General features: G+C 54.0%; 2 protein-coding genes and 1 long non-coding RNA gene across 18 annotated transcripts in view; all 3 read left to right on the top strand.

Annotated features, from left to right (window-relative positions):
- The window catches only part of HDAC11 (histone deacetylase 11), a 22,850-nt gene extending 15,036 nt beyond the window's left edge, over positions 1–7,814 (top strand). For 6 of the 11 annotated variants that reach the window (XM_084989551.1, XM_084989552.1, XM_084989554.1 and 3 more), the window contains 7 exons: positions 508–628; positions 1,839–1,877; positions 3,523–3,599; positions 4,550–4,612; positions 4,825–4,921; positions 5,833–6,011; positions 6,211–7,814. In XM_084989551.1, the coding sequence (XP_084845677.1) occupies positions 508–628; positions 1,839–1,877; positions 3,523–3,599; positions 4,550–4,612; positions 4,825–4,921; positions 5,833–6,011; positions 6,211–6,426 (792 nt within the window). In that variant the 3' untranslated portion in view covers positions 6,427–7,814. Of the gene's footprint in view, positions 1–507; positions 629–1,834; positions 1,878–3,522; positions 3,600–4,549; positions 4,613–4,824; positions 4,922–5,832; positions 6,012–6,210 lie in introns of all 11 variants that reach the window. The other 5 variants (XM_084989553.1, XM_021069384.2, XM_021069385.2 and 2 more) reach the window with 2 other exon arrangements.
- Positions 7,815–15,073: 7,259 nt separating this feature from the next.
- Positions 15,074–23,562, top strand: LOC146397443 (uncharacterized). The gene is made up of 2 exons (XR_014823876.1): positions 15,074–15,320; positions 23,416–23,562. It is a non-coding gene; the product is annotated as an uncharacterized LOC146397443 (long non-coding RNA).
- Positions 23,563–38,104: 14,542 nt separating this feature from the next.
- On the top strand, positions 38,105–111,360 carry FBLN2 (fibulin 2). Of its 6 annotated transcripts, none has more exons than XM_021069382.2 (18): positions 38,105–38,173; positions 61,134–62,463; positions 88,718–88,829; positions 90,215–90,344; positions 93,438–93,618; positions 94,407–94,616; positions 95,219–95,332; positions 95,995–96,096; positions 97,670–97,810; positions 101,735–101,869; positions 103,362–103,499; positions 103,977–104,120; positions 104,227–104,355; positions 104,727–104,852; positions 106,688–106,804; positions 107,480–107,608; positions 108,445–108,568; positions 110,560–111,360. In XM_021069382.2, the coding sequence occupies exons 2-18, from the start codon at positions 61,188–61,190 to the stop codon at positions 110,915–110,917; spliced, it is 3,666 nt and encodes a 1,221-aa protein (XP_020925041.1). In that variant the 5' UTR covers positions 38,105–38,173; positions 61,134–61,187; the 3' UTR covers positions 110,918–111,360. The 6 variants fall into 6 exon arrangements, with proteins under 6 accessions (XP_020925041.1, XP_020925042.1, XP_084845662.1 ...); XM_084989534.1 differs by lacking the exons at positions 38,105–38,173; positions 97,670–97,810 and adding exons at positions 41,591–41,697; positions 58,942–58,986; XM_084989535.1 differs by lacking the exon at positions 38,105–38,173 and adding an exon at positions 58,947–58,986.
- The last annotated feature ends 28,524 nt before the right edge of the window (positions 111,361–139,884 follow it).

Below are 139,884 nucleotides of genomic sequence, written 5' to 3'. Positions count from 1 at the left end.
CTTTTAGGTACCCCAGAACCTTTTACCTCAGCAGCCAGAGATGAGGGTGTCCAGCCCCCTTGAAGGGACATCTGGTTCCCAATGGATGAAGAGGCCATGCTGTGCTGGGGCAGCAGGAGCCCTGAGTGTCCAGTCCTGGGTTTGTCAGTGACTCACTGTGACCTTGGCCTCTCCCAAGGTCCCCAGGGCCCCTTCTGTGCAGTGGGTGGGCTGGGCAGGTTCTGGGTGGGTTCTGCCGTGTCCCGCAGTCCTCTATAGCTCTTGTTCTGGCCACAAGAGGGCAGCCGAGGGCCTTAGAGCTGCAGGACCTTGATGTGGGGGTTAGCTTCAGGGAAAGTGCAGGATCAGCATGAGCACCTCTGTACTAAGCCCAGAGCTCAGCCACTTCTAGCTTGCTTGGAGCACCTCAGGCACCCTGAAGCTGGCCCAGAGAGAATCCGCTTCCCACCTGCTGACTCCGGGCTCGCAGGGCAGAGGGAGACCGACAGCCTGCATCTCTTTCCACAGTGGTCCTTTGCTGTGGCAACCATCACGGAAATCCCCCCTGTCATCTTCCTGCCCAACTTCCTGGTGCAAAGGAAGGTGCTGAAGCCCCTCAGGACCCAGACAGGAGGAACCATAATGGTAGGTGGGGAGCTGGCGGAGGGGGCAGTGGCTGGGCTGGGACCCCCAACCTGGACTCCTTCCTACCCCGGGCCTTTGCCCACCCCGGCTCTCCATGGAATGCCCTCATCCCACTGAGTGACGGAGGAGAATCCTAAACAGGCCCCAAAGTGGCAACAAGAACTCTTTCTTCCAGAGCTGCTCCCATCTGGAATGCTAGAATTCACTCTTCCTCCCCCAAGACCACCCTTTATCACCGTATTTGCTGGTGCGAAGATGTGTCCTCACCCCCCAGAGAGCATGTCCTGAAACTGTGGCTCCGCAGATGGAGGAAAACCCCTGTGATCTCAGTGGTGGATGGCATCCCTCACCTTCACCCCCCGTCGTGGGTGTGACAGCCACGAACACTGGTGGCAAAATTGGGTTTCATCTCCTATGTGTAATTTTCTCTAAAATTAGCCACAGCCTGCTGAGTTGATTGGACATAGAGGAGCATTTCAGATTTAAATGTGTAAAGGTCTGATCCAGACCTGGATCAATACCTATTAATCCCTATGGTTTTCTTTTTCAGCTTGGCAAATGTGTACATTTTTTTTTTTTAGTTTTATAAAATATTATTGCCCACCCCCACATTATTATTATTATTTTCTTTTTAGGGCCACACCTGCAGCACATGGAGGTTCCCAGGCTAGGGTTCTAATTGGAGCTACAGCTGCCAGCCTATGCCAAAGCCACAGCAACGCCAGATCCAAGACATGTCTGTGACCTACACCACAGCTCACAGCAATGCCTGGTCCTTAACTCACTGAACAAGGCCAGGTATTGAACCCGCAACCTCATGGTTCCTAGTCAGATTCGTTTCTGCTGCGCCATGATGGGAACTCCCACCCCCACATTATGGTTGCCTACAGAATATCAGTATCAAATCTACAGTATTTCCATGAGCAAAGAATTTGTCTATTTTCCCTTTGAAAAACCACGGTAGAATCCTTGTCAGCTCACGTGCAGTCCTGAGGACTGAACTTTTCTTTCCTCTGGTTCCCTCACAGAATTGCAGAGGGGCTCAGGCAACCTGGAGCTTGCTGGGAGTGGGTGCTTCCTATACCCACCTCTCAGCTCCCCCCCACCTTGGAGCGGGCTGCAAACCGTGTTTGTGGGGTGAGTGAGTCAGTGAATGAGTGAGTGAAGGAGTCAGCTGCCCACACCTCTCACTCTGTGCTTGTTTCCGAAGGCAGGGAAGCTGGCAGTGGAGCGAGGCTGGGCCATCAATGTAGGTGAGTGCAGGGACCTGGCCTGGGTCCGGGGTCATCAGCCGTGGTGCCTCCAGAGCCACCCTGAGGCTTCTTATTGATGGACTGGCAGCAGGGTTGAGATGCCTGGTGCCCAGGAGGGACCCCCTAGTACCTTCATCTGGTGTGGGAGCCCAGCCCTAGCTTTGCTCACTTCCAGTGACAGGGAGCTCACTCCTTTCCAGAGAGCCTGTGCCAGCCCCTGGGCAGCCCTGTGTGGGGCTCTTTCTGCTGAGGTTCAGATGCTCCCCTAAAAGACTCCGTCAGGCTCCCAGGGTCAAGCCTGAATAGGGCTTAACCACCTCACAGTGGGAGGAGAGCCCCAGGGTCAATGCCACCTCGTCTTGGGTCCTGAGGGCCTACACTCCCTGGTCCCCTGGACTCTGCAAGACTGGCTTGTGGGAGGGCTGCACACCTGGCCTTCCTTGTCCCTGCCATTGTCTGGCATGGAGGCTCAGCCCTTCGCAGTTGGCAAAGCCCTTTTCCATCCAGCCTCCTGTTTGGGCTGGGCACTGTTGTCATCAGTCACATTATATCGATGAGGAATGGACCTAGAGAGAGGCCTGGGGGCTGGCTCAGTGCCCCAGAGCAGGGACCCCACCTTTGGCTGTGGGCTCTGAGAAGCTAGGTTCCCATGTGAGGTCAGGCTAACCCTGAGGTTCTAATATTGTGCTGAACAAGTAGATAGGTAACACCTGACTGTGTGTGACAGCAGGGCTCCCTGGAGGCTTGGGAAGCCCTCCCCATGGGAGATGTTATGGCCTCTGAATGCTTAAGAGCCCAGGACCTGACCCAGCCTGGGTCTTGTTTCTGCCGTTAGCTAGCTGTGTGACCCTGGGCAAGTTGCTGACCCTCTCTGTGCCTCAGTTTCCTCATCTATAAAATGGAAATGATGATAATAGTGCCCCTCCTGGGACTGTAGGGAGGCTTCAGCGAGGAGCTTGTTGCCCTGATGGAAGTCGATTGTTGGCTGCTATGTCTCACTGTGCTCTAGCAGTGGCCTCCTGGGTTGTGGAAGAGCCAGGCCCCTTGTACCTGTGGCCTGGTTCACACTGCTGGGAGGGGCAGTAGTTGCGTTCAGTTTCAGAGGCTCCTGCAGCTCAGGAGGATGGGGCTCTGAGGACACTCAGGCTGTGCTCTCAGGGTTGGGGAAAGAAGAGGCTGAACCCTGGACTCCAGGGCCTTCCCCATTGCCATGGGTGGCCGTGACCAGCAGAGGAGTTCCTTCCTGACCATCTCCTTCGGCAGCCTACAGAATGGCTGGTCCCAAGGGCACCAGGTCCTCCATGGCCCCCCTCCCCCTTCCTGGTATGGGGAGTCGCGTGGGGCAGACTCCAGCTTTCTGCCTCAGGAAGGATGCACTCCTATCCTGAGGGCTGTGACAGGCACTAGGAGTGATGTGTCAGGACATCTTGAGAGGTTTCTGACTGTGGGGAGAGGCGACTGTGATGGTAAATCCGCCTCCTGACCCTGGGATGGGGACATGCCCAGGTGGTCAAGTGCACTTGGCCAACCTGGAGTCAGCGCCTTTGGGAACCAGGTGGGGAGGGGACACTAGAGGGAGAGAGGGAGGGAGTGCCTAGTCCCAGCCCTTGAGCCTGGCGCTGCCCACATGTGTCTTTCCTGGCAGGTGGCGGCTTCCACCATTGCTCCAGCGACCGGGGTGGGGGCTTCTGCGCCTACGCGGACATCACGCTTGCCATCAAGGTATGCCCCAGAACCTCCCTGGAACCCCCAGTTTGGTGGTCTCACCCCATGTGATAGAGAAGGTTGCTGAGGCTCAGGAGGGGAGGGAGCCTCTCCCAGTCCCTCAGTGGGGCTGGGACCCAAGCCGAAGTCGGACACTCTTTGCTGTGTCACCTGTGACGAGTGGCAGGGGAGTGAGGGAAGCAGCTGATGTGCCAGCAGGAAATTATGAGACGGCAGGGCTCCAGAAGAGTGAGAAGGAAGTAACAATTGTGAGCATGGTGAGCGCAGCCTGCGTTCCCTATGGCCCTGCCAGCCTCCAGTCCCCATGAATTACAGAAGGATGGGAGCTCAGAGTGGTGAGGTCCTAGCCGGAAGGACAGACCCTCCATGTCTTTCCTAACCCAGCACCTGTGCCTGGCCTGGAGCTGGCAGTCAGAGTAGGCACATGTGATTCCTGTCTTCACGGGGCATAGAGACCTGGGAGGGGGTGGTGCAGGTTAGCAGACTGGCCATTAGGAGAGGAGATGGGAAGGGACCTTCCAGAGGGGTGGGGGAGGGGAAGGAGGGCTTCCTGGAGGAGGGGGCTCTGGGCTGGGCCTTGTAGGAAGCATAGCTTACAAAATGAAGTCCCAGACACTGTCTTGAAGGGAGGCTCCCTGTTCTGTGCCCCATGTTTCCCTGGTTTTCCTGGGCTGTCCCTGTGTGCCAGCTGAAGGCTCCCACGTACTTCCTGACCTCTGGCCCCTGGGGGCACAGCACGCGCCCCCTCCTCCAGGGAGCCTTACCTGAACACGCACACAGGCTTCTCTGGAGCCACATGGCTCTCCTGGGCATGTGCTGGCTCTGCCTGGGGACCTCCCACAAGCCTCCAGTGTAGGTGTCCCCCCACCTCCATTCCCTGGGAGCCCCTGAGGGGCTGCATCCTCTGGCCTGTGTGGTCCTCACCTCTGCCCTTTCCTCCTGGGCAGTTTCTGTTTGAGCGAGTGGAAGGTATCTCCAGAGCCACCATCATCGATCTCGATGCCCACCAGGTGAGTGCCCTGTGGTGGCTGGGGTGCCGTGCCCCACCCCGTTGCTCCCCCCTGCTCCACAGCTGATACAACCCCAGGAGCATCCCTGAGCCCCAAACTGGGCCTCTGCTGCCCCCACTTGGGCATGTGGGAACGTTTCCTGGGGTGTGGTTGGGGGTCTTGGCCTTGCCCCAGGCACCTGCCTGTGAGTGGCTTCCGTGTACTCCCCTTAGGGCAATGGACACGAGCGGGACTTCATGGGTGACAAGCGCGTGTACATCATGGATGTCTACAACCGCCACATCTACCCTGGGGACCGCTTTGCCAAGCGTAAGCTGCCCCCGTCCTCGACCTCAGGTGCACCCTTGCTTGCGTGGGGCTGTCTCCTGGGTATTTCCTACATGCTGGGCCCTGCAGAAGCCTCTTCATTTATTTTTATCCTCAGCATCTCTGTGAGGTGGAGACTGTCCCCATTTTACGGACGAGGAAACTGAGACCTAAAGAGGTCACTTGACCCCCCCCTCCGCCAAGACCACATAAACCTACCCAAAACACACACGCTTTAGACCTTATATTAGGGTAACAACTGGGGAAATAAAATAGACTCTCCTAGGAATGCAGCTCTCTGGTGGAAAACAGGGAAGGACAAAAAAGAAACAAGAAGGGAAAATATATAAATAGAAAATACAAAATAAGATGGCAGAGAACAGTTCAAATATAATAATTATAAAAAATAAATGCAGGTGGCTTAAACTCATTCATGAAAAGGCAGAGACTCTCAGATGAGCCTCGAAAACACAGGGACCTGCCTACCTTGTGGGGAGGGGACATTTGTGCGGGAAGTGCCAGTGGGTCTGCCGGGGGTAACTCAGCCACTCTGTGGTCCCAGGGAGCTGTTTCTGAGCTGAATCTGGAATGTGCTTGATTTGACCTGAGGGCAGACAGGTGTGTCCAGGTGTCCACGTGAAGGCTCATGGAGGCAGCAATCAGACACCGGCTGTGGGTCCCTGAATCCCCAGGGGGGTGTTTCATCTGTGAGCCCCTTCCTTCCTTCGGGTCCCCTCTGCAGCTCTTGTGCTCTCTGTAGCTCAGGTTGGGATGAATGAGAGGCGGAGCAGTGCTGGAGTTGGGGGTGGGGAGGGGTTCCAGTCCTTGGGCCCCTATGGGAGCCAGGCAGCCCTTGCCTCCTGAGCTTCAGTTTCCCTTCTCTGCCTGTGGGGGCTGCCCCCGTGTCCTTGCAGAGGCCATCAGGCGCAAGGTGGAGCTGGAGTGGGCCACAGAAGATGATGAGTACCTGACGAAGGTGGAGAGGAACCTGGAGAAGGCGCTTCAGGAGCATCGGCCCGACGTGGTGGTGTACAACGCAGGCACCGATGTCTTGGAGGGAGACCGCCTCGGGGGGCTATCCATCAGCCCGCAGGTGCGTCCTGACCCTGGGGCTGCCAAGGGTCCAGGGACTCAGCAGAGCAGTGAAGGCAGCAGCGCTGGTGCTCCTCCTGGTGCCAGGAGGGGGCGAGCAGGAACAGCAGCAGTCTGGAGCGGGGTTAGACCTGCAGCAGGACTTCCCAATACAGGGCGGACCCAGGCGTGCCTGAGCCAGCCTCCCCCACCCCCCACAGGGCATCGTGAAGCGGGATGAGCTGGTGTTCCGGATGGTCCGAAGCCTCCAGGTGCCCATCCTCATGGTGACCTCGGGTGGGTACCAGAAGCGCACGGCCCGCATCATTGCTGACTCCATCCTTAACTTATATGGCCTGGGCCTCATCGGGCCCGAGTCGGCCAGCGTCTCAGCACAGAACTCAGACTCGCCTCTGCTGCCCCCCGAGGTGCCCTGACCACACTGCCCTCTGAGCGGCTCCCTGCCTGCCGCCCACCTGCCCACTGCCCCCATCAGTGCTTCTTCTTTCCAACCGAGGGGTGGGGGCCTCACACAGCTCCACTCTCCCCACTGGGTGTCAGGGGTCTCCAGGCCCCTCTGGGAGGGGGCAGACGGCAGGGCCCGAGTCCCAGCAGGACCCCCACGGTCACGGCCAGGGCCAGATCAGGCCCCGTGGAGGTACAGTTCTCTCAGGAGAACAGAGGGCAGGAGAGGCTCCCGGGCACAGGGAGGCCCCCAGGGTGGGGGGTTCTGGTTTCTAAAACCAGACCAAAGAGGCTTCGGTCTCTAGCATGACAGGGGCTTCCTCCCCTCTCCTCACCCCAGGTGTGGGGGGCCCAGGGCGGGGCTGGGGCCAGGCCTCCAGGGGTCCTGGGTTGCCAGCCAGCAGGCAGGAGCCCTGGTCTTGGCTGCGAGGGGGTAGGAAAGGGGTGCTAGTGGGTTTTCCCATCTGACCGTCTCTTTCAGTAAAGCACAGGCTGGACCTGCTTCCCCAGAGCCTGTCCTGGTGATGAGGGGATGGGAGGCCTGAGGAGCCCAAGGCCCTCGCTGCCTTGCTGGGCCCAACCAGGGAGAGCGGGTTTTGGGGGAAGAATGCTTGGCTCAGGGATGGGCCTCAGCTCTGAGGCTTGAGGGGGCGGATGGGAGATGGGGAAGGGGCAGGTGGCAGCACCTGAGGCCCAGGTGGGGACGGAGGCACTGGTGAGGCCTGCTGGCATTGCTGGAGGGAGCAGAGGGTCTCCATCTTGGCCTGAGTCTGTGAGGAAGGGCCTGGGGCGGGGCCCTGGGTGGGGCTGCAGCCTTGACCCGCCTCACCCAAAATGCCGGGCCCTGGTTGTGCCTCCAGGACCCCAGGTGGGCCCTTACCTATTCTCAGTTTTACTCTGAAGCAGATGCTCAGCGCCCCCTCCCCTGGAAGCTGGGTTAGGGGGAGTGTCCACCGCTCCATTGTCTGGGGTGTTCTTAGTGCTCAGAGACGGTGGGGAGGGAAGGCTGCCTCTGTACAACCCCCCCATGGGACTCACGCTCTTGCCCCTGGGGGTCTCCTGAATTCTTCTGCTTTCTCCCCACACCCCCTCGCTGCCCCCTCTGACTGGGGGGGGGTTGGGAAGGGTTCCAAGATCACCTGTGAAAAGCGCTGACCACCTGGACTAGACCTGGGATGCTAATCCTGGTACAGATACCTCCCCGCTGCCGCACCACCCGTCCTGTCCTCGGTCTCTGCATCTGACTCCAGGCACCTCACACCCCTTCATCTCCAACCCGGGCCTGAGACCTCAGGGGCAGGCGGTGGATGGGCTTGTCCCCATGGGGCCTCTTCCAGAGAACCATAAAGGCTCATCCTGACCTGGCCTGGCTGCTGTGTGTTTTTGAAACCAGGAATCCGGACATCCTAAGAGTCAGAGCAGATAGAGATGGAACATTCGTGTGGCATGAGGCCTGGCATGGGGTGGCCGAGTCCTGTGAGGAAGGTCGTTATTCCCATTTTACAGATGAGGCAACTGGGGCTCTGAGGAATTTGCCCTAGGCCACACCTCTAGTGACCTTGGTAAAGCCAGGGTTGACCCCAGCTCTGCCAGACTCCAAAGTATGTGTTCCTGGCTGCCTCGGATATGGGTGAAGGGGGGATCTCGGTCAGGTGGGAATGGGGGGACAGGCAGGGCTGGGCTGTGACTGTGGCTCCACACAGAGTAGGAGGCAGGTGGGGGTCCTGCCAGGGCAGCAGGTATAGAGGGGGATGCCTTCCAGTTCTGGGCTGGGGGCACATGTGGGGATGGGCTGGCTAGGGCCAGAAGGGTCCAGGCCGGTTGAGGGCAGGACCTGGCCCTCAGCCTGGCAGAGTGACCAGGGTACCGCCATGTTCATGGCATAGCCTGGGTGGGGAGTGGGCAGCCCCTCGAAGGTCAGTGCCAGGGAGAAGGGTATCAGGTGAAGATGTCAGGGTGGTGGGCAGGGTCCAGGTGGACCCTGTGCTGGGTGCGTGGAAGACAAAGGCCAACAAGGCCGTGTAACCTCTGTTCTCCATATGGGGACACGGGGTACAAGGTGAGTGGTTACTCCATCGGCTTGCAGGTGGAGGAGCAGGATTCCAAACCAGGTCTTGGCTCTGGAATCCACAACTTTCCTCCTCTGTGAGATGGGCCTTTAAGGAGACTGTCCTCACCTGCAGGGCGGGCCCAGGAATAAACCCCTAGGATGCCGTGTGGCCTTGGGTGAGTGCCCAGGGGATGCTAGTGACAGCAGTGATGCTCCTGTAGGGCAGGAAGAAGGGTCGGTTCCAGTGAAGTGTTGAAGTGTATGGGATGTGGTCGCCTGGAGGTGAGGCTTAGCTCAGGGCCTCCTTCCTTAGCCATCCTAGTGGGTCACGGCCTCGAGCCTGGGAGGTGGAGAAGCTGTGTCAGGGGGTGACACTTATGGCAGGTCAGATCCTGGCCCCAAGCATGTGCTGCGTGAAGGCAGCTGTGACCCCTTCCCCAAGACTTGAGCATGGCGCTTGCTGGAGGGCCCGCCAGGGCCAGGATAAGGGGTCCTCTCCCCAAGTCCCAGCTCTGTTCTCTGCCAGGGGCCAGGGAAGGCTCTCAGCAGCACTGGTGCTAGTGCCCAGCTATAACTCAGCCCTCTGCGGGGACCACACCTGAGGCCTTTGGGGGGCAGAGGCAGGAAGGAAGGTACCAGCCTGCTGCCTGGGGCATAAACAAAGATGGGGGCACTGGCAGCCCCCCCCCCACCCCAGCTAGCAGAACTCCTGGGGGCAGATCTGAAGACTTGTGACGCCTACTCTCCTCCTTAGCCAAATGCTTGGGGTTTAGGGCCAGAAACTCCTCCAGGCCTCCCTGCCCTGGACTTGGTCTCATTGAGTTCAGCCAGCCCTGGCTGGGGACGCTTCACTCTGCCCAGGGCTGGCGTGGGGAGGTTTGGTGCCACCCTGGGAGTGACGTCCCATGATTGTTAACCAGGCTGCAGGGGACAGGGGTTAACCTGTGAGTTCCGGCTCTCGCTGGCCTGGTCTTGAGTCCCCTTCTCCCCCTGCCAGATGGGTGACTGCCTCTCTGCACTCTAGTGCACTCCTCTGTGAAGTGAGGGTGCCTCAAGTGGGGGTGATTGTCATGATAATTAAATGAGTTAATATCTGCAGAGCGCTCACAGCCGTGTCCAGCATGGAACAGACACTCAATACAAGTTACCCATCATCATCACCATTTCACAGATGAGATCGAGACCCAGAGAGGTACAGGGACTTGCCTGAGGTCACAGTGTCAAACAATGGAAAAGCCAAGGAATGGACACAAGGCCACCTGAGTCTGGGATGAGTGTCCTTTGCCCACAACCAGGCCCTCTGTCAGAGGCTTGGAATGAGAGAATATTGGGGGGCATAGCTTGCTGCAGCCCCCGAGGACCTCTTCTCTGCTCCCTGCCTCACACCCTGACCAACAATCCTGCGAGAGGCAGGCGTCCAGGTGAGACGGGACCCCCAAGGGGAAGGCAGTCCTCTGCCGGCCCTCAGTGTGACGTCGGGCTGCAGGACATGTGGCCGGGGTCGGTGGCTGTCTGCTCAGGCTAGGCCTGCGGAGGTGAGCCGCTTCCCTGTCCTGCCCCAGGGCTGCCTGCTCACCTCTCCTCATGCAGGTGTGACCAGAGGCTGCCTTGCACCATGGCAGCTGGATGCCCGATGAGCCGAGTTGTGGCACAGGAGGGGACGTTGCCCTCATGGGGCCCTGCTGGGGTCCCAGCTTGGTGCTGACGTCAGGGCCATCAATTGTCGTTGGAGACAGTGTTGCCCGGAAAGGGCTAAGGAGCCCCCTGCAGGCCAACTGGGACTAGAGCCCGGCCTCTGCCACCACCCCATGCATTTCCCTTCCTTGCTGCCAGGGTTGAGACACGGTTGACAGGGCAAGTGGGAGCCCTAAGCTTGCTTGGGGGGGGGGGTGTATCTGGAGAAAGGACATGGGCTTTGGGGTTGGACAGCCTTGGTTTGAATCTGCTCTGCCAATGGCCTGCCAATGACCCTGGACAGCTGCGTTCCCCTCCCCCGTCCCCTGGCTTTCCCTCTGCAGAGGCCTGTGTGTGGTGACAAAAGTGGGCTAGCCTGTACTCTCTGCGTCATTCGAGGGCAGAATTAGGGTCCAGAGGGTGGGGCGGGATACACCCTCCTGTCTGACTTCCCAACCTTGTACAGAAAGGAGACCTGGAGAGGTGTGGGCCTTGCTGCTTGGGGGCACGGATCACCAGGAGACTGTGTGCACTGTGCTTAGAGCCTGGCTTTTCTGTAGGCTGTGCAGCCTTGAGTGAGCAGTCACTGCCCTCGCCCCCATCCCCCCATAAGGTGCCCTGGTGTAGGCAGGTGCTGTTAATATCAGGTGATGACGTCATTCAGGTGGGAGTGAGGCAGGATGTTCTCGGAGCCAGAGCATCCAAGATCAGCACATGCAGACAGTGAAGCTTCTGAGTTCATGGTGTGGTTCACGTGTGGGCGTGTTAAATGGCCGAATTCATTCCCACACAACTGTGTCAGCAGAGGAGGAAAGGGGCGCCCCATGTGACTGCCTCTCCCAGGAGGGGTGCTGGCGAGCAGGGTCAGGCATCCAGCTAGACGGCTTCTGGAACTCTCCACCCTTGGCAGGTACCCTGGCCTTGGCAGTCTGGGGAAGGGTCACAAGTAGGGCCAGGAGTGAGCATGACCTGGCCAGAGACCACTCCCTGCTGGGACCCTCAAGCCAATGCATCCAGCCCGCCAGTCGTCACAGAAACTGATACCCAGGCGGCCAGACGGAGTTATGGTGTGTGGCTGGGAGGCTATTTTGTCTAATACACTAAGAGGCCTTTGGAAATTCCTGGAGCCCATCTGGTCCTAGTTACACCACAATATTGCTGTCTCTTAAGATCGCAGACAAGGGAACTCTTTTATTTCTCCTTTCGGAGCTCAGGAATGTGCCGAAAATACAGGCCGGCAGACGCCCATCTGGTTCCCGAGGTCCCGGATCACGTGCGGGACCCATCATCTTTTTAAAGGCTACAGCTCCTTCCCCAGGAATTCTGAGGTGCCGTGCAGGGCTGAGGCCCTGGAGGGGGTGCCTGGCTTTGTGATGTGCCCCAGTCTCCATACAGCAGGAGCTCTTGGAAAGGGCCCACTAGCCTGGATTGGAGTGGCACCTGGTTGTGCAGGTTTTCCCAATCAGACCAGGAACCTGAGAAAGTTCCTTGACCAATCCAAGTGCCCTCAGCCTCTGTCAGTGGGGTCGGCCGGTCTGAGAGGTGTCAGTTATCAGTCCTGACTCACTTGGCAGCTCTGCCTGCACACAGCCACCCCCAGAACCAGAGGTGAGAGAGATATGGAGGACCCGCCTCTCCGCAGCCCCCTGGGGCCCAGGCTGGCCATTCCCCCTCTTCCCTGGGCTAGAGCCTGTGTGTGTTTCTTCCTGGAGTTCCAGTCCCCATGGGTCCCTCCACGGCTCCTGCTGCCACAGGGTTCATAGGCTGGTGTGACCACTCTGTGCACTTGCTCTCACATGCCTGGCTGGCTCACTCTTGGCTACTGCCCCAGACAACTGTTTGGAGCCGCTGGTACCTTCCTGCCTTCCTGGAGGAGCTCCTGGCCTCAATCCTAGGCCATCACAGTCTCAGGCCCCTGTGCATCCCTGGCCCAGTCTCCCTGCCCCAGGGGTAGTGTGTGATTCAAGTTTAGATCATCCTAGTCCAGCCTGGCAAGGCTGTACCCCTGTGCCCTCGGAACTTGGATGTGTCCATGGACTTGCTTCATGGACTGTGTCTCCCGGGTGGAAGCTTTCTGAGCCTGTGGGCTATTCTCTGAGTGCCCTCTCCTTCGCTGCAGTGATGGCAGGAGCACATTCTGAGTCGTGGCATCTGTTAGTCTGGGTCCCTGAAAGATTGAGGTGAGCAGAGCCCCCAGGCAGACTGGGATGGATGTTCAGAGTGAGTGAGAAATTAACCATCACTGAGGTTTTACATGGCGTGATGCACAGTGTGACCTTGCCCATCCTGACCTACCCATCCCCTGTCCCTGAACATGGAGATGGTTTAGTGATGCAGTGTAACTCAAACTGCACCAGAGTCCTTACCTAGACTTTTATTTGGGATCGCAGGAGAAGGACCCTTGTCTCACATGTTACACAGCAGCTCTATTTTTATCACAAAGATAAAAGGTACAAAAGAGTGAAATGGAGGGAGAACAACATAAAACATAATGGAGAAAGAGAGAATCCTGGTGACGTCAAGAGAGGCCATGGACAGCTGTACAAGTTGTGCATTACACAATTCTGAAGTGGTTGGTCACTGAGGAATCACTGGAGATTTGCGTATTTCTCAGGACAGTTTCCCAGCAGGTGGCAGTAAAGTGTCTTGAGGAAGTGGAGTCTTACTCTGCTTGGCATAGAAGGGCTGTCCAGGCTGGTGGCCTTGCTGTGTCAGGTCCCCGAGTGACCTCCCAAGCATCCAGAGCTCCAGCCGTACTTGGTGGCATTTATTCTCGTGGGATGAATTCCCTTTGTTGTGCAGCTCTGCTCTCAGCAGAATCATCCAGTCCAACCATCCAGTCACCGACAAGATGCATTAGGCTTGTTTGCCGATTTCCAGAGCAAACCCTAGGTGCATCTCGAAAGAACAGTCCAACAATAAGAGACAGGACAACTGTTAAAAGCAGCAACAACAAAATATCAGTTTGGGGCCATTTGTGTAGACGTGCGTAACCCTTCCTCTCCCCATTATAAGCACCTGGATCCTTACTCGACCATGCTGTGGCCTGAGCGTGCTTGGCAAGCTAGCTTTTCTTGAGGAAAACAGAGAAGACATTGTGTGGTTCACTTCCTCTCAACAGTTAAGTATAACTGGTGTTGCTGAAAAGGATAGACCAAAATTATCTAGCAAGGGCACATGTGTGGCTTAAGCTAGAGAAATAATGGATCATTGTAAAAGGATGATGTCGGCCGAGGTCCAGCCCCCAGCTGTCCCCAATCCAGGAGGGGCTGCCTGCCGGCTGGGGCTGTCACCCTCTTCTGCCTGGCGTTTCTAGATGTCTAGGACATTTCCAGGAAGGTTGGGGGGAGGCCCTGGGCTCAGGCATTGCACGATCTGGGGTGGGGTCCTGGTGCAGCCTTTTCCAGCTAGATGACTCCAGACAGAAGCTCCCCCATTCCGGGCAAAACTGGGAAAGCTGACACCCACCTGCAGGGTCGTTGGGAGGGTCAGGTGTATGTTGCGGGTGCTTGATGCACAGAGGCTGGCATAGAGCAGGATGGTGGATGCAGGGCGTGGTCATGAGGACTGGGCCCCCAGGTGCAGATCACTTCACTTCCTGGAGCCTCAGTTTCCCTGTGCATCACATGAAGTTTCCCAGGGTGCTGGGGAACAGCCAGGCCCTTCCAGCTTCCATCGTCTGCTCCCCTGTCAGACAGTAGGGGGGCAGGGACTGGGTCTGCCCCCAGCACTACCCTCAGAGCAGGTCCTGCTGGCACATAGTAGGTGTTCCATAAACACTGCATCTTTGTTCTGGTGGTGAGGAGACTGGCTGGTGCTGGTCAGAGTGGTCTGCAGCCTGCAGGCTGGGGGTGGGGGACAGGCCAGGAGTAGCCTTCACCTAGCCTAGAGATCACCTACCCATCCATGCCTGGAAGGGGCCCCCAAGTCCCCTCTGAATCCTGAGCAAGTGCCCCACCTCCACCCTGGCCCGGCCCTCCAGGTCTCTCAGTCAGAGCTGCTTGGCCTCTGTAGGACAATGGGGGCAGCCCTGCCCCTCCTACCCCCGGCAGCCCCGCGCCAACACCACAATTGTTTTTCCACCTGGAGCTTTCAAGGAGCTGCTGGCAGCCAAGCTGGGGGCTCAGGGTGAGATGCCCAGTGGGTGTGGGAAGAACCAAGCTTCACCCTCATCATCCAGGGCGGACGGCACCTGTCAGGGTCCATTTCACTTTGGCCTTGGGTGAGTGGCTTCAGTTTCGCCTGTAAAATGGCGATAGTATCTGTACTCCTCCCTCTCAGGCTTGCCGTGAGGAATAGGTAAGTCAGCCCATGCAGAGCACTCAGAACTCAGCACGTGCCTGGCGCGTCATGAATGCTCCACACATGTGTTGCCACAGTTACCTTGATTATAAGTCATTCCTGCTGGGGTTCTAGTCTTAAAGCTGACGCTCGAGGCTGCAGTGAAGCGGATCTGTCACATTGTCTCCAAGCCCCGGTGGACTGATATGTACAAGAGGCCATGGGCCCATAGACACGGGGTAGGCGGAAGCCCTCTCCCCTGCCCTTCCCCCCCTTCTTTCTTCTTGCAGCCTGGGAGCTGCCCCAGAGGCAAGGGACAGGTCCCTCTCAGCTCCACTGGCCTCAGAAACGGTGGACCTATGGCCCCCGGATGTTGCCACATCCCAGCCCCCTTTGCACAGAATTAAAAGTTGAGACTGGGGTGGGGATAGGGTGGCCGCCAAGCAGATGTAGGTCGAGCAGAGCCGAGGTGTGGTCAGTCCAGTCCCTGGGGCCCGGTGGGGAGAACAAGCTGTCCCCACCCGGCTGGCTGCTGTCCCTCACTGTTGTTCGGAAGAGAAAGCTGTCATCAGTCCCAGCGCCTGGGGCCCCGCCCAGCCCTCCGCTCCCCTGGCTCCTTGGCCTGGGCCAGCCCTTGGCTGACCAAGTCGTGCCCTGGGTGATCCTCCACCCCAAACCAGGGGATGGAGCAGTGGGTCTCTGCGTACCCTTCGCACTCAAGGCACAGAGACGGAGGACAGACACGGCAGTGAGGGGTGGGCAGGGCACCCAGTAGGCACCCGGGGCCACTCAGGACTATAGTCCTGCTGGCATCTGAGAGGCAGAAACGGACATTGCCTTTTTAGGGAAGAAGGCGTCCAGGTGAGTGCACACATCCAGCTGTGGGGTGCGGCCCCCCCTGTCCCTGCCTCCCTGCCCCTCCACCTCTCTCGTCCCACCCTGACCCATTGCAGGTCTGGGCTGTGGATGGACCATGTTCCCCAGGATGGGATGGGGCCTCCGGAAGGGGAGGAGAGATTTACAACATTGGCCAGGAGAGCTGGTCCTGGGCCGGGTGGGTCCTGGAGGAGGATGGGTCCTGGTGGGACTTTGGTCCTGTCTGCTGGAACCAAGAGGGGCAGCAAGGGAAATGGAGGCAGAGGCCCATGGTGAGCTTGACGCTGCAGGGAGAGAGCTGCCTCATGGCACTTGAGCTCCAGGATCATTGTTAGTGCAAGACTCACAGCCTGTGACCTCTAGCCCTACCTGCTAATGGGAGGGAGACTGCTGCCCCCTCGCCCCTCCACAATCCCTCTTCCCTGGTCAAGCGGGCCCAGGCTCCAGGCAGGGAGAGGCCAGCTTGGGGAGCATTGAGGAGACCAGGTCCTGGTTCAGATCCTGCCTGGCCTATGCCGCTTCCTGGCTGTGTGACCTGGGGCAGTGCCCTTCTCCTCTCTGAGTCCCCACCCCCCTGTTACAAAGCAGGGAAGCAATGCCCCCAGCATCTGAGACTCAGCCGTCATGTGCCACAAGGCCCATGAGCAGTCAGGCTTGGTGCCTCTGGCCTCCGCCCTCCCCTCTCTGTCTAGGGGCCTGAGGATGCAGGTGTGGGCTGTGTTTACCCTGGCTTTGGTTTCCAAGTCCCTGGAAACCTCTCCCAGGCAATGCCAGCTAAAGGACAAATCCTCTGCCTGTGGGAACTTGGGTCTCTCTCAGGAATGGGAGGTTCAGGCTTTGCCAAGCTCTCTCGGGCCTGAGGCAGAGTGGGCACTGCCCGCTGAGTCCAGCGCCAGGGGCTGATGGCCAGGGTGTACAGCGAACAGTGCGCTCCCCACTGAGGGCTAGAAACAGGAGCCAGGGAAGCCTGCAGTCAGAGAACAAATACCTCCCCAAGGATGCCTGGACCTGAGCTGACTCGGGAGCTCCATGTGGTGACCGGATATGCAGAGTGCAGCAGGGGAGGGGCACCTGTTGGGTGTGAGGACAGGGTGTCCAGCTGGGCTGGCCAGGTGTCAGTCCTGGGGCCAAGGCTCCAGTTGCCAGAGCTCCACCCCTGGGAGGCCCAGAAGACTCCACAGGCCCAGACCTCAGTGTGCCTTTGAGGCACATGGAGGTGGCCCCTGGGCACCCAGCTGGCATACTTGGGCTTGGGGAGGGGGACACAGCTCCCTGAGCCCCAGCGTCCTGACACCACTAGGCACAGTGGCCCTGGTTGGTCCTAAGAATTGGTGCAGGGGGGCTGCCTCCTGGGGCGGGGGGAGCTGGGTCATAGTACCCCCATTGATCTTGATACCAAGTCCCTTCCTCTCACTGCGGCTTCAAGTCTTGGGGTGGGATGGGGTGACGTCACTCTCTCTGATACCCTGGTCCCAGGGAGCTAGGGTCCTACCCCGTGTCCCGTAGCACCAGGGCTGCTCTGTTCAGAAAAACTCACTAGAGGTAAGTGAGCATGAAGCCACTGCAGTGAGACCATGGAGCCCACCTGGGTGACCAAAGCCATGCCTGGCTGCCCCCATGATGCATGTGGGCTCAGGCGGAGGCTGCCTCCTCACCTCCCCTCCCTCACTGGGCAGCTCCAGGCCAAGATGGGGTGTTTTTTCCTCCTCGTTACATCAGGGATGTGGGTATGAGTTCCTGGAACTCCTTACTGGGTGGAGGGGATTCCAAGGTCAGTGGCAGGGAAGGCTGAGCCCGGGAAGGCTGAGCCCAGGAAGGTTGGCCAGCTGCCTAAGTGGGGACAGTGCTAAGTCCTCTCAGAGTGGCCCCTGCCTTCCCAGCATTCCTTCCCACCCAGACGGCTCCAAAAGCAAGGTATCAGCCTAGAGACAGCGCAGTCTGGGCCCAGGCCAAAATCTTGAATGGGGTAGCTGAGGGCAGTGTGACCAGAAACACCTGGGCAGCCACCCAGGTGGACAGATACCCCAGCAGGCCCAGTGCCAACGCCCCTTCCTGACCCTGGGCTTTGGAGTCTTCAGGGTAAGGCAGACTCTTCCGGGGTCAGGAACTTAGGGGCCTGTGGTGGGCAGTTGGGGTCAGTGGTTATACCATGCTCTCTACTTCTGCTGGAAATTTGGGGTAGTAAAATGTGCTTTATTTGCTCATAAAGCAAATTCTAAATAAAAACAAAATGGAGTTATGGCTCAGGGGTTAAGGACCCGGTATTGTTACTGCTGTGGCATGGGTTCAATCCCTGGCCTGGAAACTTCTACATGCTGCTAAGGAGGCCGAAAAAAAAAGCCTTTTGTGGAGTTCATATTGTGGCTCAGTTGTAATGAACCTAACTAGTATCCATGAGGATGTGAGTTCGATCCCTGGCTCTGCATAGTGGGTTAAGGATCTGGCGTTGCTGTGAGCTGCGGTGTAGGTCGCAGACTCTGCTTGGATCCTGCATTGCTGGGGCTGTGATGTAGGCCGGCAGCTGCAACTCTGATTCAACCCCTAGCCTGGAAACTTCCGTATCTATACCTCGCAGGTGTATAGGGCCTTAAAAAGCCTTTTGCGTTGCAAATTGTGAAGAAAACTCCTGGTTTGCAGTCAGTGGGCCTCTAGCACCAACTATGAGACATCTCTGAGCCTCGGTTTCCTTGCCTATAAAATGGGGGTAATACGAGCACTTTGTCTCAGGTGCTCGAGGGCATTCAGAATGAGTGATCGGAAGCACAGGAGCTGTTGCTGAGCACTGCCTAGCCCTCCTGCAACACCACCCTGAGCTCTGGGCCCTGCTGGTCTGAGGCAGCAAGAAGGGGCTCGGCTCTGAGTCCCTGGGGTCCCCTCCTGCCTCCATCCTGAACAGGTTGTGCCTCTGGAAGCTCAGTCTCCCCATCTGTGAAATGAAGTGAATGAAGTCAGCAAGGCTCCCCTCTTCTTCCTCTGTCACCTCCTCTGGGATGTCTTCCCTGGCCACTGTTTTAAAAACCTATCTGTCCTTTCCTTCTTCCCTGATAGGTTTTTCTCACCTACCACTTCCAGAGGAGTCACCTTGTTTATTCATATTTACCTTCTCTCTCCTCTCTATATGTCTGGCACCATGAGGGTCTAGAACAGTGCCTGGAAGTCTGCTGAGTAAATATCTCAGGCGTGTTGAATGAATGCCGTTGGCCAATACCGGAAGCCAGCACATTCCCACCTCAGGGTCTTTGCACGTGCTGTTCTTTCCCTAAACATGCATGTGGCTAACCCCTCATTTTATTCAGTTCTTTGCTTAAATGTCACCTCCTCAGAGAAGCCTGGCTCCCTATTAAATACTTGCCCTCCACCAAGTGCCAGTGCTTCCTGCTTTTCTCCTGCCCCCATCACTATCGGACACACTGTGTACTTGTCTGCAGGGGTCTCACCCATTGAGCCATCAGCCCTGTGATCGCAGAGAATCTGACTTGTCATCTGCTGGGTCCCTGGTGCTGGGCACAGAGTTGGTGCTCAGGATGTGTTGATTTAATATTATTCCCTAGGAGTTCCTGTCATGGCACAGTGGAAACGAATCCGACTAGGAACGATGAGGTTGTAGGTTCCATCCCTAACCCCACTCAGTGGCTTAGGGATCTGGTGTTGCCATGAACTGTGGTGTAGGCTGCCAGTGTGGCTTGGATCCTGTGTGGCTGTGGCTGTGGCTGTGGCTGTGGCTGGCTGCTCTAGCTCTGATTCCACCCCTAGTCTGGGAACCTCCATGTACTGTAGGTGAGGCCCTAAAAAGCAAAAAAAAAAAAAATCCTAGTTATGTGTGAATATACACAGACACCCACAGAAAAATGTCTGGACGTATATACCCCAAAGTTGTGGCTGTGGGTCTCTCTGGGCAGTGAGGAGAAGCCTTAATGGTCAGCCCTGCGTCTTAAGAAGACACCAGCTTCCTCTGAGGTGTGTGAGTGAGGCTGACTGTGTGAAGGGCCCTGGGGAGGGGCTAGCGGTTCATGCTGAAGTAGAGGTTTTCAAAGTGTGGCTCGCATACCCTGGCAATCCACAGGACTCTCTTAGAAGATCCACAAGGTCAAAACTATCCTCCAAGTACACCTAAGATGTTATTTGTCCTTTTCTCTTGCTGACAGTTGCACTGATGATGCAAGAGATGGCAGGTGGAGCAGGGATCAGGGCCATAGCACAGCTGTAGCAGCAGTCATTGGATTCTTTGCCACCACACCCTTGTGTTCTGTCCTTGCTGAAGCAAGGACGGGACTAATTGTATTGCCCTGGAGTACACATCTTTTTTCCTCTTCCGGTGATGACGTGAGAAGTGCGTAGAGAGTGTCCCCAAGTACGATGGGCGTCTCAGAGAAAAGCACGTCTCACTCTTTGAGTTGCCAACTCAACTAGCCACATTTTCAAGGAAACAACGGACACTCAGGTTATTCAGACTTGGGCATTTGGATGACATTTTCTCCAAAACAAAGAAGTGAGCTGTCACTTCAAGAGAAGCAACTGGCAGTAGTTGTTGTCAGTGATCGGGCAATTGGAGCTAGAAAATTAGAATATTGGAAAACTTCCATGGGCATCAGGAGCCAAAACTTTTACCACTTTTCTGATGAGATAGGCAGTACTATCAACAAACACGAAGTTTAGTAGCTTAATATTGAAATGTGTAAACATTAGGAAGGACAGTAAACCCGTATTTCTCAAATGACCAATGCACATTATAAAATCTTGCATAGATGAAAGAGCAATTCAAATCTCAAGATTGACCAATGGATTTTCATGTAACCAAGTACGAAAAGTTCATTCATATGTTTTCAGATTCCATGTAGCAACTGAAATTTAAGAAATTGCCATTTAAGAATTCCCTGGGGGCTCAGCGTGTTAAGAATCTGGCATTGTCACTGTCGCAGCTTGGGTTGCTGTTGTGGCATGGGGTTCAGTCCTTGGCCTGGGAATTTTTGATGCTGCAGGCACAGCCAAAAAAGTTACAGTTTGTTGAGTTTTGGCAGGATAGCAAAGACACTTATTCACAATAATCTGAAAAGGCTATTAGAATGCTCCTCCCTTTATTGACTGCATAATCTGTGTGAGGTCAGATTTTCTTCATGGAGTCCAATCAGAATCACATGTCATAGTAAACTGAAGGCAGAAGCAGACAGGAGAACCCTGCTATTTTAACTTAAGCTGCACATTAAAGAGATTTGCAAAAGTGCAAAACAATGCCACTTTTCATCTCTTTTTTTTTTGTTTTGAAAAATGGAGCTCTTTTTTTAAATAAAGATATTATTATTTTTCAAAATAAACAAATCTTTTTGACAGTTTTTCCATGTTAGTTTCTAATATGGTAAATATCAATATTTATAATCCCATAAACTAAAGCTCTCTCTTTTTTTTTTGACCTGCCCTGAAGCATATGGAGTTCCTGGGCCAGGAGTCAGATCCCAGCTGCAGTTGTGACCTGCGCCGCATCTGTGGCAATGCTGGATCCTTTACCCCACTGTACCAGGCCAGGGATGGAACCTGCATCCTGGCACTACAGAGATACCGCCTATCCTCTTGTGCCACAGTGGGAACTCAGAAAGGTCTCTGAGGTTCTCAGTAATGTTTAAGATGGTGAAGTATAGGTAGGGTTGCCAGATAAAAGGCAAGTATGCCTATGCAATATTTGAGACATACACTAAAAAAATTACTTGTCAGTTATCTGCAATTCAAACTGAACTGTACATTCTGTATTTTTATTTATGTACTAAATTTGGCAACCCTAGTAAGGGATCCTGAAAGAAAACTACTTGAGGCCTGCTGGGCAATACACCTGAATTGGGAAAGAATTCAGAGAGCAAGGGAGATGGATGCTTGTTCCACGTGATCAGGGACACAGTGACCATGGGGCTCCAACAGCAAGCACCAGGGCCCAGGGTCCAGAAAAGGTGGGGCATTGGAGAGCCAGCCAGGAGCAGGGGACATGCAGTCTTCCTATTACCCCGGATCTGTTCCGAAAGTTGGAACATCTCTTTATCCAAGAAGTGGGGCTCCAAGAGGTTCAGGAACAAACCCAGATTTGTGCAACTGGTGCATGGCCGTCAAGAGCAGACAGCCTTGGGTGTGACACCAAAGCCCACATTTGACCTTTCCAGCATTTTCTAGCACTTTCCCAGCTGCAGTACAAGGGCCAACCGTCTCAGGGTCTGGCGCTGGTACATGCTGGTCAGGAAGCCTCCTCCCTCCCTGGTTTCAGGGAAGGCCGAGATGGGGGGCTGCTTGTAAGGGCAGCAGAACAAAGGCCTTTTGTGCAAGGGTATGTTTCTGGCTGGCCCTGTCTGCACAGGGGATTAGGGTCATCAGTCTGGCAGCGCAGGCAGGGGTTGATCCCGGTTGCCTGCCGGGCATGGCCTCCCTGCTGGCCTAGGGGCTCGGCTCATGTCTCTGCAGCGGTGGGCTCACGGCTGTCTGGGCTGGGAAAATGAGAGAGAGCCTAACATCTTTCTGGGGTGACAGGGTGGAGCCGTAAGTGTCTCCATCCTTACAGACTTCCCTGTGGGCCACCCCTGCCGCTGCTCAGAGCAAAGTCCTGGTGGTCACCCCTAGTGGGTCATAGTCAGGACAAGGACGTGGTAGATTGATGCCCACCCAGTGGGCCTGGCAAACAAGACAAAGGCTCCAGCCACAGGGCCTGTGTGGTCCAAGGGTGGGAAGAGCACCCCCCAGGACCGCCAGCATGGGACGCCTCGCCTGGACATGATTTGACTCAATAATAAAGCCAGTTTCATATTTATCATCACCATGCTCCAGAAATCCTAAAAAAGATCGAACATAAAATATATCCCTGTGCTGAACCTCCGCTGTATATCCAATCTCCTAGAGTATACCATGGTGGAAAATAATATAAAAAAAGAATGTATTTTTAAAAAAAGTTTGCTGTGCATGCTGTTAAGTTTTAATAATATAGATGTGGGCTTCAGATGAGTGTATTTTTTTTTTTTTTTGGCTTTTTGGGGCCACACCCATGGCATATGGAGGTTCCCAGGCTAGGAGTCGAATCAAAGCTGTAGCCGCCAGCCTACACCACAGCCACAGCAACACTGGATCCGAGCTGCGTCTGTGAACTACACCACAGCTCACTGCAACACCAGATCCTTAACCCACTGAGCAAAGCCATGGATCGAACCAGCAACCTCATGGTTCCTAATCAGATTTGTTTCCACTGTGCCATGACGGGAACTCCAGGATGAGTGTATTTTGACAGCATATCTTTGATGACATAGCTTTTTAAAATTTTATTTATTTATTTATTTATTATGGCCACACTTGAAGCATATGGAAGTTCCCAGGCTATGGGTCAAATTGGAGCTACAGCTGCAGGCCTACACCACAGCCATAGCAATGCCAGATCCGAACCACATCTGCGACCTACCCCGTGGCTCAAGGGCAACACCAGATCATTTACCCACTGAGTGAGGCCAGGGATCAAACACTCATCCTCAATGGATACTAGTCATGTTCATAACCGGTTGAGCTACAAGGGTGCTCCCCCAATGTATCTTTTAATAAGCATTATCGTAGTTCCCCTTGTGGCTTTGTGGTTAACAAACGTGACCAGCATTCATGAAGACGTGGGTTTGATCCCTGGCCTCGCTCAGTGGGTTAAGGATCCAGTGTTGCCGTGAGCTGTGGCGTAGTTCGCAGACGTGGCTTGGATCCGGCGTTGCTGTGGCTGTGGTGTAGGCTGGCGGCTACAGCTCCGATTGGACCCCTAGCCTGGGAACCTCCACATGCCGCGGGTGTGGCCCTAAAAAGTAAAAAAAAAAAAAAAAAAAAAAAAAAGTATTATCTCGTTCATAGAATCTAACTGAATTCCCCACGATACAACTGTCCTGGCGCATGTGAATTCCACTATAAGCGTGTTTGGAGAGCAAGTTGGGGACAGCTCAGAGCATGCAGTCAGTTTAAGCAGCATTTGGTATCTCTATTGCCCAAGGTGCCGCCTGCTGGTGTTTAGGTGGTGGATTCAAGATAATCAGTGATTGCACAGCGATTCTAAAGAAAACTTGAGTAACTTCTGTTCTTTCTGCAGAGCCACATGGAGTTTTTATTTGGGTTTGAAACAGAAAACGTGGGAAGAAAAATACAAACTCCGAGAGAAATACATTCACTTGGTAGGTACACATTTTTGTTCAAACATAAAATATTTCTATTCGGTGATTAAAAATCAAGTCTTAAACAGATATCTGAACAGTATCCACACCAGTGTTCTTCACAATAGCCAAAGGTGAATTGGCTTGGACGGCCCAGACTGTATCCATTTGTGTGGATGAATGGAAGAACAAAATGCAGTTTGTACATACAGTGGAATATCATTTGGGCTTAAAAAGGAAGAAATTCTGACTTAGGCTGCAACATGGATGAACCTTGAGGACATGGTGCTCAGTGAAAGAAGCCAGTTACAAAAGGACACACAGGTATGATTCCACTTACATGAAGTCCCTAGAGGAGTCCAATCCATAGAGACAGAAAGTAGGTGGTGGGGCCGGGGTTGGGGGAGGCGCTGGGGAGTTAATGTCTAATGGAGACAGTTTCAGTTTGGAAGATGAGAAAGTTCTGGAGAAGGACCGTGGTGTCAGTTGCACAACAATGCGAATGTCCTTAATGCCACTGAACTGGACACTTAACAGTAGTTAAGATGGTAAATTCTATGTTATGTGTATTTTACCACAATTATGTGTTATGTGTAAATGACTACAATTTAAAGACAGTGGCTATGACGTTCCCGTGGGGAGGGGAAAGGCAGACTGGGGAGGCTGGCGTGGTGGCGCCAGGGCCAGTCCTGCCTGTTCCCGCACCCCCCAGGCGGCTACCTCTGCACCAAGATGAGGGCACTGCAGGGCCCACTGAGTGTTCAGGGATGGTCCGCCTGGCAGGGACCCCGAGCTGTCGTGTGATGTCGGCACAGCCATGGCCCGGCATGGGAGGTGCTGAGGGAGGCCCGCTGTCTGGAAAAGCGATCGGGGTGGAGGTGAGCCTGGACACACATGGGCTGGTCCAGCTCTTCCTTTCACAGCATGGCACCAATGCACTTGCACGCTTTATCAGGTGACCAGAGCTCCTCTCTACCCCAGGCTGTGTGAAGCTGCTGACTTTACCAAGCACACACTTTTCTGTGCCCCTGAAGACGATGGAGTGGCTTTTCCCATCTCCTTTGCTGCTGTGGTGACCCAGCCCACCTGCTGTCCAGGCTGGCTGGGCATGCCCATGAGGCCTCCTCTCTGTAGAGATGGCCAGACTTGGTTTGTTCACCTTTGGTCGGGGTTTTTGTGTCCATGTCCCTGGATGAGACTGGCCTGTGCTTGTCCCTCCTCCGACTTGGGGACTTTGGGAAAATCTTGTTTCTCAGCACCCCCCCCCCCATCCCCCGCCCCGCCATCTAAGTTGGATGGGACCCCAAGACCTAGGGCCAGACCATCACTGGGGGTGCAGTTTCCTGGGTCTGGGTGGGCCTGAGCCCATCTCTGTAGCCTGGGAGGGTTCGGGAGGGGGTCTTGATGTGTGAGGTCGGTGGCTGCTGGCAAAGTCACCAAGGGGCCTGATGTGGTGGATGGAGGCCTTCTCAGCTGGGCCACATATACCCCTGTGCCCCCAGGAAGCCCCGTCCTTCCTTCATGAGGCCCAGCCTCTAATTCAAGGCCACCGGATTACTGAGCACCTGCACTGGCTGGGGGCACAAAACGGAAGGTTCTTTTCCTTCTGTCTGTGCTGTCCCAGGCTCTGCTGGCCTGCTGTCCCTGATCACCACCTCTGGCAGATCCCAGAGGGCTCCGCTAGGAAGAGTCGGGGTCAGCCCACTGTGAATCTCTCCCCCTTGTCCCCTCCTGGGTTGGATGTGGCCAGTGGCCTGGGACACGGTGGGGAGCGTGTGTGTCCCACCCTTCCCTGCTTCCAGCGTGCGGGGGCAGGACGTTGCCAGGAAGAGGCCACATCTGACTGCTGTGCTCTCTCTGCAGGTCTCTGTAGCCTCCTGGGCTGCACTGAGCGGCTATCGGAGTCCTCAGTGTGGCCTCCGTCCCCACTGCCACATTCATGAGCACATGTGATTTTTCTAAAAGTGCTATTAGGGAGAGACACCCCCACCCCCACCCCAACAGAGAGCCCTGACCTGGGGCGCTTGGGCACAGATGAACCCTTTCCCATCTGCTCAGTTCCTGTCCCTGGCAGGACCCCTGCTGATGGGTCCCTCCATCGCCAGGTGACTCTCTAGGGCCGGGAACTGGCAGGACAGACCACGACCCCTGGCCCCCTATTGTGGTGACCATCTGTGAACACCAGCAGACAGTCCCTGCGGCCACTCTCTCCCCTGTCCTCCTCTCCCCCGCATACCTGGGCCAGCACGCAGGCCATCCACCACAGCTGCAGACGGCATCTAAGTGAGAGTGAGGGGCCTGTGTCCTTGCAGACCCCCCAGTCTCCTGGAGGTTTGGCTGTGGGGGGTGGGGAGAGTGTCCCAGGCCCTGTAAAGAGCAGTGCACAGCCCTGATGACTGTTAAGTTTGCCCCCACCCCTCATCCCTCCTGGTGGTCTGCAGATTCAGCTGGGGGTTGGGGGGTGTGAGGGGTTCCTGGGGGTCTGGCTGACCTCTGGCACTCTTTAGGATGTGGGCTTTGGGGGCTTCTTTATCCTTAGCTTTGGTCCTTGCCACTAGTTCCTGCAAAAGCAGAAGTCTCTTTCAACACCCTGGGCTACTGACCGGCTCGGATGAGGTGATGACTCACCCCAGGCCACACAATGTGGCCAGATTAGGACTGAGGCTGCCTTCCCTCCTCCTGATTCCCAGAGAGGGGTAATTCCTCCGTCTCTTCTGCCGTTCTGTCATCTAAGGACATAAAAGATGACCTGGAGCAAGGATTTGGGTATGAGCAGTGATCCCAGAAAGGGTGCAAGGCAAAGGAGGGAGGAAAGTCTCCAATAGAGGGTGTGTTCACGAGTGAGTCACCACAGGGGCCCTGGGGCCAGAGCCAGCTGTGGGGATGGGGAAGAGCGCTCCTCAGAGCTGCCCGGCAGGGGCCCAGGGTGCTGGGCAGTCGTCCTGTCCCTCAGTGGCTGAGGTTAACTCCATAGCACTTGGTTGGCCCCACACACATGGGGCCAGGTGCACTCCTGCACCCAGGGGCCACGGTCAGGGCTGACCACAGAGGCTGTGGTGATCTCCCCCCTTTGCACGGGGTGAAGGCAGAGCCTCTCTCTGCTGTTCCTTGGAGACCTAATAAAAACACACATACACAGACCTGGGGGCATATCCCAGGTCACCACAGTCCTGTCAGGGTACCTTCTTATGCCTCCAGCATAAGTGTGTGCCTGCTGAATTTTCATGAACCAAACAACTCATGAAACTGGCCCCTGGATCAAGAAGCAGAAAGCAGCAGCCCTGGAAAGTCCCCTTGGTGCCCCCTTCCAGTCACAACCATCCTGGGGCACCATCTGCCAACTTTTAATAGCATGGGTAAGTTTTGCCCGTTTCAGAGGTTTGTAAAAACAGGCTCTTCTGGGCTCGGTCTTTGGCGCCTGACCTCTCTGTCCACGTTGCTGTGTGTGGCTGTGAATGGTTTGTTTCTGCCGTGATGCCATCTCTAGCTGTGTGGACGAATCATATCTGCCCCCTCTGCTGGCTGGCGTTTGGGTGGCTCCTAGTTTGGGTCAATACGGGCAATGCTGCTGGGGGTCGCCTAGTCCATCCGCAGGCGGTCCTGCTTTCTTCCTCTGGAATAGAATTTCTGGGTCATCCAAGTTCATGTGTCAGCTTTAGCCAGTTCTACCAAATAGTTTTCTATCAGGATTGTAGTGTGGGAAGCACCCACCCGTGGTGGGTTAGAATTCCAGCTGCTGCTCTTCCCTCCCCACACTGATCCCTTCCATCTTCTTCCCTCCACAGATTCAGTGGGTGTGGGGCTCCTGCACACACACCCTGTCTTTCCATTCCCCCATGGGCCTCATGCATGCTTCTCAGAACAGAGGCCCAGAGAGGGAGCCAGGGGCCCCGCATCACACAGCTTGTGGGCTGCAGGATGGGGACTTGGGATTTGAGCCAGGATCTCCAGGGAGGCTTCTGTTGGCTGGCAGCCAGGCCAGGGAGGGAGCAGGGGTGTGGGGACACTTGGCAGATTTCCGGGTGTGAAGTGACGAGTTGGACTAGGCCTGCTCCTCCATGTGAAGCTGTCCACTCTCTGATCTGCTGAGGGGGGCTGCCCACGCCCACGTCAGGGAGGCTTGAGGGAGGAGGCCTCCCTGACTGGAGACGGCTGTGGAGGGCACTGTGCTATGACCCCACGCAGGGGCCTGCGGGCAGTGCAGCAGCCCATGGTCCAGACTTTGCCTCTCCTGGCTGAGTTTGAGTGCCCATGATCATGACCCCCAAGCCCTTCAAGATCTTCATCTGTTACACGGGCCCGGTGGCAATGCTTGCCAAGGTGGGGACACGCTTGGACTGTCCCTCAGGCCTATGGGAGATCAGGTGGTATGGCCTGGATGCTGAGAGGGTGCTGGGGTGCTGCCTGCTGCCTCCCCTCCTCCCACGTGTTGGCATGCAGTTTTGTTCGGCTGGAGCCAAGCTGTTGAAGGAGCCCAGAACACGGCCCCTTTGTTCGGTTCCAGGTCAACCAGCCCCCTGGGCTGAGATTGTGGGTCAGACCTAGGGCTGGCTGTCCAGGGCAGGACCTGTGAAGGGAGAAAGGCCAGGGCCCCCCTCTGATGGACAGGGAAACAGAGAGGCCAAGAGACATGTCTGAAGAACTAAGTCTGGCAGGACCTGGACCCAGCTCCCTGAGTTCCAATTCAGCGTTCTCCCCTCCTCCACCCTAACGTTGGCTCCTCAAGGAGGAGGACACGTCCCCTCCCAGGGTCTGTGTCACAGCAGCCACTTTTCTTAAACAGCCCCATGCTGTCCCTGTGCATCCCCATCCTCCACAGAGAGCTTTGGAGAGCTGGCTCTGTGCAGCCACATTTCCACTTGTGAGGAAAATGTGAGCAACACGTCATGCTCTTGACCTTCGGGGAGTTTGCTGTTCAGTAGCAAAGGCTGATGAGCTTGCTGACCATTATGGCCCAGAAGCAGTGCCCAGAGACAGAACGCATAGGCATGGTGGCTCCATAGTCTGGAGTTGGGGAGAAGCCAGGGGGGTTCTCTGGAGGAAGTGATGTTTTATTTTAGTTGAGACCTGAAGGCTGAGAAAGGAGCAGGCAGGCAAAGATGTGGAGCCAGTGGGGAGAGTGAGAGTGTTTCTGGCAGAGATGCCACAGCACAAACAGGAGCTGAAGGTTGCAGAGAGCAGGGTGTGGACAAGCAAGTGGAAGAAGCCCCATAGGTACTGAGGGGAGGGAAGAGTGGTGAGAGGAGAGTCAGAAATGGTCCTATCTTGGGTGGAGGGTGGACGCAGACCAGAGCCCAACAAATGTGGGGCCTTGCCGGCCTGACTGCGGGCGTGGGCTTTGCTCCAAGGGCCCTGGGGAGCCATGGCAGGGAGTCACGGGGTCAGACTTGGCCACGTGCTTTAGTAACAAGTGATTGCCAAGAAGAAAATAGTCTTTTCAGGGGCAAAAGACACGAGCAGAAATTTCACAGAAAAGGAAATGCAGATGGCTGGCAAACACATGTCAAGATGCTCACCCTCATTAGTGACGAGGGACGTGTAAATTAAAATCCTGCCGAGATACCGTTTCACACCTACTACATGGGCCAACATTCACAAGGGTTGCCCGGGAGGTGCAGTGCTTGGCAGCAGCTGGCAGGCGCACACTTGGTACCAAGGCTTGGAGACAGCAATTTGGCTTGATCTGGTGGAACTGAACACATGACCCTGCTGCCTCTCTTGGATGCTGGCCCTAGAGGACTAATACCAATGTCCTGGGAAGACTGGCCCAAGGACAGTCATAACAGCATCACTTGTGATGAGGAAAAACAGGCAACAGCCTAAATATCCATAGACAAGACATTCACCCAGGGTGTCAGAGGCAGGGGACTATTACACGGCACTGAAAGGAAATGCAAACCAGCCAAAGCCTGACCCAGGGACTCTCATCGATGCAAATAGGGACATTTACTTGATGTCTGTTTAGATCAAGTTCAAAAACAGTCCAAACTCCATAACAGTTTAGGGATTCATTCAAAAGTGGTCATGCTTTTAAAGAAACCTGGGGGGACCCTGCAATGGATTGGGGTCGGGGAGGAGTGCCCGGAGAGGATTTCTAGATCCTGAAGGCTCTGCTTTCACAATCCCCCCTTCTGCTATTTTCACAAAACTGGACTCAACCATCGGCTCATGTCACATTCTCTCCTGCTGGCTTAACATTTTTGCAATGGGTGTAACCCGCTTGCTTTATTATTAGTCACCAGCCACAGGCAACAGTGTTCCCATCAGGCTCACATTGCTCTCGTGGTGCTGCTGGGTCCTCTGGTACCCAGCTCAGCAGGAGTCAGTGACCGTGTGAGATCTGGGAATCTCCAGGATCTCATTGGCTGGACTGGCTCAGGGCTTTGTCGGCCAAGAGCCAATCACTGATGATCTGGACTGAGTCCCTTTGTATCTATTGGGACTTCTACAGAGAACATGCCTTTTTTTTTTTTTTTTTTTTTTTTTGTCTTTTTGCCTTTTCTAGGGCCACTCCCTTGGCACATGGAGGTTCCTAGGCCAGGGGTCGAATCAGAGCTGTAGCTGCCGGCCTATACCAGAGCTACAGCAACATGGGATCCGAGCCACGTCTGCAAACTACACCACAGCTCACGGCAACGCCGGATCGTTAACCCACTGAGCAAGGCCAGGGACCGAACCCACAACCTCATGGTTCCTAGTTGGATTCGTTGACCACTGAGCCACGACAGGAACTCCCAGAGAACATGCTTTAAAAGTGTGCTGTTATTTGACAGTGTCTGAACAGAATGTAGAAGAAATCAACTTTAAACCCAAGAATGCAAATTCATCTGACCAGTTGGGGTTATTCACGGATTCTTCTCCATCATCTAGTAACAACACCCAGTTTTCATGTAGAGGTTCACCCCCAACTCAGGCTTTAGGGAGAGCATATGACCTGGGCTGAGCCAATCAGCACAGCCTATTCCTCTGGCTGCAGTGATAAGTCCAGGCCTGGGCATCTGACTTAAGCCACTCCCACTGAAGAGAAACCTAAAGACCAGTGGAGTCATGCTTCATTTTGTCTGGACTTGGATCAGGAGGCTCTGGGCTCCTTCACTCTGGGTGGTCTTTTGGATCCTGTCCCCTGGCATTGCTTTGGTCGAGGGAACAAAGGGTCTCAGAGCTGGTTGAGTTAACACAGAGCCTGCCAGACCAGAGGCCTTGGGACTCTGGGGTCAGGGTGGGGATGGAAGGTAGGGCATGGGTCTCACAGGGGCTGCCTGATGGGACAGAGAGCCTGAATTTGGACACAAGCTCTGCTCTGAGTCTCAGCAGGGTGGTGGAGAGGGATGCAGGAGAGAAAGTGGTATCAGAGCTTCATAAACGGTATGACACCTTGACTGTTTTAGTTACTAATGTGTCTTTATTCCACAAAGCTTCAGCCAGGCAGAGGGAGCCTCAGCTGCTTTTCTACCGGGGGAACCCTGGGTCTGGCTGCAATGATCCAGCCTCAGTAGCCACCATGCTCTATGGTTGGGGGGCAGCTCCAAGGAGATGGTGGGCAGTCATCCAGGCCACTTGGAGCAGGAGATTCTGAGTGACATCTTCATGGCCACCATGAACATGACTATCCTAAACTTCTCCATCCCCCAGGCCCACACGAGTGGCGCCCTGACAGGTAACTGGAGGTTACTTGGAGACTCGGAGGCCAAAGTTCGTTATTTAAATAGAGAATTGTTTTCCCTCCCCACATTCCTAGAAGGGGGAAGCTTCCAGGAATGACTGGAAATTCCTGTCTCTCGACAAGGCATTGTGCTAAGGACTCAGCCTCCAGCTGTGTGGACCAGGGGCAGAGGCCCGGGGTTGGACTCAAGGGTAACAGTGAATGAAGGATGGATGAATCAAGGAGAAAAGAGCTGGAAGGATATAGGTAACTTATTATGTCTATCTTAGATCAGGGAGAGCCTTTTTAAGCACAGGGGAAAATACTGGAAAGTTTTTACATCAAATTTTACAAGTTCTACATTTAAAGAAAAAAATTACAGAAACAATGTTAAAATAGAGGTGCCTGCAGCATGTACTTGGCAGACAAAGGCTATACAGAGAATTTTTAAAAATCAAGATGGGAGTTCCCATGGCTCAGCAGTAACAACCTGACAGGGATCTGTGAGGATGCGGGTTTGATCCCTGGCCTCACTCAGTGGGTTAAGGATCTGGCGCTGCTATGGCTGTGGTGTAGGCCGGCAGCAGTAGCTCCAATTTGACCCCTAGCCTGGGAACTTCCATATGCCCCCCCAAAAAAAAAAAAAATTATTAAGAGAAACACTGCAGCAATGAAAATGGATGAGGAACACATATGCGAAGTTCTCAGAAGACTCAAAAAGGGCTGGTCAACAATGACAAAGACAATCAACCGCAAAGAATGGGATTCCACGTTCACCTGGCAAATTGACCAAAACATTGAACGACTGATGCCCAGCGATGGAGGCTCGGTGAGAAGCAAGCAGCCTCACGGCATTGTTGGGAGGAAGTCTATACAATTTCCGAGGACCCTTTGGCAGGATTTATCACAGGCATTTACAAATGTACATGCTCTTCACCCTTCAACTTCTAGGAGGTTGACAAGCGCCCAAAATATAGATTCAAGGATATTCTTCAAGTCATTTCTCATGATAAAGAGAATTGGAAATGGGGTTCCTTGGTGGCTCAGTGGGTTAAGGACCTGGCATTATCACTGCTGCGGCTCAGGTTGCTGCTGTGGTGTGGGTTCGTTCCCTGGTCTGGGAACTTCCGTAGGGGTGGGTGTGGCCAAAAAAAAAAATTGGAAATGAGCACTGGAGGATCAGATCAACATTGACAGTGGAATACCACACAGCTCTTTTTGTTTTTGTTTTTCGTTTTTTTTTTTTGCTTTTTAGGCCTGCACCCCTGGCATATGGAAGTTCCCAGGCTAGGGGTCAGATTGGAGCTACTGCTGCCGGCCTACACCACAGCCATAGCAACGCCAGATCCTTAACCCACTGAGGGAGGCCAGGGATGGAACCTGCATCCTCATGGATTCTAGTTGGGATTGTTAACTGCTGAGCCACGAAGGGAACTCCCTGCTACACAGCTCTTAACATTGACTGTGCAGTTACATGTTTTGTTGTAGAAAAATGGCACCAATACATCACATAAAACTGTAGCATAAAAACTGTTTCTTAGAATTTGATTGTGGGTGTACATCCATACATTCATTTTTGCAGATACTCACATGTATAAAACAAAAGGGGTTGGAAGAGGTTCTCTTGTGAAGGTAGATTCGCTGGTGTTGAATGTTTTATTATGTGAGTTTCCTGGATGATTTATTAAAATCAGAGCCAGCCTCTCTCATTTCACAGATGGGAAAATGGAGGTTTGGAATGGGCCAGAGGCTTGCTGGGACCTGGCCTCGTGTCTCTGGGCTGCTCCAGTAGGGAAGGGGCTCTGAGACCCTTCGGCCTGGTTTTCCAGCCCCATAGAGAGGTTCCAACCTCTGAGCTGAGTGCCCCCCACCTCCACACTCTCAGGAGAGCTAGCCCACTTGCAAGACTGGGCCAAGTCTTGTCTAGGGTGACCAGGACTTCTCAGAAGTGCCAGAAATTTCATCACACCGGGCGGAGGGATGGGCGGAGTGAGTCACGAATGAGCTAGGCCACACGAGGCAGGGGCTGCCCATTCCCAGATGGGAGGCGTCAGGCTGGGCAGCTTTCCTAGAACAAGTGGACAGCTTGCAGAAGAGTCGAGAAATCCTAGAGTAAGAGAAAAATGTTAATGGCGTCCCCTGCCTCCTCCCTCCACATGCCCCCCTCCCCGGACCTCAGGCCCTCCAGCCACCCTTCCAAGGGGCTGCTCAGTCCCTGTTCACCCCCTGAGGATGGGGACCTACTGCCTCACTACAAGGGACTCCCCTCCTGCTTCTGGAAGGGCAGGGATATCGTGTAGACTCTGGAGTCAAGCTGCTCTGGGAAGGAGCCTAGGCTATACCACTGAGACTCAGTTTCTTTGTAGAAAGGAGGTAATAATATCTAGTGCCTTTAGAATGGTTTTGAGGATCAAATGAATTAATCAGCATAGGGTACCAATTAAAATGCTTGGCACCCAGCGTGTGATGAACAGATACGAGTTTCTCGTTCATGCCAATCGGTGTCCCCTATATTTAAGGCAAAGCCTCCTTGGGGAGAGCCTGGGCATCACAGAAAATGGATCCCCCCTGATGGCTAAGCCAGCATCCAAAGTGGTGCCAGGGAGGGCAGTGCCGGAACTGGTAAGTAATGTCTCCGCAGTGAAACATGCTATTAGCCAAGGCTCTTGGGTGGGAGCAGTAAACCCCAATTTAAATGGGCTGAAACCCCAACGGGAATTTACTGACCCCTGGAACTGAAAGGGGTGGGCTGGCTTTGGGCCTAATGGACCACGGCTTAGCACGCCTGAGACTTAGTCCTCCTTCAGGTGAGGGTCCGGGCAGGTATGACGACTCCACGATGCTCAGGGATGCCTCCTGCCCAAGCGTGACTCCCACCTGGTATCCAGGTGGTGCTCAGGTCTGGGTCCATCCTTGGCAGCCTTGCTTCCATCCACAGGAAGGGGAGGGGGGTGGTCACACCACTCCGGCTCCCATTCAGTGACTTCACTGTCATGGTCCAACCTGGCTGCCAGGGAGGCCAGGATGTTGTCTTTAGTCAGGCAGCCCTGGGTCTGGGGACAGTCTCTCTAGGTACGTCTCTTATATGAAGCATGGGGGATGGCCTGATTGGGGGGCTGGGCATCCACGGGGATGGGATGTGTGGTGGTGGGGAAGTTCCCCGCATAACTAGCTGCTCACTGGGTTGAAGGGGGTGCGGTATCGACAGCGGTGTGCCTGGCAAAGAGACTGGAGAGGTGGGTGGGGACAGAGAGGGCCTGGACGGGGTTCCAAGGACTGGCTGTGCACCCACACACCTGAGTGCCATTTTGGCCACCTGCTGGCAGCTGCCATCAGCCATCCCTTGGGCCTGGGGCGTGTCCAATGGGGGTGCGGCCCACTCCTAGGGGCGGGGATGAGGGAAGAGGCAGCATAGTCCCTGGGACTCGGGGTCTGGCGCCAGGCTCCGTGGGCTCCAGGCAGGCCTGTCTCCAGTCCTGGGGAGGACGACGTTGGAAGGAGGCTGGAGAGAGGCTGTGTTTTCCAAACTCAGCAGCACCTTACAGGCAACTGGGACTTGGAAAAATACTGATGCCTGGCCATACCCTCCAGAGCCTCAGGTTGAACTCTTCTGGACTAGGGTGTAGACGCCCCCAGTGATTCTAGATGATGGCCTTGTCCTAAAGCTCAGGTCTGAGTGGTGCTGCCTTGGGTCTTGGGCAGAAAGATGGCAGGCAGCACCACCTCCAGGGTGAGGGGGGAGGGCCTCTGTCTGCAAATCACTGCCCCTTCACTGTGAACATCTTTCTTGTATTTATGGAATATTCTGGAGTGTGGCTGGGCCCACACATAGTGGGCCACACACTGCCCAATCATCAGAGCTGTATCAGAGGCTGAGGGGGAGACAAGAGTGAGGACATGACTGGTCCAGTGCAGAGCTCATCCTCGGGAAAAGCGGGTCCCATCGACTGAGGGACCCAGAGCAGGTGAAGCTCTGGCAGGGAGTCTGGGCCAAGCACTCGAGGGGCAGGCGGCCTCAGGCTGGCGGTACCCACATGCAGGGTGGCATGGCTGCCACCTGCTCTAAACACCTTCAAAGCAGTCTTACGAGGGAGGAACTATTTTACACATGAGGCTGCTGAGGCCAGAGGGCTAAAGCCACCTACTGACGTGGCACAGGGAGACGTGGCTTGAAACCAACCACTTGGCTCCTGAGCCTGTGCTTTTAAACCTTGCTATTGTGTGGAGCTATTATTACTGCTATTCGCATTTCTCAGGTGGCAGGAGAGGCATGGTGACCTCCTCGAGGCCAGCCAGAGAGGATATAGCCTGGGAAGCCGGCGGTCTTTCTCTGCCCACCCAGGCTGGCGTGGGGTGGGGGTGGGGTGAGTGGGCTCACGGGTACAGGTGAGCACTGGCGCCTCGGTGCCTGGGAGCCTTCTGAGATCACACCGATGCAGCTCCACTGCCTACTCTGAGTGTTCTGTCTCCGACTTATCAGCCTGGAACTTCCTCTAGCCTCATCTTGGCCGGGCCCCGGGCCCCAAATTCCTGGTGGGTGATGTGCACTTTGTCTGCGATAACAGGCCTGGCAGTGCTCCGAGGGGACGGCTGCCTTGGCGCAGTTCCAGCTCAGATAACAAGGAAGTCTTCATGTTATCTCCCAGAAAGCTGGCCAGGCCTTGGAGGGGGTGGGTGGGAAGGTGAGGCCAAATCACTGCTCACTGCCTCCCCTCCTGGCTCAGAGACCTGTGGGTAGAGCACTGCCCAGGCTCACGCGAGGCAAGACCTGGTGGCTTCCATCTCTGCTGACGGAAGGAAGGATTTAATTTATCACTCACTTGATCATCAGATATTTACTGAGCACGCCCCTGGGGCTAAGCCCTGTTCAAAGTACTTTTAGGTTTCAGTTCCTTTAATCTTCCCAACAATCCCATGTGCTAGGCCCTGAGGTCATTCAGCTCTTGTTACAATTGAGGCAATCAAGGCCCAGGGAGGTCAAGCAACTTTCCCAAGGTCACACAGCAGGCGGCTGGTGGAGTTCTTACCAGGCTATCTTACCTATAGTCACTTATAAATGAATTTTAAAAAGGCAGCTGGTGACAAGTACTCTGAGAGTGATGAGGGAGGGGAAGCTGCTGTCTCTGCTGGGCTCTCCGGGCAGTGACACTGCACTTGCATCTGATGGAGGATGAGCCCACAGTGGGGACATTCCAGGCAGAGAGAACAGCAAGGGAAAACACGCTCCAGGGGGGCAAAGGACGAAGGGCCTGTGCTGTGTCACACAGAAATCGGGCAGGCCTGGGCTGCTCCACAGCCAGCCCTGTCTGAGATCCCGGGCACTTTCTGCTTCATCTCCTCCCAGCTGTGTGACCCCATGCAGGTGACCTGCCTTTGTTCTTGGCTTCCTCACTCCAGTCCTGGGCTCGGGAAGGCCGGGGATATGGGTGGGGCACACCCTGGGCCCATGGCTGCTGTTCAGATGTGAGGTAGCCACTGCTGGGCCATGTTTCTGCTGGAAGGGATGGAAGGTAGCCCCAGAGGTCCTGGTCTAGGCCTCAGGTCCTAGAGAATATGACCCCGGACAGAGAGAGACACAGAACAGAGACCAAGGACAGAGGCAGAGGGACATGCAGAGACCAAGAAGGACAGGGTGAGACACAGAATGACGTCACAGCTGAGATGGAGACACAGAGGGAGATGCAGAGAGGGAGAGACAGGGTAGATGAAGGGTGAGAGATGCCCTAAGAGAGCCAGGGAGATGTGGCCATTCGAAGGAGACACCGAGAGATACAGAGAGACGTTGGTGCACAGCAACAGAGAGAGTGGGCTGAGTGGCTAGGAGATAACAAGAGAGAAGCTGTGAATGCTTTAGATACTAGAATTGCACACTTTAAATGGTGAATTTTACTACATTAAAAAGAGAGACAGAAATAGAAGGGCAGAGTTCTGGGATCTCTTTGGGTTCCGACCGTCTTTGAAGTTAGTGGTGCGGAAGGGTGTAGGCTGTGGGGTCCCTGCGCCTGAGTCCAGGCCCGCTGGGCCCAGGGGGTTTCACCAGGGCTGCCCTGGTGCTGAATGTTTGCCCCAGTCTGGCAGTGCCAGACTTTGCTTGTGTGGGTTCTCGTCTGGGGTTTTGAGACCTTGACCAGGAGAAAGGACCTGGGAGGTCCTAAGGAAGTAAGCCTGCTCCCCGTGGGGCCTCTTACCAAGCACAGGCTCCATAGCTGCCAAACCCAGTGAGTGGGGACCCCTGGATGCCCCACCCTGACTTCACTGTGGGGGTCCCCCTCACAGTACTTAACATGTTGAGCTGATGACTTGGGAGTGTTCACCACCTGTTGGGCCCTGTGCTGTGGGCAGAGAATATGCGGTTCTCCATGGTTCTCCACCAACAGCTCAGGGTTATCCTTGCTCAAGAGATGAACAGACGAGGCTCAGAGAGGTCAAGGGCCTTGCTTAAGGTCTCACAGTGGCCACAAGCAGCTGCGTGGGCTGAGGAAAAGGACAGACCCAGGCTGAGGGCTGGGACGGGGTGCAAGCAGGCCAGAGCAAATGTGGAAGCCCCCAAGGCAGGCAGTGAGGCGAGCAGAGGTGGGCCAGGCCTGTCTCCGGCCAGTGTCACTTCCAAGCCCCTCAGCTCTCCCAAAGTGTCCCAGATGGCCGGGTCTATCTTCTCAGAAGGGACGCTGAGGCCCAGGCTGGCTGAGCACCAAGCCAAAGCCCCCAAAGGGCGGCAGGGCCGGGTCTGAGACTGAGCGTTTAAAGGGGGTGGCAAGGTGGGCGGCGAGGGGGCGCGGGGTTCGGGGCGCACGCGCGGCGCGGCGCGGCCACGTCCGGCCCCCGGTGCGCGGCTGGGCCCCCTCCCCTGCTGCAGCCGAGACCCCGCCCCGGAGGCGGAGGGGGGAGGGCGGCAGGGGGCCCGGCGCCCGCTCTGCCCGCCCCTCGGCCCGCCCTGCCCCGCCCCGCCCCGCCCCGCGACGCCGCCGGGCTCCGAAGCTCTCGACGCGCCGACGGCCAGGCGGGCAAACGGACGGGCAGACGCGCCGGCGGGCTGACGAGTGGAGCGCAGCGCGGTGAGTGCACACAGACCCCGGTCCGCCCCTGTGGGGTTGGCGCCCCGGCGGGGAGATGCGACACCTTGGCCGGCGCCTGGTGGGGTGCAGGGTCGCGGAGGGCCCCCTCCCGCCTGGGGCCCCATCACCCCTTCCCTTTGCCCCACTCCCACCCACCTCCACCAGGTCCCGAGCCCGGCCGCTGTCCCCGAGAGGGAAGACTGGGTCCTCGGTCGGCACCGCTGCCGTCTCGCTCCTCTCCTTTCCCAACCCGTCCCCGCGCTGCAGCTACAGAAGTTCCCCCGCAGGCAATGTGGGACGCACCCCTGGTTTCACTGGTCCCTCACACGTCCCTTTCGCGCACACATGCTTAACACACACGTGCCCTGCACACGGGCGATTCCCAGACACGCGTGCCTGTATCAGACGGCTGTGTCTATTAAAAGCGTGTGCCTCCCTAATAGGCACGCATGTCTGCTACACACGTGTGTCTGTCACACACACCTCTCTCACATGTGTCACACACGTGTCTCTCACATGCCTGAGGTCACAGACACTCCCCCACACATCATGAATCTTGCACACAGGGTCACATGCCAGCCACTTGGTAGTGCATCTGGGCCCCCCCACCCTCCACAGGCACAGCCTTCAGTGGGTGCTGTCTTCTGACCAGTGGGGCCAGAGTCAGGCTAGGGGTAGCTTTTGGCTGAGGCTCTCTTATAATGGGGCCTGGGCAGCTATGGGGAGCACAGGGAGGGGGCTCAGGGGGCAGGAGTAGGCCTGACTCTGCCACCCTCCCCATCCCGAGGGTCCCCCCCCCCCCCACCGCAGTCTCCCAGCAGGGGTGCCCTCCCTCCCTCTGCTGTCCCAGGTCTAACCCCACACCTCAGTCTGTGACTGCCACTTGGGTCGTTCCAAAGCTGGTCTGAGCCAGCAGGTGTCACCGTGATGGGCCGGAAAAAGAAAGTAATCTGGGTGCTGGTTATTGCCCAGAGTCCCTGGAATCAGGGTGCTGGTCCAGGGCCCTCCCAGAGCAAACCTCCTGCCTGGGCCTGGCACATGTGTGCGGCCAAATGGTCAGGACTCTGAGCCTCACCTTCCCCACTTGCCAGTGGGAGTGAAATCCCCACCAGGAGGAAGGGAGGGCCCGGGAACTTTGGCCCCCTGGACTTCCCACCCTCCCCTCCTGCGTCCGGAGCTGTGCTGAGGGGGAGGGACAGGGCATGGATGAAGTCAAAGGCTCTGACTCCGGAGGCGCGAACCTGCCAGCCCCCATGTTTTGCTTGGCTCGTACCATATTATTATTATTTTTAAAAATTTAATTAGCTGCCAGCATTTACAAATTGGCAGGTTTCACATAAAAGTCCGGATTTCCGTCTTCTGAAAAATCACAAGGTCTGGAGGCTCAGGACCCTCATTCCCGCGGGGTGCCCTTGGCTAGTGCTGCTTGCCTGCTGCCTTTGGGGTGGGGCAGGAGACCGCTTCACATTCTTGGCTCCTGCCAGGCCGGCGTGCACCTCTGCTTGGCTGCTCTTGCTGTGTGACCCAGGCTTTTTCTGCAGCACTGCTTGCCCCAAAGTGGGCCTGAGTTAGTCCCCTCACCAATGGCTGGGGAAGCCTTGAGTGAGCCTGTACAGTTCAAGGCCTTAGTGTTGGGAGTGACGAGGGGCATATGCCATCTGCCTGGACTGTGGGGCATCCTTGTGATGGTGTCTGCTGGGCTGCAGAGGCCCCAAGGGAGCAAGGCAGTGATCTTGGAGCCGAGCCTTGTCCTTCTCCCCAGATCCCTATCCTTGATCCTGCAAGGTCACAGTCTTACCCCTTTCTGCAAGATGGGGAAACTGGGACCCAGAAAGCTCTTTCAGCAGGCAAAGGGCAGAATTGGGATTTCCATGCAGGTTTTTCTGACCCTAAAACCAAACTCTTTGCCCTCCCTTTAGCAAGTCCATGAGAGGAGGTATTTGGTCGCATTGGCCCAGGGGAATTCCCCGAACCAGGGTCACACCTGACATGCAGTAGGTGCTTGTGGAACAGCACAGGGAAGTGAAGCTACCTTCTGGCCTGGGGTCCACGTAAAGCTAAATCCAGGGCCGCTGGTGACCTAGACCACTGCGCTTCCTTCGGAACGGCCTGAAAGTCCAGCACACTTTCCTGCTCTGCTCTTGCTGTGACTGTGACCCCAGGATCACCAGGAGGAAGACCCTGGGTCCCTCAGGAGGATTGCCATGTGTCCTGTTGGGTGTCAGAGGCCTGTTTGCCCTGGACTTGGGGGCTGGGGTGGGAGCAGTCCCCTCGCCAACCCCCCCACCACCCCCACCGGCTGGCCCTGGTGGAGGGCTGCTCTTCCAGGAGGGTCGCAGCCAGAGGGATGGGTGGCTTCCTCCTCTCACTCACGCTCCTTGGTGGCCTCTCTCTGGGTGGTGTGGGTGTGGCGGTTGCTGCGTTATTTTAAGTCCTTGTTCCTGGGACCCTCGGCTCTGTTTACCACATGTAGGCGGCTGGATTCATGTGCCCTGAATGTCCCTGTGATGAGTGGTGTTGTGGAAGTTTGTTGATGACCAGATGAGGACCAGTTCTGTCAGTGGCACAGGGGACTTGGAGGTGGTGGGCAGCCCCTGGCCTCCCCTGGTACCTCCTGGAGGTTTTCATTCTTGCTGGGGAGGCAAGTGTTGGGCTGGCCCCGCAGGTGGTGCAGAGGGCCTTCCCCTCCCTTCTGTGAAGTGGGTGCTGACTGAATGCTTTTAGAGCTCGTGGTCCTGAAGTGGGTGTGGAGATGGGGTCCTGGGGTGGTTGGGTGTACCCCCTTTCTGGCTCCTCGAACTCCGAGGGGCCTCCTCCAGCTGAAGGCCTTGCCCTGAGATGCAGCTCCCGCCCAGCCCACAGTGGGGTTCTGGGTTCTGTGCTCTCCAGCCCCACGGCCAATTTTAGGGTGACAGGACCCGTCCTGTCAGGAGCCTGGCTGGCCCAGGCTGAGCGGGAGTCCCACCCTGGGCCCACCTCAGTCCCAGCCAGGGGCCCTTGGTGGGCAACCCGGACACTGCCTTTGGCTCCAGGCACTTACATTCTAGTTGAAGGAGGCTGTGGGCTGAGTCAGGCAATGAAGAAACAAGTTGATTCCAGACAGGTGTAAGTGCCATAAAGGCATTTAGGTCAACAGGCAACCAAATCCAGGTGGGAGTGCAGGGCACTTTGAGGAGGGGTCTCTGAGCTGAGATGGGAAGGTGCTGGGGAGGCGGTGAGGCAGAGGTGCAGCTGGTGCAAAGGGCCTTTGGTGGAACTGGGCTTGGTGTGTGTGAGGGACAGAAAAGGAGGAGGCTGGAGCAGGGAGGGGAGAGAGAAGGAGGGGAGGGGATGGGGGTGGGTGGGGTGGGGAGTCTGAACGTGAAGGAAGTTTCTACCCAGGGAGCAGTGAGACCTGATTCCCTTTTTAAGACACCCTCGCCAGCTGCAAGATCTGGAGGCTTTGTAACTCTGCCGAGAGAATGTTGGCAGGAGTGCTGAGGCCCTGTGCCAGAGGGCTGTTCTCTCATCCTGAGAATCTGCAGGTAATGGGGAAGACAGGGCCATCGACAGACATTTGAGATCCAGGATGATCCGTGGTTGGAGCAACCTTACAATGGAATATTATGCAGCTGTGAAAAACGAGGAGGCTCTGAGCTTCAAGATCAGTGGAGAGAGAAAAACAAGGTGCTGAATGGTGTGTAAAATATGCTGCTTCTTGTGTCACAAGAGTCATGTAAATTCACTTGTGTTGTATGCTCACAGGCAAACACTGGGAGGAAGCACTGGGGCGAGGTGGTTCCCAGTGGTTACCAATCTGGCCGGTGTGTTTAGGTGAGGGGGACAGGGTACAAGATAAGGCAACACTCCCACTGTGGGCCTTCTTGAATTTTCTCAATTCTGAGCCATGCCACTGTATTGCCTGTTCAGACAGGCCATTTAATTCAGAAACAGTTAGGTGGTTGGTAGGTGACTTCATTTGTGAGTTCTGAGTACAACCTCTAAGCATGGTTTTTAAGTTCTCTGCTTTATGGACCTTGTTGTTGAACAGACTGACTTCTTCCTGGCGTGGTATACAAAAGTTTCCACTGTGATTGAAGTTAGATGCTAACAAAGTCACTTTTTGCAGAGCTTGGCAAGTGGACAAAAGGAAAAATGCCCCCTTTCTCTCTTCCCCTTTTCCTGTGGGTGTTTCCTTCTGCTGATCTGACTGCTGGCTCTTCCTGGGGTGGGCACCACAGCACTTAGCATTCCATCCTCAGCCTGTTTGCACAGTCTGCCCGCCAGCCACACTGCAGCTTAGTGACAGATCCAGGGGTCTGTGTAGAGGGCAGCCGCTCGAAGGAAAGTCCCTGCTTTCGCATCCTGCAAGACTCACATCCCACCTCTGCTGCTCATGGGTTGTGCTCCCTTTGGGCCGATGACCCCCTCTGAGCCTCAGTTTCCTCATCTGTCAAACAAGTGCCATAATCCCTCTAGCAGGGCTGTTGAAAGGAGGAAATGAGATCACTTACACCTTCACTGAACAGATATTTATCAAGCACCTACTGGGTGCTGGTCACTGTTCTGGGAACAAAGCAGTGATTAGGATGACCTCCCCCACCCCTGCAGAGCTTGTGTTCTGCAGGGTGATGCAGACGGATGCCCACTGTAATGTCCCCAGCTGGCTGTGCACAGGATGAGGAGCAGACGAAGCTGGCGGGGACCGGAGTGGGGGTGGGCTGGGGCTGCCTGTACGTGGGGCGTTGGAGGAGGCCAGTGGAGCTCAGGCAGAGGACACAGCAGGTGCAAATGACCTGGGGCCGGTGGAGGACAGGACCCCTGTGAGCAGGGAGTGTGGTCACATCTGGGAGATATAGGAGGGCTTTCTTTTAGCCTGGGCGTGAAGAGCGTTCAGTTTGGGGAAGGTGAGGCCTGATCGGGATTTTAAGTTGTCCGTCCCCTGCTGCTGTGAGGGGAGCAGGCCTGAGGGTGGCAGCAGCCCAGGGCCTCGTGGGGCAGTGGGGAGGATGGGGCTGCAGGCCCCCACCCCGGGATGGTTGGGAACCCTAGCCGGTCATTGTGTGGGAGGAGCAGGGAGAGGCTGGCAGGACTCAGGTTCCTTCCATATCAGGAATAGGTACCTAGGGCCTTGGGTCCTCTGTTTGCTCAAAGCACCCACATTAGCCTCTGGCACGGGCCGGCCCGTGGTCCCTCCGTGGCCATCCTGAGACCCCGGGGACCCATGTCAGCAGTTCTGAAAAGCTTCAGTCAGGGCTATTCTGGAGGAGAGCAGAGAGGCTCTAGAAGCCTGGGCCTTGTCAGGGAGGGCTTCCTGGAGAAGGTGATACTGACACTATGAAGTGAAGCTTGAGGAGTGAACAGGAGAAAACCTTGCTTGAAGAGGTGGGTTGCACAGGAGGACAGAAATAAGGCTGGTTCTGTGTACTGGACCTAGACATGGAGGGCCTCCAGTCCTGGTCTGAGGATGGATGATGGGCAGTCTTGGGGCATTTCTGAGCAGGGGAGGGGCATGACCAGAGCATTGGAGGGGCCCCCTGGCAGCCCTGGTGTTTGGGTGGGGCTGGAGGGGGCAAGCTGGCAGGTGGGAGGCCTGAGAGGGTGACCGGGCAGGGAGATGGTCTCAGAGCGGGTGGGCCTGGCTGCAGTCACATAACAAGTGAGGAGTAGGGAATGGGTGGGAGCCAGGTCTGGCTACCTCCAGGTCCTGCCTGGGCAGGCCGCCCTGGATTATGGGGTCCCATGGCACGCACGCACCACTAATTCCCCTCCTTGGGGCTGGTTCCTTCCCAGGGCCCCTCTGGGGTCAAGCCATGCGTCATTTTGCACCATTGTCCTCAGGGTTGTTGGAATTTGAAAACATTGCAGAAATGTGTGTGACTTCTCATATATGGAGATAATTGCAAAGAAAGTGCTGCTTTGGGGAAAGGTTATTTCCTTCCTCCAGGGTGGGGAGCCTGGCTTTAGGGAGGTGGGTACTGTAATGTGGGTGGCTAGAGCGACCCCGCCCGGGTCACAGTGTTGGTGAGGAAGTGGTGCTGCCTGCCTGCCTGCCAGGGGCTGGTGGGGGCACATTGAGAGCCTTTGCTTGGCCCAGAGGGAGGGGGCCATGAACACCCATGTGCCTGGGAGTGACTGGCCAACTTCGGGCATAGGAGGCCTTTGCCTTTGAGGGAACCATGCTTGCCTCAGGCCATCTCACCCCCTAGGGACTTAGTTTCCTCATCTGCAAATTGGGGATACCCCTTTTGGCTTTGCTGTTATTTGGTGCCCAGGAATGGCTGGAAGCGTGGGAAGAGGGTTTGGCAGCTCTGGGTGATTGTGGCTTGAGGACCTAGCCAGGCCAGGTCTCTCCTGTAAAATGGGCCTGGTGGTGGTATTGGCATAGGAGGTTGGGGTGAGGACTGAGGGGCGTGTGGAAAGCCCTGCACACGACTTTGGCAAGCAGACACAAGTTATCTAGGTTCTTTGGAGTGTCACGTCCCCCCACCCATTCTGCATCAGCCTCCCATTCTGCCACAGCCCGGGACTGTCGTCCCACCGTGTCTGTGGTCACAAGTGAGCTTTGGGCGCTCCAGAGAATTCTGTTCTTAGAGTGCCCCTCCTCGTAATGAGGACGTTGGTCTTGATGCCTGTGCACAACTGCACAGTACCCTCCTGACCCCCAGTGCGTGCAGGGTGTGTACACACATCCTCTCTCTCTTCACTCTGGTTTTCATGTCAGCTTTCCAGGTCCTCAGGAGCTGGGATACGAGCCATCCTCCTAGTGGGTTGGTGCTGGCTAAGTGTCTAGGGTCCCTTATCTGATTCTGCATATCCTCGGAGCAGGTTAATTTCAGGGTTGTCTCACTGTGGGCACTGCATAGGGGGTCCTGTGCCCTTTCTTGGGGAAAAGCCAGCATGTGTTGACTTCTCATAAAGTGACTGTTGGCACAGTGCCGTCATGTTTTCTGCTGGCTCGCCCCACCTCCTGTGCCTTTATGTTATAGTTAATAGGTTTTGAAAAATCCCTCCCCTGTTTTCCTTATTCTGAAAGGAGACCATTTTCAACAACTGTGGATAGAAACCAGAATCACTTGCTGTAAACCAGCAGGACCCATGAGAATAAGTTTGATAGCCTCAGCCCCTCCTGCTCCCTCCTCGGTCTCAAGCCCAGCAGTCCTGCCCCTGCAGAGAAGGAAGGATGGCACATGTGCTGCACGCGGGGGCTCTCTGCCACCCTGATTGCTAAGAGCGTGAAGGGGTGGCTCCTCACCATGGGGCCTCTGGTACCTCTGCCTGCCCCCTGGGATCTGATCTAACCCTACCATGTCATCTCTAGCCTGGGTGGGAGAGGACCCTCTGGCTAATCATTGCTGTTTCCTGCCAGGCAGGGCTGGGAGATGAGGCTGTGGTGTGTCGGGTAGTGGCTGGTCCCTGTTCTCATGTGGGGGCTGGGGCGTCCCTGCCACCCTCAGCCCTGTGTCCTTCTGGCTGCCTGGGCAGAGCCCTTGGGCATAAAGGCAACTCCATTGGTGGCATCCTGCGGCCTAGGGTCAGTGCTGGGGAGGACAGGCTAGAGCTCAGGGCCAGGGCCCAAGTGCTGAGGGGTGGGGGCTGTGGGTGTCTGGCGAGGTGAGGCTGGGCCCAGTCCATGGAGGCCTGGCCAGTTGGGAGTGTGCCTTGGAGACTGTAAAGTGCTGCATCCAGGTGAGCAGAGTCGTCAGTGTGTTGTTATTGTGGGTCAGACCACTGACACACAGCAATGGCCGGTCAGTCCCAATTGGACTCGGGGCCTGGTGTGAGGAAGAGTTTGTCCAACGTTACGCTCTCATGAGTGAGAGAGACTCGTTTAAGGGACTGCTGGGAACAGAAAAGATGTGGCAACATTGGCTGCCTCATCTGATGTGCTGGCTTCAGACTTGGCTGTATCCAGGTTCTCTAAAGATGCCATGAGGGCTGTGTCTCTATTCTTCATATTGGTTATTCTCAGGCGGTCTCTGCCACCTGGCACTCAGGTGGCCCAGTAGCTCCAGGCTCCTTCTCTTCAGCCCAAGAGCTTTACTGTGGGTTTGGGCAACTGGGCTGTGTGACCATCCCAGGCCCATCATTGCAATTGGGGAAGGAGCCCTATAGTTTGCTGTCCTGTGGTCCACATAGCCTGAGAGTGGGAAAATAGGGTTCTCTTACCAGGAGGAGGGGCAGAGAGCCCCATATCACTACCAGCCTACTCTCTATAAACGGCCTACACATTTCTTTCCATGTCCGCATCTCACATGGTGGACACAGCCTGAGGGGATGTGAGGATGTCCCTGTGCGAGTAAAGGCAGCTCTTCACCATTTGGGGTTGTTCCTGTTGAAACAGGGAGTTGGAGGTTGGGGGTGGGGCTATGGTGGCCTGACCTACAATCCAGCCACACTTGCTCCAAGTCAGGATGTGGGCAGTGTCTATTACCCTCTGAGGGTTTGTGCTAAACCTCTTGTTTTTTTTCATCCTTCTCCTTGAACTCTGGAGATTGAGGAACGCCATGTACAGAGTGCAGGGAGATCAAAAGAGGCAGCTGTAAACTCTGAGGAAAGATTTCCCTGAAGGGGAATGCTGAGCTGGGTCTTCAGGGATGAATGAGAGTTTGCTCAGGGGCACATGGGTGTGCCTGGCAGAGGGAGCAAAGGAATAGGCAAATTTGAGGGGCAGGTCTTGTTTTATGTTGATCATGCTTCGAATGCGTGAATGTGTGTTGTTTGCCTGGCACAGTGTTGGGGTCTTTACATCCCCTCTTGAGTCCTCCCAGTGTTGCTAGGGGGCCAGTGTGACTGGGCCCACGAGCAGATGGAAGCATGCTTGTTCCAGGGTCATGTGTTCTGGGCCTCCCAGAAGCTTGGGTGGGGAGCGGGGTTCACGTTTGAACCTTGACCTCTTGGGTCCAGGGCTTGATCCTACTTGCTGCCTATCTCTGTTCCAACGGTGGTGGCTGACAGCCTTGGGGGCCCCATTGTTATGCCACAGCCTGGGCCAGACCCTCTTGTTGGCTGCATATGGCTGTCCTGCTCGCAGCTTGAGGAATTCCTAAATTTCAGGGCCGTGCAGATAAATAGGGGTGCCGGCCTGGCAAAGAGAAGCACAGAGCTTCCAGACGCTGATGCTCTGAGGGCAGCCGAGGAGGAGTCCAGCTCCGCCCATCCCTGTCTGTCTGTCTGTCTCCTTGCTTTACTTTGCTTCCCTCTGGGTCTCTGTCTCCTTCTGCCTGTCCCTGTCCTACTCTTTTCCATGCCAGAATCACAGGTATGATTCTGTGCCCAATCTGTGAGATAGGGCATCTGTGTGGAGGGTGGGTAGGCACTGGTGGTTACTGTGGGAGCCTCCCAGTTTTGCCACTGACTTGCCAGGTGTCCATGGGCAAATTTTTCTCCATCTCTGAAGGTTCTTCTGGAATGAGTGTGGGTGATGCATTTGTAGCTCGTCTCATGCCCTGCTTCATCCCTGTGTCCGGCCATACAAATTAATCAGTCCCCCCCATTTCCACCCTCCCAGACGCATCCGAGTGCCCAGGTGGACCAGAGCGGTGTCAGGGCTGAGCAGAGAGCAGGGTTCCTGCCTCAGAGACCCATCCAGTGTGAGCTGTCATCAGGGAAAGCCTAGAAACCTTGGCCCTGATGAGCACCCTGTCTAGTTAGAAGGGAGGTGGGATCAGAGCATACCCACCCAAGGCACTGTGTGAGCCCCGAGCGCAGGGATGTCAGCCAGGAGACAAGATGCTGACAGCCTCCTGTGGAGCTGTGTAGCCAGTGGGGCCGGGGTGTGGCAGGAACAGGAAGCAAGTTCTCAGGGTTCCCAGAGGGAGCACAGTGCAGTCCAGGCAGAGGGGCCATATTGGTGCTTCGGGTGCAGGGGCCCTAGGGCCCACCAGGTAAGGGCGCCCAGCACACGTGTGCACGCACAGGCTCAGTCTCTCACACACATACTCATACATGCCTAAACACCCCTCAAGTGCACAGACCTTCCACTTAGATTTCATATGCATACAGTGGCATTCACACACCCAGACTGCGGCCCCTACCTCTCATGAAGGGACCCTGGGTCTTTTGGCTTCTCTTGAAAACACATCTTGTGTCAGGAGGAGGAAAAGAAGGGGTGGTCTGCCTGAGCCTGGAGGCAGAGTGAGGAGAGGGTCCTGACCTTGCTCCAGGGACCACCTCACCTCCCTGAGTGATTTTCAGGGCAGATGGATCCTGTACTGGACTCCTGGACTTGACTCCAGGGGCTGCAGCAGATGAGGAGGGGCTGTGCTGTGGTTTGGGAGGCTCTGGAGGATGGGGGGATCCCAAACTTTATCTCCCACCTCTGTGTTCCTTTTTAGGGAGGGAATTAAACCTCCTGAAGGCCATTTTCTTCTGTGGGAGGGCGGGATGGTGAACCCTTTCTCTGTGCCAGGGAGGGGCCCCTCCCATAGGGAACAATCCCCTTTGCCAGGAGACCCTTTCTTTTCTCAGAGCTTTTAACCACAAAATATTGACGTTTACTAACTACTTCTTCCTAGCATCTGCTGAGCTGATCATGTAGAATTTTTCTTTTAGTGAATTGTGTTTTTTTTTTTTTTTTTTTTTAGTATTGAACCACCCTTGCATTCCTGAGGTAAACCCTATTTGGACACACTATGTTATTATCCCTGTAATATGCTGCTGGATTCAATTTTCTGATATTTTATTTAGGGCTTGGCAGCTGGATTCATAAGTGAAGCTGGCCTGTACCTCCCTCTCCTTGAAATATTCACGTCTGCTTTTGGTATCAGGACTTTCCTAGTCTCATAAAATGGGAGGAGGAGGCACCTTTCTTTTTCTAGGCCCTAGAACCATTTTTTAATAGGGTGGGGTTTATTGTCAGCTCTAACTGTACCACGTCTTGGGCTGGCTTCCAGAGATACTTTTAAATTTAATCCCACAACACCCTTTGAGGGGAATAGGATGCTTCTTGTCGAACAGACGGGGAAAGTGAGGCCCAGAGAGCTGGAGCCTCTGCGCTGTGGTCAGACAGCAGGAGGTGGCTCCACTGGGCTGTGAATGCAGGCTGTTCTGCTCCAGGGCCTGTGCTTTTCACTCTGTTCACCATGATGCAAAGATTTTGAGACACTGCTGGCCTAGTTCTGGATTTTCCGAGGAGGCTGGGAAGAGCACTGATTGAATGTCAGAACTTTCTTCGCTCTGCTCAGCATCTGCTGGCCTACCATCATCCATGCATCTGTTAGTCCAGCCATTCTTTAGCCATTTGTCCCCAGGCCAATGCACCCACCACTAACCAGCCTTCCCATCTGTGCCTCCTCCACCTCCTCACCCATCTGTGCCCATCCACCCGCCTGCCCATCCATCAGATGTTTATCTACAGGCTAGTTTCTCATTCATCCACTGATCCACCTTCCTATCCATCTGTCCTCCAGTCCCTCACCCATTTATCCATGAGCTAACCATCATCCATCTGATCACCCATCCATCTCTTCGTCAACTATCCATTCACCTGCCAATTCTCTTAAACATTTGCGAATCTACCTTCTCACCCATCAGTCTTCCAATCATACTCACCCACCCATTCATCCACTCATCTCTACATTCGTCTACGCATCCACTCTTTCACCAACCCATCCACCCACCCATCCATCCATCTATCTATCCATCCATTGTATCCAGTTACCAATCTACCCATCTACTTGCCCTTAGTGCTTGGTCTTAAGGTAGGGGGTAGGATTTGGGTGTGGAGAGCTTCAAGAGGGAGGGCACCCTGCTTTGGGATAATGAAAGGCAGCTTTGCTCACCACTATAGCACCAATGCCACTTATTTGGGATAACGATGATGAGAGGAGAAGATGAGAAGTTGGGAACCAGAGTCTTTGAGTTTAGCAGGAAGTGGATGTGTGGAGGGCAACCGAGGGAAATGGGTTAGGAGAGAAAGGTGGGAGCTAGATGGTGAAGGACTTTGAATGCTACCCTTAGGAATTTACACTTTATTCTTAGGCGGGGGGTATTCACCCCAGGGTCCACGAGTAAGTTTCAGGGAGTCTGTAAGGCCCCCTAAAATGATAGGAAACAGTTTTTTTTTTTAGAGTATTTTATTTATTTATTTATTTTTGTCTTTTTGCTATTTCTTGGGCCACTCCCGCGGCATATGGAGGTTCCCAGGCTAGGGGTCGAATTGGAGCTGTAGCCACCGGCCTACGCCAGAGCCACAGCAACGCGGGATCCGAGCCGAGTCTGCCACCTACACCACAGCTCATGGCAACGCCGGATTGTTAACCCACTGAGCAAGGGCAGGGACCGAACCCGCAACCTCATGGTTCCTAGTCGGATTCGTTAACCACTGCGTCACGACGGGAACTCCGGAAACAGTTTATATAAGCCCATATATCTGTGAAGACTCATGGTTGCAAGTGACAGAAAACCTGGTCCAAGTTAGCTTAAGCAAAATGGGTTCGTGTCATCGCACATTTCAGCTTTTCTGTTAACTTCAGGCATGGCTGGATCCAGGGGCTTAGTGACTATCACTGTGACTCTGTTTCTCTTTTTTCCATTTCTTGGCTTTTCCTTTTTTTTCTTTTCTTTTCTTTCTTTCTTTTTTTTAGCTGGTTGTAGCCTCAGACATTCTCTGCCATTCACGATGGCTTCATTGGCCCTCAGTGTTAAATCATCTCATGCCTCATACAGTGGGAATGAGAGAGGCTGTTTGCCCAACATCTCACCTGAATTGGGTCTCACAGGCTCGGGTTGGCTTGGTGTCCATCCCTGAGTTGAGCATTGTTGCGAGAGGAATGAGAAGCACTGTTTGGAGTGATGGTTGAGTGGTATGGACCCCAGAGTGACAGCCAGGAGCCATTCTTGGAAGGAGGGTGATTATACGTTGAGTGATCAGAAACCACCCCTTGTCCACTGCTAAGTTTTATTCACATTTTCCTTTTTTCAGTGGAGGTGGCTGGGTTATCAAAGGGGTCAGAGGTGCTAGGGAGCCATTCAGGACTGTGAATCGGGTGGGAGGAGATCAGACGAGAAGTCCTGGGTAAGCTGGATGCCTGTCTGTCTGGGGCCGGGTGGAGGGCAGGGGGACGCCAGGTGGGGAGGGGGGTGAGCTCAACCTTGGCCGAGGGCAGGACTGTTTCTCATTGCCCCGCCCGATGAGCGTTTCCTCTCTCCAGAGTCAGGGCTTGTGGGGAAGGAAAATATCAGCTCCTCCTGGTGCCAAAAGCAACATTTTCTTTTCTCAAAGTTTGATTATAAGTCATGGACATTCATCTTTGTAATTTTTCACCTGCTTGTGTTGCTAATGAGATTAGTGATTATATACGCAGGATCAGCTCTTACCCAGGTTTAAGGAGTTTTTTATTCATTTTACTGGTTTTTTTTTTTTTTTTTTTTTTTCTTTATTAGCAAAGAGAGGGAAGGGAGGGGAAAAAACCCTGGCTGTTGTACTGGAAGGATGATTTTCCCAGTGTTTTCATGAGCTCACCCGTGGAAGGTCCCCAAGGGCCGTGTGAGTGTGCAGAGTCATAGGGCCCCCCGACATCTTCTGTGCCTCCCACCTGGACCTGACTGCTGTCAGCACTTTGCACCCAGGGTTGGCCCCAGAGCCGTGACTCCGTCACTCTGGACCCAGCCCCCTCCTCCTTGGGGGTCTTGGGCCAGCTCACTGTGCCCTCAGCCTTGCCCGCCCTCCCTAGGCCCGACTTGTATTTTTGCAAATGATGGCATCAATTATTGAGATTTTTGCCCATGAGGAAATGAAGGAAAATAGGCCTTTAAAGATGGAAGCCAAGTTTGATCACTTTTTTTTTGGTAATTGGTGACTGTTTTTCCTCTCCCTCCCCTCCTCTCCGTTTCTCCTGCCAACACACCCTCTGGCCTCCGTTTCTTTTTTCTGGACTACTGTAATTGGCTCTTTTCTTGTAAAAGTCTCTTGTATTGTGAACAACCACACACACAGAAAGTACATGAAAGTCAGCATACAGTTGAATAAATGCTGGTGTAACCTCCACTTCTGAACTTGAGGACTCCTTCCCCACCCCCCTCAGCCCCAGGTCCCTTGCTCCCTGCCCCCCCAATCCCTCAGGTATGCTCCACCACTGGGTGTGACTTTCTAGCTCTGCCCCCTGCCTTTGTCTTCCCCCCAAGTGTTGTTGAGGTTTTACTTGGCTCTGTGCTTCCTGTCACTGGAATCTTCCTGAGCCTTCTGATGGCCTCCCAGTGTGCTATGACCCAGAGGTGGCCCGCCACCTTGTTGGAACATTGTCCACTAAGAGTGCATTTTGCCGTGTTCCCTGGGGCTCTGGGCGTGAGTGACCTACTAACCTGTCTCCTCTTCCGACCTCTCCCCTGTGCCTTTTCCCTCCTGCTGCTCACCTCACCTCCTCCTACCCTCTTCTCTGTTCCCTGCATGCTGGCCACAGTGGCTCAGGCTGGTTCCTGCCTCAGGGCCTTTGCATGTGCTGTTAGTTACCACTGCCTGGGATGCTACTCTCAGATCTTTGCATGGCCACCACATTTGTGTTAGGCAAGTCTCAGCCAAAGTGCCACCTCCCAGGTGAGGCCTGTTCTGTCCATTCTTGCCGAGTCTCACAGTCCATTTACTGTCCTCTTAATTTATTTGTTGTGTGTCTCTTTCTTCTGCTGGGTGTTGGCTGCCTGGAGGTGGGGCGGGGGGAGGCTCTGGGTATTGTTCATGGCCACATCCCAGGACCTCTCGTAAAGGCTGGCAGGTCGCAGGTGCTCAATGAACATCTGCACGTGGAAGATCTCTGGCTGGGCTACCCTGGCCAGGCAGACTTGGGTTCAAATCCCTACACCAGCTTTTACGGCTGATAGTGACTGTGGGCAGATCATCCATCCTATCTGGGCCCGAGTTTCCTCCTCTGTAGAGTGTGGGTGAATACAACCAACATCCTAGAAACTCTCGGTCCACTTGTTGGCCCCACTGTCAGCACTGAGGAAGCCATACTAAGATGAACCCGATCAACAGCTAAAATCCCTCCTAACGTTTGCTGCCAAGAATGAGTTTATTTTTCCCAGAGAATTAAATGACTTCCTCTTATCAGACCAGGAGCACCAGGTCAGCCTCTAATTTCCCTTTTGGCCTTGGCTGCCAGGAAGCTTACCATGAAGGGAGGTCTTGGGGCAGCCCTTGTTTCCTGGTGGGTCTTCAGTTTAACATTGTTTTTCCTTTTCTCTTCCTGCTCTTTGATTATTCATGTTTGCCTCCACAGTTCATAGGTTTGCTTTCTTCTTACTCTTGTAAAATGCATGTAAAACTGACCATCTTAGCTGTTTTTGAGTGTATAGGTCAGAGGTGTGACATATATATATACGTTATCATGCAGCTGTCACCCCCAGAACTCTGTTCATCTTTCCAAACTGAAACTTCGTCCCCATTAAACACTAATGCCCCCCCCTTCCCCAGCTCCTGTACCTACCATCCTACTTTGTGTCTCTGTTGACTCCTCTAGGGACCTCCTATAAGTGGAATCATACAGTATGTGTCCCTTTGTGACTGGCTTCTTCCACTGAGTGCAGTGTCCTCAAGATTCATCCATGTTGCAGCCTGAGTCAGAACGTCCTTTATGAGGCTGAATAATACTCCATTGTGTACATAGGCCACATTTTATTTTATTTTTTTTTGCACATCGTTGGTCACTTTTTCTTTCATTTTAAAAGTTTTTTTGGAGTTCCCGTCGTGGCTCAGTGGTTAATGAATCTGACTAGGAACCACGAGGTTGCAAGTTCGACCCCTGGCCTTGCGCAGTGGGTTAAGAATCCGGAGTTGCCGTGAGCTGTGGTGTAGGTCGCAGATGTGGCTAAAATCTAGCGTTGCTGTGGCTGTGGCGTAGGCTGGCAGCAACAGCTCCGATTAGACCCCTAGCCTGGGAACCTCCATATGCCTCAGGTGTGGCCCTAGAAAAGATAGATAAATAAATAAATAAAATAAAAATAAAAAGATTTTTTGAAGTATAGTTGATTTATAATACTGTGATAATTTCTGCTGCACAACTATATAGGCCAGATTTTGTTTTTCCATTCATTTGTTGATGGACACCTGGGTTGCTTCTGCCTTTTGGCTACTGTGAATAAAGCTGCTGTGAACATAGGTATGCAAACACTATTTTTAATATGTTACTTTCTTACTGTTCTGAGCCTGGGGTGATCGCAGCCCAAATTAGAAATTAAAGGCAGGTTTGGGAATAGTTTCTAGGGCCAAACGCTCTAGCTTGCTCTTGCATGGGTGTGTGTACGTGTGTACATGGGTGTCTGCATATGTGTGTGGCAGAGCTGTGGCCCCTCCTGGTGCCCTGGCTGCTTCCTTCTCCTGGTGTACTTGTCCCCCAGCTGCTGCTAATGGCTCATACCTGTGCCCAGATGTTTGCCCTTGGCCTCCTCCATGGGCCTAGGAGGTAATTCCCTGTTTGTTCCACTGCCATCCTTGGCCAGTGACTCACGGATGTCCCTGATGAGGTGAGCCCCGCAGTACCAGTCACGCCGCAGAGCTCCCATGGATCAGGCTGGTGTCATACTCCAGCCAAGATGACGTCTTTGCCATTCATTTCCCTTCCCCCAAGGGTTCTCCCCCAATGAAACGGGCACAGAACCACATCTCAGGCTGGGCTTTCCTCCTGTGGTTGTGCGTCTGGCTGGGGGATGAGTGCTGTTGGATTCTGATGCAGTTGATCTATCAGACCGCTCGAGAAGGAGTGGGCTCCTTGGAGGGGGCAAATTCCCCATGTCTTTTGCATAGAGAAGAGACAAGTCCTAACCCTGAAAGGCGGTCATTCAGACAGTGACCCTGGGCCAGTAGGAGCAGGACCTCCTGCCTCCCGGGCCTGTCTCCTTTGTGTGTAGACAGGAGAAACCCAGGAGGGTTCTGGAGGACAGCGAGGAACCGGGGAGCCCAGTGCTACCGATGGAGAGTATGCCTGGATCCGCTGGCGAAGCCTGGCCGTCAGGTCTACCTTCTGATTTTCCTGGAGCAGTTGGGAATCCAGCTCTGCTGTAAAATGTTCTGTTTTCCAGTGTTAGTACAGTAAATGAATTATAAATTAATAACATTTCCATGTTATACTATCAGCAGCTAATTTCAGAAGCACCACATGGGCCCTCAAACATGGTTCACAGACAGATGCTGGGGTGCTGGTTTGTGACCAGCCTTCTGTGGACTTGGGGGTGGAGGGCGGCCATTTGAGCGGGCTTCAGAGAGAAGCTAGGGCGGCCAGTGGGCCAGGTGGTCCGATTACTCATGTGCTAGTAACTGGTATGTCTACAAGGGTCTTGGATGTTTATTTCCCTTCTGTCACCTCAGCTGTTGGAAAGTCTCTGGGTTCTGCTCTAGTGGCCTCAAGTTTGAAAGAAAGTCACCTGCAGGTATTTTTGAGGTTTTGAAGCCACAGCAACACCAACCTGGGACTTTCTTCTTGTCTGGGGTTGCCCAGTTCAATTGGAATTTCAGAGAAACGAGGAACAAGTATGTCCCAGATTCTGCAGAGGGCATATTTCATACTAAACAATGATCCATTGTTTACCCCAAATCCCACTGTGGCTGCATGTCTTGTATTTGTATCTGTGAGTGCTGCAGGCTTGTTCTTGTCAGAATCAAAAGGTTCAGAAAACTAGGAAAAGGAAGAATTTCCTAACTTTGTGATTTGGTGTCACTTAAGGCCAGACCCCACTTCCAGTGCTGGTGGCACTGGTGAGGAATCTGTTCCCAGGGCCAGGTGGGGCCACCAGGGTGTCCTTGCCAGCTCACAGGTTTTCATCTGAGGCCTTCTTTGGGTGCTGCCGCAGTTCATTTATTGGGGACGGAGGGTCACCTTTCTGTAGGGATGTGTGCCTGTGCTTGGGACAGTGGCAGTGAGGGTGGCAGAGAGAGGTGCATGCATCAGGGCGAGTGAAGGCACTTCTGGTATGCCATCCCCCCTGCCCAGGCCCCTGTGGTTGGGGGACAGTGGGCATGTCTCCCACTGCGGCCTCCGCCACTGTCTCTAGGGATACTCCCAGAAGAGACCCTTGCTGAGTGCGCCCCTGCCCTGTCCTGTGCACATTCCAGTGTGAGACCTTGACCCCGGCTACGTGAGACCCTAACAGGGATCAGATCAGCCAGGGACACCCCACCTCCTTGCTCCTGCCTTGAGCCTGTGCCCTGCACCAAGAAGCCAGAAACCCCATACCCCAGGCACTGGTGTTTGGCTCCCACTTCCTTCCTATCTAAAGGCCTCTTGTCTCTGTCTTTTCATTTGAGGGCTGAACCCTGGGCCCCCACCTGCACTTTCCTGAGGCTTGGAGGTCCCTGCCTGCAGAGGGCCCAGACCTCAGGGGCTAAGAGCCGAGGTAACTGTACTCCTTGACTAATAGCACGCAGTCATCTTGTTCTCTGAGAGGTCCTGCTGTGACTTTATTGGTCTACTTTTCCTGCCATCCTTGCCCCCAACCAGGACTGATGCCCAGGTGTGTTTGTTGTGTCTTCCCTTGGTGAGTGCCTTTTGCCTGTAGGTGGTGGTGGGCTGTGCCTCGGTCTGTTCCTTGTCCACTTGGTGTTCTGTTTCCAAGGTCCATCGTCATTGCTCGGTGCACCCAGAGCACTGGCTTTGAGTCCTTCGGGGCCGTTGTGGAGTTGTGTCTGTCAGGTCTGACGTAGAACAGAGGGGTGGGTAGGGTGCCCTTGGGGTAGGGGCAGCTCTTGGAGCAGCTGTGGAGGGTGGGTAGGTGGGCACCTTGGTTCCCTGGGCCTGCAGGATGGGGGAAGGGCAGCTCTCAGGCTCCAGCAGGGTCACCCAACAGGAGCTGTGGCCTTGGGGGAGGGGAAAAGCCACTGCCAAACCCCTGCTGGGAAGGGAACATACAGGGGAGGTGGAGAACAACACCTCGACCCCTCTCGCTCACCCTCTGGTCCCACCAGTGGTGGCCATTAGAGGATGCGGGAGCCTGGGGACGCTGGCTCAGGATGTCAAGCTCCCAGTGCAGAGCGGGGTGGAGAAGGTCAGGGAGAGGCTGCACCTGCTGAGTCCTGTGTCCCCTTCATCACTGGATGAGTACCCAGTGCCCAGGGGTGCAGATTTCTCTAGGAAGCACCCTGGCATGAGAGCTTGGCACTGGCCCTGCATGTGTCCGGGCCACGGTCCCCAGTGTCTGCTCCAGAGCTCATACAGGCCAGGTGGCATTGCAGCAACTGTAGCTTTATTATTGTTAATGTGCATGTGCTACCCAGCTTTGCTCATCCACAGGGTAGGGTAAGCTTGGGGTTCTTCTCTGCATCTCTCCTGGGTACCCCATGAGCCCTGACCTCAGAGTGTTTGCCCCATACCCCATACAGGCACTGGGCAGCCTGGCTGCAGGGTCTTTGTATCACTGTGGTCTGGCTGCCAGGAGGTAAAGTCTACTTTCTTAATCCCCCCACTCCCCATGATTCTTTTCAGATGGTGGGGGGGCATGTGCAGAAGCCAGCATTGGGAGGTCGCTTCTTGTAGGGGCTGTGGGAAAATAGCAGTTGGAGCCCCAGAATGATGTGTTTGAGTCTGAACCAGTGCTGTGGAGTTTGTGTCCTCCTACCTCTCACTTGTGTGTGAGTTCCCAGCCCTGCTTGCCTATCTCTAGGGAGAGCAGCTCCCCCCTCCCTGCAGCCTGGTCTGACTCTGACCTGGAGGAGGCTTTCCCCACGTGGAGCTGAGCTCTCTCATGGCCACACCTGTCAGCTGTGGGGATGTGTCAGGGCCCCCGAGGCTGCTCTGCCCCAGGTCAGCCACCCCAGGGGCCCTCTGAACACATCACAGTCAGCCCCCTCCCCCTTGCAGGTGGGCACAGAGGAGGCTCTGTGCAGCACGCAGTAGGCCCCTAGACTTGCATTCTCCCAGCTGGAGATGCAGTGGGGATGCCCAGGGATTCCTAGTTCAGAGGTAAGTCTGGGGGACCCTGACTCCAAGTATGCCCAAGTGTGAGCGAGCAGAGAGGCTGTGGTGTCTGCTTCTTGGGGAGCCTACACCCTTCGTGACATTGCAGGGTGGTCTGGGCTCAGAAGTTTTCAAAAAGAGAGAGAAACTTGAATTTTTCGTGTGAGCATTTTCAATTTGTAAATGCTGGTAACTCATTTAAAGCTAGAAACTCACTGTGTGGAACAAACAATGCATTCATGGGCTAGGTGGTGCCCTTGGGCCCCCAGCTGTGACCCCCAGGTATGGTAGAGCCTCCCCATTGTGTGCAGATGCAGAGCTGAGGCTCAGAGAGGGCAAGGCCTTGCTCAGCGTTGTACAGCAGATGAAAACACTAAGCAGGAGCCTGATGTTCTTAACCTTTCCTCGGGGACTGGAGTGGGGATGATGGGCAAACCCAAGATCTGGATGCACCTGGCAGTGGGCAGAACATGAGTTGGGGGGTTCAAAGTCGAGTCTGCCCTGGGGGCCGTCAGTGAGCTGTAGTGGGGCCAGCTGGGAATAGCGCCTCTGGGAAGCCTGCCAATCTGGGGTGGATGCAGGGTTCCTCTGTGTGATGAAGAGGCCGGGGGACTTCTTTCTTAATGACACAGTTGAGAGCTGACCGGAGGGGGGCCTCTGAATGCCCCATCTCTGTGCTTTTGCCATTGGGATCGTGGGCACCCATTCCATGAAGCCCTTCCCACTCCTGTGATGGCTGCCCAGCTTGAGGGGACATGCATGTCAGCCCTGGAGTCCAGAGACTCCCCAGCCCCTGTTCCCACCCAGCACAGGCTCCTCTCCCCTATGGCATCCTTCCATCCTACCCTGGATGATCTCTGGGCTTCTCCCACCTGGTGTGGCCCAGACCAACCTGCATATCCCTCGCAGGTGCCTGGCCCTCCTCCTCAGGAAGCTTCAGTGCCGACCTTCCAGGTACTCTGCTGACTCTGGACTCTTCTCCTCGGCCCCCATCCGGGGTCAGCAAACCCTGCTCGTTCTAACTGCAGAATAATCCCTTCTCCACTGTCCTGCCTGCCGCCTGTCCATTCCAGCTCCCCGTTCCCTTTATGTAGAGTCCCGTTGGTCACTCCAGGCTCCAAGGATTCTGGCCATTACTGCCCTGACCCTCGCTTGTTGGGCTCAACTGTGGTGGCCCCTGCTGCGCCCCACGTCCCTCCCACAGTCCTGCCTCAGGACCTTTGCACTTGCTGGCCATGAATCCTGACATGCTTTGCCTCAGATACCCACGAGGCTTTGTCCAGTGATTGGCTCAGGTCTCAGCACAAATGCCATTTCCTTAGTGAGGCCTTGCTGGACCACCATGGCTAAAATAGACTCTCCCACCCCCCAGCCTCTTCCTGTTCCATTTCCTGGCTTTCATTCATTTATGGCTTCATTGTACTCACAGCTGCCTGGTGGCCAATAATCTCCTGAGTTTCTGTGGGTCTGTTAAGCTGTCTCCCCACAGTTAGCACTGGCACAATGGCTGTGAGGCCTGCATTACTTGCTGATAAGCTGCAGTTCTGGAGGGTGTGGGTGTGGGGGGCCTGTGCTGTCAGTCCTGGGTGACTGGAGTAGAGGCAGACTGCCTGTCCTGCTGCGTGGGTGCCAAGTCACTCTGTCAACTCTGCCCTGGACAAGGTCTCTGTGCTGCCGTCACGTTCTCCTCTGCTCATTTAGGAGGCAGGCGACATGAGAGCTTCCTTTCTCCTTCTTGTTAAAAACTTTTAAGAAATTCCTATTACGATTTTTTTAGGTTTAAAATTTACAAACTTAAAATATTAGACATTACTTCATTGTCTTTTTTTTTTCCCCTTAAATGGGGCAACTTTAGCAGTGACTGCAGATGATAGCACAGCTCTAGGCTGGGCATGGGTGGAGAGGGAGCCCTTGTTGTGACCCAGGAGCATGCAGCCAGGGGTGCAGGCCTGTCCCTGAGCCACAGTGGGTCCCAGGGCTGTGGGACCAGTGACTATCCCAAGGGTGGGGGTGGGGAGAGGAGCGAGGGCTGGTGATTAGGTGGCATTTTAGTGGCTTGTAGAGGGTGACAAAGGAGGGACTGTAGGAGTGTCATGTGAGACTGCTGGAGGGAGCGTTGGGGGCAGCTCGCATAGGGAATCCAGACCTTCCTTGCTGGACGGGGAGCCATGCATGTTGGAGTCAGCTGCTCTCAGATGGCACTGGCTTTGTAAAGGAAGGGCAGGGGTGGGGGCATGGCAGGGAGTGAAGTGGCGGGCGTGCCAGGGCAGGTGGGAGGTGCGGCTGGAGCTGGGGCTGGGCCTGGTGGGCGGAGAGAGGGGAGAACCATTCACAGGGGAGAGTGGATGAGACCTGGTGTGTGTGTGTGTGTGTTCATGCATGTGTGCATATGCAGGACAGTGGGTGTCCAGGGTAATTCTGGAAACGGTGGTAGTGTTTGCTGAGGCAGCCAGGGAGGTTGGCAGGAGCCCCCCTGTGGCTAAACTTGCATCCCCAGGGGGTCTTTTGGGTAGTGGTCCTGAGTCTGGGGGTCTGAGGGCTGAGGAGGGGGCTTGGCTGCTGTGCGCAGTCCTGGAAAGGCCCTGTTCCTATCTGACCATGTCCTCTGGCTGGTAGCTCTAGGCCTTTGGTTAGATGGCTGGATCAAGCTGGATTTAGGAGGGGGATAAATGGTCTGGGTTCTGATGTGGGCACAGGCACAGGACTGTGTGTATGAGACTACCCATGGTGTCCCGGCACATGGATGGGGCTGTGTGTGGAGGGCCATGGCCTGGTGTGCCTGTCACTGAGGGTGTGAGACCCCCAGCGCCCCAGGTCTGTGGGTCGCATACCTAGTAAAAGCATGTGACAGTGTGTGTGAGACTGTGGCAGAGGGTCCTGCTCAGGGGCAGATGATGGTGAGGTCAATGGCCCTGAGCAGCGCCATATAGGCCACTCAGTCTGGCAGCACATGAATGCTGGTGGTGCCCCGTCTGCATCAGAACAGGTGAGTGGGGACGTGAGGGTGAGTGAGTGAGGTGGCTGAGGCTGCCCCCTGTGAACACATGTGTCCTCACAGCCCCCTGCGTGGTACTAACGGCTGTCCCCTCCCACTCCCCCAGGCTCTCGAGGAGAGGACTGATCATCTGGAGGTGGTGTCGCTGCTGGCTCTGGGCATGGTGCTGCTCAGGGAGCCTGGAGGAACCTGGCTGGCCCTGGCCCTGGCCCTGGCTCTGGGCACAGGTTCTGGCATGGCGGCCCCGGGCCAGGACTGCACAGGCATTGAGTGCCCGCCTCTGGAGAACTGCATCGAGGAGGCACTGGAGCCTGGCGAGTGCTGCGCCACATGTGTGCAGCGGGGCTGCGCCTGCGAGGGCTACCAGTACTATGACTGCCTGCAGGGTGGCTTCGTGCGTGGCCGTGTGCCTGCTGGCCAGTCCTACTTCGTGGATTTCGGCAGCACCGAGTGCTCCTGCCCGCCGGGCGGTGGCAAGATCAGCTGTCAGTTCATGCTGTGTCCGGAGCTGCCGCCCAACTGCATTGAGGCTGTGGTGGTGGCCGATAGCTGCCCACAGTGCGGCCAGGTGGGCTGCATCCACTCGGGCCGCAAGTATGCTGCTGGCCACACTGTCCACCTTTCGCCCTGCCGGGCCTGCCACTGTCCTGATGCTGGTGGCGAGCTCATCTGCTACCAGCTCCCTGATTGCGACGGAGATGCTGAGGCTGAGCTGGCCACTGCCACTGGCAACTTCTCAGATGCTGAGGAGGGTGACCCTGAGCGACACTATGAAGACCCCTACAGCTACGACCAGGAGGTGGCCGAGGCGGAGGCCGCAGAGGCCCTGGCGGGAGAGCTCCAGGCAGGCACTGGGGGCCCGGCTGCCCTGGGGGGCGGGAGGCAGCCACCTTCATCTATCCAGGCCACCCCCTGGCCGGTTGCCCTCCCCAGGCCCACGGCAGCCACTGCCCTTGGTCCCCCGGCCCCTGTACAGGCCAAGGCCAGGAGAGTGACAGAGGACAGACAGGAGAGGGAGGAACTGACCCACAGGGAGCAGCCAGCAGCTGGTGGCCCCAGGGGCCTGGGTGGGCTGCCCACGGCAGGCCCAGTTGGGCCAGATCTCCCTGTCCAGGAAGAGGGGGCAGAGGCCAGGGCATGGCCTGAAGAGAACCTCATCCCGGATGCCCAGGCCACTCCCGGCAGCACTGGGCAGGAGGGAGCCGGGCCTGTTCCAGCATCCAGCACGCCCAGTGTCCTCTCATCACAGGCCGCAAGTTCTCCTGAGGTCCCGACAGAACCCAGCACCCACACCAGCCTAACTATACCTCGCCAGGAGGCAGCCCAGGCCCCACCCACCCAGGAAGTGCCCAAGCAGCCGCCGGTTCTGCCCCGTTCTCAGCCAGAAGACCCAGACCCCAACTCTGTCCATTCTGTCCCAAGGGGTGACCCTGAAGGTAAGACTCTTTCCTGGTTCCTCCAGGGGCACTCAGCCCAGGGAAAGCAACCTTGGGCCCCGTGGCTGCCCCAGGTCTGTGCACAGCAGCCTGAGCAGGGAAAGCTGGGTCTGCAGGGCTGGCCTGGGCAGTGTCCCTGTAGCTTGGGGCAGGGAGTCTTTCTCCTAGTTCTGTTCCATGGGATGGAATGGTGGGGGGGGGGGTCTGTGTCAGGGAGATACTGGGCTACCTGGTAGGGCTGTGGCCTAGGGCCTTTTCAGGGCTGGGGGTGGGGGGGCCTGAGGAGGGGTCTGGCAGGTCCAGGGGTGCCTGGTAGGAAGTGGCAGCTCACAACCAGTAGCCTGTGGGCATAGCTGCGCTCTTGGCCTCTGTGGTGGCAGCAGAAGGGATGTGGCCTCTTGTGAGGGCTCCTTGCGAGAGCACAATGTCACATCCGCCACCTCTTCCAGCTAGGGGTCCTGTTCACCCATGAGTGGTTTTCGTCCCTCCTCTGCTCAGCACTTTGCTGTTGGCTCCCATCTGCTCGGAGTAGACACTGAAGTCCTCTCAGGGGCATAGGCCCTGCACAGCCTGCCCCCAAGACCCCCTGGGCCTTCTCTCCATCACCCTTTCCTATCCACCCCAGCTGCTGTAACAGAAGAACAGGGACCAGGTGGCTGAAGAACAGACGTTATTTCCCACCAGCTCTGGAGGTTGGGAAGCCCAAGGTCAGGGTGCTGGCAGATCTGTGGTCTGACCCAGCTCCTGTCTCTGCTCTGAGGGAGCCTGAGGGGAGGGGTCTTGTTCAGTCCTGTCTCGTTGGCCCTGGAGACCTTGATTAGGTGTCAGCTGGGAACAGGCCCTGGGGAGGCAGGGGTGGTTGGTGTGGTCTGCTCCACAGGCAGGGGCCGTGAGTGAGGGATGCCTGGGTGGTATCTGGGAAGGTTTCCGGGGGAAGGGGGCTCTGGGGTTTTTGCAGGTTTCCACCTGCCCTTCTGTAGCCTCCTCCTGCCTGGGCTCCTTTCCCATCTGCCCAGAGCTGTGGCCCTGGCCAGGTGTGGACCGTGTGCAGAGGCCAAAACTGAAGGTTCCCATGGCCCCTGGGCTCCCCCACCCCTGCTTCCATCCTGCTCCTGGTGGACAGGGACAGGACTTCTGCTTGCTGAGAACCTCCTAGGTACGTCAGTTCCTCTGTACAAGCTGGGAGCTGGCCAGCTGAGGGTTGAGCCTAGAAAGAAGTGGTTTGAGGCAGCAGGTCACATGGTGGAAGGTGGTGGGCTGGGACCAGGGCAGTGGACTGCAGGGGGCTCCTCCCCACCCACCCTGAGCCTGCAGGAGGCAGGGCGAGTGTGTGGGGCGGGGCTGGCATTGTAAATGAAGTACATATGTGCCTGGGTGGGCTTGCAGGCCTGGCTCCAGAGCAGGGTGCATGCAGCCTCTGGGGTTTCCAAAATAGATGCGGCAGCCGCCCCCCACCCTATACTTGCTGCCTGAGGCCTCTGTGGTCGAGGGGCCTGGAATCCTGTAGAGTTGCTTTGTTCTCAGGAGCCCCAGGTTTTTTGTCTGCCCTGGGCTTTCTCATATGGATTTTGGGGTGTGGCTGTGGACAAAGGCTGCTTGGGGGTAGGATCCCTGATCGAGTACCCCTTATCCAGCCTGAGGGCTATCCTGGCAGAGGCCCAGAGAAGGGCATGGTCAGGCGCAGGGGAGAGAAGGTGTGGGGGTTTGGGCATGGGGGCAGGGCGGGCTTCCGGAACAAGGCTGGCTGCCATTCACCACCCTACCCAGCTTCCTCCCTCTGCTGAGCCACTGTCTGCCTGGCACCCACCATTCACAGGCTCTGCTCTACCACCCCGGGTATCTCAGGCAAGTGGCCTGTCTCTAAGCGGCAGAGAAGGACGTGCTTCCTGGGGGTGTTTTGAGGATTAAATGAGCTAATTCATTCAAGCTCGGCATGGGGCTGAGCACTGCTGAGTAATTAAAAATCCTAACTGCTGTTATTCACCATCTGTTCCTCAATCCACCCACCTAATTTCTTCAGCAGATAAGTCAGCGCACCCTCTCTGTACCAGGGGTCTTGTGGGTGAGCCTGGCAGGCTCAGCTTCTGTCCACTGGGGTCCAAAGGGGAGGTGGGCATTAGTGGGTAGGCACACACTTGGGTGGGTGGTGGGAGGCCTGATGGGTGAGGGTCAGGGGCCCAGGTTGGGGTCGGCACAGCCGAGCATCCTTGGGGAAGTGAGGGCCTTAGAGCCTCTAGCTGCCACTGAGGGAGCCTGGGGGTCCTGAGGGATGGAGGAAACTGCGGAGGTGGCAGCTTTGTCCTGCTGGGCTGTGGGGCCTGCCGAGAAGCCGGCCAGGGCTGGAAGTTGCCCCCGGCATGTTGCCATGGCAGTACTGGGGCCTGGAGAAGGTTTCTAGCCATTGCCCCAGGCCTGGCTGGGGTGGGGGCCTGACTTTGAGGCAGAACTGTGCCAGGGATCTGGGCTGCCTCTGAGCGTGTCCAGATGAAGCCTAATGGAAGCCACATGCCTGGCTTCCTGCCAAGGAGAAGGGCTCTGACGTCTGCTGTCACTCAGGGGGCTTGTGAGGGCGCCGTCTGCCGCTGGGCTGGCAGGATGGAGGGAGCAGGGGCCACCCCCTGTCCTCCTGGACCACAAGGCAGCTGGGAATTCCCAGAGCTGTTGGAGGCAGCCCCCTCCTGGGACCAGCCTCTAGCAAGCCTGCAGGCCTCCAGACCCCAGGGCAGCAGAGGGTCCTTCCCTGGGGCCTCACGTCACCAGGTCCTGCAGGGTAGGGGTCTTTGGAGGGTTTGATGTTCTGGTTCACAGAGAAACTTTAAAATTCAAATAACTGTGTATTAACTGTAGACACCACATCACGCTTATGACTTGGTCCTGCACCGTTGTGAATGCTCTGAGAGCATCAGCCCCTTTAACTGTCACAGCTGTCCCCTTAGTGCACAGCTGAGCAATCAGGCCATTGCCAAGGGACACACGTGCAGGAAGCCATGGATCTAGCCCCTCCCCCTGCATTTTTTCATGTCTTCATCCCTGACAGTCACTGCTGTGTGCCTGGTGTGTGCATGGGCTGTGACAGATGCCAGACCTACAGTGTTGAGCAAAACCCAGCGCAGCCCCTGCCCTCAGGGCCTACAGTTTCATGGGGGAGAAAACCCAGAGGTCACAAGGGCGTGGAATTCTGAGCTGTGATGAGAGCTGAGGAGAGAGGCCGATGTGCTCTGTTGAGTCTGTCTGCGGGATCTGATGACTTTGGGACCAGGGAGGGCCTCCCAGGGGAGGTACTGTTTGAGCTCGAGGGGTTTTTGGGTAGCAGGTGGCAAGCAGAGAGAAGAGAAAGTGTCAGGTTGAGGACACAGCAGGTGCAAAGGCCCTGCAGCTGGAGGGAGTTGTTGGATTGAGAGGAGGCTGGGAATGGCAGGGCCCAGGCCCAGGTGATGGCGTTTGTCCTCAGGATGAAGATGGGGACCTTTTCCCAGGGACAGTGGGGAGCCACTGAAGATGTCGGGCAGCAGCTGGTTCCATCTTTTTTGTGCCAGGCAGCTCACCCCTGGGAGCAGGGCTCTCCTTGTCTTGCCCAGCAGTCCTGGGAGCCAGCCCTGGGGCTTCTCCAGGGTCCCCCAGAATGACCAGGTGGTGGCTCCAGGGAGCAGAGAGACCCACTCAGCCCCTGTTTCCCAGGGGGTCCCTACACACTCTCCCCTCCCTCTCCTCTCCAGCCTGGCTCGTGCGAGACTTAAACTTGTATGGGGTCTGAGTTGTTGTGAGCATGGCCTGGGGCCCTGAGGGGACACTGGATCCCACATTCCGTGTGATAGAATGACCTGCAAGAGCTCCCGGCCCTCAGAGCAGCCTGAGGAGGGGACTCCCCACGAGGAGAGCTTACAGGTGGGCCAGCTGGCCCCCCTCCTCACCCCCAGCTCGCACGGATGTCTGACTCGTCCAGGGCTGTCTGTGTGTAGGGTCTGCTGAGAGCCTGATGGGCAAACAAGGGGCCTGGGCTTCCCCAGGCCCTGCTCGTCCATGGTGAGTGTTGGGCTGCAGCCCACCCTTGCCTGTTGTGTAACCTGGGACATCACCCCCTGTGCCCCAGTTTCCTCACTGACAAAATGGCACAGAGGGTGGGGCCTGCGTGGAGGGAGAGGACAGCCAGGGTTGGTCCTTATTACCTGCTGCTCTGCTCATGGTGCACACACCTGTCACCTGTCAGTCTCTTTCTGCAAAGCTTCTGTGTAAGCACTAGCACTTTGTTGCAAACATTTAGAAATTGGGAGGCCTCATATAGATTTCAGCTTTCCCACTTTTTTGGGGGGGGGGGTGCTGTGCACACAGCGTATGGAAGTTTTCAGGCCAGGGATTGAACCTGCTGTGACAATGCAGTGACAATGCTGGATCTTTAACCCACTGAGCCACCAGGGAGCTCCTCAGCCTTCTGGGTTTTGTTGAAAATCAGCAGTTGCAGGCACACCAGGCCCCCGGGCCCTGGGCCAGCTGCTGGGGGAGCTGAGAAGGGACTTCCTGCCTACACTTTCCAGGGCCAGGTTCCTTGGTTTCCTCACCAGCTGGGCCCTGGTGGGCAGCTGGGTTGTGTCCTCTGCTGGGGGTGCCTGTGGGAGCACTGGGTTTCACCCTGTGGCAACCTTGAGAGTCTGTGTGGGGACTCCCCTCCTGAGAGGGGAGGGGGCTTTTCTGGAGGTCACAGAAGAGCTGGGGAGAGGGCCCAGTCTCTCAGTGGAGGGTGGGCTTGTGGCTCGCAGGGGCACCTGAGGAGGGGTGGGTCCAAATGGCCTAGAGCTGGACCCTCGCTGTGTTTGACTGCTCAGAGCTCCAGCACTTGGACGAAGCAGATGCATTTCACTCCCCACAGGGAGGGTCTGGGCCGACGCTAGGCCTGCGGTGGGTTTCTCTATTTTAATTTTTAAAAATTGTATCTCCTCCCTCCCTCCTTTGCATCTAAAACAGCTTTATTGAGACATATTCACATACCATAAAGTCCTCCCATTTAAAGTGTATGAGTCAGTAGTTTTTGTCAGGGTTGTGTGAACATCATTAGAATCTAATTTGAAAAGGTTTTCATCACCCCCAAGACACCCCACCCTCACTAGGGTTCCCGCCACCCAGCCCCGAGCGGCCTCCAGTCTGCAGCCTGTCTCCATGAATTTGCACATTCTGGGCATTCCTAGACGTGGAATCATACTCTGTGTGGTCCTCCGGGACAGTCTTCCATTACTGGGTGTTAAGGCTTTCAGGGTTCGTCCACGTTGTAGCTTGAGTCAGTGCTTCACTCCTTTTCCTGGCTGAAGTTCCAGTGTGTAGATGGGCCACGTTTTGTGTATTCACTTGCCAGGAGGTGGACTGTCCACCCTTTAGCTGTTAGGAACACTGCTGGTAATATTCATTACGTATTTTGTGTGGACAGAGGTTCTCATTTCTCTTGAGAGTATATCAGGGAGTGAAATTGCTAGATCGCGTGGTCACTTGGTATATAGCCATCAGATGAAAGGCCAGACTTTTCAGTTTTGGCTGCACGTTTTACATTCCCCTCAGTGGTACACAAGGGTTCCAGCTTCATCCCATCCTCACCAACGCTGGTTACTGGCTGACTTTGTGAATTTAGCCGCCCTGGTGTGTGAAGCAGGAGCTCACTGAAGTTTCATTTGCATTTCCCTGATGGCTCATGATGTTGACCATCTTTTCATGAGCTTACTTTAGAAAATTCTTGAAAACGCAACATACACAGGTACATTAGCATTGGAGTGATCACCATTCATATAGTCTCTGAAAGACTCCACTGTATATTCATGGGAGAAGCAGGCATGAAGGGGGCAGCCAGTGCCGCTATGTTGTTTTGAAAATCCCATCTACTCCCTGGTCCCTGATGGGGTCTCAGGGACCCTCCAGGGTCTAAGACCACACTTGGGAACCATGGTTCGCACAACAACAAGTGTATAGGCGTGTGTACTGTTTTTCACAAATACTGGCATATGTGCACACCTCTGTGTCCTGGGCTTTTCTCCATCACCAGCCTACCATGGGGCTCTCCATTGGCACATGGAGAGTTCCCTTACTAGCCAGGGTCCTTGTCCGCACGACCCAGTTCTCACTTACTGTCCTTGCTGACAGAAGTTCATTTGTTTCTGTTGCTGTGGAAGCAGTGCTGTGGTGAACATCTTTATGCTGCGTGCTGGTGTGGGATCGCTGGGTCCACGTGCATTTTGTCTTCTCTTTGTGAGCTGCTTATCATGGTATAATCAGGAGAAGCTACCAGAAGCTTACAGCCCAGTAATACATTTCACAAGTAAACACCCTGTGTGCCCAGCACACAGACCATGACACACCCTGAGACCCCCAGTCCCCTTCTCTGTGCGCATCCCAGGGAACCTCTGCCCTGACTGTGAACAGCTTGGTGTTTTGTCATTGGGGCCACGCAGTGCTCTCCTGTGGGTTCTTGCGCTGGGCACAGTGTTCTTGGTTCATGTGTTGTGTGTGCTGGGGGGCGTCCTCATGGCTGAGAGCTGTTCCACCATTTGTTGGACCCTGGCATCCTTGGTGGTTCATCCTCCTTCCAAGGGCTGTGGGCTTGTTTCCAGCCTGGGACCCTTGGGAAAGAGTTGCTGTGCCCCTGCTGTTTCTGGCTCTTGAGGATCCTTCGCACACTCTTCTCTGGGGAGGTGCTGGCTTCTGGGTGCTCTGCTCTAGAAGCCACAGGACTTGTATTTACTACAACCCGGGCACTTTGATGGCATGCTCCTGTTGATGGTGTATAAGATTTTGCTAACACTTGCCCTGTCTGGAAATGATTGCTTCTCTAGGTTATTATTTTTTTTTGCTTTAAAAAATTGTATTCAAGTATAGATGATTTAGAATGTTATATTAATTTCTACTGTACAGAAAAATGATTGTTATATGCATATATTCTTTCTCATATCCTTTTCTTTTCCATTTTTTTTTGTCTTTTTAGGGCTGCACCTGGGGCATATGGAAGTTCCCAGGCTAGGGATTGAATCAGAGCTGTAGCTGCTGGCCTACACCACAGCCACAGCTACACAGGATTCGAACCTAGTCTGCGATCTATACCACAGCTCTCTTCAATGCCGGATCCATATCCTATTGAGCAGGGGCAGGGATCGAACCTGTGTCCTCATGGATACTAGTTGAGTTCATTAATGCTGAGCCACAGTGGGAACTCCTTCATATTCTTTTCCATTATGGTTGATTATCAGATATTGAATATAGTTCCCTGTGCAATACAGTAGGACTTCGTTGTTTATCCATCCGATATGTACTGCTTTGTATGTACTAACCTCGAACTCCCAGTCCATCCCTCCCCTCCCCTTTCTCCCTCTTGGTTACCACAAATCTCTTCTCTATGTTGTGAATCTGTTTCTATTTTGTAGATAGGTTCATTTGTGTCATATTTTAGATTCCACGTATAAGTAATGTCATATGGTATTTGTCTTTCCCTTTCTGACTTACTTCATTTAGTGTAATAATTTCTAGGTCCAACTATGTTGCTGCAAATGGCATTATTTCGTTCTTTTTCTGGCTGAGTATTATTCCACTATGTATATGTACCATATCTTCTTAATCTAGTCATCTGTTCATAGATATTTAGGCTGCTTCCATGCCTTGGCTATTGTAAGTAGTGCTGCTGTGAACATTGGGGTGCGTGCATCTTTTCAGATTATGGTTTTCTCTGGATAAATGCCCAGGAGCAGAGTTGCTGGATTCCCCTGGTTATTTAGCCAACACATGTTTACTGAGTGCTGACTGCACAGCTCTAGGTGCTGGGAATATGGCCGTGATCAAGATCAATGAAGTTCCCCCATGGGATCAGGGGAGGGGGCACATGATTAGCCATGAATCTGGCATATCTGTTGGACAGTGGAAAGCACTAAGGAGAAAACTCAGTGGGGGCTGTGAGATGTTCCTGCCTTGGGGAGAATGTCTGTGGAGGTATCTCACAAGGGTGCTCCTTTGTGTATGTGCTCTTTCCTCCTGCCCCCTGCCTTGGCCAAGGGATCCTCAACAAGTCTGACCATATCCCCAGCACCGTGGGGGTGCAGGGTGGTCTTTCTACCATCTCACCAAACTGGTGCCAGTCCTTCCTGCTGGGGACATGCCTCAGTCACAGAGTGAATGGTCACATGATGCTGTGAGTGGCAGGTAACCATGGAGCTTCTGTAGCACACGGTAAGCATTTCTTGATCCCAGGCCACTGGTCAGCCAGGCTTGCTGTCCCGGGCCGGGAGTGGCTTCTGTTGGCCAGGCTCAGTCTTGTGTGTGGCGGTGGCCCACTGGCCTGGCTGCCTCTGCTCCCTGTGCTCGTTCCTGTCCCAGAAACAGGGTTCCAAGTGATAGATGAGACACACACAGGGACTTGGACCCAGGCTCAAACTGGCTCAGCCACTGCTTTCACCATGTACTGCTGCCAACAAGTCAGGAGGCCGGCCTAGTCCTGAGGGCCCCTCTTGGTGGGTGTGGGGAAAGGAAGGCAGGAGGACTGGGCTGTCAGTGAAGGGAATCTACCTGAGGCCCTGCCGGTGCTCTGCATGCCTCATCTCAATCCCCAAGTGACCTTATAACGAGTCCTTTCCCTCGGTGGAAACAGGCCTGGCCCACGGCCCAGCAGTGAGCAAGGTGTGCTTTAGGCATCTCTAGCCTAGGACCCGGCTCCCTGGTGTGAGGCTGCCGTGTAGCGCCAGCTGTTTGACCTTGGGCAGATTACTTTCCTGCCTTGGCCTCAGCTTTCTCATCTGGAAAGTAGGCTGGCTAAGGGCTCCATCCTGGAGTGTGTTTTCTTTTGGGAGAAAGCTGGCATCAGGCACCAGGTGCCAGGATCTGCCATATAGTAGGGCTCAGGTGCACTGGTCTTTTGGTGCTATGATTCCAGCCTGGGGGCTCTGCTGGGAGGGGGTGCTGGGCTTTGAGCCCTGGGATGTTTGCCACGCACATGTGGGCCCAAGGCAGTGGGTGGGGCCCTCCTGAGGCTGAGCAGAGGCCCTCAGCCTTCTGTGCCCTGAGCCTTCCAGAATCCTGGGTGCCTCTGTGAACTGGATTCAGGGGTCTGGGCTGTGGGCTTCCTTGGGGGAGAGTCCGCATTGCCACCTGCCAGTACCTCCTCCACTGGGTTGTGGAGGGGGCCAGGGTTTTGTGACCTCAGTCCTTTGTCCTATAGCCTCTGGAGCTTCCAGGAGGAGGCTTCCATCTGCTTGGGGTCAACACTGTGTGGCTGGAGCTCTTCTGGGCTCTCCTTGGGTCTTCATATTGGGAAAGTGGGCGGGAGCCCAGTCGTGCTGGGGATGAGCCAGCTTGGTCCTCAGAGGGTGTGCACCTCACCTTTGTTGCCCTGGCTGTGTGACCTCAGGCAGTTGACACACCCTCTCTGAGGCTCAGTGTCTGTATCTGTAAGACTGGAGCATAATCTCTACCCTTCCACCCCTCACCCCCCCAACCCCACCCCCACCCTAGGACTGCTGAGAGGCAAGGCAAGAAGGGCTGCCAGCTCAGAGCAGCAGCTGTAAGTGTGAGCCCCTTCTCCCGTCTCTGGCAGGGAGTGTGGATTTGTTTTTGTGTAAGTGGACAGATGTGGGTCTTTTCTGGTCAGGAGTTATCCTGTGGTGAAAAGGCAAAAGGGGCCAGGCCTCCAGGGGTCGGGTGGGGGTGTCCAGCTGCTCACTTCCTGCTCCCATCCGCCTGTCACTCCAGAGCCTCCAGATGTGCAGGGCCTGCTCCCCCCTCCCCATGACGTTCTCTCCCTGTCCTGTGCTTCTGTTTCAGTGCCTGCCACTAGTCAGCAGTCGCTGTCCTGAGGCCTGACCTTTTGCCTGGCTGCCAGGTTGCCATCCCAGAAGTGGGAGGGGTCCCTTCCTTCACCCTCCCAGGGAGCCTTTTTTTTTTTTTTTTTTTGTCTTTTTACCTTTTTAGGGCTGCTCTTGGGGCATATGGAGGTTCCCAGGCTAGGGGTCTAATCAGAGCTGTAGCCACCGGCCTATACCAGAGCCACAGCAGCGTGGGATCTGAGCCACATCTGCAACCTACAGCACAGCTCATGGCAACGCCGGATCCTTAACCCACTGATCGAGGCCAAGGATTGAACCCGCAACCTCATGGTTCCTAGTTGGATTCGTTAACCACTGAGCGACGACGGGAACTCCAGGGGAGCCTTTATTATGGGGCACACTCTGGGTCAACCCCAGACATCTGGGGATTGGTGCTAAAGCCTTGTGACAACCTATGGAGGGGGGATGGGCATTAGGCCCATTTTTGAGATGAGGTGACTGAGGTGCAGGGAGGTTCAGTGAATTGTTCAGGGTCCCTGAAAGCAATGAAGCAGATGTTTGCTGACTGCTGACTCTAGACCTTTGCCCTGATGCCTCCCAGGGTTTGCCTGGCCGCTTGGCACGAGTAGGCCCCGTTGTCAGCAGATTGAGATTCCAGGACCGCCCCACATCACTGGCCCATAAGGGACAAAGCAGGGCCCAGGGCAGGGCTGGCAGGCCCCCAGCCCCAGACTCTCTCCCTGGCACGGAGTCTGGGATTCTGCTGCTCTCTGGGGTCCCTGTGATGGAGAGTTGGGTGAATGAAAGAGAAAACTCTGGCTGCAGGGAGCCTGCCTGTCTGGGCACAGAGCTCTCAGAGGCTGATGGGGGTCGGGGCTGGGGAATGAGAGAAGCTGTCTTCCTTCCAGCCCCCCACCACCTGCCCCACCCACTCATTCATGATAGTTCATGGTCTCTGAGCTCTGGACCAGACCATGTTGGGGATGGAGGCCCCCCACCGCCCCCCACCGCTGCCGGGATGGATGCACCTGCTGTAAGGAGCAGGCCTGGGATGCAGTGATGTGGAGGCAGAGCCAGGTGCCCAAGGTGAGGCAGCTGGGGGGCGGGGTGGGGTTCGGGGCCCAGGGGGACCAGGATGCAGCTGTAGCCTCTCCCCAGCTCTGGTTGCTGCCCTGAAGCAGGGGTGCCCAGTGTGGCCCATAACTTCAGATTTTCCAAAAGAAGCCTGGGATCTGGAATTTTATATAAAAGTTTCCAATTTGTAAATGTTGGCAACTAATTCACGTATATCAAAGCCCCAATAAAGCAGGCAGTGGGCACAGGTTTGCTGCCATAGTTTAGACTCACAGAGCACCAACTGCCCCTATTTAGACATCTGGGATGCAGAGGCCCAGAGGCAGAAAAGAGGCTGGCAGAGATACCTTAGAGGGTTGGGTCCCCAGATTCTGACCCAGGCCAGTGTACTCCCCAGACCTCCCTCCCAGTGGAGCCAAAGCCCAGGAAGAACATCACAGAGGGGACGGCAGGCAGGGCACAGCAGTGGTGGAAACTATTACCCTTAGGCCTGGAGGGGAGCTGTGGCCCTAGAGGTGGCCTTGCTTGCGTGGGGACCCATGCTGCAGCCTCTCGGGTCAGGCCCTGTCAGCACTGGGCAAGGTGAAAGGTGACTGGGGCACCTGGGGACAGGCATCAGGATCTCTGCAGGATGTCACCTCTCAGGCCTGGGTGTTGGCTGTATGCTTCCTTGGATGGGTGACCCCTGGTCATTGGGTGAGGGTAGCATGAGGTCCCATCCTGGAGTTGTTGGAGCAGGTTGCTGACTCCCAGGTGAACGTGCTGCATTGACAGTGGGAGTCAGGATGGAGGACTGGGCTTCTGTTTCTTCCACACCCAGTTGGCTCTGCTTGGCAGGTGGGCAGCCCAGGAGTTGAGGGGTGATCCCCCAGGGAAGGTCTCATGATTCTTTGTCTGTTAGCACTTGGGCCCTGAGGCCTGGATGCGGGATCAGAGAGGACAAGGGTCCTGCCTGAGGTCGACCAGCCAGCAGAAGGCAGAGCAGGGCCTGGCTTCTAGCTCTGCTGCCACTTACACCCAGTTTAGGGCCCTCAGTGTGGGTGGGGGTGTTACCCATCTCTCTTGGGCTCATTGCACCCCTTTGAACATTCACCAGTCACTCTGCAGGCTGCAGGGGAGCAGGACAGAGGATGAAGATATTTGCTGGTGAGATGGGGAGATCTGGTCATGGTCTAGGTGACATGGGCCTGGTGGGGCCGTGACCCAAGTGTGTGGGTTAAGAGGCAAGGAAGGTCCCTGGGTGGGGTCACTGGGAATTTTGTTCTAGAAGGGCACCTCTTGGAAAAGCATAGAGCCTGAGGTTTAGGCTCACAGCCCCCAGAACCCTGGCCAGTACAACCCCTCAGCCTCATGGGACACCTGACCCTAGGATGCCCGCTGCCTCTTCTCCAGGCAGGATTTCCATGTCACCTGAACCAGGGCCAGCACTGTCACCTGGGGCTTCTCAGGAAGCCACACTGGTTTCCTCTTTGCCTCTAAGGGGAGAAGAAAGCATGTCCAGGTTTTTATGTGATATTTTTAATTTTTGTATTTCTTTTAAACCAGTTGCTTTTATTAAGGTGGGAAATAAAGTTATGTTTACATTTCTCTTAGAGTAAATACTGGTCTGGGAAAACCAAAATTGTCTCAAACATCTCTGATTAAACTGTGCGTATGTATAATGGACTGCTAATGAAATTATTTGGAAAGAAGAGTGAAATAGAATTAAGTCATTTACAAGATTCATCTAGAAAACAAAACACTATCCCAAGATCTGAAATTCCCAGTCCAACTACAGCTTGAGCCAAAGTGTAGTCTGGGGTGGCAGCAGTTTCTTGAAGTAATAATGAAAGAGAGAGAATTCACAAGTCTTTTTGAGCAGGAACAGGATGCGTCCCAAGTTTCTTGGTGAAGTTCTGGAAGTCCGCATGTTTGGCTTGTTTCAAGTTTGAATTACATCAGAAGGCTGGTCTGGCAGGGACTGGGGGTTCACAGAGGTTTTGGGGAACACAGCAGGAGGAGCAAGCGCTCCCTCTGGATCTGGGGCCACTGGGAGTCTTGGCACATTGTGGGCATGGCTGATGGCTGGGGTGCAGCGAGGCACAGGCAGACGTCATGGGTATTCAGCTTTAGTCACACGCTCTGTGTTAGGATGCTTGCAGTGGTCTGATTCTAGAACGATCGTCCAGTGACTAGTTCATTCTTGGGTTGTGAGCTGTCCCCTCCTTTGTCCAAGTGTTTGGTTCTCTTTGTTCCGTCCTTGTTCTGGAAAAGTTATTTTCTCAGAAAATGGGTCTGGTCCCACTTGGTTTTTCGGCGTTTGTCTCCAGGTTCCATTGCTTCCTGTGACTCTGGGTGGGTCGGTGGTGGGGGGCATCCTTGAGACATGATGCCTGGCCCACACATGTCTCTTGAGCAGAGCCGAGTTTGTCAGGAGCTTTTGCACTGTTCCATCATGGCCCAGTGCTCACTCTGTTTCTGGGTTGAGATACTGTGTGTGTGTATCTTGGAAACATTTCAGTCTGGACACTGTGTTGCAACTCTAAGAAATAAAGACATCTGTTAATATATCCTGTGATTCTACACTCACCACAGTTACCAATCTCTGATGCCAGAATCATGTTATTTTTAGTTGTCCCCTGAGTGCAGCCTATAGCCTGTTTGGTAAAATAATATCTCATCAGAGGTGATGAGACTTTTTTTTTGGTTCATACTTGGTTGTTTTATCTTGAGTTTCATTCTTCTAAAAGTTTTCTTAAAGTGTACTCTAGATATTCTTGAGTATCTTTTCATCCAGGTTAATATAACCATGCTCCCTTTGAAACTTCTTATTTTTATTCCATAGTTTTATAAAGTAGAATGTAGGTAAAGCACACAGATCTTCATAGGACAGCTCAGTGATTCCAGACAGCCCCACCCAGATCAAGATAAAAAACATTTCCAGCACTCCAGAATTTTTCTGATGCCCCTTCTCAGCCAATTCTACCCTCCCTCCGCCGGCCCCCCACCCTGTGGAAACCACGAGGCTGACTTTTATCACCATCAATGACTCCTGCCTGCTCTTGAATTTATTTTGTGTAATGGGAACCATATGGTGTGATTTTGCTGCGTTGAACTTCTTTAGCTCATGTGTTTGAGGCTTATCCATGCTGCTGCATGTAGCAGTAACTCATTTTAAAAAGTTACTCTTTACTATTCTGTTGTAGCAGTAAATCCTGGTGTATTGATCTGTCCTGGTGTGGGTGGGTGTTTGGGGCCCGGGATGAGTGCAGTGGCGGTGAACTTTCCGTGAGTTTCCGTCGTGTGTCTGCCTCGAGGTGGAATTGCTGCATCAGATGGTGTGGTAGCCTTAGCTGATACTGCCAAATAGTTTTCCCAAGTGTCACCAATTTCCATCCCCACCAGCTGTCCTCCGTCTTTGCCGACACTGGATGTTGTCTTTGTTTTTTTTCACTGTAGCCAGTCTGGTGGTTGTGTCCTGGGATCTCATTATGGTTTTAACTTACATCTCCTCGGAACGTGCAGTGCTGAGCATGCTTTCATGTTACTGTTGGCCATTTCTAAATTAGGTTTCTTTGTCTTGCCAGTGCATAGGAATTCTATTTTATTTTACTGAAGTATAGTTGATTTACAGTGTTGATGTATTCTGATGAGGCATCTTTTTTCGGGTCATAGGGTAGCTATCTCATTCTGTGACTTTTCTTTCCACTTGCATGTGACGTTTTCTGATGAGTACATTGCAAATGTGCCTATGAGGAACATAGATTCCTAATTTTATATGAATCACAATTTATTGATCTTTACCTTTTTTTGGCCATGCACATGGCATGCAGAAGTTCCCGGGCCAGGGATCAAACCCATGCCACTGCAGTGACCTGAGCCATAGCAATGACAACCTGGGATCCTTAACCCGCTGAGCCACCAGGGAACTCCTTTTGATCTTAACTTTTCTGTTCATGTATTTTGGGTCCTTTTTCAAGAAGTCTTTGTCTCCCCCAGAGCCATGAAGACATGGCTTCATGGCTTCAGCAAAGAAATTTTCCCTTGTTCTGTTCTAGGCAAGTTAACTCGTTTTCCTTTTCACATCAGTCACGTTTAGGTTTGTGTCTGGGTGGTATGAATGGGAGTCAGAACTCATTATTTTTTCTGATGGCTGTTCAGTTGCCCCACATCCAGTGTTTAAAGGCTATCTTCCCCATTGCACTGTTAACCTTAGTCAGGAGTAAATGACTGCATACGAGTAGGTCTTTCCTGGCCCTTTTTCTGCTCCGTTGTCAAGCTGTCTTTGCACACTGCCTCAGTTCACTGGTGTCCTCTGGGAATGTTGGATGTCTGGTAGTATGGCCCCCCTTGCCGGGGTGTGTGGGCTGGGCTTCTGCCTGCCCATCTGTAAAATGAGGGTGGGGACAGGACCTTCTTCGTAGAGCTGGAGAGGCAGCCAGCTTGGGGCCAGGCAGGTGGCTTGGCCAAGTCAGAGGTCCAGCTGGTCAGCCGGGTGGCCCAGGCCTCCCAGGCCAGGCTGGTGTGGTAAGTAGGTGGGCAGGGTGCTGACTTGAGCAGCGGGGAGGCTGACCATCAGCTTGCACACAAGGAGCTAGGCAGGGGAGGTGCTTCAGAGGCCCTGGGGGCTGGGAGCTGTCCTGCCTGGTGGTTGAGGGAGGCATCCATCTCCAAGGGGTAGGTTGGGTGGGCCCAGCAGCTCCTGCTGGTTCTTGGCCATTGTGTCTGGGACCCAGGGCAGGAAGACCACCCTGAGGTCCCTTCTTATTTGTCCATCTTCCAGTCATTGTAAAAGAACCCCAAGCACCACCATGGCCTGCAGCACCCCCCACCCCCCACCAGGAGTATGGAGCATCAGAGCTGCAGCATTCTCTGGGCGGCTGTTTGCTCAGGCCCCGCAAACATCCTGCCCAAACAAGGTGTGGCGGTGGTGGCGCCCATCACCCCACCAGGTGTAGCATTTCTCTGCAGCACTTTTGACGCCACCATTCTTTAGGGCTCTGATGTCCAGAGAGGGGGCAGACTAGAGGGGTCACGACCCCTAGGCTGGATTGTTCTGGGCATCCATTGTCCTGTGATCAAAGGAGGTTAGAATCCGCAGAATCTTGGGGTATTTTTATAATATCTTGTTTCTTGAATGGGCAATACCTGCCTCTGATAAGGAGAACACATAAAAAATACAAAGGAGGTAAACAGTGAGTGTCACTTGGCTTCCTTCCTCCTCAGAGCCCGGCCCCTCCCTGAGGCAACTGCTATTACTAGTGTCTGGGGTCACCTTTCAGATACTCCACCTCTGTCCACATGTCCCTTTAGAGAGATCAGTGGCAGCTTATTAAGCATACTGTTCAGCATTGAGCCTCCCTTCTTCATTCTTTTTTTTTTTTTTTTTTTTCCATTTTAGGGCCACACCTGTGGCATATGGAGGTTCCCAGGCTAGGGGTCCAATCAGAGCTGCAGCTGCCGGCCTACCCCACAGCCACAGCAACATCAGATCTGAGCCATGTCTGTGACCTACACCATAGCTCATGGCAACGCCAGATCCCCCACCCACTGAGCAAGGCCAGGGATCAAACCTGCATCCTCAGGGATACTAGTCGGATTTGTTTCCACTGTGCTACAATAGGAACTCCCTTCTTCAATCTTTGTAGAATATTCAGAAGTTGTTCCATGTAGGCACGTGAAGATGTAATGCATTCTTAGCACTTGCATGAGATCGGGCGGATATAGCCCCAATTATTGAATCATTGCTCTGTTGCTAGAGGTTGGTTGTTTCTGGATCTTTGCTGTCACAAATTCTGGCGCAGCTAGTATCTGTGACTTGCGTGTTTGCCTGTGGTACATATGGCAGCTATTAGATTTCTAGAAGGGGAAGTGCTAGGTCACTTTTTTTTTTTTTATACTGCAATGAGTTATTTTCTTTTTATTGTGGTAAAATACACATGACATATAATTGGCCATTTTAACTATAAGTGTATAGTCAGTGGCAAAAAGTACATTCACATTGTTGTACAACCATCACCACCCTCCATCTCCAGAACTTTCTTTCTTTCTTTTTATTTTTTAAATTTTTTCGTCATTTGAGGGCAGCACCTGTGGCATATGGAAGCTCCCCAGCTAGGGGTCTAATCGGAGCTGTAGCTGCTGGTCTACACCACAGCCAGACCCTTTAACTCACTGAGCGAGGCCAGGGATTGAACTCGTGTCCTCATGAATACTAGTCTGGTTTGTTACCACTGAGCCATAGTGGGAACCCCCTTTTTTTCCCCAAAACTTTCTCATCTTCCCAACTGAAGCTGTTCCCTTTAAACACTATAATGTCCCCTCCACCTCTGCCCCTGGCATCCAACATTCTGCTTCCTGTCTCTGAATTTGCCTATTCTGAGACCTTATATGGTAGAATCATATAGTACTTGTCTTTTTATGTCTGGCTTGTGCCACTTTTGGGTCACATTTTTAGAAGACTCTTTGAGTCTTTGGTCTTAGAATTTTCTAATCATAATACCTTTTCCAGTAATGTTTTCTGTTATGGACTATCAGTGAATAGAAAGGCATATGGGACCTTTTGACAGTTAAAGAAGGGCTTAAGGAGTTCCCATCATGGCTCAGCGGAAACGAATCTGACTAGTAACCATGAGGATGCAGGTTCGATCCCTGGCCTTGTTCAGCGGGTTAAGGATCTGGCGTTGCTGTGAGCTGTGGCGTAGGCCAGCAGCTACAGCTCCCATTCGACCCCTAGCCTAGGAAGCTCCATACGCTGCAGATGCATCCCTAAAAAAAAAAAAAAAAAAAAAAAGGCCTTAAGGTGGGCACCCACAAAGGCACCACCCCTGGAAGAAGCTGTGGCTGCCTTGACCCCCAACTGCCTCCCCTGTTTCCACTGTCCTGGCTTCTGTGAGCCCAAGTCCTTCCTTTGCTTAGGTTTTACCACCTCGACAGGTATTTCCTTTTCCCTTGGGTTTGAACTTCACAGGAAAGGCAGCCTGCGGTGTCCTGTGACTGCCTCCCCCCTCCCACCCCAAGGCCATGTCCTTATGATTCACCCTGTGGTCATAAAGTGTGATTGCCACGCGTCCATTCTCACTGCGTGGTCACACACAAGTACCCAGCTTCTGTCCACAGGCGCTTGGTTTGTTTCCGGTTTGCAGCTACTGTTTGTTAACCCCCTAGGGAGATCATGGCCATGGACTGGGGAAGGAGTCACTGTGTTGTTGGGTGTGCGCATCTCTGATTTACTAGGTGGTGATGGATTGTTTTCTACCATCAGAGTAGATTTATCCCCCTCTGCTGCTCAGGAGTGGCAGAGGTGGGTTCCTGCCACACTCAAGGTCATGCTCTCAAGCAGTCGTGATTCTGCGGGGTAGCCTGTGGCAGAGCATCCAGAAGCCGGCTGATCCCAGCCTGTGTCACTGTTGAACCTGCTGGGCAGGCTGCAGCTGTTGCAGCAGGACATGGCCTTCGCCTCTCTGTCATGGCGCTTGTCAGTGACCAGCAGGCAAGGAAGGCTGTGTTCCCCCAGGCCCAGCTCTGGCGGACTGGATGGCAATGGGGAGCCTGCGAAGAACCATTGGAGAGCAGGGAGAGCTCGGTGGGAGCTCCCAGCCTCTTCTGCTGCAGGGGTTGCTGTCCTGTCCACCCTCCGCCCACTCATCCATGGGGTCCTCTGTGACTAAGGAACTAATTGGAGAGTAGTTCCCAGGGTGGGGCAGTGCTGTGTGCTGAGCTGTCCTCTGCCAGACACTGCGTTTCCTCACCTCCCCACCTTGTGAAATGCAGGTGGCGAGAGGCTCTTCGCCCATTTTACAGGTACGGAAATGGAGGCTCAGAGGATGAGTGGCTTGGCCAATGTCTCCCAGCAGTGAGGGGTGGACTCACTCGGGGTCCCAGCACAGACACACCCGGGCTTATCTCTGAGACTCGTGGTAGGCATGGCCCCGTGGAGGGGATGTGAGTAAATGTAAAATTCTTCCCCCCCATTTTCCTAAGCCTGTGCCCTTGGGCTTGTCTCAGACTCTTAGATCTGTGCCTAGACACCTGGGAGGTGAAGGTCATCGTCTGACTTCACCTCGTTGGTGTAAGCTTTGTCTGAGATGTTAAACACCGAGGGCCTGGAATACTCCGTCCAGCCCCAAGTTTTATCAAGCACCACATCTCTGCTGTGCACTGGAGACCCTGAAATGCCTCTGACCTGTCCTAGTCCCTGAGACCCTCTCCATTTGGTGGCTGAGGCTGGTGCCTTGGACTGTGATGGCGTAGTGAAGGTCTGTATCTAGTGCTGCCTGAATGAGGCCGAGGCTGGGCTGTTCATTCCGCCCAGGATGGAGGTGGGCACTGGCAGGAGTGCAGGGGCCAGGGACGCTGGGAGTCAGTCTTGTGCAGATTGGCTCATTGAGGATGGGGAGATGGACAAGGTAGAGGAAGGGCATTCCCAGCATGGAACAGCATGTGCAGAGACACAGCAGCAGGGAAAGCCTGTATGGCTAGTGGAGTAGGGCCTGAGAGGTGAGTCTGGGCTGTGTTGTGAAGGCCTTGACTGTCACATGGGGGCGAGGTTGCTTTATCCTGTAGGGCAGTGGCTTTTCTGTGGGGTCTGCGGACCACAGGGCTGCTGGAGATGCCTGGGGCTGTGAAGGCCAGTGTGTTAGGAGGAAAACTAAGTAGGGCGATGTGATGAGGATGGGGGTGCGGTTAGTATAGATTGAGAGGTCAGGATGCTCTCCCTAAAAGCCCCAAAGGACAGCCCTGCAGAGAGTGGGGATGGGGCAGGGCACATGGAAAGTGTTCTGGGCAGAAAGTATAGTGTGTGCAAAGGCCCTGGGGCAGAAGGAGCCTGAGGAGTTCAGTTAGATAGAGTGAGTGAGAAAGGAGGTAGAGAAAGGAGATGCAGTGGAGAGGTCACAAGATAGTGGGGGGCTCTAGGGGACTGGAGGCCGAGGAGAGATGCAGTCTGGTTTATACCTGTAAGCAGTCATTCTGACACCATCTGAGGATGGACTGGAAGAGGACACAGGAGCTGGGAGCCTGTTGGGCCAAGAGATGGTGGTGGAGTGAGGGGTGAGGCGGGTGACAGGGGTGGCTTTGGAGGTGTCCATGAGGGTGGTTGGTTGGAGGAGGGAGGTGAGCAAGGAGGTGAGGGTCCTAAGTTGGCATGGGGGTATGGGGTGCAGGGGGAGGTGGTTCTGGGAAGATGGGCTGCTGCACAAATTCTGGCTGTGGGAGCCCCAGGGAGATGCCCACTGTGGGGGTTGCTCAGACGGCTGCGTGTGCAGGAGATGGTCGTGCAGGAGGGGCAAGGTGAGGAAGGAGGCCAGGCGAGATTAGCTAGGCCAGGGTGTAGATGGAGAGGCGAGGAGGCCCTGAGGTTGATGCTATGAGAGACAGAGGAGGGGGCCTGGGGGGTGGGGCCATGCACCAGGAGCTGGGGGCACATATCCTGTCCATGCCTTGGATGGTACCAGGCAGTGCCAGGCATGGCCCAGAGCTCATTCCCACTTCTGATCCAAGTGGGTGGCCCTTCCCCTCGTAAGGGGTCCTGTCCCTGAGTTCTTTGTCTGCAAAGGGATAAGAGCCAGGAGAGAATGGTGGGAGGGTTGCCAGGCGCAGGCTGTGACCTGGCATCTGCTCAGGAGGGGCAGGGAGGGAGCCCCGTTCAGACCACAGGGAAATAGCGCCTCCTCTCAGGCTGATGTGGAGATGCATGGAGGGGCCCTCCAGGATCAGCTGCATCAAGGCACAGACGTGGGGGCAGCTGAGGCTGGAGGGGGACAGGAGCAGGGGGACTGAGGCTTGGGGCTTCTAACTCCCCACCTGATCTAGAGCGAGACTGGTAACACCGGCAGGTGAAAGTACATGGCCTCACGCCTGCTCGAGGCTGGCACTCCGTGCATTCCAGTGGTTATTGTTACCCTCATAGGCACCCACCTGTGTCATCTGGCTGAGACCCAGGGGTCTGGGACAGTGTCCTCATCTCTGTAAGGCAATCCTGGGGAAGGTATAGGGAGAAAAAGTGCAGTTCAGTAGAAGAAAGGATGTTGTGAAATGAGCTATGCAGAAAGGGACAAGCTCCATGGGTGGAGTGAGTTCCCCATCACCAGAGGTATTCAAGGTGGGACTCCCACTTGCCAGAGTGTAATAAGAGAGACTAGGTATGGATTGGTGGCATCACTCTCAGGGGCCACAGACTCAAGTCCTGGCTTGGACATTGTAGAGGAAGAAACAGACACTCATATGTAAGCCGGAGGGTTTCCCATAGTGATAAATGATGTGATTTGAGAAGACTGGGCCTGTCTTTGCCATATAGATGTTTTACACTGTTAGGTCATTGGTTGTATTAAGGTTGGCTTATTTTTATTTTTTTTTGGTCTTTTAAGGGCTACACCTGCGGCATATGGAAGTTCCCAGGCCAGGGGTCCAATCAGAGCTACAGCTGCCGGCCTACACTAGAGCCACAGCAATGTAGGATCCAGGCCGAGTCTGCATCCCACACCACAGCTCACAGCAATGCTAGATCCTTAACCCACTGAGTGGGGCTAGGGATCGAACCTGCGTCTTCATAGATACTAGTTGGGTTCATTATTGCTGAGCCACAGTGTGAACTCCCTCAGGTTGGCCTTTTTGCTTGTGTATTTCTCTTTTCCCCCCAGCTTTATTGAGGTGTATTCGATGAGATGACATTAATATTCTAAGTTTAAGGCATAAAAGGTGATGCTTTGGAACACATGTATAGTGAAATGATTATTGCAATAATGTTGGTTAATACATTCACATCACTTCATACAGCATTTTTTATTGTTCATGTTTGTGGTGGGAACACTTCAGATCTACTCTCACAGGAATGTGTGAGTATGTAATCTGTCATTGTTCACTGTAGATGCCAAGCTATGTGCCAGATCCTGGAACTTAGTCATCTTATAACTGGAAGTTTGCACCCTTTGACCACCGTCTCTCCTTTCCTCCTGCCCCCTCTCCCCCACCCAGTTCTTGGCAACCATTCTACTCTGTATCTATGAGTTTGGCTTTTTCACATTCCCTGTATAAGTGATATCACAGTATTTGTCTCTCTGTTTGGCTTCTTTCACTTCAAATGCCCTTGGGGCCCATCCATATTGTTGCAAATGACAGAAATCCCTTCCTTTTAATGGCTGAATAATATTCCTGTGTGTGTGTGTGTGTGTGTGTGTGTGTGTGCGCGCGCGCGCGCACGCGAGCACATGCGTGCACATGCATGCACACGTTTTCCTTATCCATTCCTCCATTGATGGACACTTAGCTTGTTTCCATGTCTTAGCCATTGTGGGTAGTGCCATGAACATGGGGGTGTGGATATCTTAAGTTATTAGTGTTTTAATTTTCTTTGGATAAATACTCAGAAGGGGAGTGCTGGATCACATGGCAGCTCTATTTTTAATTTTTTTTTTTTTTTTTGGCTGTGCCTGTGGCATGTGAAAGTTCCTAGGACAGAGATTGAACCTGCGCCACAGAAGTGGCCTGAACCACTGCAGTGACAGTGTTGGACCCTTAACCCAAAAGACCACCAGGATCTCCTATTTTTAATTTTTTGAGGCTCCTCCATACTATTTTCTGTAGTAGCTGCACCAATTTGCATTTCTGCTAACAGTGCATGAGGGTTCCCTTTTCTCCACATCTTCACCAACATTTATTATTTCTTGTCTTTTTTGATCATAGCTGCCCTAACAGGTGTGAAGTGATACCTTGTAGTTTTCATTTCTCTGATGGTGAGTGATATTGAGCACCTTTGCCCACACCTATTGCCTATTTATATGCCTTTGAAACATGTCTCTTTTGGTCTTTTCCCCATTTTAAAATAATTTTTAAAATTATTGAGTTACTGAGTTGTATGAGTTCCATATGTATATGGATGTTAACCCCCTTAACATTATATGGTTTGCAAATATTTTCTCCCATTCTCTAGATTGCCTTTTCATTTTATTGATTGTTTCTTTTGCTGTATAGAAACTTTTTAATTTGATATAGTCCCACCTGTTGATATTTGCTTTTGTTGCTTGTGCTTTTGGTGTCATTACCAAAAAATTGTTACCAAGACCAGTGTTAAGAATCTATTCCTGTGCCCATTGTGGCACAGCAGAAACGAATCTGACTAGGAACCGTGAGATTGCAGGTTCAGTTTCTGGCCTCGCTCAGTGGATTAAGGATCCGGCATTGCCGTGAGCTGTGGTGTAGGTCGCAGACATGGCTTGGATCCTGTGTTGCTGTGGCTGTTGTGTAGGCCGGCAGCTGTAGCTCCGATTAGATCCCTGGTCTGGGAACCTCCATATGCTGCAGGTGTGGGCCTAAAAAGCCAAAAGCCAAAAAAAAAAAAAAAAAAAAAAAAAAAGAATCTATTCCTCTCTCATTTCTTCTAGGAGTTATGCATTTGCAGTAATTTATTTTTAGTTGATTTTTTTGTATGTGGTCTGAGGTAAGGGTCCAGTTTCAATCTTTTGTGGCTTTTATTTCTGAAGAAGGCTCTCTTTATCTAAAGTTATTTCCTAGATTTTCCTCTGATACTGCCTTTATAGATTTGGAATTTATTTTTGTTTGTGGTTGAGGTAGATGCCAAGATTAGAGACTTAATCCTTTCCCCGCTGAGTGTGAATGCCACCTCTGTCATATCCTAAATTCCCATATTCACGTCATTCAGTTTCTCAATTTTATTCTGTTCCATTGATCTCCTTGTCTTTTTAATTATTAAAACTTTGAAGTATGCTCCTCATGTTTTCAGAAAATTTCTGGGGTATTTTTAGAGACTTCCTATTTTGAATGAATTTTAGAATCAGCTTGACAAATTTCATGACAAATTATTTTGGGACTTCGGGATTCCAAATAGAGGACAACCTACATCTTTAAGGTATTGAATTCTCCTGTCTAGACATATAGTATATATTTCTAACAAAGTATACTGTTATATATATTAGGAAATTTTTTTTCTTTGCGTGTTTATTATAGATTTATTTAAAGGTTTCTTTCTCTTTTGAATGGGATTTTTTTCTCTTCCTATTTGATCAAGGCTGGTGTATAGGAAAGCCACAAACTTGTGTATGTGTATGTTGATTTTGTTTTTGGCTACCATATAATAATAAGAACAAGACTAGTATTTACTTCAGTACTCTGTTAATATTGATTCCTTTGGATTTTCTAGAAAGAGGAAATCATAACACCTGCAAATAATGACCATTATCTCTTTCTAGTATTTCTACTGCTTCTTTTTTTCTTGTTCTATTGCATCTGCTAGCATCTCTAGGACAGTGCTAAACAATAATGTATGTAAGCATTTGCATCATATTTCTGACCTCAGTGGGACATGTGTCTAATGTTTCAGCATTGGATGTGATGTTTGCTACATGTTTCTGGTAGACACTGGTTATCAAGAGTTTAGAGGTCCTTGTAGGCTGCAGCAGTTGTGTAGCTGTAGGGCCTCAGAGCAGGAATTGAGTCTTTAGGGAGGAGAAATGGCTATACATGGTAGCACTAAGATGTTGACCCAGTTGAAAAGTTATTTTGTGATACCTTGCTGCTCCTCAGCTTGAAGATGTTTGAGATGAGCTTTATCTTTGAATATCACTTATTTTCAGACCTCAGAGGCAGATGGTTGGGTTCATTACATTCCTCAGTTCCTGGCTCCTTCTACCCTTATCATCTTTGCAAGACTTTCTCTTGTTTAATTTCGTGTTTATTCCCTTTCACCTCCTTTCCCCATAGCCATCCGTCTGCCCCACCCTAGGCTATAGTTCTCTTCAATCTGTGTGGGTTTTTTTTTTTTTTTATGTCTTCATTCAAAACATGTATTGTAATTTTTGTGTGCAGTCTTTTTAGTTTCTGTGACAGATCTCACTTGGTTTCTTCTTGTTACCCTCAGCAGTCTATTCCCTGCTGCTCTGTGTTGCTGTGTGTACTCGTGTCCAGCTTCACGTTGTGTGTATGTCTAGTCTGTGGTTTCTGACAGCTCTGCAATCCTCCGAGCTCTGTGGAGGATGTCCCCACATTCTACTCATGACCCCTTTGGTGATGAACACCCAGGCTACCCCCACCCCACTTCCTCAAATAACACTGAAGTGAGTGATCATACTTGGTGTTGAATGTGGGTCCAGGTGAAGACTTCCCTGGAATAAACTCCCAGAAGCAGAACCACTGGGTCCTTGACAATGCCTGTGTTTGCGTAAATGGTGCCTGTTCTCCCTCCAGGCTGGCCGTGCCCGTCACCACTCCCACCCCCAGGGCATGACGGTTCCCACCTGGGCCTGGCATTTATCACTCTAATTTTTCCAGTTGAACAGGTGTTTCACTTTTTTTTTTTTCATGTTAATTTTCAGGAGGCTACGGTATTTTCTTGTTAGCAAGTCTTTGTCAGCTTAAGGCATTCCAAAAACATCTCCTGACCTGTTGGCACTCTCTTGTATTTGTCCACAGACTTCTTTGTTATAGAGAATTTTAATTTTTTTTTTTTTGTCTTTTTGCCATTTCTTGGGCTGCTCCCACGGCATATGGAGGTTCCCAGGCTAGGGGTCGAATTGGAGCTGTAGCCAATGGCCTACGCCAGAGCCACAGCAACGCGGGATCCGAGCCGCATCTGCCACCTACACCACAGCTCACGGCAATGCCGGATCGTCAACCCACTGAGCAAGGGCAGGGATCGAACCCGCAACCTCATAGTTCCTAGTTGGATTCGTTAACCACTGTGCCATGACGGGAACTCCGAGACTTTTAATTTTGAGGTGGGCAAATTCATCCTCTCTCTCTCTCTCTTTTTTTGGTTGTGCCTATGGCATGTGGAAGTACTGGGGCCAGGGATTGAATCCACGCCACAGCAGTGACCACCCCAGATCCTGAATCCCTGAGCCACCAGGAGATTGAAATTCATCCTTTTTTTAACCTGTGGTCCTTTCGTTTGAATTTTAAGACATCCTCCCACCCTGACTCCTCCTGCCCTTCCTTATCACAGATATTTTCCCTCTGGACTTTCGTAGATGGGTTTTGAACTTACCTTGCTGCTGCTGCTCTTTTCTTATGTCTCGTCCTGTCTTAGTGACTTGTCTGGTACCTTGGGAGCAGAGCCTGAGTTGGGGTTTCTTGTCCACATGGTGGTTCTTTTGGAGAACTGCCCAGGGAAGGCGCCAGATGACACGGGGGCCCCCCAGGGCTGTCCCCTTGGAAGTGGGGCTGGGTCAGTGATTGGCCATACTCCTTCCTGCCAGCCTCCTGGGTGGACGCAGCCCTCCCAGGCAGTCTGCAGGGAAGGTGCACTTGTGAGCTGCTGGCAGCCACCTGCATGGGCAGCAGGCTATTTCCTGCCCAGTGGCGGGGATCCAGCCTGGCCCCAGCAGCATCTACTAAACCTGCTGACCCCAGACACCTGGAAACCGCACACTCCCTCCATGTGGTGACTCTGCCTGTGTTGCCACCCACAGTGTCCACCAAGGACCTGATCGAGACATGCTGTGCTGCTGGGCAGCAGTGGGCCATCGACAATGACGAGTGCCTGGACATCCCCGAGAGTGGTGCCGAGGGCGACGTGTGCAGGTAGGGCAGGCACCCTGAGCAGGTGGAGTACCCGGCTGCTGGCCCCACTTTCCTGTGCCCTTTCCCCCAGGCCCCCAGCACCAGGTGAGCACTGAGCCGCCTGTGTCCACGTGCATGTGGGCCATTGGATGCCACTGCTTGGGGCCGGCTGGCTGGGCTCCAGGGTGGGGGGCCCAGGACCAGCCCCAGGAGCAGACTAACCAGCAGGCTTGTCACCGGCCTAGGGAGCATGTTCGGAAGAACACACACTTGGGTGCCGGCGTTGAGGGACCACTAGCACTTGGGAGCAATTAGGTACTTCTCTCACCAGGTGCTGCACTGCTGAGCCGTGCTCAGTCCACATGGGCTTTCCCTCCTCAGCTTTGAGCCAGACCTTCAGCCCCCCTTCCTTTCTCCACTTTGTTCCTCTGGGGTCTCCAAAAGGCCAGCTTCTCGCTGTCCTCTGCTGCCTCTTCCAATTGCTTCTGACAGTAGTGTTCTCAACAAAGGAAGCCTTTATACCCACGTTCTCCCTGTGCCGGGCTCAGGAGACATCCTGGCCAGCCATTCACCCCTTCTTTTTTTTCCAGGGATGCTGTCTTTTCCAGCCTATTCTTCTCTCCAGATAAGGAAGATAAGGTTCAGAGAGGTGGTGTTGTTCACCCAAAGCCACACAGCTCATTGGGAGCATGGCCAGTATTAGACCCCGTGTTACCTAATGTCTGGCCCACAGTGCCTCCTTTAGAAACATGTAAATTCGAGCCTTGGCCCTTTCCTTTCTCCTCAGATGTCCCAGCAATGTGGGTGGCCTGGGAATTAGAGCATGGATTTTTTAGGAGTTTGGAGCTAAGTTATCTAGTGTGTGCTTGTATCCCTCTTGTGACGGGACGCTCACTACTTCATAGACAGTCAGCTCATCACTGGATGGGCCTTCTGGGACATGCCCTTCCTCAAGTGGGACTAAATCCCACCTTTTCATGCACCACCCCCCAGCATTTTGTGTGCTGGCTCATCAGCTGTCTCTGCCTGGCAGCCCTAGGCATTGGAGGCATGACCAGGGATCCCAGAGGCTGTTTTCCTCTAGGCTGATCGCACTTCCTGAGATCCTTTCCTTTCCTTTTCAGTCCTGGGGGACTTGGAGTACTGACCTGCTCCATCATGGATCAGGTATCCAGAGCCCAGAGGGCTCCAGAGGTGGGAACAGGGCCCATGTCACTCAGTGGGGATGTGCTGGCTTGGCTGCTGCCCCTGACACCAGTCTGGGCCCTGCCTGCAGTAGACCTCAGCAGGCTCCCCCTCCTGAGCCACAGCTTCCGCCACTGTGAAGCGGGGCCTGTGGTCCCTTCCTAGGGGTCCCCAGGGGTCCAGGGGAGCTTGGTGGGGCTGAAGTGTGCATCTCTTTGCAGGACAGCCCAGAAGCACTGCTGTGTGTCCTACTTGAAGGAGAAGAGCTGTGTGGCCGGTGTCATGGGGGCTAAGGAGGGCGAGGCCTGCGGGGACGAGGACAATGACACCTGCAGTGTCTCCCTGTACAAGGCAAGCATGACTTGGGGCATTGTGGCCTGAGCCTGAAGGTCCTTGAGGGCCACAGGGCTGCTCCAGGGGAAGGACATTTACTCCAGAGGTTGCGGGGTGGGGAAGCTATTCATCTGCACAGAAAACATCACTCGTCTCCAGGAGATAGTGATTGAGCACCAGTGTGTGCTGGCCACTGTTTTAGGCAGTAAGAATGCAGAAATGAATAACAGGCAAAAATCGCTGCCCTCAGGGGGCTTTCTTTTTCTTTTCTGGTTCTTTTGTGACTGGCATTTCATTGAACATAATGTCCCCAGAGTTTATCTGTGTTCTCTCATGTGTCACAACTTCCCTCCTTTTCAAGACTGAATCACATTCTTTGGTATGGATCGACCACATTTTGTTTATCCGTCCTCTGTTGACGGAACTTGGGTTGCTTCTGCCTCTTGGCTGCTGTGAGTAATGCTGAGTTAGCCTGGATGTAAAAACAGCCCCTCTCTTGAGGGCAGAAAGTACATCCCTTTATATCACATTGGCTAGAACTTAAGCTGGTGGCTGGCTGCTAGCTGCAAGGAGGGCTGGGAATTGTAGTCCTGATTCTGGAGAGGACATGTGCCCAATGCAAATTGAGATGGAGGGAAAACAGACAACTGGCTGCCTGTGCAGTAGAAGATGAGGGCAAATACGGCAGTCGAGCACTTTCAGGGAATATCGCAGAAGGAGGGAGTTCCCGTCGTGGTGCAGTGGTTAACGAATCCGACTAGGAACCATGAGGTTGCGGGTTCGGTCCCTGCCCTTGCTCAGTGGGTTAACGATCCGGCGTTGCCGTGAGCTGTGGTGTAGGTTGCAGACGCGGCTCGGATCCCGTGTTGCTGTGGCTCTGGCATAGGCCGGTGGCTACAGCTCCAATTCGACCCCTAGCCTGGGAACCTCCATATGCCTCAGGAGCGGCCCAAGAAATAGCAAAAAAAGACAAAAAAAAAAAAAAAATCACAAAAGGAGGTGTTTGTGGGGGAGAAGGGGACAGAGTTGAGGAAACCACAATGTCACGAGCCTAGATGACTGTCATAGGGACCTCTGGAGGAGGGCACCATTTGGTAGAGGATTTTGACTTTGATCTTTATCACGTTGGGGTCAATTTTTTCAAATAAAACAGCTGATAATAGGGAATGGGCCTTGGTGATGGGAATGTTTAGAATTGCATTTTTGGAGTTCCTGTTGTGGCAAAGTGACAATGAACCTGACTAGAATCCATGATGATGCTGGTTCAATCCCTGGCCTTGTTCAGTGTGTTAAGGATCCAGCGTTGCCCTGAGATGTGGTGTAGGTCGAAGACGCAGCTTGGATCTGGTATTACTATGACTGGGTGTGGGCCAGCAGCTGTAGCTCTGATTTGACCCCTAGCCTGGGAACCTCCATATATTGCTAGTGCGGCCCTAAAAAGTCCAAAAAAAAAAAAAAGGCATTTATGTTTATAGGCTTGGCCCTGGACAAGTCCTCTTTTCTGAGCCTTAGCTTCTAGACCTATAAAATAGGCATAATAGTCCATGTTTTTCAGGTGATGGTGAGGATCAGGGGAAATGCTGGCTGTGAAGTATGTGGTGGGTCGTCCCTATGTGGATATGTTTACCATTGGGGGGTGCAGCCTGGAGTAAGTGAGCTTCTGCTGTGTAATGATTATGATTCATGAGTCAGGGTCACTTTGCTGACCTTGCCCATGCCCTGCTGACCTTGGCTGGGCTCACTTACATGTCTGCCACCAGCTAATGGCTCTGCTGGCACTAGATCTAGGATGGCCATAGCTGGGACCATGTTTCTCTGCTCCATGTGGTCTCAATCTCCAGGAGGGTTGCCTGGGCTTGTTCAGGTGGTGGCTAGGCAGGGTTCCAACATGGGGATAGATGTGTGCAAGGTTTTTTGTGGCCAGGGCTCAAAATGGGCACACTGTCACTTCTATCTCATCCTGTTGGCCAAGGTAAGTCATGAGGCACTGTCACGAGGCTGTGAAATGTCCCCTCTCTTTCAACAGGAGAAACTGCACTGTCACAGTAGACCTAGTGAACACCTGGGGCTCTTATTGCAATCCATCCACCACAGTAGTTTAGACAAATTAAAGACTATTTTTGGAGGCAGGCAGTCTGGGATAGGGGTGAATCCACACAATATCTTCAGGCTTCTGTATTTCTGCTCAGTCATCTTTAGCTTGTAATTTCCGTCTTCAAGATCACCTGATGAGGAGTTCCCGTCGTGGCTCAGCAGTTAGTGAACCCAGCTAGCATCCATGAGGACACGGGTTTAATCCCTGGCCTTGCTCAGTGGGTTAAGGATCCAGTGTTGCCCTGGGCTATAGTATAGGTCGCGTTGCTGTGGCTGTGGTGTAGGCCAGCGGCTACAGTTCTGGTTGGACCCTAACCTGGGACCCTCCATATGCCACAGGTGTGGCCCTGAAAGACCAAAAAAAAAAAACACCTCATGACCCAAAATAGTTGCTACAGCTCCAGCCATCACATCTGTTTCAAAAAGGAGGATGAGGGAGAGCAAAAAGATGTACTTTTGGAGTTCCCTTGTGGTACAGCAGGTTAAGGATCTGGCTTTGTCACTGCAGCAGCTTGGGTCATTGCTGTGGTGCAGTTTTGATTCCTGACCCAGAAACTTCCATATGCCACAAGTGTGGCCAAAAAAAAAAAAGTTCTTTCAAGCTGATTCAACTCCAGTGAAAGCTGTCCTGCAAGCTTCACCCAGTGACCCTGTCTGTAACTTTAAGGGACCCTGAGCAAGGGTGCCTTTTAGGTCACCTGAATAGAATTGGAGTCTGTTAGTAAATATGCGGGCAGTTAGTGGGTGTGGCTGGGTGTTAACCTGTAGTTTTCACAAAAGGCCATTTATGAATTATTGCAAAAAACTTGCATTAGCTAAGCCAGACGTGGGAAATGGGGACAGACGACACCTCTGCCCCAGAGAGCACATCCTGGGCAGAAGAAACAAGACAGGGGTGAATTTGCTTCCATTTATCAGGCCCTCCCCTGAGCCCAGGGGCCCTGAGGGAGTCCCATGGGCTCTCAGGCCATAGGGAAGGCCAAAGGAGCTGGGCGGTGACCACAGGTCTCTCTATAGCAATGCTGTGACTGCTGTGGTCTGGGGCTCCGCGTGCGGGCCGAGGGCCAGGCGTGCGAGTCCAACCCCAACCTGGGCTACCCCTGCAACCACGTCATGCTGTCCTGCTGTGAGGGCGAGGACCCCCTCATTGTGCCTGAGGTCCGTCGGCCTCCGGAGCCCGAGGCTGCACCACAGAGAGGTGGGTGATGTTCCCCAGCCAGGTGGTGGTTGGGGATAGCTGCCAGGGCTTCTGGGCAAGGCTGCATGCTCTCTTGCCTTCTGTGGGGACCCTGGTCCTCCTTTGTCTATGGTTTGAGGCACAAATTCTCTAACGATGGACAGAGTTCTTCTGTGGCCTCTGATGATGGACTGTCCTCTTATTTCCAAGATGGTGATCTCATTCAATTTTCCACTTACCAACTCCTTCACTCACTGCCTACCACCCATCTCTCCCCACTCTCCACCCACCTACCCACCCACACTCCTATTTCTTTGTTCACCTACACATCCGTAGTTTTCCTCCCCATCTACCCACTTATTTTACCCATTCTCTGGTCTGTCTCTCCAACAGTCACTCCCCCTTCCTCTCATCCAGCCACATACCATCCATCTACCCACCCACCCACCCATCCGGGTATCCCTCCATCCTTCATCCACCCTGCCATCCATCCTTCCTTCATCTTCCACCCACCCACCCATCCGGGTATCCCTCCATCCTTCATCCACCCTGCCATCCATCCTTCCTTCATCTTCCACCTACCCACCCATCCATTTATCTGCCCACCCCTCCATCTACCCCTCCATCCACCCACCCACCCCTCCATCCAGTCATCCATTCACCCAACCCTCCATCCTTTATCATGCTGTCTCAGCTGAGCACACAGAAAGTTCTAGTGAGGACCTGATCTGATTTCCTGAGGGCTTGTGGTCTCTGCCACTTGCTGCGACTAACCTGGCTCCCGTCATGAGCACAGACCACTACCCCAGTTTCAGAGGCAGAGCTGGCGAGCCGGGAGGCCCTGTCGCTGGGCACGGAGACCGAGCTGCCCAACAGTCTGCCAGGCGACGACCAGGATGAGTGCCTGCTTCTCCCAGGGGAGCTGTGCCAGCATCTCTGCATCAACACCGTGGGCTCCTACCGCTGTGCCTGTTTTCCTGGCTTCTCACTGCAGGATGATCGCCGTACCTGCCGTCCAGGTGAGGGCCTGGACAGTCAGGGCCAGCGCTGATCTTGCCAGCAGAGCAGGTGTTCCTGGGCTGAGGACCATGGGGTCCTTCCCCTCCCGCAACCCCACACATTGGAACCTGCAGGTGCTGGAGTCCCCAGCGATGGGTTTGAAGCCAGATGAACAGGCATCCTTCTGGAGTTCTATCTGCAGGGCAGCCCCAGTGCCCTGCCCTGAATTCAAGTGCAGCACCAGGACCTGGGCTACAGAGGCCCCACCAACCAGATCTGTGTCCCCTAACAGTGGCCTGCAGAGGTCAAGCCCTGGAGGGCAGCCCAGGAGTCTACCCCAGCACCTGGGCCAGAAGGACTTGTCCCTGCCAGCTTCCAGGGATAGAGTCCTTTGAGTCCAGAAACTTTCCCCTCCATCTCCCTCTGGCTGGATTAGTTGTGAGATGGGCCTTGCCTGAGCCCCATGCCTCCCTGGGCCTCAGCTTCCTCTCCTGTGGGGGTGTGGGGGTGGGGGTGTGAGGCCAGGCCCCCTTTGTTGAGTGCCCCTTGGCGCGTGATGCCTTTTCAGGCCTGAGGCCTGGCTTAAAGACATGAGGCCCCTCCTGTCTGCTCGCCCTGACAGATGGTGGCCGCCCCCAGCCAGAGACCACAGAGGAGTCCGCGCTGAGGCCTGAATCCTCCCAGGTGGCCCCCAACACCATCGCGCTGCCAGTGCCACAGCCCAACACCTGCAAAGGTAACCCAGCCACAGGCAGGCAGTGAGACTCCCCCCGACCCCCACTCCAGGCTGGGTGGGTGCAAGGTGGCCCCTGCCAAGGGCTGCTTCTGGGGGTGTCACTTAGTGTCTCAGTCAGAGGTCAGGTGAGGAGCTGCAAGAGGTGAGAATGGGAGAGGTGCAGCCTGGGGCAAGCGCCTGTGACCCAGGATGGCCCATCAGCTGCTTTTAGTCTCAGTTACCAGAAAGTGGAGAGCATGAAACCCTCACCCAGGAGTCCTGGAGCCTGCGTTCAGTGACAGAAGTCCTCTGCCTCCCGCCTCCTCTCCTCTGCCGTCTTCCTCTCCGTCACCTCCCTCCTCTCCCCCACGTCCTCTCCTCCACCTTCTGCCCCTGTGCCATGTTCCTCTGTGTTCCTCCCTGTTGTCTTTCTCTGTCTCCTCTCTCATCCCTGTTACCAGAGCGAGGGGTTTGTCCCAGTGGTGGTGGAGGACCCAGGTCATCATCCCAGACCCCAGCCGATGTAGAAGTGGATTGAAGTGGATTGAAGGGTTGACCTTGTAAAAGGGTCAGGAGTGGGGTCCTCAGGTCCCAGCCTCTCTGCCTGTAGGTTGAAGCTGGGCAGAGGGCAGGGAAGCAGGGACCGGCCTGCTCGTCTCTGATTTCTGTGTGGTTCCTTGCAGACAATGGGCCCTGCAAGCAGGTGTGCACTGTCATCAGGGACACCGTCATGTGCTCCTGCTTCCCTGGCTACGCCATCATGGCAGACGGCGTGTCCTGCGAAGGTGAGTGTCACCTGGGGGCCACCACGCAACTGTGCACACCTGAGCTGGCCTGCAGTGGTGTGGAGCGGGACAGACAAGCCGAATGCGGTGGGGTGGTTTTGGCCTAAAACTCACTGTGGGCACAGGTTCAGCTGCCCTAACAGCGAGCTGCAAGTCAGCAGCTAAAGCAGCTGCCTCCTCTCATATCCTGCACACAAGTTGTGTGTTTAGCTCAGCTGGGCATGCGGGCTGGCCACAGCCCTGCCACTCCCATCATGCTGCCCTGCCCTCCCTGGAGCTGGTCTTCTCAAACTACAGGGTGTGGCAGGGTCACCTGGGCCTGGGACCCCACAGATCCTGAGATGTCCACATCGCCCTGGACCTCCAACCCAGCAGGTCTGGGGAAGAGCCCCAGAATCCCTGGACCTCACTCCATCTAGCGCTTTCCTCAAGGGTGGTCCTATCTGAGTGGCCTGAGTTTGTTTGTGACCACCATACCGCTGTTCCAGCCATGGAAGGAGCCAGGACAGAGGGCAGTGCCTGCCGATGGTCCTCAGGCAGGACATCCCTCCCACTGGCCAATGGGGAGCCAGGCAGCTGGATGGCAAATTCTCTGTGCTGTTCTGAAACCAAGGAGGGGGCAGTGAATGTTTGTGACTCTGCCTTCACAGAAGGGTCTAAAAGTACATCTGTTGTCACCTGTGCCCTGCTCTGTCTGTGTCTTGTCCCAGTGGGACCTCTGTGGGCTGGGACCTCCCACTGTGAAATGGGGCCATGGGGTTCGGCATGTGCTGAGATGATCATCACAGTGAGTGATGCCTGGGGAGCAGCTGAGAGGCCTTGAGCTCCTTGGGTCTGGAGGTAGGACAGGCATGGGGCCAGCAGATGGTCCAGGAAATGCTTTGGTTCAGGTCCAGGAGATGTGACGCTGGTGGAGGTCCAGGGTTAACAGGATTAAGTCTGAGAAAAGACCCATATCCTTGCCAGAAGCTGAGACCCCCACCTCTAGCCCCTTGTCTGAGCCAGTTCTGGTGTGGACAAAAACCATCCTTCTGCCCAGAGAGGGCTGCAGATTTTCCTAGGGCACACAGCATTTCTCAGATGGTGGGGGCAGATCTGGCTTTCCCACTGTCTCCCAGGGCCCTGAAGATGTGAGGACTGCACCTGTCCTGGTTGGGACCCCTTCAGGCCATGGGCCTGTGTTGCTGTCCCTCTAGGCCTCCCTTCCTCTCTGCAGGACCCCCAGCAGTAAAGGCCATGGGGTCCAGGACACAGGGTACAGAGGATGCCTGAGGGTGCATCCTGCCCTGCAGAGGAGTCCTGCTGGGCTCTAGCCAACATGTTACCATCAATGACAGCTCAAGATTGTCTTTAAAGGTCCAGATTGCAGGCCTCATCATGCCACCTGTTCTTACTAGGGCTCCTGCTCCAAATGGATAAACTCAGAAGGGGCCCAAAGCCCAGAGGGACCGCTGAGGGGCTAGGAGGCCCTGGGAAGGCCCCTGCCCCCTTTCGGGTCTCAGTTTTCCCACCTGTCACTGGAGGCCACGCCCCTCTAACAGCCCTTTATTTTTCCTCCCGCGGCTGTCACTAGACCAAGACGAGTGCCTGCTGGGTGCTCATGATTGTAGCCGGCGACAGTTCTGTGTGAACACCCTGGGATCCTTCTACTGTGTCAACCACACAGTGCTGTGTGCTGAGGGCTTTCTCCTCAACCCGCACAGGAAGTGCGTGGGTAAGCCAGGGCCCCTGCCCGCCGCCACCGTGGCCTCTGCTCTGCTCCACGCCCAGCGCCCTGCATCACAGCCACATGCTGAAGGGTCTGCCCTTAACATGTGAGCTCTCAGCATAGCACCATGCTCCACGTCTTACCCTTTGTGTCCTGGTGTCCTGTCCTGCTTGTCCACCGTCACCACCGGGAAGCCGCCTTCCCCAGGGACGTGCCTGAGTCAGAACTCCAGCCAGGTGGGACCTGGCTGGTCATTGAAATGAGGTCACAGAGACACGAGGGTGGCAGGGTCAGGTGTTTGGGTCTGGAGACAGGGAGGCCTGGTTCCAAGCAGGGCCCCTGATATCTCTGTGGTATTGAACCCTCCCAAGACCCTGTTTTATCATCTGTAAAATGGGGGCACCGAGGGCACGGCTCTGCCCTGGAGGTTATATATATGTCTGTGGTATAGCCAGAGCCTGGCGCACAGTGAGCATATGGCATCAGCTGCTAGAATTGTCCCTAGATGTGTCCACAGTCCCTTCCCAGGCAACTGGGTGGAGCCAGGGTTGGACAGAGGTGGCTTTGCACCCCAGCGAGGCGTTCATTTGTGGTGTGACCCTGTGCAGGGGCGTCTCTGTTTCCTCACCTCTAACCCAGGGGTTTGGGGACTGGCAGGAGCTATGCCTGGGTGGGCTGGTGCCCAGGGATGGGTCCATCCTCCTCCCTCTCAGTGCCCCTGTGAGCTGGGCCAGGCCGGCCCTGAGCATGCTCTGTGGGCAGCAAGGACTTGGTGCTCTCCCATGGCTGAGGGGGATCTGATGTTTTCGCAAGGGAAAAAACATAGTGGACCTGAACAGGGACCTAAAGTAGCAGGGGCTCAGGGCAGGAAATGTGATGGCAGGGACACGGGCCAAGGGAGTGGTCATTCCAGCCGGCAGCATCTAGGCACACTTCCTGGAGCAGGGGGCTTGTACACTGTCTCCAAGGATGGCTGGGACTTGGGAATCGGGAAGGGCCTGAGGGAGGGAGGAATGCACAGTGCGTTCAGGGCACGTGCCCGACCCCCATCTGTCATCTTTGTGCTTGGGGACCATGCCCAGTCTGGACATGTCCTCTTCCTCACCCTCCACTGCTGGGCACCCAGGCCTGCGGTGCCGGGCTGAGTGGCCACTGCAGACATGTTTGCCCCCGGCCTCCAGCCACCGGCATAACATGTGCCCTGCAGAGCCACCTTGTCGGCAGCGGGACAGCTTCTCCTGTGTGGGTTGTGTCTCTCTGTGTGTCTGCGAAGACGGCCCTCTGGGGCCTGGGAGTACCCCTCCCGGGACGTGGGTGTGCAGGCCTCCCTGGTGGCCTGGAGAGAAGACCTTGTCCTGAAAGGGGTCCATGGGCAGTTGGAAATGTGTGCTGGGATCAAAGGGCAAACGTACATCCCATTCAGCAAAGTTTATGGTCCTTCTTACAGTCTTTCCCTCCTTACTTACCCTGCACAGACCTCAGGTCTCCTCTCTGTCATTGTGTTCCACTTACGTGTTCGTTTCACCTGCGAGCACCTGTTCTGTCCATCACCTATTCATCTCCAGACGTGTCTTCTGCGGTGCCTTGGTGAGCTACAGGCGTGGTCCGTTAACCCTGCCTGCTGAGATGGGAGACAGGCGCCCGGATGAAGACTAGGCCTCTGCAGCCATGCTGGAGGGCTCCGCCACTTTGTAGTTGTAAGACCTGAGATTGGTTATTTAACCTCTCTGAGCCTCAGTTTCCTAACCTGCGAAATGAGAGGGATGGCGCCCACCTCAAAGGATCTCTGTGTCAATTAAATGAGTCAGTCCACGTGAAGAACTTGCTAGTGTTTGATGTCATTGTTGTGACTGAGCAAGTATCTTATATTCAGGCAGCCTGGAGAGGTAGTGAACTCCCCATCACTGGAGGTAGATAAGCTGAAGTGGGACAGTATTGGGTGGTACCAAGTCCAGAGGGTTTCTAATAGACTTGTGGGGAATCTCCTGTGCTTTGCTGTTTGCCTTTTGTGCCCTGTTCTCCTAGGACTATCTTGGGCCCTGGGAAAAGTGTTCTTGGTGGGCTGGGCTTTGAGGGGATAGGAGCCCCTGGCTGTGGGCCCACTCTGCAGCCACGGGGAAAGGGCTGGACCTGGTTCTGTTATTGCTGTTGCCACATCCAGGCTGGTCCAGTCCCATCCCCTTATCTCAGGCCAATGGAGAGGCGGTTCCTGTAGGCTCTCCAATCCCTAGTGAGCCTCAGCCAGTGGTGTCTGCTGTTATCACCATGGTTCCTCCCAAGCTGTGGGGCCTCCTGGCCTGTGATGTTTCTGGGGTCCTGGGAACATGTCTCCCTCTGTCAATCCGGCCTATAAATCAGAGGGCTGGGCTGAGCCAAGCCTTCCTTGGAAAGCGCGGGCCAAGAACTCCCCCTTTTCCTCCCCTTACCCCTACCCAAAACAGGGTTAGCCAGGCTTGTATGCCAGTTGGCTCACCTGTGAGCTTGGGAGGCTCTCTCACCCCGCAGCCCTGGCCCCCTCATCTCGCCCTGGTTCCCTCATCCTTGTAGGCTCAGCTCAGCCGTCACTGCTCCCTGACAAAAGCTCTGACAGCACAGGACCCAGAGTGGCCAGTGCTCTGGCTTGGGCCAGGCACTGTGCAGCTTTTTTCCTGCCTCCCCCAACTTGTCCTGCCTCCCCTGCTGGCAGGCAGTTCCCTGACGGCAGAGGCTGTGGCCAACACACCACTGGGCCACCTGGGCCTAGCATAGAATAGGTGCTGGTTAAGCTGTGTCCAGGGAATGAACAAATCAGCAGGCTGTGTGTCTCCCGTGCCAGGTGAAGCTTGGGGGAGGCAGGTGGGTGTCATCTACGCATCCTTTGCACCTGGCCTGCAGGGACGTCCGAGTTGGCTACCTCTCTGGGTCTCGTCTGCCCTCCCTGATGCTGCCTCTCCTTTGCTGGCTTCTCCCCTCCCCAGCTGCTCATCCCTGGAGTCAGTCCTTGGCCTCTGTGTCCTGTCCTTCAGGTGACCTCAACAGTGACCACTCCCAATATCTCCACACAGACCCCTTCTGTGACTCTCAAACTCAATGTGACCACAAGAGCCCCCCCACACTTCCGGCCTGCTCCTCCCAGACCCGGGAGCCCTCACCTCAAGAGGTCTGCGTGGAAGCTCTGCAGACCTCTTGGCTTCCCTTTTTCTCTCTGTCCTCTCCATCACAGATCTTGTCAGCTTGACCTTCACAGTACTTCCAGAACCCAGCTGCTTCTCCTCGCCTGCTCAGATGGCAGCCTAGGACCCAGCATCTCCTATTCTAATAACCCCTTACCTCTGGAGTACTGGCACTCAGCCAGGAGACAAGGTCACAGCTCACTTCCTCCTCTGCTGGAATCCTCTGTGCTCCCACCTTTCCCTACATCTCCTAGCACCCTTCAATCCCCGCAGCCACACCCCTGGGGGCATCCCCTGATCCTGGCAGGCTGTCGCCTCTGCCTGGGATACCTGCAGGGCTCATCCTGTCACCTCTTCAAATGCTACCTCATGTCCTCTGCTCTGAGGATCCTTCCTCGACCTCCTACTTAAGTGGCGCCCACCCCCTGCACCTCAGCATCCTTGTCTCCTTCACCCCCTGCATCATCCACAAGGCTTATGATCTCCCTCCCTGTTAGGTGTGTTTACCTGTTGGGCCTCCTCCGAGAGTCCCCACCACAGCAGGGTTTCTGTCAGTCCTGTTCACGACATACATGTGGGGTCAAGTGTAGTGCTGTTGGCACCTGGCAGGTGCTCCATAAATCTTTGTTGAATGAGTGGTTGCACAGACAGAGTCGGGGGGTGCATCAGCCTCAACTGTGCTGCTCTGTGGGAGACCAGCACCTTGAGGGCAGGGCTGGCTGGCTCCATGCCTTCTGGGGGCATCTCCCAGCCCATGACAGCCTTGCCCTTCCTGCAGACATCAACGAGTGCGTGACGGATATGCACACATGCAGCCGGAGCGAGCACTGCGTGAACACGGTGGGTTCCTTCCGCTGCTACAAGGCTCTTACCTGTGAGCCTGGCTATATGCTCAAGGATGGCGAATGTACAGGTGAGGAAGGCCAGCTGGAGACCCCGCCCCCACCCACCTCACCCTGCCCCTGACCTTCCCCACCCAGCCTCCTGACCCGCCCTCCCTCCTGACTGGCAGCTGGGCTCCTGGCACAGGGGAGGAGGGCTGGCTGGAGGCCCCGCTCATCTTGCCCCGCCCTGGACCATACCTGCCCCTGGCCCGCCCAGAGTCTTGCTTCTGGCAAGCTCCCAGCACTTGGGTTTTTTGCCTGTAGGAAGACCCCAGGTGATGGTGTTTAGGGCAGAGGTGGGCATCCACGGCTGGGGGCTGGTGGGGGCAAGGTGAGTGTATAGGTCAGTTATTCCTCTCCCTATGCCCTGGTTTCCCTGTTTATACGCTGAGGTGGAGCTCCATAGAAGGGTCACTTCTGTCCTTCTTCCAGAGAATTCTAACCTCCTAAGAGGAGAGAATTTCCATTAATCTGTTTCAACAGATGCTTCTCCAGCTCTATTTAGGGGCCTGGCAGGATTCTAGGTGGCAGGGGTGCCTGTGGGGGTGTGTTCTTGTTGCCGACCTCTTGATGAGGGGGCGGGGGTGCAGGGATACACCAGGATGGTGGGTGGCTGGGGCTGGTGTGCTATAGGTGCAAGTCCAAAGAGGCCAGCCCCCTGGAGGTGATGTCCAGGTAGAAACCTGCAGGATGAGAAACCCTGGGAAGGGTTTTCCAGGCAGAAGGAACAGCAAGTGCCAGGCCCTTAGGCAGGGGAGGGGTCTTTGCGCAAAGACAGAAAGGTCTGGTGGGATACACTGCTGGTGGAAGCGGGGTGCAGGGCTCGCAGGCCCAGTTGGGCAGGGAGTTGGGAGTCTCCTTCACACGTGATAGGAAGTGTTTCATTTTTAACTAAAAGCGTTCAGAAGAATCACCCAGGAGGTGATACCCATAGACATGTTCCCTTGCTGCAAGGAATATAGAGATGGGAAGTGGCCCTGAGGTCTGGCTTGAGCTCAGGGGGTGGATAGACACACCCACTATGAGGCCCTGAGCTGGGCACTGAGCAGAGGTGGGATGAGCTGGGAGATGAGCCCAGGCCTTTGGCTCACACCTGTGGCTGGGCTGCTGTGGGAAAGTGGTAGAAACCTTGGAAACCAAAGTGGGTGGATGGATGGACTGCAGACAGATGCACATCATTGGTCTGCCATCAATGAGACCGAGGGAGTCTCAGCTGCCCCGTGAGCACCCGGTGTTGACTTCTTGTTCTGTACGTCGGTTTGCTCTGTGAAGGAGGAGGCTCATTAGAGTCCCTGCTTCTGGATTAATGTGAGTAAATAAGTAGTCTCAGAGTGCTTGGTACTGCGCCTGGCACTGGGCGGAGCTCAGTCAAAGGGGTGACATCATTGCTCCTGGCATGGGCCATGGCAGCATCCCAGGATGCAGAAGACCATGGATGACCATTGAAGTCATGGCAGGGGTGTGTGGGCAGGGGCCTGGGGGCCCACCTGCACCTGACACCCAGCCTGGTCTGTGTGGCAGATGTGGATGAGTGTGAGCTGGGCACGCACAGCTGCCAGGTGGGCTTCACGTGCCAGAACACCAAGGGCTCCTTCTACTGCCAGCCAAGGCAGCGCTGCATGGACGGCTTCCTGCAGGACCCTGAGGGCAACTGCGTGGGTGAGGGGGCCGGAAGGGCTGTGTCTGCCCTGCCTGGGGGTCTTTGGGAGGGCTGGTTGGGGGGTGGGCCCTGAGGGCTTTAGAGATTGGGGAGGCCTGGCTTGCTCTTTCCTTCTCGTGGCCACAGTGTCAGTGCCTGGGCCCAGGACGCACTTGTAGAATGGAAGCTCTTAATTTCCTGAGCTGTCAGATCTTCACTGAGTTACTTCTCTTGTGGCCTCAGTTTACCCATCTGTGGGCCTGGACTAGGTGAAAGTGTATTCTATTTTTTTAACCTCACCAGCAGTGCCTGAGTTCCGGGAGGGAAAGCTCCTCGGGCCCTGGGACACCCAGGCTGGACAGTCTGACCTCACAGCCCTGACCTGGGCTGGTCTGGGGCCTAGGACTGGCCACTTCCTGGTGCAGCCCTGGACTCTGATGCTGGGACCTGGGGAGGGGCTGCACTGGGCTCCCTGTCACCTGCATGTGCTTCCACAGACATCAATGAGTGCACATCACTCTCTGAGCCCTGCCAGCCTGGCTTCAGCTGCGTCAACACGGTGGGCTCCTACACGTGCCAGAGAAACCCGCTCATCTGTGGGCGTGGCTACCATGCCAGCCAGGACGGGACCAAGTGTGTGGGTAAGGCCCACCTCCTGCTGGCCCTGGCCTTCCTGGCTTCTTGGGAGTGGGGGACCCGTGCAGGGGAGAGCCTAGGCCTCAGGGTGCATGCTTACCTGCCCCACAGATGTGAATGAGTGTGAGACAGGCGTGCACCACTGCAGCGAGACCCAGGTGTGCCACAACCTCCCTGGCTCCTACCGATGCGACTGCAAGGCTGGCTTCCAGCGGGACGCCTTCGGCCGGACCTGCATTGGTAGGTGGGGACTGGTGGTTAGGACCCGCCAGTTCCCCTGAGAGGTGTCCAGGCCCTTCCCCCAGACCAGCCTTTCTCTGACCTTTCTCTGGGCCTGACTGCCTTCCTGCTGTCCTGTCCACCTGGGACTCTGTCCTCATCACTCTCTTTTCTCACCCTTTTTCTGTGTCTCTCTGTTCCATGTCTCTGCCTCTGGTCTCCCTCCAGTACCTCTGTGGCATTCCTCTTCTGCTCCCTCTTCCTGTCTCAGTCCCTCCCCATTGCCTTCTTCTGGGTTCCTGGGTCCCTCTCCTTCTCCAGGGCTGAGGGAGCTGGCGTCCAGTCCACCCCTGCCCCCATTGAAGCCCACCCTGTACCTGCCACCCTCCCAGACGTGAATGAGTGCTGGGCCTCTCCCAGCCGCCTGTGCCAGCACACCTGCGAGAACACACTTGGCTCCTACCGCTGTTCCTGTGCCTCTGGCTTTGTGCTGGCTGCCGATGGAAAGCACTGTGAAGGTACTGGACTCTGTACTGCTCTCTGCAGAGCCCTAAGCCCTGCCCCCAGCCCTTGCCATCCATCCAGACCTGCCCTGGCCTCAGCTACTTGGCTGTTCTCTTCCAGAGCCCCCTCCCCAGCTGGGACCTGCCAGCCATCTCAGACTGGGGGCTGGGTGTCTGTTGTCAGCGCCCAGTCGGCGGGGGGGGGGGGGGGGGGGGAGCTCCTCGTGGGCAGGTGTGGCAGCCCAGCCCCTGCCTCTTGGACGGTTCTGATCCTGGTCATTGATTGCAGTGCCCTGGGGTACAGGCAGGGAGCAGAGTGAGACAGGAGTTAGGCCTATGGCCACTTGGATGGCCTGGCAGTACCCCTGATGATGCCACCGGGCAGTGACATCCAGAGTGACCTGACTTGGTTCTCCAGATGCCAGAAATGTAGATATTTACATAACATCTGCTGGTTTTATTACGTTGCTGATGGAACTAAACTTAAACAACACACTGAGTTAAACCAAGCACGTGAAGGGGTGGGACCTGAGGCTGAGTCCTCACTACGTGGGATGAGCCTGTAGTTGATGGAGGAGTGTGGGAGGGGCTGTCACATTGTTCCCCCTTGTGTTCATGGTGTGGTTGGACCAGGTCTGGTGGGACTGGTGTGGAGGGGGCTCCCAGGCTGCTTGGTGAAGGGGTGGGGGTTGAGTGAGGGAAGGGGATGTGGGGTTTCCACCCTGTGTGGCTGGCCCCATCTTTCCCAGCTCTTTGCAGCCTGGAGGTGCTTTCCTCCTTTCTCTCCTGGGGAGGTGAGTCTGCTGAGAGGCCTGGGGAGGCTGCGCCCCTCCCTCTGCCTCCTGTGGGACAGGACCTGCCTGGGGCAGGGGAGCGTGCAGGCTTGCTATGTAGGACGGCACATGGACAGGCCCCTAAACAGACCTGTTGCCCCCATTCGCTCATTTGTGTCACAGTCCCTTGAGAGCCCCTCTCCCGCCAGGCTGGGCCCAGAGAGCTGAGGGAAGGTTCATTTATTCACTTCTTGGCCATCATCCTCTTGACACTTTATGTGAACACTGAGTATGTTGTGAGGTCCTGGGGTTCGTGGCTCAGACAGCGACCTGCAAGGCCCTATACCCCCTCCGCACTCACTCTGCTCCGACCACACCAGCCTCCTGGCTCTTCTCTGTGTGCACCGGGCACACTCCCAGCTCAAGGCCTTTGCTCTCACTGTGCCTTCTGCCTGGAAGGCTTCCCCAGATCCTACAGGACTCTAGCCCCCAACACTGCTCCTGATCCAAAGTGCGTGCCACCTTCTGACATACTAGTTATTCCATTTGTTTAATTATTGCCCCCAGCTCTCCCCCAGTGTACACGCGAATGCCAGCTCCACAAAGTTCATCTTGTTCATGGCTGCGTCCCCAAGCTCAGCTCAGGACTATAGCTTGCAGAGCTCAGCAAGTCTGGGTTAGATGAGTGAGAGACACACCCCTTCCTGCAGGGAACTCACGGCCCTGGGATCCATCTTCCCTCCCTTCACTTTCACCTTCAGCCAGCTCTCTCGTGCCAGCTCTTGCCCTTTACCCACGCCCATTTAGGGCCAGTCCTGGATGTGAGCCCTGTGACTGTCTCCTCTAGGCATCAGGCCGGGACTCCACCAGCAAGCCCCATTGCTGGCCCTGCCTCAGCTGCATGCCACGGGCAGGCTTCTTGTCCTTTTCTGGGCCTCCAAGCCCCCAGTGACCCAAAGGGGAGGCTGAAACTAAAAGTCCCTCAAGATAGGCTCCTGATGAGGTGGGACCTTGGCCCCCATCTCTGGGCTGGGAGGACCCCCCCCCCCCCACATCCCCTGGCTGGTCTCTTCGCAGATGTGAACGAGTGTGAGGCACAGCGCTGCAGCCAAGAGTGCGCCAACATCTACGGCTCCTACCAGTGCTACTGCCGCCAGGGCTACCAGCTGGCCGAAGACGGGCACACCTGCATAGGTGCGGCTGCTCTGCCCAGGGCCCCTTCCAAGAGGCACTGCTTCCCATGTGCTGGGTCCTAGAGTCCTGCTGGGCAGGGACACTCAGGGCACACAGAAGCCTAGTGTCATATTGGAGGTCATATCCTGGCAGGGCTACCCTAGGCAAATGCTTCCCCATTCTGACCTCAGGCTCTTCCCTTGCAGAGTGGAGATGATGGTCCTGACCTCAGCGGGATAAACTATTGAGTTAAATACAGCTGACCCACGAACGACGTGGGGGTTAGGGTTCCCTCCCACCCCCAGTCGAAAATCCCTACCTTTACGATTGACCCTCTGTATCCAAGGTTCCCAAGGGTGGACCACACAGCACTGCAGTATTTATTGAGAAAACCCCTTGCGTACGCAGAGCTGTGCAGTCCAAACCTGTGTTGTGCGGGAGTCTGCTGGTTCTTGTCCGGGCCCTGCTCCTACCTGGTTGGCCCCAGCTGGTCGTAGCAGTGATGGAGCAGCCCCAGGGAGAAGGCCTTGTGGTGGCTTCCTGTGTGCTGTGTAGCTCTGGGCAATTCTCTTCCTCTTTGCCCTGCTGTCCTCATCTGTAAAATGGGCCCTCAGGCGCCACAGCTGTGGCAGGGATAGGCTGACCACCAGCGGTTGGTCCCAGGGGTTCAAGAGGGGCTGAAATTCTCTCTGGCAGACATTGATGAGTGTGCTCAGGGTGCCGGCGTCCTCTGCACCTTCCGCTGCATCAACGTGCCAGGGAGCTACCAATGTGCATGCCCGGAGCGTGGCTACACCATGACAGCCAACGGGAGGTCCTGCAAGGGTGAGTGACGGGTCTGCCCCCCCCCCCCCCCAACCACCTCACCTCTGGGGCTTCAGGCAGCCTCCGAGCAGCCATAGAAAGCCTACCACAGCTTGCCATGTGGTTGCGGCTCTGACACCAAGTACATGAGCCACTGGAGGCCACATTAAGTGAGGTCTATGCTTGGGATGAGGGAGGTGGCAGTCTTTCTGCTGCTTGAGCCAGCCTAGAGTCTTCAAGGCTTGGACTCCGCTCTGGGTCCTGCCCCAGGAGCAGGATGGGGGTCCTGGCTGGTTCTGAAAGGCAGGAGACCTGTCCATTGAAGAGTCTGGAGAAGAGGAGCCTCAGGGGTCCCAGAGGTTGGCCAGAGCTTCCTAGCTACAGAGCTCTCTGCTTTTTAACCTGAAAAATAATCAGTATGGATTCTGTAAATGATGAGGATTTTGCCCTCTGTAAATAGCTTTATGTTACTAGAGCATGATTTCATTTTTGAGACTGAGGCCATGTTCTGCCTCATGGCAGAACAGTGTGGGCTTCTCAGAGCTCAGACACCACAGTGACTTTTGCTCTTGAAAGCTGAAAACCTGTTGGTTCAGAAGCTTCTCCCTAACCCCTCATCCCTGGCCGTGAAGGGTCTGGGAATGGCTGGATGTCACATGTGCCTGCATCGGCACCACACGGGGCTCCCAGGGCCTTGGCTGCTGTCTGGAGGGGACGAGATGGGGTGTGTGGCATGTGAACCAAGGGTCCACAGGATGAGCTACTCAGAGACCGAGTGCCAGGGTGGGTAAGGGTGGCTCGGATGAGGGTCTCCAGCTCTGGGGGACCCTCCCATCGCCTTCCTATGCTCCCTCCAGACCTGGACGAGTGTGCACTGGGCACCCACAACTGCTCCGAGGCCGAGACCTGCCATAACATCCAGGGCAGCTTCCGCTGCCTGCGCTTTGATTGCCCTCCCAACTATGTCCGCGTCTCTGAAACGTGAGTACCCCATCCTGCCTGGCCTTGGGCCTGGGGACCTTGCTCTGAACCTGTGCTGCCCAGGGCAGAGGCTAGGTGACCGGTGGCCCCTGCCTTCGCCACCTTCTGCTCTTTACAGGCCCCACTGCCAGGTTTGTGGTCTGATTAGCCATATATGGCTCCAAAACAAAACAAAACAAAACAAAACAAAACAAAACAAAAAAACACCTTGCAGAAAGTTTGGAGAATGAATGAAAGGAAGAAGAGTTACAAAAACTTTGGTCCCCCCCACCCCCTCTCCAACACACACATACACACACACACCACGTTAGTTGTCTCTTGTCTCATTCCAACACTTTGCACCTTAATGTGACAAGTAGTCACTATCTCACGCAGTTTTGGAGGGTCACAAGCTAAGAAGGAGTTTAGCTGGGTGGTTTTGGCCCAGGGTCTCATGGGGCTGTGTCATCTGAAGGCTTGATGGGCTGCAGATCCCACTGCCCACTCGTGGCTCTGGGCGGGAAACCTCAGCGTCTCACTATGTGGGCCTTTGCCTGGGCTGGGGCTTCTCCAGCAGGGGTCGTCGAGAAGGCAAATGATGGTCCTTTGTAACCTAACCTCAAGTGACATATCATCACTTCTGCCACTGGCCACGCAGTGGGGTGGGGGTACCCTGGGAAGGGACAAACAGGGTATGACTGCCAAGAGGTGAAACACCAAGGGCCATCTTGCTGCATGCTGGGGACTACACTGCCCATTGACGCCTCCTGGTGTTTGGCCATGTTTCCTGTCCTTTGCTTGCTAAATGTGCATTTCTGTAAAGTACTTGGCATGTCCATCCTCTCATCTGGGCTCTGCTGTCGTGTGATATGCTTGGTTGTTCGACACCTGCTTTCTCTGCCTCGCCGCCCTCTTTCGAGTCTGTGTATGCAGCCCGCCTCAGGTGGCACTTCTTAGCATATTTGCACCTGTGATTTACCTCCTGGTTGTCCTGCTGGCACTGTGCCTTGTTCGCCAGTACACACACTGCCAACTGCTGGGGGGTGGCCATGTGCAGGTGTGTTGGGACACTTAGGTGAGTGTGTCTTGGTGACCATGGGCAGGTGATCTCCCTTCTTTGGGTCTCAGCTGCCCTGTCAGCAACATGGGGTGATGGTAAAGCCGCCCCCAGGGTGGGTGTGCTCACTCGATGAGTGAGAACCCGTCCTGAGTTTACCCAGTGTGTGGCATGGCCTGGTGCTGCATCAGTTCCATGTGTTGGCGACCTTGTACCCAGGCCCTGCGTGGCTGTGCACTGTGGTTCTCCAGTCAGGGACTCAGACGGTGCTCTAGAGAGGCTGAAGCCTGGAGCCCGAGCATTGTCCCGTTTTGGAAGCACCGAGCTTTGAGATAGGGATGTAGTGATGGAGGTCACAGTATCTTATTGCACCAAGAAGAGACCAAATTGTTGCTGTGCTTAGAAATTGAAGCCTGGGGCTCCACAGGGTTTGGTGCAGGTTCTGTAGTCATTGTCCTTTATTGTGGCCGGGTTCCCAGGCTTCCCCTGGCGCAGGTGTGCCTTGAGCTCTCTGATACTGGGAGAGGGAGAGAGTGGGCCATCCCACGTCAGAAGGGGAAATGGCTCTGAAGGAGAGTCTGTTATGGAAGAAAAGGGAATCTGAAAAATGATTGGAACAACACAAACACCCTGGCCAGGGGACCCATGCAGATGGGCAATGTGCAGGGCAAAAATGGAAGGAGGAACATCAGAATGAAAATAGGAAGGAGAGGACCAGTGCAAGCTGCCAATAGTCCCTGCCTGCACGTGCTGAGCACTGCCTGTTTACACACTCTCCCTTTACCCACCCTTAAACCGCAAGGCTACCAACCGGTTTTAGGAGGAAGCTGAGGTCCTGAGGTCTGGTGGCCTGCAGAGGATGCATGCTTGCCTGCGGAGGGTGGACTGGGGATGTCCGGGTGGGTGGATCCCCACCCCCACCACCGCTGACGCCCAGCACTGCCCTGCCCTGCAGGAAGTGTGAGCGCACCCTGTGCCAGGACTTCGTGGAGTGCCAGAACGCTCCTGCGCGGATTACGCACTACCGTCTCAACTTCCAGACTGGGCTGCTGGTGCCCGCACACATCTTCCGCATCAGCCCGGTGCCCGCCTTCGCTGGTGATACCATTGCGCTGACCATCACCAAGGGCAATGAGGAGGGGTACTTTGGCACGCGCCGCCTCAACGCTTACACGGGCGTCGTCTTCCTGCAGCGGTCGGTGCGCGAGCCGCGGGACTTTGCCCTGGACGTGGAGATGAAGCTCTGGCGGCAGGGCTCCGTCACCACCTTCCTGGCCAAGATGCACATCTTCTTCACCACCTTTGCCCTGTGAAGCAAGGCTGGCCACGTGCGCAGAGCCCGGATTCCCCCTCCCCCGACAGTCTGCGTTGGGTGGGGGCGGGTGCTGCAGTGGGTTTGCTCCCACCCTGTAAAGTAACTTAATTTTGCCGACTCACTCCTCACTTTTGGTCTCTCCCCGGCCAGAGGGAGCCTTGGAGGGTAGTTCCAGGGGCCCTGTGGGTGGGGTGGGAGGATCAGAGTCTATATGTGACCAAGACTGGAAATGGCGACCACGTGGGAGCTTTTGGACTCAACTGGGTGACCTGTCCCCAAAGATGATGCTCTGATGTTCCACTGTGATTAGCTCTTCACTTTTTTTTTAAGAAAATCATTTTTAAGTGTTTTTGTTTAATTATAAAAGTAGTACATGTACATTGCAAATATATATATATTCAAATAGTACAAAAGGGTTTTAAAGTAAAAAAGTGAAAAAGATAATTGGCTTCCTATTGTGAAGTGTTTGCACATGACCATGGTGGCTGGGTGTCAAGCGGCCCTGGCCTGGACCTCACTTGGGGTTGTTGAAAGGACTGTGGGAGAACATGGTGGCTTCCATCCTCTCCCTCTGCCTTCCCCACCCGCTTCCCTCCTTTCCTCCAAATGTGGGCCTCAGCTGGCTTGTTTGCATGTTGTCCAGGAACCGGACGCCCCGGACGCCTCCATTTTGTATTACTTATGTCACCTTCCGACCTACTGCTGTCCGCACCTTGTGATGAGCTTGTGCAGAACGCTTTAGCATAGCGATGAGCTAAATCCAGTTCTTTCTCAGGCCAGCTGTTTTCCATTGGTGTATGTCCTTCAGGGGTTGTAACTCAGTTTCATTGTATTTGGCCATCGTCAAAGGTATTATGACCTCACCAACGATGCCAGGGCTATGTAAGCAGCGAGAAGTTAGTCATTAACAATCCATCCAGCTCATCATCTATCCTATGACTCTGTGTCCTCAGGACAAGGCCACTCGGGGTCACAGCTTCTGTTCCACCTTGTCAGTCTCCAAAGGCAAGAGTGAGCTAGGCTTTACCTTTTAGGCATCTGGTGTGATGGAGCTGGGAAACAGCATCGCCACTCTCTCCAAGCCACATGAGATGCTAAAGCAGCACTGGACAGACATGGTGCTGCCTTTCCCTTTCCCCGACTGCATGACCCATTTGCCCTTCACCCTCAGCTACGATTTCCTCTCTCTCCATTGGTACCCTAATTCTTCCACCTTGGGGATGAATGTTTGCTTTGGCCGTTGTCCTAGTCTAGAGCAAAGGCCGCATTGCCCATCCACACTATTCCTATAGGTAGACTGCCAGGTCCAGGACCAGGGGCCATTTCAACCAGCAAGTAACACAGTTACAGTCATTGTCAGCCCTGATTTTGCCAGACGGGGTGAAGGCCTTTAGGAATTTCGGCATCAAAGTTTAAAAGTCTGGTTAGAATTTCTTGCCTAGGAATCAGCCCTGCTTCCTGCACCCACCATTGCAGCCTTGCTCCTGGAACAACTAAATCATGTACGAAAGTTGAGATGATGTGGCAGAGGGGAGAGTAAAGCGTAGTCATGCCTACATCCTCCTCCTGTGGGGAGAATTGTGTAGTCTTCACAGCATCCCCCTCCCCAGATCACCTGGAAGAGCAGAAGAATCTGCCTGGTGGGCTCTGCCTGGGACCCCTGCTGTGGAGTGTGTGCACACACTCAGGAGGGCTTGAAGGCTGCCTGTCATGCCTTCATCTCCCCTCCCCAGTACCCCCTACAGTAGACAACAGTGTCTCAGATGCTGTTCTTATCCTCTACCTGAACGTGACTCCCGGGGGACAGCTCTCTGCCCATTGTTGGGCACCGTGAGCTGTGACATGCATTCCTTGGTGTGAAGAAATATGATTCAGTGGTCCAGATTGCGGCTGCCTCCTGTGCCCACACTCTGAGCGTATCTTGAACATTTGCATCTCCCCTGGGCTGGATTTGCAAGGCCCCTTCCAGGGTAGATGTCTCCTCCTGTCAGGACTCACTTGTAGCCTCCTGGGGCTCCCAGAGTCAGCCCGTCTAGATGGCTAGAGGCAGGCCTTACCCCCACCCCCAGTCATTCTACCTCATAGGCATCTAGGGCTTCTGCCTCTCTAGTTGATACAATTCCGTAGACATATTTGCCTCAGGGGGTGTGAGAGGAGTCTGTCTAGACTCATCCCATCCCTGTGGTGCTGCAGCCCCCACATGGCTACTCACTCCATGGACCCACCTCAAAAGAGCCAGCAGGGCACCTACTTACTGATCCCAGTCACTTTCTGATCTTGGAAGGGTTCTTCTGAAGGGCTTTGGCCTGGCCTATTTTAAGGCATCCCTCCAATCCCCATAAGGATTTCTATAGTGCTCCTTGAATAGGCCAGATTTTATTGCCCTCTGCCTGCCTCTTTGGCCATGCCATTGGCCACCACCCATAAGTCAGGGAAAAACTAAGCATAGGGGCGAGTGGCATGCAGGTGAGCCTGCCGAGCTGATGTCTTGTTACCTTTTTCCTTCGGAGGGGCAGCCTCTGAACAGGACGTTGTCCTTATACCTTGAAATTACCATCCATTAACCAAGTGGTTCTTTGTTGGTTAATCAGGAACTTTCATAGGGCAGCATCCAGGGGACTGTGGGATCTGCCAGCTCCTGGGGTAGAACAGCAGGTGATTGTAGGGTCAGCTGTGGGGTGGGGGAAACCTACCTGCTTCTGATTCTTCTGAGGACCTCATTGCGTTGCCCTTGTAGCACCTTCCTGCACCAACCACTTCCGTGTTACTACGGAACTCTTATGGGCACTGCCCTCCCCACTAGTGTTTCACCAATGTCACCCACCCAAGACCTTGTGGGTATTTCAGGTCTCAAGATTATTATATGGCCTTCAGTCATAAGTTGCAGCCTATTCACAATATCCAGCCAGTAATTGTCTCTCAGGTGGGAAACTGGTCCCAAACCCCAGCTCTTGAGTGGAGCTCACAGGCTTTTGTCTTAAGCCCCAGTCTGTATCAGGATTCCTTGGTGGCTTTTGAACTGTTTTACAGATAGGAGCTGGCAGTGTTCCCGGGTGTGGATACATGTTCTTCAAAATCAAAAGAAATTGGATGTGGTCTTCTAACATCTTTTGTCCACCGGGTATTTCTTCAGCGTCCAATCCAGATTGCCTGAAGGCCTGACGTCATAGCTTCTGTGTTATAGCTAGGGGCCATGTTCCCCAGTGAGACACTGTCCATCCTCACAGTAAATTCAGGTGAAGGAGATGCGACCACTTCACACAGGGTCTGTTCATCTGAACGTTCACCTTAATCTCATCAGCATCTCTGTATCCTCCTAATCAACTGTAGCCCCATGGGATTTCACCATCACAGGGTTCTCAGGGCTTTTGCGCTCCCTTAAACAGTGTCCCAGAAAACGCTCTTCCATTTGATCCAGTAACATGTGTACAGCTTTGAGTTTCCAGCCGTAGTTCAGCCTTGATCACCTTTGAAGACCATCACCTCTGGCAATTTGAGGTCAGATTTTCTCTTTGTCATTGCAGTCCATTTTCAAGTCTTACAAACTAGAGTGAATAAAGCAGATTTCCTTTTTTTTTTTTTTTTTTTTTTTTTTTTTGGTCTTTTTGCCTTTTCTAGGGCCGCTCCTGTGGCATATGGAGGATCTGTCCAAACATGTTCCTTTGGTTGGGCTCTAAGTCCAGTGACTGTACTTCAGACCAACCAGAATCTTGGTCCAGCATCAGAATCTGTTCTGATACTCCTAGGCTAGGGGTCTAATCAGAGCTGTAGCTACCGGCCTACACCAGAGCCACAGCAACGCGGGATCTGAGCTGCGTCTGTGACCTATGCCACAGCTCACGGCAATGCCAGATCCTTAACCTACTGAACAAGGCCAGGGCTTGAACCCACAACCTCATGGTTCCTAGTCAGATTTTTTTTTCTTTACAGGGCTTTCCGTGTCGGGAGACCAGCAGGGGCTCCCATCATTCCACCAGCTTCTGAGAATGCTGCATTAAGACCTTGATTTTGACCCATTTGATGTCCAACTTATTTATCGCTTTTCTCAATAACCATTTAATAATTTCCACCCTGCAGGGATGTGTCCTTGACACTGTCTTCCCTCTTTGTTTGCCTCTTCTTTCATTCTAATCCTCCCTGTTATCTGAACACAACTTTTCTTTAAGAAGGAGGCTCTGAGGCCAATAGCTGTCCCTCAGGCAAATTAGCATCTACCCCAGCTGAGCATCAGGATCTGTCCAAACAGGTTCCTTTGGTCGGGCTCTAAGTCCAGTGACTGTTCTTCAGACCAACCAGAATCTTGGACCAGCATCAGGATCTGTTCTAATACTCGCCCTTACTTTCATTTTAGCTGTTACAGATAACAGTACCTAAGGTAAGTAACCTGAGAAGTTGGAGTCATTATTTCTAAATTCCATTGGTTACTTTTACCTCTAGTAACTACTTGTAGCACAGCTATCATTTCATGTCACATGTGGCCCCCTGGCCACCTGGGAAAAAAGGATTCCCCTCCTCCAATCTTTCATCCTTTCTCTTCCCAAACTGCATGTTTCAGTGAGTCCAGGTCAGTTGGTGAATCCCACTTGTGACACCAAGGTTGGTGAATTGCAGTTTGAGGAAGTAACCCTCTTATAGCTGCCCTTATGTGTCAGGGTTCTCTCAGGAATCAGAACCAGTGTGCGTGTACACTGGCAGCTGTCACAGAGGCCCCTGCCTCTTGCAGTGGAAGGGGAGACTGAAGTGGAGTGGTAGGCTGAAGGCCTGGTGGTGAGAGTCATGGAGACGCAGGGGCTTTTGATTGCTTAGCCAAGGTCGGCCATGGGAAGTTCAGGGCTGGTGTGGAAATTCTGGAGTCCAGAAATGAAGAGGCCCCTCTGGAGGTGCAGAGGAGGCTGGCCTTCTCCAGGAAGGGCTGGCACTAGTGTGCCTGAAGGGGCTGCTATAGTTGTCCCCCATCACACCCACCCACCTCAACCTCCCCACTCCCCTGCAGGAGCCACCCTCACTTCCTCTCCTGGCTGCTTGGCTGATGGCAGGTTAAATCCCAGCCCGGGTTTGACAGGAGGGGTGTGGGGCTTGATGAGGAAAGAAGGAGACTGTATCCCAAGTGTAGCAGGGGTTCGCTGGCTGGTACTGCCAAGAGAGCTTTCAGGGCTGGGGTGTGAGGCGACTGATCAGCAGAGCCAGGATGAGAGGCAGGATAGACCTGACTCCAGTGACTTGGGGGCACTCTCTTGGGACACAGGATTTAACACCCGAGCAAGGAACCCAGGGTATGTGGCCAGCTCACTCCCGGGGTGGTTTTTTTGTGGCCTGGATGAAAAAGATGGCCAACTCCAAGGTTGTCAGAAGGCTGCCAGCTATGAGTGGGGCTGGAGCAGGGAGGGCCCTGCTGCTTGGGCCAGATAGATGCAGACCTGATGGTGTGGGGTGTCAATGGTGAGGTAAGGTGTAGCTGGAAGGTGTGGCAGACCCTGGGGGATCCTGGCACTGGACCCAGAGTCCAAGAGCAATGCCACCCCATCTGCCTTTTGAGAAACAGTGCATGGCCTGTTACATGCCCTTGACTACGGGGGCCAAGTCGCCTTGCCTCTGGAATTTTCCACCAGGAGCTGGGTCTGTCAAGGCCCCCGGCTCGGGAAGTTGGGTGGGCCTGTCGCAGGCCGTGGTGAGATGGGAGTCATCTGTCTGGGTCAGGCCTCAGCAGGCCTGGGAGGAGGTGCTATGCACAGGGCTCCCTCTTGGGGTCAGTTTTGGGGTGGGTTGTCTGCTGTGTGGAGAGAGTGGCTCCAGGTAGGAAATGTGCGCAGGTTCCCGGGTCACAGCCATTGACCTGCCATGAAAAGTAGAGGCCTGGAAAGAAGAGGGTGGAATGATTGGAGACAAGGCTTCTGGGTGGAGGGGGCGTGGGCATGTGTGGAAATTGTTGTTTTGCATGTAGATGCCCACGTGTGAGCAGCTACCAGGGGAGGGCGCTGATCTGCCTAGAGGACAGAATGGCTCAGACGTTAGCTGACCTTCATGGCCGGCCCCCACAATGGGCCCCTGCATGAAAGGCAGGGTGCCCAGATAGCCCCTGTGTTGCAGCAGGTGAAAGCCGAGACCAAAGGCTGCATGGGGCCCTGAGTGGCTGTGCTGACAGCAGACCCTGAGGCCTGAGCCTGCCAGGCCTGGGGTCACCTGATCTTTGAATTTTCTGCCTTGACTTTCTTTCCTGTATAAGCTAGTTTGGTTGTTTTCTGTCAAATGATACAGGCAGAGTCCAGCAGAGTGCAGTAACAAGTGGGGAAAGGTGTGTCAGGCAAAGGGAATAGCATGTGCAAAGCTTCTGAGCTGAGAAAGAAGGCTGATGTGCTGGCAACTTGAGGAGTGTGGTTGGGGGGATGGGTGGGGTGGGGTCAGATCCGTGTGGCAGGCCTCGGATGGGGCCCTGATCTGGTCCTCGGGGCAGTGGAGAGCTGCTGAGGCATTGGGGGTGGGGGTGATCAGCAGTTCACAAATGCTTCTCTGGCTGCAGTCTGGAGGGTGGCTGTGGTGTGAGGGCGACCTGGTAGGAGCTGATTCCTGTGGGGCTGTCACTGCCTTGTCTTTGAACCTGTGTCTCATCACTGCAGCCCTGTCTCACATCCAGGCTCCTGTCTTCCTTATCTTGGGGATAAGCCAAGGACTCCCTCGTCACTCTGGACAAGTCCACTGGACCCCGCTTAACCAGAACCATGACATTCAAGGACACATTCTTGCTTTCTGCTCCCCTGCACGCACTCTGCTTTCCAGGCCCTGGGAGGAGACAAGGCTGCCCCCAACACATGCACACGCACACACACCCCTGCCTCAGCCCACCTGCTGGCCTCCCGTGCTGAGGCCTTCCTGGTGCCCGCGGGGCCCAGCCTTCATCGGCCTGCTTGCCCTCTCCAAGCCGAGCCAACCTGGGACAGCTGAGATGGGTCCCCCTGGCCGCAGAAGGGTCTGAGTCTCCCGTCTGGGACCCACGAGGGATGGCCCGTGTGCCCACACTCAGGGCCCTGCAGGGAGTGCCCGGCTGCTGGCCTTTCTGTTGGGTTGGTTTTAGCTCTGGGCAAAGTGCTGGCCCTTCCCCACATGACTGTCCCTGGGGTCTGTGTCCCCACCCCCCTCCCCCTCCCCTCAGGCCCCATCCTGATGTTTTTGTCACATATCTCTGTGCTTGTAGAGATTTAGATAGTGAGGCCTTGCCCTGGTGTGTGTGCAGTTTTAAAAATAAGACTTTTTGCTTTAAATCTTATTTTAAATCTGTAGAAAATGTGCAAAGATCACACAGCGTTCCCACCCCCCATTGCTCCAGCTTTCCCTGTTGTTAGCATCTCACATTTTACATCTTATATAGATATTTGTCACAATGAACAAACTAATACTGATTCATTATTAATGAAAGTCACTGGCTCATTCATTTTCCTTAGTTTTTAACCTAGTGTCCTTTTCCTATTCTGTGGTGACATCCAGGACATTTATTAGTCCTGACTCTGGGCTGTGACAGTCTCTCAGATTATCTTTTTTTTTTTTTTTTTTTAAACAGCCTTATTCAGATATCATTCAGATACCATAAAATTCACCCATTTTAAGTATACAATCCAATTTTTTTTTAGCTCATTTGCAGTCTTGCAGTCACCACAATTTAATTTTAAATCTCTCTCCTTTCACAGTGTTTACATGTATCAATCATCATGTTGTACACCTTAAATATATACACTTTTTATTTGTCACCTATACTTTATTAAAGTTGGGGGCAGAGGGAGGAACATTTTCACCCCCCCACCACAAAGATGCCTAAACAGATTAACATTTATTTACCTTCAACTCTAGGCAACTTTTTTTCCTTTTGTTTTATTTATTTTTTTTCCCCCGCTGTACAGCATGGGGACCAAGTTACACTTACATGCATACATTTTTTTTCCTCCCTTTGTTCTGTTGCAATATAAGTATCTAGACAGTTATCAATGCTACACAGCAGGAACTCATTGTAAATCCATTCCAAGAGCAATAGTTTGCATCCGATAACCCCACGCTCCCGATCCCTCCCACTCCCTCTCTCTCCCCCCGGGCAACCACAAGTCTATTCTCCAAGTCCACGATTTTCTTTTCTGTGGAAATGTTCATTTGTGCTGTATATTAGATTCCAGTTATAAGTGATATCATATGGTATTTGTCTTTGTCTTTCTGATTTATTTCACTCAGTATGAGAGTCTCTAGTTCCATCCATGTTGCTGCAAATGGCATTATGTTGTTCTTTTTTTATGGCTGAATAGTATTCCATTGTGTATATATACCATATCTTCCTAATCCAGTCATCTGTTGATGGACATTTGGGTTGTTTCCATGTCTTGGCTATTGTGAATAGTGCTGCAGTGAACATGCGGGTGCATGTATCTTTGTTAAAGAAACTTTTGTCCTGATATATGCCCAAGAGTGGGATTGCAGGGTCGTATGGTAGTTCTATATATAGATTTCTAAGGTATCTCCAAACTGTTTTCCATAGTGGCTGTACCAGCTTACATTCCTACCAACACTGGAGGAGGGTTCCCTTTTCTCCACAACCCCTCCAGCACTTGTTATTTGTGGACTTATTAATGATGGCCATTCTGACTGGTGTGAGGTGATATCTCATGGTAGTTTTGATTTGCATTTCTCTTATAATCAGGGATGTTCTGCATTTTTTCCTGTGTTTGCTGGCCATCTGTATATCTTCTTTGGAGAAATGTCTATTCAGGTCTTTTGCCCATTTTTCCATTGATTGATTGGTTTTTTTGCTGTTGGGTTGTATAAGTTGTTTATATATTCTAGAGATTAAGCCCTTGTCCGTTGCATCATTTGAAACTATTTTCTCCCATTCTGTAAGTTGTCTTTTTGTTTTCTTTTGGGTTTCCTTTGCTGTGCAAAAGCTTTTCAGTTTGATGAGGTCCCATGGGTTTATTTTTGCTCTTATTTCTATTGCTTTGGGAGACTGACCTGAGAAAATACTCATGATGCTGATGTCAGAGAGTGTTTTGCCTATGTTCTCTTCTAGGAGTTTGATGGTGTCCTGTCGTATATTTAAGTCTTTCAGCCATTTGGAGTTTATTTTTGTGCATGGTGTGAGGGTGTGTTCTAATTTCATTGCTTTGCATGAAGCTGTCCAGGTTTCCCAACAATGCTTGCTGAATAGACTTTCTTTTTCCCATGTTATGCTCTTGCCACCCTTGTCAAAGATTAATTGACCATAGGTGTCAGGGTTTATTTCCGGGTTCTCTATTCTGTTCCATTGGTCTGTCTGTCTGTTTTGATACCAGTACCACACTGTTTTGATGACTGTGGCTTTGTAGTATTTCTTGAAGTCTGGGAGAGTTATGCCTCCTGCTTGGTTTTTGTTTCTCAGGATTGCTTTGGCGATTCTGGGTATTTTGTGGTTCCATATAAATGTTTGGATTGTTTGTTCTAGTTCTGTGAAAAATGTCATGGGTAATTTGATAGGGATTGCATTGAATCTGCAGTATGGCCATTTTTACAATATTGATTTTTCCAATCCAGGAACATGGAATATCTTTCCATTTCTTTACATCTTCTTTGATTTCTTTGATTAAAGTTTTATAGTTCTCGGCATATAGGTCCTTTACGTCTTTGGTCAGGTGTATTCCGAGGTATTTGATTTTGTGAGGTGTAATTTTAAAAGGTATCTTATTTTTGTATTCCTTTTCTAATATTTCATTGCTGGTATACAGAAATGCAACTGACTTCTGAATGTTAATCTTATATCCTGCTACTTTGCTGAATTTATTAATCAGTTCAAGTAGTTTTGGGGTTGAGTCCTTAGGGTTTTCTATGTATAGTATCTTTTTTTTTTTTTTTTTTTTTGTCTTTTTGCCTTTTCTTGGGCCGCTCCCGCGGCATATGGAGGTTCCCAGGCTAGGGGTCTAATGGGAACTGTAGCTGCCGGCCTACGCCAGAGCCACAGCAACACGGGATCTGAGCCGCATCTGCAACCTACACCACAGCTTACGGCAACGCCAGATTGTTAACCCACTGAGCAAGGGCAGGGATCGAACCCGCAACCTCATGGTTCCTAGTCGGATTCGTTAACCACTGTGCCACGACGGGAACTCCTCTATGTATAGTATCTTGTCATCTGCATACAGTAACAGTTATCTCTTCTCTTCCTATATGGATACCTTTTATTTCTTTTGTTTGTTTAATTGCTATGGCTAGGACTTCCAAAACTATGTTGAATAGCAGTGGTGAGAGTGGGCATCCCTGTCTTGTTCCAGATTTGAGTGAGAAGGCTTTCAATTTTTCTCCATTGAGTATTGTATTTGCTGTGGGTTTGTCATAAATGGCTTGGATTATGTTCAGGAATGTTCCCTCTATACCCACTTTGGCGAGAGTTTTGATCATGAATGGATGTTGGACTTTGTCAAGTGCTTTTTCTGCATCTATTGAGATGATCATATGGTTTTTTGACTTTTCTTTTGTTAATGTGGTGTATGACGTTGATTGATTTGCGTATGTTGAACCATCCTTGTGAACCTGGGTCATGGTGTATCTTTTTGATATGTTGTTAGATTCAGTTGGCTAAGATTTTGTTGAGAATTTTTGCATCTATATTCATCAAAGATGTGGGCTGATATTTTTCTTTTTTGGTGGTATCTTTGTCTGGTTTTGGAATTAGGGTGATGGTGGCATCATAGAATGTCTTTGGGAGTGTTCCTTCTTTTTCAACCTTTTGAAAAAGTTTAAGGAGGGTGAGCACCAGAACCTCTTTGTATGTTTGGTAGAATTTGCCTGTGAAGCCATCTGGTCCTGGGCTTTTATTTGTAGGGAGTGTTTTTATGACATATTCAATTTCATTTCTAGTGATCAATCTGTTCAGTTGGTCTGTTTCTTCTTAGTTCAGTTTTGGCAGGTTGTAAGATTCTAGAAAGTTGTCCATTTCTTCCAGATTGTCAAATTTTTTTGGCATGTAGTTGTTCATAGTATTCTCTTTGGTTTTTTTGTATTTCTACACTATCCATTGTGATTTCTCCTTTTTCATTTCTAATTTTGTTTATTTGGCTTAGTGAGTCTAGCCAGGGGTTTGTCAATTTTGTTTACATTTTCAAAGAGCCAGCTCTTGGTTTTATTAATTTTCTCTATTTTTTTTGAATCTCTATTTTATTTATTTCCTCTTTGATCTTTATAATTTTCTTCCTTCTGCTGACTTTAGGTCTTTTTTGTTCTTCTTTTTCTAATTCGTTTAGGTGGAGGGTTGTCAATTTGAGATCTTTCTTCTTTTTTGAGGACAACTCCAGGCAACTAGTAATCTGCTTTCCGTCGCTGCAGGTTTGCTTGTTCTGGACATTTCATATCGATGGAATCAGACAATAGATGGCCTTTTAAATGAGTTTTTAAAAAATTAGAGTTGATTTACAAGGCTTACCTGTTTTTGACAACCGTGGCAGTTTGAGGAAGATTGGTCAGGCATGTTACAAGATGCCCCCTAGTGGAATTTTTCTGCTGTTTTTCTCATGATTATCCTGGGAACATGGGTTGGGATGGGGGAGGGAGAGAAAAATGACACCAAGGGAGCCTGGTGTCAACTTGGCATGTCACTGTGGTGTTGACTTTGATTACCTGCCTGAGTCGTATTTTTCAATTTCTCTACAGTCAAGTTACTTTTCTTCCTCTTTGCACATTGTACTTCTGCATTCTTTTTTTTTTTTTTTTAGGGCCATACCTGTGGCATAAGAAATCTCCTGGCCAGGGGTCAAATTGAAGCTGCAGCTTCTGGCCTACACCACAGCCATAGCAATGCCAGATCCTTAACCCACTGAGTGAGGCCAGGGATTGAACCCCCATCCTCACAGAGACTATGTCTGGTTCTTAACCTGCTGAGCCACAATGGGAACACTTCTGCATGTGTTTTTAATTTTTTCTTCTTTAATCTTTTTAGTTCTTTAATAGCCTTGTCATAGATGTTATTTGGTTTCTTAATCTTCATTTGATTGCTTTGCACTCAGTACCGTTTTAAACTTGTGTTGTTGTTGCTGACACCAGGCTGCCCCCTCTCCATACTGACCCCGTGGAGCCCCCCACAGTGTCCCCTGTCCTTGGGGGCCGAATCATGACTTCTCTGTACACAACCAGGGGTGAACTGCTGGTCACTGGGTGTCTGCACTCTTGTTTTGGCCACATTTTTCTGGCTGCCCTCCAGAACAGCAGTACCAGTCAGCTTCCTGTACCTTCTCTCCCTACTGATGGTCACTTCCTGACACGTGCCAAGCGCCATTGGCCTGAGCAGGAAGGGGTGTCGGAGGGCTGCATGTGGGTGTCCACAGCTTGCTTCATCTGAGTCATTGAGCTCCCCTCACACCCTTCTGGGTTAGCCAAGGGCCCTGGTGCCCTATTGCTTGGCTGGCACAATATTTAGAAAAGTTTTGAGCCAATATGGAAACACTGAGAATTTCACCTAAACTTGTAAGTTTTGAGCTCTTCTGGAAACCCCAGGCTTCCTCCTTCTCATGTTTCCCAAGGTAAAGCTGTTCTCCTAAAGTACTTTGATTTGGCCCTTGTGTCCTCTCAGAACCTTGTGGCTCCTGCAGAACAGACCACGGCCAAGTTATTTTCTCATGGGAATTGCTGTCTAGTGTTGACTGTGCAGTGTGGTGGGAGGTGGTGAGTGCTCTGTCACAGGAGGTGTGCAAGCCGGGCCCAGAAGGCCCAGCCATACATGGGGGACATAGGATGGGGCCTTTGAGGTTGTGTCTTGTCCAGGTCCCAGTAAGGCAGCATTCTCTCTTCCTTCTGCTCTGCAAGCCAGTGGCATGGAGGCAGCTCCTTCTAACAGCCTGGAAGTTTCCACACCTGCAGGGCAATGCTGCCCCCTTGTGGCTGAAGCTCAGCCCAGCAGCTCTGCCCACAGCCAATGGAGAGGGATGGATCTGCACTGGTGGAATGGGGCAAGGTGCTTCTGGCGGCAGGGAGGGCTGCACTACCTCATGGGTGCATGAGAGACCTTGACCATGGCCTGGCTGGACGGAAGGGCATGGTGGGAGCAGAGTCTGGAGGTCTGGGGAGGCCGGGTGGGGAGGGCACTGGCTGCTGAGTGAGGAGTGGGCCTTAACAGGACGTGGGCCTGGGTGGCATCCTGACTGGCAAAGTGGCCACTCTCCTTTGAATAGCAGGTGAGGTCTCTGGGGGGGACCAAGAATTCCCACCCACAAGAATCTTCCTGGGAGTTCCTGCTGTGGTGCAATGGGTTAAGAACCTGACTGCAGCGGCTTGGGTCTCTGCAGAGGTGTGGGTTCGATTCCTGGCCCATCGCAGTGAGTTAAAGATCTGGTGTTGCTATAGGACTCAGATTTGACTTCCGGCTCAGGAACTTCCATATGCTATAGGTGTGGCCATAAGAAAAAAGAAAAAAAGAATCTGCCTGGCCTGGCCTCTTGTGGATGGGACCACCATTGATGGCCAGGTGCTTTATTGCTGGGACTGTAGGCAAAGGGCAGTGCCCAGAGAATGGACATGCCTGGGCTCCACCAGCATCCACCTGGCAGCACTGCAGGGGCTCAGTCACTGTGCTTGGGGCTCTGCATCCCTGAGGTGGCTTTCCATCCCACTGTGCCCTGGGCAGGGGGAGGGAGCTTCTGTTCACATTCTACAAAAGTGACTTGCCTTGGGTCGTACAGAGTCCAGACCAGGTGTGCCTGACTGCAAAAGCTCATGGCTCAAGAATGAGAAAACAAAGGACAAGACACTTGCAAAAGACATAGCTGAGAAAGGACAGTTACCTAAAATAATACAAAGAACTCTTAAAATACAATAGTAAGAAAATGAATAATCTAATTTAAAAATGGGCAAAAGATCTGAACATACATGTCACCAGAAAAGACCGACAGATGGCATACAAGCATGTGCAAAGATGCTCCACACTCATGTCATTAGAGAATTAGAGATGAAAACAGGGAACTCTCACCACACATCTATTAGAATGGCCACAGTCTCAAACACTGATAAGACCAAATTCTGGTGAGGATATGGATTAACAGGCCTTCTCATTCACTGCTGATGAGGACACAAAATTGTATAGCCACTCTGGAAGGTACTTGGTAGTTTCTTACAAAATTAATAATATTCTTTAATTTACAATTGAGCCATTGCTTACTTTGGTATTTACCCAGAAGAGTTGAAAACTTCTGTGCATGCGAAAACCCAAACATGGATTTTTTAGTAGCATTATTCATAATTGCTAAAACTTGGAAGCAATCAAGTCGCCCTTCAGGAGGTGAATGGATAATGACGAGCTGTAGTCCATCCAGACAATGAAGTGTTATTCAGCACTGAAAAATGAACTATCATGAAAACACATGGAGGAAACTTCAAGGCATATTACTAAGTGTAAGCCAACCTGAAAAGGCTGTATACGTATGATTCTGAAGTTGTGGAAAAGGCGAAACTGTGGCGATAGTAAAAAGATTAGGGTTCCAGGGGTTAGCAGGGAGGGAGGGTTGAATAGGTGGATCCCAGAGGATATTTAAGGCAGTAAAACCATTCTTTTTGATACTATAATGGTGAACACAGGTCATGATACGTTTTTCTAAACCACGCGATGTACGCCACCAAGAGTGAACCCTCCTATAAACAGTGGACTTTTGTTACTGCTAGTGTGGCCATATTGGCTCATCAATTGTAACAAATGCACCACTCTGGTGGATGATGCTGATGGTTTGGGAGACAGTACATATGTGGAAATGGGGTATACAGAAACTCTGCATTTCCCACACAACATTGCTGTGAGCCTAATACTGCTCTGAAAAATAGTCTTAACATCACTGCATTGCCCTCCTCAGCATCTGGGAGCTCCCAGTCTGGTGGGGTTTGGACACAGAAACAGGCACAACCGTTTGGACAGTCACTGCAATGAGGAGGAATCCCCGAGGGCAATGGACGCTCAGAGGAGCTATCACACAGGCATCAGGGAAGGCTTCCTGGAGGAAGTGTTGCCTCCAGTGGGCTTTCACAGCCCAGCAAGAGTTACCCAGGTGGAATTACCTAGCAGGGGAGGACATTACAGGCAGAAGAACCACCACGCAGAAAGGCACGGAGGTGCAAAGTGTTGGCGCAATAGCAGAAGTCCGAGGTGCAGAGTTAGGGTGCGCCTGCAGAGATGAGCTGCAGGAGACCTGCCAGGCTCCCAGTGAGGTCCTCGGTTTGCGGCGGTGGGCGACGCCACCCCGGGCCAGCGAGTTGACGCGGCGACACCTGGCAGTAGCGCGCGAAATTGCGGACGACTGCGCAGGCGCAGACAGGGAACATCTGGGCTGGCCTGTGCCAGCGGGGCTGGGGCAGGGCGCGGGGCGGTCCTAGGGCAGAAATCAGGGGGTCTGTGAATACATACATGTAAAAAACGACATCTTTTGTTTGTCACTAACCTCTAATGGAAATGTGGCGTTTCCTTTCATTAGGAACGCAGACAGCAAACCCCAGTCACAGCTCAGATTTCTCAAAATAGCGCTTGTGCTCATCAGTGCTTTGAAATTACCACCTGCCGTTGGACCGTGCGTGTTCTTCATTGTGTTAGGAAGCAACCCACGTTATGCCGTATTATAGATTTCTTTTTAGCATTTCGATAACTATAATTTCCAACTAATTGACATTTAAAAACCTACAGGCTCCTCCAGACTGCCAAAGGTGTCTCTGGCACACGCATGCACACCCGTGCACACACAGACATACATGCACACGTGGACATGCACATGCACAGGCAGAGTGTTTGAGACCACCCACCCCACCCCCAGCCAGGAGGAAAGGCAAAACCAGCGAGTGCCCATTATGAGGCAGTGGCCATATGATTTATGGTCTAGATGTGCACACTTGAGTGGGAAGGGGGTGGGAGTGTGAACAGACTCTCTGAGCACTGCCTGTGTCTGGGGCCCATGGGGGTCAGTGGTTATGTCTGTGGGTGAGGAACCTGTGTGTGGTGGAGCCGTTGGAGTGCATCTGAAGTGGGGGTGCTGTGTGTGTGTGCGTGTGTGTAGGAGCCTTGTCTCTGATGACTGGGTTCTAGCAGTCTAACTTCCAGCCCTGGTCATTCTGGTCCTCAGAGATTTTGCCCAGGGGTGGCATGTGATCATGGGGGGCATAGGGGGTGGTCTGCTTTAGGGAAGGAGATAGATGGGCTGTGTGTGTCATCTTTTTGTGTCCCCAAACTCATTATCCCTCCCATGATCACCCCATTTTATAGACACAGAAACTGAGGCCTGGAGAGGTTGAGTATTTTCCCTGGGGCCATGCAGGGGGTCTAGCCATGGCTGATGAGGGGCAGGATTCCCGGTCATCCTGCCCCTCAGCGTCCTTGCCTGACCTTTCAGGAGAGGAGGGTGTCTGAGGCTGAGCTAGAAGGGCACTCAGCCTTGGCCCCTCTCCTGGGCACATCCCATCATGACTCCTTACGCTCCCAGCTTCAGGTCGAAGTCTTTTTCCTAGCCCATCCCTGGCGCTCCAGCCAGCCCAGCCACTAGCTCTTCCTGGCTCCACACCTCTGCCCATTCTTTTCCTTGTGCTGGGGGTGCCTGGTGGCTCGCTCATCCTGAGTGTTTCTTATCTGTCCCCCCCCCCCCCCCCGAGGTGAAGGCATCCCACCGCCTTCACACAGCCTTTTTCAGGATTTATCTTTGTTTCCCCAGCACTAGGCAGCACCAGGCACAGTATAGTGTAGCCCCCAATAAACATTTATTGAATGAATAAACAAACATGTTTGTGTACAGATCTGCTGCAGAGAAAGGCTGGGTCCTTTCCAGTGATTTGGTTGTAGTGTCTGTCCAGCTGTCCAGGCTGGGCCAGGGCTGAAGGAGGAGCAGGGCTCGCTGGTGGTGATGGCAGCAGTGGGGGCGGAGTCCCAGCTGGGGCCTGTCTGTGGGCTGCAGGCCCCCACTCCCATCCCAGAAATATCTGCTTCCACTTTCCTCTGCATGCTCCGTTGGGGAAGGGGGGGGGGTCCCTCTGTGGCTTCCTCACTCTTGGCCCTAAAAGGTCAGTGCTGGGCCATGTCTCGTCCTCTTCTCAGTCCATTTATCAGGTCGGAAGCTTAAGGCTGGTCCGGCCCAGCTGGGGCCAGGGTTTATGTGCTTGTCCTTCCCGCCCCAGCCACTCTGACCCTGTGGAACACTCTAGGAAGGGCGGGGACAGGAAGAGGACAGTGGGTCTCTGTGCCTGCCCTGGGGTACTGTCAGCCGTGTCAGGATTTATGCCTCGATGTCCCCACCCTGAGAGCTGATCACCAGGCCGACGCCCTTGGGCTGATGCCAGACCATCCCAGCAGGGGGCTGAGCAGGGCCTGAGGACCAAGAGCTGGCCAGGAGGTGGCAGGGAGAGCAGAGGCGTTCTGAGACCCCAGCTCCAATGTAGCTTGGACCCAGAGTGAGCATATGTCACCCTGTCCCTCCTGTGAGACAGGAACTCCCTGGGGAAGCCCACCCACCACCCTTGGTGAGGGGGCGTCTGACTGATGGACCCTGAGCTGAGCCCAGCCTTGTTCAGCTGAGACATTGGTTAGGATGCTCTGCCTCCCTGGGGTCTTGGTTTCTTGACGTGAATGGGCATAAATCTTAATAGCCACCCCATGGGCCCCTTGAACAATGTGTCCACTGGACATGGGTTACCATGGGTGCCTTCAGGGGTCTGGCTGGCTGTGTCTGCTTAGGGAGCCCTTCTCTATTTGCACCAGCCACCCCTGGCCCATGTTCTTGTGGGGAGCTCCCCTCCCCTATCCATATGGTCCTAGCTGGACGTCATGAACACCTTTGCACCCATCCCTCCGGGTGGGAGTTGAAGAGGAGGCATCCTCATCAGGGGTCCTCAGGCACCAGCACCCCAGATGGGCAGGAAGTGAGAGGAGAGGTAGTTTGGGGTTGTTGCTGGCTACAAGCTGAGTTCCAGAAGTCACGATGGACAGGACGGGGTTGGGAGGAGGGGCAGACCATGGAGATGGTGCCAAGGTCACCCAGGTTGCTCAGTTGGAAATCTAGAGTAGGGAGTTCCCTCTGGGACTAGTATCCACGAGGACGTGGGTTCAATCCCTGGCCCTGCCCAGTGGGTTAAGGATCCAGTGTAGCCGTGAGCTGTGGTGTAGGTCACAGATGTGGCTTGGATCCTGTGTTGGTATGGCTGTGGCGTAGCTGTGGCTGTGGCGTGAGCCAGCAGCTGCAGCTCCGATTTGACCCCTAGCCTGGGAACCTCCATATGCCTGGGAACTTTTTAGGGTGCGGCTTTAAAAATACCAAAAAAAAAAAAAAAAAAAAGGAAAAGATAAGACAGAAACCTGGAGTAGCCCCACATCCAAGCCATCAGTAAGCCCTGCCTGCTAACATTCCAGAACCTGGCCTCTACTCCTTCCAAACCCTCCACCTCCAACGCTCAGAACACTTCAGATCCAGCCATGTCCTCTGTCTCTCCTGCTGGCAGCGTGGCTCCAGCTGCTAGTCTCTGTCACCTGGACCCTGGCAGTGGCCTCCTGGTGGTCTCAGCCTGCTTCCTCATCCACGGTCCTCCTGACGACACAACTCTTTCTCCTCCTAGCTGCCCAAGCAGTTATGTTAAATTGCTTGCCTGTTCCCAATTCCTCCCACCCTCACCAGTTTGCCATCACACCTAGGATGAATTTCAGTTCCTTACTGTGGGCTGTAGGAACCTTTGAGTTACGACCCTTCCCCACCCCCACCGCCACCCCCTTCCACACGCACGGACAGCTCCTCACCCAGGATGCCTCAGGGCCTTTGTGCTACTCTTCCCTCTGCCTGGAACATTCAATTCCCAGGTACTTCTAAGACTCCTGCCCTCCCTTCATGCAGGTCTTTGCTCACTTGTCACCTTCCCACAGATGTCTCACTGACCCCACATCTATAAGCCCCTGACCCAATGTCTAGCATTCCTTGTCTTCTTAGCCTTTCAAATTTTCCTTCAAGGCATGTTCACTGATACTATTTTCTATATTTAGTTGTGTGATTACTCTCTAGGATCCCTGGTAGACAGACCCTGTGTTGGGATTACTGCTATGATGGGGGAGACGAGGGGGATTGTGGGGGACTCCAAGCATGACTCTGCCCCTGTCTCGGCCTCGGTTTCTCCTCTGGACCTAAGGCCTGGGCCCTCCCTCTGGCACTGCCTGCTAACATGATGAGGGTAATTTTGAGTCTTGCTTTGTCCTAGAAGAGGGGTTGCCATGGAAACAGAGGCTGAGGCTGGTGCAGAGGGAGCATCCACCTCCCTTTGTTAGATCGGGAAGGCTGCGTCCTGGGGCCCCGCTGCCTGTTTCGGGGAAGAATGCTGACTGAGGTCTGTGCTTGTTGAGGGCCGGGCTGGCCACCCTCCTCACCCTCTAGCCTGCCATTCGCTCCACCAGTTTGTGAGACACATCATGAAAGGGCAGAGGTCACCAGGTGGGGGTAGATCAGGGCATTGGGACCCAACCCTGGGTTTAGGCAAGTCCCCCATCCTTCTCTGCACCCCCAGCCTGGGCATCTCCATCTGTGCATGGCTCTGCTTTGAGGAAGTCACTGCTGAGCCCCTCCCCACTCCCAGGCCCATGGGCCGAATGTGGCTCTGAGGGTGGGAGGTCGGGCTACGGCTCCCTTGCTCCAGCTGTCCTCCAGCGCCAGCCCTGCAGGAAGCCCTGCCCTGCCTCTGGCCAGTGCAGCCGGAAGGTCCGTGACCCTGGGCTGGGGTGTGGCCACGCTCTTCCCGTCCGGCTTCTGCCAGGGCCCTCTCCCTGCCCTGCTCTCGGCTCCTGGCTCCCGAGGCTCCCCCAGGAGGGCGGGGCTATGGGGACGGGCGCCGCTAGGGGGCGCTGCGGCACCGCGTCTCCCGACTGTTCCTGGCCGGTGGGCCCCCCATCTGTCCCTGGTCTGCCAGTTCATCGCTGCTGTGCCCAGAGGTTGGTATACACGCCGGTACCGCTGTGGTCTCACGAGTGCCCCCCGAAGAAGCTGCCCATGGGGCACTTTTCAGGGGAGGCAGCCCCTGGGGCTGGTGAGAGACCTCGAGGCCATCCTGGGCCACTTCTCTGAAGGGCACGGGGTAGTGCCGGTGTTTTCCTGGACAGCTGCAGGCCATGTCTCCAGAACGTTCCATGAAGGAGATCACCCTCTGCTAGGTCTCCATAATATTGCATTTTTTGAATCCCAGGGCCAGAATTCTGGACTCTGTGCTCTGAATTTTAGGTCAGAGGCTGGAGCCAGATGTCCTGTATTGGAATCCTGACTCTGCCACTTAGCAGCTAGTGACAGTGGGCAAGCCTATAACTTCTCTGTGCCCGGGTTTCCTGACCTGGGAGATGAGTGTGCATGGCCATCTCTGTGAGGTGGGGATTATTATCACTAATCAGAGCGCATTAGATACCCGGGCTCAGAAACCCAGAGACACAGCTGGAGATGCAGAGAATTGGGAAGTCCAGAAACATTGGTGGGTGAACCTGGATGGCTGGGGGTGTCCAGGACACATTTGGCTTCAGTTTTTCTCTTTCTGGGAAGAAAAAGACAATGAGAATCCCCAGCAGCTTGAGCCGTAGAAGGTGAGGTCTGTGTGGGGCCAAGACCGTGGCCTGGGAGACACTGACCAGCTGGGTGCTATGAGCCCCAGTCCCCCCAGTTGTCAAGACACCTCTCACGCAGGGCTGAGGAGGAGGTACATCAGGATGCAGTGTGGCACACAGTAGGTGCTCCGTAAATGTGGCTGACTACCTCCTGTAATGTCACACAGCAGAGAGAGGCTTGTGTGGCGAGGCCTGAGACAGGCCATCCTGTTCACTCAGAAGAGGGTGATGACAGCTCCTGTCAGGCCGTCTCAGAAGGATGTGAGTGAGTGGATGGCAGCCCTCGATGGTACCGGTAGTCCCCCTGGCCTAGGTGCCACCCCATGGTCTGGTGCGTCCCCGAGCAGCAGGGCACAATGGCAGTCTTTGCAGGAACAGGAAGGCACACTAGGAAGGGCTACTTATGAAAGGCACAAATTCAGAGCAGGGATAGGCTCAGTGGCAATGAGATGGGGGATCCCAGGGTTCTGGGGAATTTTGTGACCATCTCACCAGCCCACATTGTACTCAAGAAGAACTGAAGCCAAAGAGGCTGAGAGACTCGCCCAGGGGCACATGGCCAGAGGTGGGTAGAATGAAAGGGGCTGAGCCTGTTTGCTTCTCCTGCCAACCATATCCATGGCAGACAGACTTCTGCAGATTTTTCAGCATGGAGATATGATTGTGGAGTGAATGACTGTGTCCGTCAGGCAACATTACCAAAGATCTGTGTTTGTAATGAGGGAGGGGATGTTCAGTTCTGTTTTGCTCTTCTCTGTACTCCCTGATTCCCCTGCTCAGCTCCAGATCCTTCAGTGGACTCAGAGGGACAGCAACTCCTGGCACCGCCTTCCTATGAACAGACAGGTGGCTTAGTCAGGAGAAGCACAGCCTCAGTGGTTCCAACTGCTGACCTCAGTTCTCTGCAGGGTTGTCCTGGGGCAGGAGGGCCTGTTAGGCCTATGGATTGGCACCCTTGGGCTGGGACCCTTGGGAAGTTAGGGCCCAGGCTTGTGAAGAAGTGCCCCCATTTTAGCCATAGCTGCCCCATAATGAGAGTTAGCAAGTTCAGATGGCCATTTGCTGGGAGGGCTCATACAACTACTTGTTCAAAAGTCATTACTGAGCACCTACTGTATGCCAGACACTGGAGCTGGCATTATTTTGCTGGAGAAACGGACAGTCAACAAATAAATGTAGACTGTGATGGCAGGTGGTGATGAATATGAAAGTGAACAGTAGAGCAGAGTTGGGGGCAGAGAGAACTTTGGGAGCCTGTTTTGGAGAGAGGAGGTATCATAGGACCAGACCCTTGCATGATGGGAAGGTGGCTGCCATGTGAAAGGCTGGACTTGTCTCATGCAGAGGGACCTGTGAAGGCACAGCTGGAAGTAAGAATGTGCTGGTGGGCTGGGGGTGGGGCTGGAGAGACCTGAGAGCAGGACTGTGCCCTGTGCCCTAGGGCCCCTTTACCTCCTGCCCAGTCCAGTCACCCCTTCCTCACTCAAGCAGGCTTCAGGACCCCAAAACTGCCTCAAGAGGCTGTATCAACTCATTCAGCCACATGGGGGCAGCAGAGAACAGCACTGGGAAGGACTGGTGGCTCCTAGGACCCTGGTCGGGAACCAGGGCTGGCTCTGGCTCCCTCTCAGCTTCTTTTCACCCATCCTGTGGCTCCTCCCTTCTCACCTCCGGGGACACATGCTAAAATCCCCGCTCCAGCACTTCAGGGAAGATGGGTCTCCCTGGAGGCTGGAGGATACATCTGTGAGGTGGGAACAGAGTAGGGGGAGTACTCCTACTCCTCTGTAGGGGAGTAGGTCTCAGTGACATTGTCTGTTTGCAGTCACATGTGCTTCAGCCACTTAGTTGTGTGGCCTTGGGCAACTTGCTTACACTCTCTGAGCCTCAGTTTTCGGTCTGTAAAATGGGGCGAAGGCAGGACTCTAGCGCGGGAATCTTGTGCAAGAAAAATGGCAGAATGCAGATCATGTGCCATGTACTCAGTCTGGCTCTTGGTAAATGCTCAGTGGTCACAATGAATGATGGTGTAGAGTGAGAGAGTGAGCTGCGGTTCACATGAGAAGCTTGTGAAGAGGAGGGGTTTGTCCAGCATGTCCTGGAGGCCAAGAGGCCCCCCAAGTTTGCCGGTCCATTTGACAGATGGGAACCTGTGAGGCTTCTTAGTTGGGGAGCCATCCTTCAGCCGACACAGGACTGGAATTGGGGTTTCCCTTTGTGGCCACAGCCTGTCCTGCCAGTCAATGGGCCTCCCTCTTCAGCACCCCTGTCCCTAGTCTGTCACCCAGCGATGGACACTTTCCTGCAGTGGCCAGCCAGGCACTGTGCTCCCTCCAGGGAGTCACCTCCCTCCCTGACTCCAGGGGGAGCTTGCCAGGCAGGCAGTTTTCAGGCTGTGGCCCTGGGTTCCTCTTTCTTCCCCAACATCCCTTGTGCCAGACTCGGGACCTGAAAATCCTGGAATCCTGGAACACCGCCTTCTTGGAAACCAGGCCCCTTCCAGCCTCTGAGGTCTTAGAGCTTTCTTTGGTAGCTGGGGCCCCTGGTTTCTGATGGAATCTGTGGGGCGCCCCTTGATTTTGATGTCCTTTGGGGTGAAGGAGGTGTTTTGCAGGGTAGGCAGTAGGGGGAGGCAGCTGGAGGTGATGGCAAGTTGGGAGGTGGGGCAGGAAGAGGGCTTGGGGAGCAGCGTGAAGAGCCCTGTGGCGTCCAGCCCTTTCTCTCACGGCCTTGTGCCCCACCACAGCCCTCTTGGAGTAATTCCTCTGAAACCTCGAATACCTCCAGCGTCTCCCAGGGTATTTTTCTTGTGGTTAAGGTGGTATTTACAGTGAAAACAGCTATTGAAGTGAATCGCAAAAATAATGTCAGTGTTTCCACTTTTGACAAAAATGGGAAGGCAGGTGGTTTCTTGTCTGTGATAAGCGCATCTGCTCCTGCAGTAATTACTATTTGAGATAATTATGAAAAAGAATTTAAATACTTAAGGCATGCACATGGGCCAGGACAACTTTCTTTCGCCTTATTCATAATTTCTCCTGCAAGTCTTGTCCCGACGTGGGCCAAGGGAGGGGCCCTGGGAGGCCGGGGGGCCAGTGCCCAGACCCCACCGGGGCCCATTCCAGGCTCCAGGGGCAAGCTTGGGTCAGAAGGAACACGGGTTGTGGAGTAGGACACACTTGGGTTGCATCTGCATTTGCTGGTAGAGTGACTGGGGACCACTTTCTCTGAGCCTCAGTTTCCTTATCTGTGAAATGGGATTCATATTTGGGTGTGCCTTTGAGGGCTGATGAACATTAAAGCAGCACTCTGTGCTGCATAGCAGGCCTCAGCGTGGGCTGGGTCCTGCCCTGTGCCAGCTCCCTTACCCACAGAGATAAGAACCCAGCCCTCGGCAAGCCCAGTGAGTTTGCATTCCCTCTGTCCACTCTCCTCCCTGACTTCTTCTGGCATGCAGGCCTCAGAAGAGGCCCAGGCAGTGAAGGCCCATGAGCTTGGAGAGGAGTGACCTCAGGAAGTATTGGTTCCTGTCCCTGGGTGAGCCCAGAGGGCCTGGCCAAGTCCAGCTCCACTGGTGGCCCAGGTGTCCAGTTGGAGCTCAGAGGGCTGGGCTGTTGGGGAAGAAGTGTTCTCTGTCATCTGAGATGGGCCTGCAGGTCCTGAGTGACCATCAACCAGGGATGCCAGGGGAGGGACAGGGCTTGGGCCAGAAGACCCCTAAGAACTGCTGCTCTTAAGATTTAAGGACAAATCAGAAGGCAGGAGTCCTGGGTCCTGGGGAGTCAGGGAAAGGGGGTATGGAGGATGGTGACCAAGGCTGACAGAATACACGTGGCCTGGGCGGGGGAGTGAGGGAAGGCCTTGTTCAGGCCCACACAGATGCCCTGGCAGAGCCCAGGCCACCTAGTGCCACCACCTAGGGCTGCCTCTGGGGCCTTGGGGTCATGTGGTTGAGAATGAGGCAGTGGGCTGGGCTGGGTGACCTTGGGGAAGAAGGTCCGGTGACTCACTGGAGCAGAAATCAGAGGAACCAACCCAGGACTCACATGCAGAGAAAGCAAGAGCCTTAGTTCCGTGGTGGTCCTGCCCCAACTCATTGTCTGGCCTTGCATGTGTCCATGCCTGACTCCAGTCCACTGGCCCTATCTATGCAATAAGAGGGTTGGACTATAAATGAAACCCCAAAGAGGGAAATTTCTCTCTTTCATATCTAAGACAAGTGGTATTTGGTACAGGCTGAGTAGGGACCAGCCTTCTTCTAACCCCTGGCCCCACCGAACCAAGGAGGAGATCTGGTCCTTGTGGTCCATGATGGCTGCCAGAGTTCCAGCTATCACATCTGATTTGCAAGCAGCAGAAAGGAGGACAGAAGACAAGGGGGCAAAATGTGGGTTGCCTTTTAAGAAAGCCCCCTGGAAGTTGATGGTGGGCACTGTTTCTTCTATCCCACTGGTCAGAGCTTAGTCACATCACCACTACTAGATGCACAGAGGCGGGGAATGATGTCTTTCTTCTGGGAAGCCCAGCTGAATGTCAGAGAAAGGAGGGGAGGATGGTGCTGGGGGTCATAGCTGATTTTGCCATAGGATGATCTCCTGGGGTCTCTCTGCTTTGACTCTTGAGGGGTGTGAGGGTCTGAACACGCACAATTTGCCGTGTCCCAGACTTTCAAGGAAAGGACATAGACTAAAATGAAATAAGGTTGCAAAAGTCTGAGATTCTAGCACTTCCAAAGTGCCTGTGTGTGTGTGTGTGTGTGTGTGTGTACGCGCGCACGCGCCCGCGCACATGCTTAAGTTCAAAGGAGCAAGGCTCAGGTAGCAGATTTGGGGTGCTTGGGGGATGGGCTGGTGGTGCCCCACAGTGGGCAGCCTCTGGGCCCGGTGGTCTGTTCCCTGGGCTCCTGTAATCACTCGTGCCGGCCTGTCTACACACGTGCCTGCGTGCACCGCCACTGGAGGCCTGGGGCAGGGGCACGGGAGGGGGGCGCCCAGGAATGCCTGCTCTTTTTAAGGCAGAGCTGTCCTGCAGACTCTGGAGGTCTGGCACCATGGGCAGCTTGGGCAGTGGGGGGCGCTAGAGAGCAAGCTCCAGGTGCTGGGTGGGGCAGGGGCAGGGCCAGACCTTCCACCTGGAGTCCTCCTGGTTGTGATTCAGATTTGTTTTGCAGCTACCCTGTGTAAGATAAGATACGGTTCTAGGCACTGGGCACTCAGCAGAGATGCTTCAATAGGATATAAGTGAAGAAATGGGAGCAAAACTAAGCAGGGAATGGGGTGGGGGTGGGGCAGGGATGGCCATTTTAGATGCTGGGAGGTCAAGGAAGGACTCGCTGGGAGGGAGACACTTGGGCAAAGACTTGAAACAGAGGAAGGAGGGAGCCAAGTAAGCTGAGAGAAGGAGCCAAGTAAGCTGAAGTAGCGGGGCAGAGGGCACAGCCCGAGCAAAGGCCCTGAGGCAGGTGTGTGCCTGGTGCCTTTGAGTTACACAGCAGGGCTAGGGTGGAGCCGGCTGGGCAAGGGGAAAATGGTGGGAGGTGTGGTCAGGGAGGTCACGGAGCCAGGTCCTGAAGGCCTTGTAACTCAAGTAAGAACTTTGGCTCTTACTGGGTGTGAGGTGGGAACCAAGGGAAGTCTGAACTGTGGAAGGTCATGATCAGACCTGGGTCTTCTGGAGTGCCCTGCCATCTATCCCATGGCAGAATGTAACTGTGTTGCTGGTGGCTAGTTTCCACAGGCTGTCCCCTTTCCCCAGCAGCACAGAGCTTCCTGTCCCATCTCCTGAGTTTTTCTGGTCCTGGTCCCACTCCTGCTGCCTTCCCCATAGCCATTGCTCCAGCTCAGGCCTCAGTTTCTCTCACTGTGATTTTCTTATTCCCACTGCTTCTGGTTTTTAACTTCCTCAGGATGGCAAAGTGGCTGCAGAGGCTCCAGGCTTCACATGCAGGATTTCTAGCAGAGCCAGCAGAGATTCCAGCCTTTGCAGGGATCAGGCCATTTTTGTGTCAATTCTTGGGCAAGAGGAAGCAATGTTCTGATTGTCCTAGGTGATCTGCACTGATTGTTGAGGCGGGGTTGTGGTGGGGGATATCGTGTGCCATCTCAGCTAAGTCAGGAAATAGCCCTGGAGCTGGGGTTGGGGTCTGTTCCTCCCAGCCACTGTGCATGTGCACCACACACCATGGATGAGGCAAGGCACCCCGGGGTCCACAGCTGCACCCAAGGTAGGTGTGTGGCCTTCCTGGTGGATGGAGTGCTTGCCCAGGTTTCCCCAGGGCTGGGGCTGTAACCTCCAGGGTTTCCCTCCCTCCCACCAGCCCCCTGCTACTCACATGCTATGCCTTCTTCCAGCCAACATGGCATCTGCTATTGTTGCTGTAACAAATGACCACAACCACAGTGGCTTAAAACAGTACACATTTACTCTTTGAATGGTGCTGGAGGTCAGAAGGCAGGCCTCATGGGGTTAAAATCAAGGTGTTGGCAGGACTGCTTTCCTTCTGGAGACTCCAGGGGGAGAATCCTTTCCCAGCCTTTTCCAGCTTCTGGAGGTTGCCTGCACTCAGGGGCTCACGGTCACTTCCCTTTGTCCACCTGCAAAGCCGGCAGTGTGGCAGCTCCAAGTTCCTATACCTCTGACCTACCTCTTTCTTCTACCTCTGGGGACCCTGTGATTGCATTGGGCCTACTGGGATAACCTGGGTAATGCCCCCATCTCAGCATCCTCAATTTAACCACATCTGCATGGTCTCTTGCCATGTGTGCTAACACATCTGAGTTCCAGGGTTAGGACATAGGCATCTCAGGGTGGGAGCATGATTTGCCTGCTGTGGGGGCCATGCCCTCTCAAGGCCAAGATGTAGCCCCTGCCCACTGCCAGGTGTGTTCTTCAAGGAAGCCTGGGTGGTGTGAGTGAGGTGCATGGAGAGGCCCATGCCCTGAGCAAGATGCCCAGGAGTGAGGTAGAAGGGTTTGTCTTCCTTGCTTTCCCCTAGAGCAGAGAATCCAAGCTCTAGCCTGTCCTGGCCTTAGACTGGCTCTGTGACCTTCAGCTTTTCCTTGACCTTGCTAGGTCTTGACTGGTTTTCCCACCTGTGAACGGGGAGGGGGCTGGGTGACATGTTCATTGAGAGCTTTCCAGATTGGGCAGCCTCAAACTGTATTTTGATGTCATAAACTTCTGGATTCTAAATCTGCTTCCGTATAGCTCTCGATGAACCTCTACTTTCTCATCTGTAAAGTGAAGTCCATGGTCCACCCTGATTCTTTCACAGGATTGCTCTTAATAGTGATATTGGGAGTTCCCGTCGTGGCGCAGTGGTTAACGAATCCGACTAGGAACCATGAGGTTGCGGGTTTGGTCCCTGCCCTTGCTCAGTGGGTTAACGATCCGGCGTTGCCGTGAGCTGTGGTGTAGGTTGCAGACGTGGCTCGGATCCCGCGTTGCTGTGGCTCTGGCGTAGGCCAATGGCTACAGCTCCGATTGGACCCCTAGCCTGGGAACCTCCATATGCCACGGAAGCGCCCCAAGAAATAGCAAAAAGACAAAAAAAAAAAATAGTGATATTGGCCCCAAACATGCTTCATTGAGCTCCAGACGAAAGGGAGCATTTATTGAGCACCTACTGTTTGCTAGGCATGGTGCTTGACAGTAGAACTCCATGGCCACTCTGTAAGCCAGATTCATCACCCCCTTTGATATACAAAGAAGCCCAAGGTGGCCCTGGGAACTGCCGGATGGGTAAGGAGTGGCAGTAAGGGCTGTGTTTAGACAGAGACCACTTCTTCCTACTCATGGCCAGCACAGCCTGGGAGCCGCTGGGCAGGAGGTGAGTTGGAGCCCCTAGAAGAACTCAGAGCTTGCTTCCAGCTCTGACCCAGCTCCCTGCCTGGGGGAGGGGGAGCAGCCGGCAGTGGGTCGGTCGATGTGCTGCTGGGCAGGGCCACCTGGGAGGGGCTGGTGGAAGACGAGCGGGCCCTGGGCCCTGCCAGGAGGTATTGATTCCAGGCACTAGGCACTGTGCTGGGGCTCAGCCAAGAGATGAGGTCATGAAGGACAGGGCTGGAGCTCTGGGGCTGGTGTCCTCGCCGATGACGTCATCGCCAGACGTGAGGAATCTCTCTGCCTGGAAGACGTGGGCTCTCACTCGCCTTCTCCTTGACAACCCCCTTCCTCCGGCCTCTGGTGCTGGGGAAGGGGAAACCCTTGGCCCTGCCTTGCAGTTGTGTTGTGTGACCTTGGACAGGTCACCTCCCTCTCTGGGCTTCCTCATGGGACCCCATGGCTCTGAGAGCCCCTCCAGTGGACACTCTGATCAGTTCCCGCTCAAGGTCCTCTGTCTTTGGAGGGTTGGGCAGGGAGACTGAGGTACCTGGGAAGCGGGTCAGCAGCAGCAG

Source organism: Sus scrofa, chromosome 13 (genome assembly GCF_054392235.1).
Source record: "Sus scrofa isolate SSC_HxYL_T2T_F1_AM1 chromosome 13, Sscrofa_HxYL_maternal_Yorkshire_Landrace_v2.0, whole genome shotgun sequence".
NCBI classification, from domain to species: domain Eukaryota; kingdom Metazoa; phylum Chordata; class Mammalia; order Artiodactyla; family Suidae; genus Sus; species Sus scrofa.
The sequence above is the reverse complement of the archived record's forward strand: the minus strand, read 5'-3'. Positions and strand labels throughout refer to the sequence as shown.

Coding starts and splice junctions, on each gene's coding strand:
- FBLN2 (XM_084989534.1), top strand. CDS start 41,635: ATGTTGGCAGGAGTGCTGAGGCCCTGTGCCAGAGGGCTGTTCTCTCAT. Junction 62,464..88,717: donor CCCAAGGGGTGACCCTGAAG/GTAAGACTCTTT, acceptor TGCCACCCACAG/TGTCCACCAAGGACCTGATC. Junction 104,121..104,226: donor GGACGGGACCAAGTGTGTGG/GTAAGGCCCACC, acceptor CCTGCCCCACAG/ATGTGAATGAGTGTGAGACA.